Source organism: Boleophthalmus pectinirostris, unplaced genomic scaffold (genome assembly GCF_026225935.1).
Source record: "Boleophthalmus pectinirostris isolate CB_2022bp ecotype Guang Dong unplaced genomic scaffold, ASM2622593v1 HiC_scaffold_12, whole genome shotgun sequence".
Taxonomy (NCBI): Eukaryota; Metazoa; Chordata; class Actinopteri; order Gobiiformes; family Gobiidae; genus Boleophthalmus; species Boleophthalmus pectinirostris.
In genome coordinates this window covers 29102136-29246314 of record NW_026571018.1, presented here as the reverse complement: position 1 = coordinate 29246314, position 144179 = coordinate 29102136, and the positions used below count along the sequence as shown (strand labels likewise).

Genomic DNA, 144179 nt, shown 5'->3' with positions numbered 1-144179 from the left:
GTTATAATTATTTTGCTTCGGGTGTTTTGTGGAGTGGGTAAGACTGTTTTTAGTGACAGGATAACTATGGCCATTGACATGCATTAGCCTAGCACCAGCGACCTCTGCAAATACAAGGACTGGATGGAATATTTAAAAAGTGTCTCCACATGTCTGCAACACTCTGGCTCATGAGGAAATGATGTCCTATGTCCAAAATTCCAGAGTGTCAATTTAAGCCTTTCTGTCTTTCGGTCAGATCTGTGGAGAAGCAACCCCACTCACAGTCAGAATGCCTGTTTTTCTAGGTATTTTTGAGCTATAAATCCACTTGTAATTGAATAAATGTAAAGTTGAGCTGTTTAATGTCATACTGTGGAACATTCCAGGCAGAGCAATGGTATATCCATAGAAACAAGCAGGTGATGGACCCCCAAATATCAAGTTACATATTGTACCTTTAACACAAGCAGACAGTAGGAATGCATGTTAGAAAGTCTTTTTCAAGCCATAAAAGTACCTCACCAGAAGGGACTTAAGGTTGTTCTCTGTCAAATGTATTCATGTACAACTGTATTGCATGCATTATAGTTTTAATATAAGACCAAACCAGGGTCATACTCCACATCACACAAGCATTAAAGTCTGTACCCCTCCATAGTGTGCATGGGTTGTATGTAGCTGTATATAAATCCCTGCTCCTCTGTGGCAGCCATCTCTTTTTACAAGAAACTCCCCAGGAATACAAATGGTGACTTTCACGCACAACTTCCCTGACACAGCACAGCTACAGTGCTTTTTCAAAGAGGGGAAAACACGACAGCAATCTGAACTGCTGTACACACAAATACTGTTAACTATGCATCAATATAATGTCACCTTTGAACCCCGCGCTATCTGTTTGCATAGAGCAGCTACTTAAACCATTACAATGTGCTTAAGAGATTTAAGCTATGGCTGCCTTGACACGTACTGTAAGATAAAGGTCCTATATTACACAAAATGTTCTCTTGTGAGTTTTAAACCATGTTAGAATGTTGTTACCTCCTCAGAAACATGTAGTTGTAGTTTTCAAGTTAACAGCTACCCTTTACCTGTAGTTCAATAGAGAATAGCAATTCCAGAGCTGAAAACATCTAAAAAAAAAACACTTAAAAACACTGTGGAGCACTTCCTATATTTTACCACATGAGTGTTTTGTGTTTGAGAGAAGAACTCATCCTAGATATGCAGGGTTTGAGAGTTATGGTCCTGTCACACCTTGACGATTTAGCCCGCGTATGCTGACGTACCAGAATTTCCCTAAAACAGTGGCAAACGCTAAACTATCAATGTTCTTTTTTTTTTTTTTTTTTCAATTTTGGCTGTATACATAGCTTATTCGTAACAAGTTGGATGTATTTATAATGCATTAGTAACTTATATAGAATGTTTTGATAACTTATATATAACTTATACCAACTAATGTTTAGCGTGTTGCCAGAGTCCACTACTTATGCCCAACGACAGTCTAACTCATGCATAGCGCACGGCAGCTTATCGCCGACGCTCACGTGTCGTTGCCTATAAAAAGGCTGCCGCTCGAGGATTGATAACTGCACTAGACATCGCAGTAACAACATTAATCAGCATGATCTCTTCTTTTTCTGGCTCTATTGGCACACAACTGGTACAGTGACAAATGGATGAGATTTGATGCTGGAGGACAGTTAGTATGTATTCTCGTCTCAGCTTTGCCGGATCCTCCATCTCTCGGATAATATGTGGGTGGTACCAAGGGGTCTGCTCACCATCAAGTCTGGAGGAGTACTGATGGTACTGATAAGTTAAAAAGATGTTCAGTAAGTTCTGTGGTCATTGGAACTTGTCAAATACGTCTGTGTACGTCAATACGCATTGGAGGTAAGTTTGATATAAGTTACACATAGGTTCAAAGCACGTAACTCATAAGTTATGGGTACGCTAGATATTATCTCAATGTCTTTGGACTTGAGATACTTACATTTAACATGTGTGAACGTGTGTCAACGATCACACAACTTATAGCCCACGTATGCAGGACGTATAAACATACGCTGACATACGTTGAGAAATTTTCAGCATACTCAAAATTTTTCAATGACCTTGCAGTATGTCCATGTATGCCAAAGTGCTTCAGTGTGCCCATAACTTATACAAATTTTATCTATAACTTATCTGACGTACGCCAGCGCATTTACCAAATTTTTCATACATCGGCATACGCTGGCTAAATCTTCAAGACGTGACAGCCACTTACAACATGTGTGAATGAAACAAAACACAACCCCAGATATTAATGAAGAAACATTATAGCGTAGATCAGAAAATACCATAATATAGGCCCTTTAAGTGGTAGTTTTGCGGATACATCGTTGAACATAAATGTATTCATCATATTTGTTCCATCTATTTCTCAAAGGGGCTGTGCATGCATGGGCCATATTGTATAGCTGATTAGTCTTTGTCAGCACTGTAACCGCATGCACCAGGAATAAATGATAAATGATAATACATGATTGGATTTATATATAGACTAGTAGATGGAGGTTCCTGGGTTTAGTAAGTTCATAATAATCAGAAGATATCTTGGCAATTCAACAGAGGTGTGCTAATTTGTTGTTGTTGTTGTTGTTGTTTTTGACCAGTTATTTTTAGATGAGCATTTTGAGACATTATTTTGCATATCTAGAAGCAGCATTCACTAAAAAATCAGCACAATACATCTACTACATACAACTCCATTACAAAAAAAAGGAAAAAATATTATCTATCTTAATTTTCTGCCCTTTTCTGTCTTATTATTATGTTTTATTATATTATCATTATGAATTTAAATATTTTTTTCAGCTTTATAATTTACCTACCCATTATTTCATCACCCCCTTTAAACCTTGTATACACTCCCTATTTCCTCAAGGTAAAATGTATTTTACTGTTGTATTGTCTCTAATATCATAATAAATTTTCACTACAGTTATTCATTCACTCCTCACACTGCAGTTAGTAATGTGTGAAGCCACAGCTGCCCTGGGGCTGATAGAAGAAACCATAGCAACCAATCTACGCCAACAGCCTCTCTGACACCTCCAATTATTCACACACGTCACATATTCATAGGCAGGAGATTTACTGTCAACAGTTTCTCGATCTATAGGTCTTTTACGACTACATACAAATCCATAGGGAATGCTGTCTAATCTCATTACTATCTGTTTTCCCCAGACACAGAGTAAAGTTTATGACAACCATTTACCCAGAGTTTATTCTCCCCATAAACAGCTTTATTGTGATGAGGTTTTAGCTTTTAAACACTGCAGAGTTTACTATTTAAACAAGCCATTTCAGCTAGGAGACAGTAAAAGCTGGAAGGGTATTGGTTTTGTTACCCCCCCCAAAAAAAAATTGCCTTCAAGAAACGTTTACTGCCATGACTTGTTATAGTGTTAATAAAACTATGACTTAGACTAAGAACATTTTTACTTGGGTATCTTCAACCTGATAAGCAAAATGATCAATCAGTGGAATGAAGGATTTAATTCAAGCAAGATTAGATTTTGTTATTTTAAGTGCAGTGGTGTTTTTGTGTAACTTTTCTGATAGAGGGTCCGCTTGTCTCCATGGAGATGTTATAGTTATGTCTGGAATGTCCCGGTATGGCGTTAAATGTTAACCGAATTCAGACGGTTTCACTTCGTGGAAACCATTTGACCTCGCAGCATTAGAATCCGTTCACTTGACGGTAGGCGGGTACTTTTTTCATTTAACCAATCACTGCTATTTGGTCATGACGTACATAATGCGCCACTAATGAGGGTAACTGGTATATTAAGCTTTTCCCAAATCCTGTAGGAAGAAGGACAATAACGTCTTTCTCCTGGATAAAATTCACCAAACATTCTCGTTGTTTCGGCTTTAAATTCTCGATCTCGGAAATCGTTGCCAACACAGAATGTATGGTTCTTCGCTGATTGGCTGGTACCCAAACTCACATTTCCGGGGTTCTTGCAAACTGTCTAGTGTATTCCGATTCCTGACCTAGTCGCTGGAGAGAAATGAAACTGAGCGGAGGCAGTAGGTGGTGCCAGCCTGGCTAGTTAAACGTACCATTTTGCATTTACTCAATAACATGGGTTTTTATTTACCTAAAAACTTGCATACTTCCTATAAGTGGGCTCACCTGTCCTCAGATCTGACATGTAACTTAGCCTTGTGGTACCACCTGTTGTCTCGGTATACTTAAATAAGTGTAATGCCATACTGTGGAACATTCCAGACAATATTTACATAGAGAGAAGCATGTGACAGACCCCCCCACCAAAAAAGTGCACAGTGCAAGATGTATTTTCATTTTTTAAGTACAAAAAGCAGTTCTTGTTCCATTGGTAGATCATTTCATTTGTCAAGTGAAATTTACTCAAATCATGATTAAACTTTCTTAATTCAAGTCATCTTAACTGGTCTAGATTTTAGTTTTTGCAGTGAAAGTATAGACATATTAATTCTCCTCTCAGTTGGTGAAAGTAAGTTAATTCTGTAGCTACAACTAACCCTCGGGCGAACTAAGGGATTAATTGTAATTAAATCGAAATCACATTTTGAATGGTCTCAGATAGCAATCACAAAGCTAAGTACAATAATCCCCATCCAAACAACAACATTTTCTGCTTTATTGTGTTAAAAACTGCTATCCCTGTTTAGACCTCGACAAGAATGCTCATCTTTCAAGTCCTGGATTAGTTTAAAATATGCAAAGCACAGAAGTCATAAAACATTAATTTCATATATTACACTATATTACACAAAACTAACTATTTAAGACATGTTAGAATGATGTTACCTCGCCAAAAACATACCCAGAGTTGTGTTTTGTTTCATTCACACATGCTTGAGTTGATTATGTTTTATGAGTTTGTCCAAATGATTCTAGTAAAGATGTATGGATTTTAAAAACAGTGTGGTGTTTCCTGTATTACCACATGACATCACAAGGTGGAATAGAGCATTTTCAACAACAAAACACAACTCCAGGTATGATTTTGATGAGGAAACATTATGACATCAAGACAAAATAGCATAACATGGGCTCTTTAAAGTGCAAATGGCAGGTTAGAGTAGTTATTACCTAAAACATGGTTAACGTCATTATACTTAAGATTCTATTCAAATGTTTACCTAGTTTTGTCTACCTTTTTATTTTAAATTATTATTCTGGGGAAGTTTATTACTTTACTTCCTATTTGAACAGGGGAAACAAATATGACACAGAGGCAATTCCTGTTCTGCTACATAACAACCATAATGTTAACAGGGCCCAAATGTGTCTATATTACACAATAGTTATGATTAGACAAAAATTTATGACAACTTTATATTTTTTTTAATCAATGTTTAATCTGTCAGAAAACTCCCTTGCTTGTAAATTGTCCCTGCATAGATGGATAGAGTTTTTAGTTTTGATGTTATGGGTGGAGATATTTTATATTTTAGAACTCTCCACTACTTCCTGCATTTTTGTATTTTTTTTCCAAAATTTTTTTCCACAAACTGTCACTGCCATTGATGTCAAACTATGATAAATATTTACCACAGGCACTATCCCATAAAACCAAGCAATAATTAGAAAACCATGAAAACCTGTTATATGCACTTAAAAATATGCAAAGAACAGAATTAAAAGCATAAATGACGAAGATGTTTGTAAAATCCCTCAGTCGTCCATGGCAAATGAGAAATTAAATTCTGTCAACTGGACCAAAGTTTTTTGATCAAATACGTTTTGCAGTTCATCCAAGTTGCTTCTTCAGGTCTCAAAACTGTAGTATTTCAATACTCCAATCAATCAAAAAAATTCCAACTACAATTTCCCCAAATGTTTCAGCCCACATTATGATTCTAGTTGGTTGTGATAGAAAGCATGTCTCATAATGCTCTCAAAAACAAAACAAAGAAGTGACCAATTACACAAAAAGAGAGAGAGAAGAAGTCATGGCGTGCACGTGTCTAAGCTGGGCTTAAGTCCATTTGCACTCAGAGGGAGGCACACAGATCCACCCACAGTTTGGAGCGACACTTTGGCCTGTAATAATCCCCCGTGACTCATCGGCCATCAGCACGGACAGGTAATTATAGATAATGACATCGAGTTTTGCAGCGAACAGCATCGTCTTCATCAGTACGACCACAGAGAAGCAAAAGGGAAACCAGCACAAGCAAGGTTTCATTCATTTGAGGTGATGCAAAGAGTAATCCTTGTCAATCTTTAAAATCCTTTGTGATATGTGAGCTTAAAATTAGATTAAGGCGTACAAAGACAGAGCAAGAAAGAACAGAAGGATGATGGAGGGTTATACAAGGGATGAAGTGACATACAGAAAGAGTTATGTTGAACAATAGGAATCGGGGTCAAATGTTATTGTCAAAATCCGCCATCTTTGTAAGATGCAGTCCACAAAGTTATCATTAGCCAACGATAAACTCTCTATATAAATGGACAAAGATAAACCGCTTGCCCCTGTGTTTTACTTAGAATCTTTCTTATATACAATTAATAATGAGAAAAATATATAAATATATAAATAAATAACAAAATTAATCAGATGAAATAAGTCCCTCTTTAAAGGACCCATATTACATTATTTTCTGATCAATGTTATAATGTTGTTTCCTCATTAATCATAACTCCTCAACATATCTGGAGTCTGGAGTCTTTTCTTTCATCCACACATGTTTAACACACAAACCCTGCATTTAGGTTCTTCTCTCAAACAGAAAACACTCTGATCCACCTTGTGATGTCATGTCGTAATACAGGAAGTGCTCCACTGTCCTTTTGAGCATTTTGAGCTTTGGAAATGTAGACTGACTATTAAGGGTTACTCAAACATGTGTGAATGAAACAAAACACAACTCCTGGTCTGTTTTTGAGGAGGTAACAGAATTATAACGTGGCTAAAAGCTCACAAAAGCCAATTTTGTGTAAAATAGGACCATTAACCTACCGTTTTGCATCTAGTGTCACAATCTTTAAAGCTACAGCATTTTCAGCATAAGTGATCAATATCACAAGATAAAAGGTGAAGAGGGAGACAGACATTTAGTGGACATTGAAGCTAATGCAGAGTCTGGCATATGTGCTGCATCTTAGACCACTCAGCCACTTGTACTATTATGCAAACAAAATACAATATCCTTTACATCAGTGGGTCGACCAAATTCAATTAGCGATTCAGTGCAGCAGGTCCAGTGTTGACAGGTTTGACTCTGATCTCTCATCCACAGTCATTGAAATGCACAGCGAGGTTTACTCTGCGCACAGGCAAGCCAAGTCATGGGCCATATATACTAGGGGAGTGCAAAAATAACAAAATATTGATAGTAAATTTGGTTGTACAATATCATTATCATGGGCTGCTGTATCGATATATGACCATTTTTTTGTATCTTTTAGCAATTTTTTGTGACTGCACTACAATTTTTTTACTTATTTACTAGGGATGTAACAATAACCGAAATATTGTGAAATCGTATCGTCTCAAGTCTCACAATAATATCGTGGGCTGTCACAATATATCGAATTACTAGTTCCTTTGCTTAAATGCATGGTTTATAGTAGCAACAGCTTATAAACATCGGGAACTACATATCCCATGATTCATTTCAGTGCAGACAACATGAAGAAATATGTTTTTTACTTGAATTCTTGGGATTATGACAGTAATAATTCACACCAAAATCTTGACAAGGTATTATAAAAGCAAAAAAGTGTCCCATCTACAATTATATTAGTCTCTTCAAAATATCCCAATAAATATTGTACCGTGAGATGCATATCGTGACAATATCGTACCATGAGATTTGGATATCGTTACATCCCTATTTACATACTGACATACTCACTGTTTTGATGATTTTAAAATAGATGTATTTCATGTAAACTTTGCACAAGTGGTGGTTTAAAGAGCCCATATTGCGGTATTTTCTGATCTGTGTTATAATGTTGTAACCAGACTGGCGCCACCTAGTGCCTCCACTCAATTTCATTTCTCTCTAGCGACTAGGTCAGGAATCAAAATACAATAGATGGTTCGCAAAAACCCCAGAAGTGCAAGTTCAGGCACCAGCCAATCAGCGAAGAGTCATATATTCAGTGTTGTCAACGATTCCCGGGATAGAGGATTTAAAGCCGGAACAAACAGAATGTTTGGTGAATTTCATCAAGGGGAAAGATGTTATTGTCCTTCTTCCTACGGGATTTGGGAAAAGCTTAATATACCAGTTAGCCCCGTTAGCAGCACATTACATATGTCACGACCAAATAGCAGCGATTGGTTAAATTTAAAAACCCGCCTACCTTTGAGTAAACGAAGTCTAAGGCTGCGGGGTCAGACAGTTTGTACGAAGTGAAATGAAGTAAAACCGGCTGATGGATCAGGCTAATAATGTTGTTTCCTGATCACAAACATACTTAGAGTTGTGTTTTGTGTCATTCAAACATGTTTTACACATAACACACAAAAAATTTAGGCTGTTTTCCCTTGAAACAGAAAAAACTCTGTTCCACCTTAAAACAAACAAAGAAATATTGTTGCTAAAATGTAATTGTTCTTAAAAATCAGCAATATATAGATTATCATACATATCAGGCATATTGTGATAATATCGTATCGTGAGCCATGTATCGTATCGAATCATGAGGAGACCTTGTGATTCCCAGCCTTAATATATACTACCAACAAACACATCATAAACCTAGTTACAAACCAGTACTTCAGCTATACACAACCACAGATGCACAGAGGACCCTAAAATACCCACCAATCATCTCAAAAAGCAATTAACGTCTCACATTTTGGATCTATATTCAGAAAATGTGGGTACATTTTGACTGGGGCGGTGCTGAGGGTGCAGAAACACTGTATCCCAGCTGCATATTACCATAATTGAAAAAGGCTCATTCACAAGTGGCCCCTAAATAACCCATTTAAGAGTGCACTTTAAGTCTATTTTGGTTCTAATAGCTGTGAATGGACTGCGCGTTCTTTTGTAGCAGGGAAAGACTGGATCCTCAAGATGTTACCTGTTGGCGGATGTCTGTCTGCGTTCCAACTGTGCCACAAAACAAATAAATAAATAAAAAGATTTGCACTACAAAGGCGGCGTTGGGAGCAGTGTGCGTGAGCAGAGCCTTTGAAAAACGTGGAGTGGAGCTGCTTTGTGCAAAATCCTGCATCAGTCAACAATCCTGTCAGGGATGACGAAACAATTCAGAAACACCTCGGAACAGCTCTTTTGAACCAGAGCAGGCGGGAAGCAAATCAATTTATGGAGGTTATGGTTTTGGGTTTGGAAAAGTGTGTAATGATTTGGTCAATTGAGCTGTATATATTTGGTGCAGAGGTAGACGACGATATTTGCACTTTTATCGGTTATCGGGCTAAAATCTGCAGCAGAGGGCAATATTTTGTTCGGCCCAACCAACTGCCTAAATATGCATGGAAAATATATACATAAAGCTTTATTTGAACACTGCAAAAATGTGACTAAAAGTGATCTCCACACAGTTTATAATAAAACAAGGTTGTGGATAAATAATTTGTGGAAAATGACCAAAATCTGCCATTCATATCGGCTCCAAAATACCGGCAGAGGTCATCAGCAATCCTGCTCTCTTTGGATTCTGAACAATCGGTATTAGCATTGGCCATGAAAAAAAAAAAACACATTTTGGTTGATCTCTAATTTGGTGTACACATAAAATGGCCAAAGGAAAGTGAAGGAAGTGCCCCATTGCGTTTTTAAACTCCATACTCGTTCACTAGAAACATTTGGATGACGTAAAGCTCACAACAGTCAATTCTGTGTAAAATAAAGCCTTTTATTTCTATTTTTCATTTAGAGTAAAACATAGTCTGCAACAAATTCACATCCAGTCCTTACTTAACAGGCTCAAGTCACTTATTTTTCCTCTTTGATGCAATATACATTATGGGTATACATCCTTTGGCTTCCAGGAACATTCTAAGAAAAGCAATGATGTCTCCATGGAAACAAGCAAGGTGGCAAGCATTTCCTCCTAAAAGTTACATATTACACTTAATCACAAGACTACCACAACACACACAAAAAACGCTTATTTATTTGTGTAATCTGAATATTTTAAAGTTACTTTTAGAACGCAACGCAATAACTATTTCCAGCTGGGGAGTGAGCAAATGACCCAAGAAATCACAAATGAGGTAAAAATTTGAATATATTTTTAATATAAATGTGATCTGGTATAACATGCTTGTTATTTAAATGTATAGGGTAATTACAAGATCAAAATCATCCTGAGAGAGTATAGGAACGATAATAGGCGTTGGGCATGCCGTCAGTCATTTGGCCACTTAATCTGGTGTGTGAAATCCTTAAAAGTACTGGTCAAATAGGCGTGAAATTAGCTGGATATGCACGGTCCCGAAGGAGTGCACCCTCAACCTGCCCCCCTGGTGACCCCATTATCACACAATACAGAGGAGTAACCAAGCCATTCTACCAGGATTTCTATGTTAATGGTTCAAATATATAACAATTTGTCATCTTTAAGGATTAATCCGTGTGAAAATATGTAAGAGAGATGTATTTGAAGTTGTCAAAAATGCATTTTTTTTTTTTTTTTATTGATTTTGCAAGAGTTTAGTGCAAACTCAACTGAAGCAGGGGCAGCAGTTATAAAATCAGTGTTGGTCGGAGGCTGCATATTATATAACGTATAATATATGACCACCAAACTATAATGCAGCCTTACATACAACTTGAATGCAATGTGAGTCTGATACATTTTATAAGGGCTGCATGATATGAGATCAAGATATGTAATAACTGTATGTTGTATTGCGAAGTATATCATAGCAATATTTACATTCCTTGACACAATAAATTAAGTAAAACAAAGCTTCGTTGGACCTGATCTGCAAGCTGGGCCCTTGTCCAAGGGTCTCAAACTCAGCTGGAGAAGGGGCAGAAGTTATCAAATCAGTGTTGGTCGAGGGCTGCATATTATATAAGATATTATGCTCCTCTCACTCTGTGCTGCTATTTGTTTTTTCCCACTGCTGCCTCGGCACCAGGAAAGGAGCCAAACTGGCACTACAGGCAGCAATACATTATGGGAACTGTAGTTCAAATTCTTATGCATTTATTCATTTTATTGGTGGGCCACTATCAACAGAAATTGGAAATCATCTTGTGGGCCAGTAGAAACAATCCTGGGTGCCTCATTTGACCCACGGCCCACAAGTTTGAGACCCCTGGTTTAGTGTGTGTATTATGTTTTATTGTCGAAAGATACCTTGCCTTTACTCAGTTTCGATACTAAATTTTGATACTATAACTTTAAGTATCTCCCAATCCCTGATATCAGCCAATACAAGTACAGAGACTTAAACAGAATTTATTTATTTTAAAAAAACTGATCCAAATGTGTTACGTAGCTACACTATTTGGTTCTAGAAGTAAATCTCCCATTAATTTTCCCCATATATTTCCCTTATATAATAACATTAAAACTTTGAAAGCTCACTCACAGTCTAATCATTATGTGGTAATTAATGACCATAAGAGCTAAACTTTTATTTTAAATACATTGTTTATTGGTGATCATTTCATCATCACTCATCACACGCACACCAATTTTCAGTAAGAATTTAAACACTATAATAACTACTTCACATAAGGATGATGACTACATATTGAAATTATAGCATGCAGACAAGAACTGCTTAGTATGATGTAATGACACGCAAGCAGTGCAAAGAGAATTATTAATACATTTTTTCAAACTGTTTCATTCTACATGACCAGTATAGATGTATGTAGTGCAATATAAGTCCTGAAGTGTGATATACTGTTGAAGAAGCAATAGAAGAGTAATGATAATATTGTCACGATAATTACAATAACAATTAATATATATGAAAGTTGGAACAATATATTTTCAGGATCAGTATTTATCATGGGAATAATGTCTTGGTAACAGTGGGAAAAAATTTTTGTAACATAATGTGATTTGAGCTGTAGAATGTACTGGGATTCTCCTGCTTTGTTTGGCATAAAGTACTTTCAGTATTATCGTTTACAGCAATATCTTCAAAATGTATTGTTTCTTTTTTCTGTTATATTGCCATTAAATGTTAAACGCTTTTGCTGTAGTCATTTCCAGTCTTATCTCAAGCTCCGTGGGGAGTTTATGGACTTTTCCAACTGAACATTATCCCCTGAATATAAAATAATAAAGTTTGTGGTTTCACTAATTAATATTTCAAATGTGTGGATGCTTCTCTCTGGAGACCATGGCTCAGACTCAAGGACATCCTTTTCTCTCCTCCGTTTAAGAAATTGGATTTTTCACGGCAGCCATTACTATTTAGAGACTCAATATTCCTCCAGCAGTGAAGTCTGCGTTGAACTTTTACAAGATAATAACCTGATGGTGTGGTATAATTGGGGTCAAGGGGAACTCATCACTTATAGAGAAATATAGTCCCGTTTTCTTGCAGTTTCAAAACATTTTATCAATTTGGGTGGGACTGGGACAGGATTTGACCTTGCAGCTTTAGACCAGTTCATCTGTATTTAGAGAGAGAGAGAGTGAAAGAGAGATAAGAGAAAGAGATAGATAGAGAAAGAAGAGGTAGAGACAGAGAGATAGAGAGAGAAAGGGGGAAAGAGATGGACATAGAGAGGGAGATAGACGAGAGAGGAGGAAGAGAGAGAGAAAGAGAGAGACAGAGAGAGAGAAAGAGAGAGAGAGGGGAAAAGAGCTAGAGATAGAGGGGGCAGATAGAGAGAGAGAAAGACAGGGAGGGTAGAAATATAGAGAGAAAGAGAGGGGGGGTAGAGAGATAGAGATAGAGAGAAAGAGAGGGGAGAAGAGAGAAGAAAGAAAAAGAGAGAGATGGAGAGAGAGAAGAGAGAGACTGGTTTCCCCATTTATCCAAAACAAGCACAGTAGAATATACATACAGTATGACTTGCATTCAATACAATGCACATATATGTGTTGTATATATGTGCTCCAGGGAATCAAACCCTCAACCACCAATGCTAAAACAAAGCACTGCTAATTACAGTATGCCCCATGTGACCTCTAAAACTAAAACTTCATTGATATCAGTTTTCATACTAAACCTAATCTGTACTGACACTATTGACATGGTGTTCTGCAGATGACATTTGAGCCTGAGCACAGACTATCTGTACCATCTCTCATTGCTTATCTCCTTCTTGTCCTCCATTTATTTTTATTTTTTTCTGATGGCACTGATTTCCACAAGGAGCAAAAAATACTCTCAGATTTCCATGACAACATGAATAAGTGACACGGGGTTAGGCCTGCCGTCATTTCAATCGAACCCAATGACTCTGATGAATCATACAGAGAAATGGGCACAGTGCTGAATGCCAATGTGCACTACAAGATTAGGTAGAATGCAAAGGTGACCACCGAGGGATACAATTAGAAATTTTTCTGTCACGCCCGAATACGTTTCCTTTGGGTGCTCTTGTCTTCCCTATACCACTAAAAATGTTTAAAATTATATAATGTTCTTTGGAAGCCACGTGCTGCGCCTGAGAGCCGACACGTCACTGTGACTGGTCATATCCACCCATAGACTCTATAAAGAAGTGAACTAAGTTAGTCTGACATCACCCATAGCGTTCACTTCCAGTCAAATGAAGCTTGTGATGCAAGCACTTAGAGGGATGAATTTAGAGGCAAGTTCTATATTAGAATAGGAATTTATTTTTGGACAAAATGGCAAAATAAAAACAGCAGGATCATGTAGAGAGGGTTAATAAGAACATTTTAAGCCCGAAATGACGAGGTTCACTGCAGCAGTTATAGAGAGGGGGCTGTCAATTTTTCAAAGTCAACTAGAAATACAGTCGATGGAACTGGAAGAGTGCCCACTTCCTATTTGGTTAGCTAAATTCATTTATATATACAGTCTATGTTAATGCTGTGCCAAAAATCGTAAGATCTATAGATCGCGATTTCAGCTTTGGACAATCTCAATGATAAGGCAAGCGCATTTTATTTGACAGGTCAATAGCTAATCGTGTGGCAGTAAGAGCGAGTGGTGCAGCCGAGGACTTCCTCAAGATTCCTCATGTTTCACAAGTTTTGATTTAAATCTGTCTCTCTCACTCTGCCTCTGTGTGCCTCTGCTCCCCCTCCCATTCTGATCCAGCTCTCACCTTTTCTCCACTTTCTCTTCTGCTTCTGATCATTATTATCCAAGTTACGGAAAGTTGCATGTGCATGTAAATATACTTTATAAACACATTCCAAACTTTAAATGTGAATTTCTTGGGATTGTAAGTCTTATCAATGAAATAAAAACTGTGGTGATCCTGACACTCTGTTCTTTATGTCTCTGTGTGTTTTCAATAAGATGGAAAAGGATCAAATACAAAATGAAAATAGAGCAATATGGAAAAAATCAGAACATGACCAAAAGAAGGAGTGGGTGGGTGAAAATGTTTGATTTTTTAGCATACAGCTTCCACAAACCAAAAAAAAAATACTCATGTACTATATCACTGAAATTACATATTATCAGAAGGATCAGATCAGATTGCAAAAAGGGAGATGGAGTCTTCTCCAAAAATACTTTATATATTCTGAGTTATTACATTTACAAGTGACCCTATGATAGACCAAATTTTTCATTTCATGTATCCCTTCCCAAATTATAGTATTACTGGGTTTCAGATGGCATCACATATTCTATAGGCCCATAATATTTCATAGAGAAGAGTGAAGGTATCATTTCTATAGTTATGTAGAATTCGTATTTGTCTTTTGAAGGATTAGGGGCCTCTTTTTTTGTTCTTTTTTTATTTTGTTTGTCCATTTGTTTTTCCTCTGGACCACGAATCTACAATAGAAACAGGTTACTGAGGTCAACAAAGTTTTTTTTTATTTGTTATAAGAATGTAATGACATCATCAATAGGGAAAACTGTCTGCTTTTTAATCAAAGTCTGCAGTACCAGTACAGTACCTCTCAGTTCCAGTACATTTTCAGTGGCATCACATCAGACACTTCCTGACAGATTTCGGTCTCATCTCCACATCTCCCTCACCCCCCTCTCTATCCGTCTGTTATTACCTGAGTCTCCCGTCGTCTCTCACTTGTCCTGGTCCAGTTGTGTTTCTGCCCTCTGCCTCATTATAACCTCCATCATCTTCAATTCTCAGCCCCAGCTCCATCCCGCCTCTTCAAACCTCCGAGGTGGTGCTTTTGATGCCTTTTTGGTTTCCTCATCTTTGCTCTGGCAGAGGAGGAAAACTGCAATCTCAGAGTCATTCAGTTGGTACAGAAAATAATAAAATAAGGTTAGACAAAATATTGAATAAAAATCTTTTCTCTATAAGTAAGATTCTTCTCCATTTGACAGAAGTTCACTTTTTTAGAAATGCACTTTTTTAGTTAAAATGTAAAAATAAACGTAATGATTAAAATGTCTTTGTTAAACTAGTCTATTTTGACTCTATTTCACTACATTAAAGTAATGCATTTTATTTTTCATTTGTTAATTAAACTTACTGTCTAAAGCCTGTTGGAAAATCCCAATAAACCCAGATATGTTAATTCAATATTGCATGTATTGCTCATATTATCAAACCCAAAGGTTGGTAATCCAATCCCCATGACATACAGAGCATACTGTCATTGTGTCCTTGAGCAAGACATCCATGTTGTCTATCTGAATATGTTTGGGGGTGGTTGGAGGGGCAGTAACCACCTGTTTAAAAGTGAATGTACAAAACAAATGTTCAAATGAAAATAGATACATAATATTAGTATTATCTCGCATTGTAAAAAATTATCTTGCATTGTAAAAAAAAATGTTTTAAAAAATGCATAACTGGAGTTGTGTTTTGTTTCATTCACACATGTTTAAGTAATACTTTATTGTTAGTCTGTCTACATTTCCAAGGCTCAAAATGCCCTGTTCCACCTTGTGATGTCATGAAGCAGTACTTCAAGTTAACAGCTACCCTTTACCTTTTGTTCAGTAGAGATTGGCAATTCCAGGGCTGAAATTGTCTAAATGGCTCTAGTGAAGGTGAATGATTTTGAAAACACACATGACATCACAAGATGGAACAGAGTGTTTTCTGTTTGAGAGAAAAACTCAGCCTAAATATGCAGGGTTTGTGTGTTAAACATGTGTGAATGAAACAAAACACAACTCCAGGTCTGTTTTTGATGAGGAAACAACATTATAACATAGACCAGAAAATAGTGCAATAATGCGGGAAAATAATCAAATCTTGTAGAACATACAGAAAGTTATACGTGGGCACTCACTTAAAAGTGTATGTGCTAATTACATACACGCTAATTGCTGAATATTTCTGGCATACTGCATGTTATAGAACAGCTTTAGCCCAACAGTTAAACCTCTGGATGTTTACAGCGATGGGGAAAGCAGCTGAAATTAAACCATGGAGAGAAGGGAACACTTTGGTAAAAACAGAAGTAGGTCAGTTCGAATGGGGCGATGAGTTTAGCATATAAATAAATAACACAGGGACGTGCTATAAGGGCTGTGTGTAGGTGAAAAGCGTGATAAATGGACAGACACGCAGGCAGATGTTGTGTGTGACCTCAAAAGGCTTCATGTAAAGACAGTACTGTATATATATAGTACAGGGGAGCCAAGATACTTATTTACTCAAGTAGCTGAAATACAAATGACTTCTAAGTTTATCAACACACATAGAGTTTGGAAGTAAGATTAAAAATTATATTGACGAAAAGGAAAATTGTAATAGGCAATTGATTTTGTTTGCATCTTGATACTGATAATTAAAACATCCTTATCAAATGCAGCTGTTTTCTTTCTTAGTATTTTAGGATTTTTTTAACTGCCAACACATGATGTATTTAGATCATGTTTTCTTTTATTGTTTTATTCGTAAAATAAAAATATTATTAGTAACATGTATTATAAGTTTCACTTCAGTGTTTGAACCTCTGCGTCTCCCCTCTCTTTCCTCTCCATGCTAAGTCACTCCTCCTTCAGAGCACTTTCACAATACAATGTTGTGAACAGTTTGGAATCATGCTTTTGTATATCTACGGAGAATTGGCGTGTCGGAGCATGGTTAACCTGGCTTGTGGGTGGAGCGTTGGACAGAATCTTACAGCTAAACGTAAGAAGGGTTCAATAGGGCCTGGGAGCGATTAACTAAATTAGTGAAACATACATCGAATGACAGACCATTTCAGGCATGGGAACAATGCTTTAACATAGTAGAAAGTTCATAAAATAAATTTTGCACAACACCCTCTCTTTTAACGTGTAAGTTTTCTGGTAAAAACACTGTTAACATACTCGGCATACATATTTAAAGTCATCCATCGCTATACCGCAGTTTAATATTCGCGATCTTGCTGTTTCAAGGATTTTTTTTGTAAAATTTTGCATGTTTTTTTTTTTTACACAGCTTATGAACATGTATTGCATATTGTATGGCGAGTAGTAATTACACACAGGTGGATCAGGACTAAACCAGGTCTAAACCAGGACTAATCTTGGACTTAAGAGAGAGAACTCGAGCACGGTGTCCGCAAAGCGCGATTGGGCAATTGGCGTGCTTACGTCCGTGAGGTGCGGAGCTCTCCGTCGGTCCTTTCTCCTGCGGTCACCTCAGAGCCCAGTCCCGACAGTGAGTCCTGGTTCAGTTCTGATTTAGTTCTGGTTTAGTCCTGGTTTACTCCTGTTTTAGTCCTAGTTCAGTCCTAGTTTAGTCCTCTTCTTCAGTCCTTAGTCCTGGGTTAGTGGTTTAGTGGTTTAGTCTTGGTTCAGTCCATTGCTTAGGCAGCACAAATGTTTGATATAATCTCGGGTTAACAGGCGGGTGCGGTGTTGTACTGTGCGGGTGCGGTGTTGTACTGTGCGGGTGCGGTGTTGTACTGTGCGGGTGCGGTGCTGGGACTCTGTAGGGCTCTATTACAGAATAAATGAATCTTGGGTTCGTTACATAAAGGAGGAAAATAACGTAAGGACGACAGCAGCAATAGGTTTTAAGAAGGATGTAAAAAGGGTTGTACCTGTCCTGTCTGAGAAAAGTGTATAAAGTGTGTGGTGAGGGATTTTACAGACTTAAAACAGATATAATAATTGTAAAATATAAAGTTGACTACATCGTGGATTTCACCTATCACGGGTTTATTTAGAACGTAACTCCCGTGATAAACGTCACCAAGCAGAGAAACTCTGCTTGGTGACGTTATCTGCTTGTCTCCATGGAAAATTCACAGCTTGTTATTTTAACTTAACTTGAATATTATTTTCCCTTCTGTAGGGTAGCGGCCGCGGCAGCAGCAGCAGTAATTGAATTGTGACCTAAAACACATGGCGTTGTTGTGGAGATGAAGCAGTGAACGATTGGAGGTGCATTTCACAGATGGGACGTGTGAGAGGTCACATCTGTAACCAGGGCAACAGGAGGACTCATACTCAACAGTGTTTGGACATATTGGAGGATGTGTACAGTATTATGTTTATAAGGAGAACTGTAATCACTGGACTTTCATTGTTTCTCTCAAGGATGGAATAGTACTGCATGTTACCTGTGCTGACCTGAGCTTTTCAAAATCCATTATTTCACCAAGATGTTTCCCAAAATGTCTAACCTTTTCAGTGTTAGAATTTAAATTGGGTGTAATTGCTTATTTCAAGTTAGATGTTTTTGAGAAACAGACTCATTTAGTTGCTGAGAAAACAATAAATTATTAAATTATAAGTAATTGCATGTGATTTTTTGTTGTTCTAAATTTCAAGCAGTAATATTGTTAGTTAAATTATGTGGTTGGTTTCTAATATGTGATGTTGCATACTTCCTGAAGAGGGGTAAGGGTAGTAGGCCTGTCATGATACTATATCCACTTATCGTTCAATATATGACATAAGGAACGATTACTCTATAAGGAACTATATTACTCTATAACATATTAACAACTTAACTATGGCTCATTACAGATACAAACTAAGAACTAAAGTGTTTCATTCTGCTATTTATTTATTGCAGCTCATATTTTTTTTAACAAGATTGTACATTTAGAATAGTTTTTGTGGTTTAAATTTGCTCTTGGGTTATGTGTAAGTGGTGTTGTGTGTGCAAATTAGTTTCAATATTATAGTACAGTATATATACTACAGTATATTTACTTGAGCAATATATCGTACTTGAAATTTTGTAATCGTAACAACGTAAGGACCACTTTTCCCAAAGAATTATCCAAACTGAACTGTTTAACATGGTCATTTATATTAATATTAAGCCCTTCAATCCACTATATTACAGTGCCTTCTTATTTTAATGATAATATGAATGCTTATGTGGCATGACGTCATCTGAAACACAGCACTGGAGCACGTACACCTCTTTGCTTCATCACAACTCGTTTTGCGACTGCCTTTCTCCATACTTACTGTCCATCAGCAGGGGCACATTTTGACACTAAAATCAAACTCTTTTTCCACTTGCAGTAAAAGTTGAGTGCCTTTTAAGAATAAGTTCACCCTGGACTGGTCTGAGGTCTGCAGTGTGTGGTTTTAAAGAGTGTTAAGTGACTGAGACAGAGAGAGGACTCACTCACCTCACACTGCCACTGTGGAGCCGCCAGGACACCTCTGAAGAACTTCTATACCCACTGCACCCTATAGAGAAAAGTTTGATTATTGTATCTGTGCAAGGCAGAAGGACATTACCAGAGAAATTTAATGTATTTCTGACCTATAACTCTGTGTATTTTAGACTATAGAATGTAATATCATGAGTAAATATTGAAATATTGATATATCGTATCATTTTATGTGATGATACAGTATCGATATCGTGGAGCTGTTGCATCGATATATCCCCAAGAGTATTTTTTTGGTATGTTTTATTAAATTATTCTGTCACAGTGCTACAGTTTTGTTGCTTGTTTAGAGGAAAGAAACACCTTTATGCAACACATTTGACATTTTCACTGTTTTGATGATTAAAATGGGCGTTTTTCATGTGAACTTTGCACAAGAAGTGGTGTAACAAGAACTTTTAGTATCACAGCCAGGATTTATCCTTTATTTTTTATATTTTTTACGTATTGAATCATTTTGAAATATATCATATTGAATCAAACGTGCACTGTATCAAGATATATATCGTATAGTGGCCTGTGTATCGAGGTATGTATCATATTGGCAACTTCTTAATGATACCCATCTCTAATTGTACAGGTGAATTTGTATAAAACAGTATAAAAATGGTTGAGGATGGTTTAAAAATTGTATGGTATGAGTAAAAATGCTAATTACAAGAGGTTGGAGCCTCTGATACCAAGATAAGCTCCATTTAATAAGAAGCCTTCCTCACAGCGTTCACATATTTATATAACAGATGGGTACACAGATGATTTGCAGAGATAACATTTAGAGACACGAGATGTTTTAGGACAGTGGGTGGAAGCTGAAAACACGACTACGGCAACACAGTAGGGACATGTACATTCCACATGTCTATTTTTACAACATTATATCGAGTTTAGATTCATATGCACTGGTAACTGAGGTCTCTTCAGAAAACTTGACAAAACACGCTCTTGAAATCCATCTTCTATTGGCAAACTGGGCTCAGATGGGCTTCTGAGGGTCGATTTGAAAAGATCTATTTAAGTACACACTGCATTAGTCATGGCTGAATAAAAGGCGTAGCGCACAGTCAGTATTACTAATGAAGAATCTGCCGGTACAATATGGAGCGAACTGGATCAAACTCTGGGACTTTATCTTGGTGTATATCCGGGAACAACATAGTCCCATTTTGCCCCCCGCTGATATCTAGGACACTTTCGTTCTGACACATTTCCTTTGCAGCTTCTCCATTCAAACTATTTCTGTCGGCTCGATCAGGAAATAATAAACCCACCTTTTTACGTTCTCTTTGAAGGAAAAGGCCAGAGCCAGCAACACCTTTCGCAACCAGCACAGTCTTTTAGAGCTGTTAATGGGGCTTCACCTTGTCCTTAAATCAATGTTACCATGTTACCCTCGAACCAACTCAAGTCTCAGTGGGTTTAGCTGAAGTACATAGAAGAATCAGTAATAGAGCCTGTAATCTGTGGTAGGTAGGATTTTTTTTCTCCTGTTGATGACTACGGTGGTCTTGCCTGCCTTGTACTGTGCAAAGAATGCTGTGAAGTTAGTTGTTGAGTCTAAATTAAAGTTTAAAGGTCCTATATTACGCAAATTTTTTCTCTCCTGAGCTTGAGGCCATCTTGTTATCTCATCAGAAACAGAAACAACTGCATCATTATTAATCTATTACATCTCCAAAGCTCAGAATGTTCTCTTCCACCTTGTGATGTCATGAAGTCGTAGTGTTCAAGTTTACAGCTACCATTTATCTTTTGTTCCGTGTAGATTGGCAATTCCAGGGCTGACATCATCCAAATTGTAACGCCTAAATATGCAGGGTTTTTGTGTTAAACATGTGTGAATGAAACAAAACATAACTCCAGTTTTTTGTTTTGGTTTTGATGAGGAAACAGCATTATAGCATAGATTAAACAAATAGTGTAATAGGTGCCCTTAAACTTTATTGTTCCCATAGAAAATATTTCTCTTTCCATCATTCATTCACTCCACACTATTCTAAACATTTCCTTGGTGTCTTGTATCTTGTCTATAAAGGGTCATATTATTTAGGTACAATAATGTCCAAACTCTCAATTGAATGCTAAACACCTCATGGTATCTCTGGTTACCGTTGTCTTAGAAACAAATGTTAATCCTTCCTAAGGACGACAGCTAATCTCCACCTATCACCACAATCAGTTATTTCTCATTAGCCACATCTTTATGTTATGAACTGTTTCTCTTGTGAAAAGGTTAATATTATTCTGTAGTATTGTCCTTTCCTGCTAGAGCCGATTAAAATATGTTTTGAGATTAGACTAAATAATGACTGGAGACATTTCATGCCTGTGTTTTAGTGACAGAATCAGCAGGGGGCTCAGTATGGTTTTTATTTTCACCGCTAATTTCTCCCGCGAGCTAAGCATTTACCAGTTTCATGGCTCACCTTTTTCTAAATGGGACCTTGGATAATCATTGGAGAGAGGGGAATAATAGCGCTCCACAGACTGAACAGGAAATACTATGTACAAGATTGTAATGCAGTGTTTATATTGTTGGGTTTCGGATCACGTCACAACATTCTACAGGCCAACTATATTTAACACAGATGGAAGGCAGCTATCTCAATCCAGACTTTTGTTGCAATACAGTGATTTCTTGGGTCAAGTGAAAATTGAATAAAAATGATCAGGTTCAACATTTGTGCTTTAATCTTTTGGATATTTCCTTGCAAAGTACAATGTAATTAATATGGAAATCTCTGTCTGTAGCCCCCCCCATCTGGGAGTACGGCTTTCTCGCATTCTAGAATTCGGAAATTTTACATTCAAATTGTAAAAGAAATGTACATAATGAACCCACATTAGTATATGATAAAGTCGAATAGTATAATGCAAAAAAACAATATATATCAACTATTGTAATGATACACAAAACGCAAGAAATCTCAACAACCAAAATAATTACAGTTGTAGAGGATCTTATAGTTACACATTCATAGAGATTAGTGCTAAAATGTCTTGCCCGAGGACACAGCCACAGCATTTTCAGTATCAGGGCTCATCAAACCATTAACTTAGACTTAGAAATAGACAAACTTTATTGATCCACAAGGGAAACTATTTGGACACAGTAGCTCAGAGATCACAATATAATATAATAACAAAGCACAAACATCTAACTGGTAGGGGTTTAACGATATCCAAGTGTCACGATACGATATCGTCATGGTATGAACCTCATGGTTACAATATTAATTGCGATATCGTAGGAAAGCTCACGATATGTTGGGGAGGCTCACGATTAGAGGATGTAACAATATTAAAATCTCTCGGTATGATATTTTCACGATATACATCTCACAGTACAATATTTATTGCAATATTTTGTGGAGGCTAATATGCTTTTTTTCCCTCCTAAAATGCCTTGACAAGACGTAATCCAAAGAAGTAAGACTTAAAAGTGCTTTGAACTGTTATTTCTTCATGTAGGCTGCACCATAACTCTTAATTTAAGCAAAGAGACTTGCAATTTGATATATTGTGATGGCCCACGATATTATTGTGAGTACTTTGATGATACGATATCAGGATATTTCTGTTATTGTTACATCTCTACTTAATGGTTATAAGCAAAAATAGCAAAAGACTGGAGTCAAATAAGGCATAATTATTTAAATGTATATAAACAAATAAAAATAAAATATAGAAAGAATAGAAATATAATTCTGATCTACAACTGTTACTCCCATTACATTTCCACAAAAGAAACGAATCAATAATTGTTATGCTAACTCTTCAAACACAATAGATCCCATGGCTATTTATGCACATATAAATGACTTCCTTAAAATAACAGTGTTCATCTAGTTATGGCTCCCTTTGTGTAATCTGATGAAAATGTATGCATGTTATTGTCACTGCTTGATGTGTTACACCAATTATGGATGTGTTTACTGGTGTAATGTCAATCAAGCTAATAGACAAAGCACTTGCAGCCATTACAAAGATATGCCAACAGTAAATTACACAGAGGGCTTATGAAGGCACAGTTTGTGAGGGTGATGTTGATGAGTCAAAACACATACTGTATATTTATAACATGATAATATATATGCATATGCTTTGTTAAGTTAGGGTTTTATTCACAGTGGAGATCAGATAGGTCCCACTTCACCATCACAAGTTCTGACTATAGAGCGCTCCGGCTGACTGTAAACAATATGGCTAATGGCTAGAGATAGACCAATATTTGGACTTTGTAGTATGTCAGTTATCAGCCTTAAATCTCCTGCACAAGCTGATATTTTGTTTTGGTCCCTGTGCTGCCTAAAAAATACTAACATAGCTGTATTTTAACACTTTTGTGCAAAAAAATAACATGACTGCACCTCTCTCTTAAATGTTTGTGGTATAAAAGGGCTGTGGGTGAGTTCGTAGTCATTTTTTATTACAATCTGCCCAAAAATATCAACAGAGCCTATTGGCTATCAGTTTGTTCAGAAGGAGTGTGTTTTTGTAAGAAATCACTTATTCACACTATTTATTGGTGCCCTTTGTAAGCTCCCAAGATCCTCCCACAAATGTAATTCTTTCTCATTTTTAAATAAAAAGGTTTCTACAATAAAATATGAAGACATATACAACACTAAGAGGTTGATACCGCCAATACTCTGAGGTTTGGACACTGTTGACATCTCTTTTGGATATGTTAAAAAATCATATATGTATTTTGTAAGTTTGAACCAGTTCCACTATGTTCAGTCTGTTTGTTCACAGTGTTCACAGTGAGACTTACTCCTGAGTCTTTGATGGCCACGTGCCTCCTGTCTAGTTGAACCGTGTGTCTTCTCCATGTGATGTGGAAACAGTCAAGGCACAGCTGCTGTTTGTGGTCCCCTGTTGCTCCTTTGCCCCATTAGGACGACTCTGGGGCAGCTGACGGAGCCTGTACACACACGTACACAAATACTACACAAATGTATACATGCAGGTCTGAGCAGAACCAGCACCTGCTCAACTCAGGCAAAACAAACAGCAGGAAGGCTATAAGGCTACGCCAAAGGCACACTCTCCTATTCACACATTGTTATAATAGGCTCGATATGGACCACTGCTGTGTAATAGGGTATAGTAAAACTTCAAGCTGAGACCAAGACTGTAGAAAGCTACTATTACTACAACAGCTACAATCTCTGTTGGTTATATCACAATAATAATGTATTTGAAAAGCATGTTGGGCGCTTTTCGTTACCAGCCAGAGTTGCCCTGGGTGTCAATCTGCCTCCAACCATCACTCTCTCGCAAATCACATTCATACGGGGTTAAAGGGGAGAAGTTTATTGCCCAAGGGCGCAACAACAGTATGCAGCTGAGATGAGATTGAACCCCCAAGGCGAACTCTCTAACTCAGCCACTCAGCCTTAACTACTATTATTTATAATGTTATGTTAAATGAGAAAAAAAACAGCTAGGATTCATAGGATTCAGCTATTTTGTATAGGAATTATTTTGGTGATTTTTTGTGCTTAAAGCCTCTTGTGATTTAATTTACTAATTCATTGATTAATTATAAGTTGGTATGAATAACATTTAACATAATTGAGGGTATACAATAATAGTAACAGAGGTTTAAGACACTGAATACAGATTTAGAGCAATTCTTCAATCTTTAGCCTCCACTGTCAATTTGAGCAGAAATAGTTTTAACCATATACTGTACTACACAAAAATAACTCCCTCAGAAATTTTAGAGGTTAAATTATTTCAAAAAGCTGTTTATTCTGCTCCAAAGAAAATCTTGAACTGTGATTTTGAGCCCACCTTCTTGTGACTGCTTCAGCTTTGAGTACTTTGTGTCGTGAGAGGAGTTTATGGAGAGAGGAGTCACGGTGGGCAGTGAAGGCTAAAGCAAGACGAACAGAGCGAGGCGCCGGGGTCAGAGGTCATGATGCTACTGCTGTGAACAAGAGCCGCTCTGAGTCACCTATAAAGCACAGACCACAGGGATATTGATTTGAGCAGGGCTTTTTTAATAGAAAAAATGAAAAGTCAAAAGAGTGTGCAGCTTCACTAAATAACGGTGGAACGGAATATTTCATCTTTATGTGTTAAAACACATTGGTATTGTTTATTGCTTTGTTTAGAATGTTCCATGGTAGAGATTAAACCTGTGGAGACAGCTATTGGCTACATTACAGGTCAGATCTGTGGAGAAGCAACCCTATTCACAGAGAGCAATAGAAAGCTGTAATGAATAAGTACTAGATAGATGTGTTTAATGTCATACCATGGAACATTCCAGGCAAAGCAATGACATCTCCATGGAGACAAGCAAGTGGCGGACCCCCTCCAGAAAAGTTGCGCAATGGACCTTTAATTCTAATTGAAAAATCTTAACTGAGGTAAAATAAATGTGGGTGTTATAATCTATGATACTGTATTTTGTGTGTCTGCATAGTACCAGTTTCACCAAAAAGACTTCATTCAAAACAAAGGCACTTTAGGTCTTATTGTATTCTAGGAGAGAGGACTAGTCAAATTAAACTTTGAGCCAATTTAAAGTTTTAAAACATCAATAGACAAACTGTCCCTGGAGCATACACACTTCACAAAGTGACAAGAGGCAAGGTCGTCAGCTGAATATTTCAAACATGGTTTTCATGTTACATTGTCTGAGTGTGAATGACTTTTCTTTTAATTTTCAATTCCAAAGGGAAACAATCATTTTTACTCCTGCAGTTCAGTCAAGTTAATTTAGCCTCATAGACAAAGGGAGAATATCCATAAGAGAATTAGATTAGCAAATTAGATCTAACGATTTTGTAACACAAACAATTGCCTATTTAAGAGATGCATTTATCCACCTCTGCTACTTCATAATTATAATGCATAATTTCATTTATTAATTTGTTTGTTGATCTGTGTTAAAAGTGTTAATAGTAATACACATTGTACACTTGAGGTTAAGCTGATTGGGAAAAAGATTGTCAAGCATTGTAGTTTAGTTTTTTTTAAGGAAGATTCATTCTCCACCATTTAAGTAATAAATAAGTAAGTAAACTTTATTTATTTATATAGTTCTTTTCACAGATACAAATCACAAAGTGCAGAGAGCCTGTACACCAAATAAACAACAGTAAGTAAAATAGGGTCACAGAATTCAGTCAACCAAAAGCTTTTCTAAACTGAAATGTTTTCAGCTGCTTTTTATAAGAATCTACTGAGTCGACGGCAAGGAGAAAAAGGGGCAGAGCATTTACATTTGAGATAAAACTGAAATATGAATAGCTAACAGGAGAATGGATTTCTGTTCTCTAATGATTACTGTATCTGCACTAGCAGTCAAAAACTGGAACATACATCATTTATGTCTGTTGCTTATATTCACTTTATAGATTCTCACTGACAGCATCAAAACTATAAATTTGATCGCTGCTTTGAACACTTGACACCATGAAGTGAAAAACATTTATTATAAAAATCACTGAGAGAAGGTCAAGTGTTTGCAGTGCGTCAACAAAGCAAAAGAAGGCTACTTTAAGGAATTCGAATCTATAGTATAAAAAAGTACTTCGTTTTTCTTTGCTACTTGATTCCATATATCTTGCTACATATATTTGATGTCTTCAGGATGCATCTAAAATGGAGAAAGCAGTAAACATAAATAAACACAAAAGTGGATGAGAAGGTGTGTCCAAACTTTGACTTGTACATTATAGCTGCTTTTGTGCTTTCCTTTGACTCTCAATCAAACTTCCATTCATTTGCGATGTAATCTCACAGCCCTGTGTCAGACCCAATGTTCTGAACTCTTGCACTATTTTTGCTCACTTCTTCTTCTACAAAAAGAAAAAATCCCCCCATTGTTGTATTTCTTTTATTTTTCTGCTGACTCACGGGGCTGTCTCTATAGTCATGTGTTTGAATGACTATAGACAAACTAGGACAAACTGAGACCGGGGAACATGACGGAGTCGTCCAGGGACACTTGTGAACAGTGAAGGGATTGTAGAGTCTGACCCCGTGCAGCTACAAGCGCATCAGGTGACTTTGACCTTCTATGGCGTATATATGAAGCATTGTATTAGATAACTATTTAGAATTACAATGAGATAACAAAGCAGCAGAAATCCAAATCCAAACTCAAGTGCAACAAGAAAAAGACTGCATAAAAAACAGACTGGAAACACCAAAAATCCTCTTATTAATTACAATACCTGGTAGATGTAGTTTAGTTGACTCTTATTAACTTTAAAACATGTTACAATGGTATTATCTCACCTAAAAAATACCTGGAGTTGTGTTTTGTTTAATTCACAAAAGTTTGATTATTAGTCTGTCTACATCTCCAATGCTCAGAATACTCTGTTCTACCTTGTGATGTCATGAAGCTACCTTTTACCTTCTGCTCAGTAGAGATTGGCAATTCCAGGGCTGAAATCATCCAAACGATTCTAGTAAAGATGCATGGAGTTTAAAAACACAGTGGAGCATCTGTGAAGTGATGAAGAAACAACATTATAATTAACATTACAGATCAGAAAATAGCATAATATAGGCCCTTTAAATATGTAGTGAAATATATTGGATTCTTATGTTTTCTTAGGATAGATGGAGGGAAGTGCTTATTTCATAGAGTTTTGAAAAGAACTGTAAAATTGAAACAAAAATCACACATTTGGAAAACCATAATTACATTTTTTATTTTTTTTTTTACTACGTCATATCAAATTTCATAGAGCTTTCTATTCAAAATGGTTAAGCATTAAGATGATGTTTTTTATAAAAGTAAAAGGCTAGGGGGAGGGAAAATGCAGTAGGCAATTAAAAGTTTGTATGTTGTGAGACAATTATTGGCTTTATGTTATACTTTGTCAAACCATTTCATCAGTGGCCTGCCTGTAAATTGACAGTGTTCAATTAGAGTTATGGTTCATTCCAATTATGATGTGATATCACTAAATACTCCAGAGAACTTGTGTTGTTGTTTCAGTTATGCTACATACTCTATATGGAACCACATGTCCAAAATACTTACAAGCTTTTGGCTTACAACTTTCATAACAAAAAAAAAACTCTTCTTTTCTGAATATATTGCTTTAATTAAAAGTGCTCTAAGTAACTTTTCTGTTGAGGGAGCCTTGGAGTCTCCGTGGAAAAAAGTTACACAGTATAAAGTATCACTTCAGAAATACATTACTTCCATTAGTTTGAGCACACATACTAACATTTCGTAGCTTACCTTTTCAGGGTCACTGTAGTAGGTGGTTTGAATGTAGTTTTTGCAGTTATTCATATATTATAATGTAATTCTAATTGTATGCCCATACTGTCACAGTGGTATAGAAGTGCAGAGACTTTACATTAGAGAAACAGTACATGCATTTTAAAGGACTATATATATTATGCATTATTCAAGCTTTATAAACTAGTTTTGAACACTGTAGCCTTGGTCTGACATGCACACTTTAATGCCTGTGTATGGAAGAGGAAGGTTTTTTTTAACCATTTGTTCCATACCGCTTTTAAATCCTACGTGTATCACAGTTTAAAAGGGGGAAAAAAATCTCAGAACGGAGAATGTACAATGGGCATGTACTTTGAGTGGGTGAATGATTATAATTACTATACTATAATAAATGCATCTTAATCAACCACAACAAAACATGAAGAAAGACTTTATCATTTATGAAGAACAATTATCTTTCTAAAGAATAATTCAAGCACAGTAGACTTAATACCCAAACCCTAACTTCTAACCTAACACCAAAAGAGGGGGTATTTTACTTCTGTGGGGTATTAACTGCTAACACATAACATATTTAAATGACCATGTTACTTTTTATTGTTTTGAAAATGCTGTATTTGCAGAAAACAAAACAATTCACTTTCATTTTTTGACAAAGAGTCCCCCTTCCTTTTGCTCTCCACGCTAAGCCACACACCCTTTAGAGCGCTATCACAACACAATCAGCATGCCTCTCGCTAATGAAACTACTGCACGGGTTTGTTAAGTTGTTGTGTGCAGTTTCCCATCATGCTTTTGTATATTCATGGAGAATGGTCATGTGGGAGCGTGGATGATGAAGACTTGTGGGCTGAGCGTTGCACAGAATCATACAGCTAAGCGTGAGGAGGGTTCGAATAAGGCCCAAGAGAGAGATGGTTAAATTCCAGAATCATGCACGCTTTATGATGACTAATTAAGATGTTGTTATTAAAGGTTACCAGGAAAACAATTATACCATAGTGAAAAGCTCTTAAAAGTTGATTTTGCATAATATGTCTCCTTTCATTGACATTTATCTGACACAGGACCCTGTTTCCCTGTTTTCCAGTATGTTAATTCTGTCTTTATAATAGAGTGTAGAAGCGTGAGGTGGGTGTTCGATTAAAGATGACAGCAGATATTAGGGAAAGTGTCGTCTTGGTAACAAACCAAAGGACCATCTCCAAACGGGTTGTGACAAGATAATTACTCTGCCCGTGAACGAGACCGACGTCAAAATGTTTAAGCCGCACTTCCACAGGCCTGTGAAAAGAGTTATTCAATAAGTGTGAATTTGTAATTACAAATGAGGTCAAACAATGGGAGGAACTACTTAACTCGTGACAGTACAGGCTGCAGCAGTGTAAACAAAAAGATTATGATGATTACCAGCAGCACATTAGTTTCTTACAGGCATTTTGCAGAACTATAAACAGATTTAGAATATTATTTTTTAAGAGTGTGAATCTGAATGTATTTATTTGATCATGATGAATCTAAAAATGTATTAAACGTAAATAGAAAATATGCCATATGCCAGGTGTTAGCAAGAAGTATTCCTCTGTAGTTCCTAGACAAACAGGTGTTAAAATAATATAAAAGTTAAAGGGTTGCGCTATTTTCTGATCTCTGTTTAATGTTGTTTCCTCATCACAAGCATACCTGGAGTTGTGTTTTGTTTCCTTCACACATGTTTAATGCACAAACCCTGCATATTTAGCCTGACTTCTTCTCTCAAATGGAAAACACTCTAATCCACTTTGTAATGTTTTTAAACTCCATTCACCTTCACTAGCTGTTAACTTGAAAACTACTGCTTCATGACATCACATGGAGAACCAGAGCATTTTGAGCTTTGGAGATGCAGACAGACTAATCCAGAGGCGGTGCTACCATTAGGCAAAGTAGGCGACTGCTTAGGGCCCCCAAACCTGGAGGGGCCCCCAACCAGCTGCCATCAGTGCCTCTAATGGCCGAGGCTTCAGAGCAATTTGATTTTCTGTCAATATGACATTAAATGAGATTAGTTTAGCTTTAAACAATAAGCATAAGAAAAAGAGAAATTATAATAATCATATGTAATGGATGTAAACAAAAATGTAATTGTACTAGCAAAAAAATAAATCTACTTTCAGTTCTGGTTATCTAGTAGGCTACTGAACTAATAAGACAAATAAAAAGAGATGTGCATGTCTCAAGAACAATGGGGAAAAACAAACAATAAATATATTTAAAAAACAAAACAAAACAGAAAAATGGTCCTTATACTGAGGGCCCCCAAATTGCTAACTCCGCCACTGGACTAATCATAAAGGATTACTCAAACATGTGTGAAAGAAACAAAACACAACTCAGGGTATGCTTTTGATGAAGTAACAGCATTCTAACATGGCTGACTGCATAATAAATTCACAATAAAATAATCAGTCCTATATGGGTCCACCAGCTGCCCTTCCTGATGTCCATTTATCTGGACTTGGGAGAGACTCAAATGCTGGAGAAGGCAAGTCACTGTTACTTCAATTCATTACGTATCTATACAGTCAATAGGAGCTGAGTTATACTGAGTACTATAGAGAAGATCAAAATTCAAAACACGCCTGCAGAAAAATATAATGACAGCTTGGTGTCAGGAAAATCTAAATAAAATTCAACCATCAGCACTTTTCTCATATTTTCTTCCAATTTCTTCAACAAAATATCTGGACTAGAACATTGACTTTCTCAAGCTGCAAACTTGTGATGAATAATTGATACATATTTTAATTGTGTTTTTGTTACAACTCGCCCCGGGTGCTTCCAGCCACTGTGGTTTATGTTTTTGTAAATGGCCTCATACACTGGCACATAAATTTAAAACAAGCCCAAATTATTTACTGAGAAATGCCTCTAAACATAGCACATACACAAGTATTTATGTTGGTCGGTCCCACAGGGCATTGCCAAAAATATGACTCCTGTCTAAATGAAAGGGTGTGATAATGTGCAGCCATTAGCAATGCAATGGAGGAGATGTGTGGGTTTAAATTACACTGAATAAAACTAGAAATTGGTTTTGTTTTTCTCAACTCTGACCTTAAAGGCTTCCCAAATACATGAAACCATCTAAAACTACAACTAAGAGTAGAAGTAGTAGTAATAGTAGTAGCAGTACTGTGTAATACTTGTACAGTTTCTACTAGGAATTTTCATGGCGGATGCAATACTGATGGTTTAGAATCCAGAGTAAACGTTGGCCGATAACCTCTGCCTTTATTTGTGGGCCCACATTTATATATCCGTATTTAGTATACACAATTACTACAGTCACTTTTACAACAACAGCACCCACTGAACATTGTTATAGTGTATTTAAAGGTGCACTACACAGCTATTTTAGTAAGGGGTCCTCTACCTAGCCAGGTGCCTCCGCTCAATTTCATTTCTCTCCAGCGACTAGGTCAGGAATCAAAATACACTAGACGGTTCGCAAAAACCCCGGAAGTGCAAGTTTGGGCAACAGCCAATCAGCGAAGAGCCATATATTCAGTGTTGTCAACGATTCCCGAGATCGAGGATTTAAAGTCAGAATAAAGAGAAATTTTGGTGAATTTCATCAAGAGGAAAGACATTATTGCTCTACTTCCTATGAGATTTGGGAAAAGTTTAATATACCAGTTAGCCCCGTTAGCGGCGCATTACATACGTCACAACCAAATAGCAGAGATTAAATGATAAAAAGTATCCGTCTACCATCAAGCAATTGAAATCTAAGGCTGCGAGGTCAGATCGTTTGTACGAAGTGAAACGAAGTAAAACCGGCTGATGAATCAGGCTATCCTCTACCTGTGGGTCTTGGAGATTGTTTTATCGCTAATAAAATAATAACTTGAAAAACATGTATTGTCACTATGAGCAGGTTTGCCTCACCACAGATCAGACTTGTAACTTGTGGCACTGTCTTGCCTCTATGAAGATATTTGTAATGGCATACTGTGGAATATTCTGGGTAGAGCTATAACATCAAGGAGATCAGCACGTGTTGACTATTCACCACAAGGGTTACATTGAGCGACATGGATTTTTTTAGAGATAATATAGAAAAAATACTGCAGTGATGACTAAATGTACCAATTGAATCATTTAAACTTTTTCCCTCATTCTGCAAAATCTAGATTAACCACAAATAGCATACTTTGTCTTTTCATTGGTGAGGCGAGTATATTTGGAAAATTACTTTTTGCAAAATTTATAGTACACAATACACTGCTAATTGCCTTGGCTTTTGAATACGGTGCACATTGGGTGATTTTAATGAGAAATTAACAGGCAAAAGTAGGTCACATTGTTCCAACACCTGCAGAGTCCTGTTTGTTATATATTTGAAAAGAGGTTTCTATATTAGTTTGACACTGCACGAAACGCCCAAAGCTACATCATCCAACATTGACTTAATCTAGAATTACTTTGTCCCTTGCCATTACCAATAAATAACTCTAAAATATATGTCTCAGATGTTCTAAGGTCACACTCAACTTATAGCTAAGGGTCTTGTTGCAGTTTATGGAGTGTCTGCAGGGGCTCCCATTGGCTCCATTTAAATTGATTTTTGAGGTAGCGCTACTGAAATGTCTTTCAATATTTTTCTTGGGGTCTTCACACAAAATTAGAGCTCACTGAGTTTTAACTTGTGATACCAGTTATTGGCATGCCCGTTCTTGTTTATTACTTGGCTTTCGCGATTTCCAATGCTTTGAATTCATATATATTGTTACAAAAGTACACTGTGACATATTAACAGGCTTGTTAATATGTCAGCACCACTTCATAAACTCTATAGTAATAAAGCCTTTGTAAATGTATTTATGAACCTGTCTTCTGTTAGAATCAAATAAAGCATTTTTATTAAGGGTTTGTATACAACCTATGAATCACTTGTTTTGTTGATAATAGTATAATAAGTAGGGGTGCGCAATAATATTGAAATGTTGATATATCGTATTGTTTAAGTTGATGATACAGTATCGTTACCGTGGGCTGCTGTATCGCTATATCGCCAAGAGTATTTTTGGTATATTTTACTAAATTATTTTGTTGCAGCGCTACATTTTTGTTGCTTCTTCAGAGGAAGGAAACTCATTTAGGTGACACATTTGACATTTTTACTGTTTTGATGATTAAAATGGGTGTGATTCATATTCACTTTGCACAAGAAGTGGTTTAACAAAGACTTTTAGTATCACAGCCATAATTTAGCCTTTATTTTTTACTGAACCGTATCGGATTAATTTGAAATATATCGTACTGAATCGCATGAAATCAAAAGCTCACTGTATTGAGATATGTATCGTATCGTGGCCTATGTATCGAGGTATGTATCATATCGGCAACTTCTGAATGATACCCAGCCCTAATAATAAGCAGCTTATTAATGCTTACACTTGTTTTGTTGTTAATGGCAAATTAACAGTAATAATAAAAAATGCCAAGTGCTTATTAATGCCTTATAAACACCTTATTAAGAAACACTATTTTTAAAACACTGCCGAAAATATTTTTGTAAACACTCATTGTCTGTGCTGTTTTCTGAAATACCCTCTGAACTGTCACTTTCAAGTGCAACTAACACAATATTTGCAAATTAATAAAATAATAATGAATAAATAAATAAAAAGAGAGGGAGACAGAGGTTTGAAAAAGAATAAAAAGTGCAGTACTCCGCTTCACTTTTATGCATTCATCTTTCATGTCCCTATATATAATATATAGTGAAAGCTGCAGGCAGAAGTTAGTGTAGCATTAGCAATCTGACCACATGACTGCATGCATATCTGAGGGCTGTTTTGATCATGACACTGCCTTTTGCGCTGGTCCCAAGAGCTGTTTGGGCAAAACGAGAGAGAGAAACAGAGATGAGAGAGGAAGAGAAGATAGAGAGAGAGGATACAGGGAAAAGAGAGGCGAGGGAGAGAGAGGAGAGAGAGAAAGAGATAATGACCAGGGCTAATCTCAGGACCAGGGGCCGTCTCTGCTCCTCCCACTACTTTGTTTGTTCAGACACAGACGAGTTTGCAAATGGATAGTCCTCAAACAACGTCAGGGCTGCAAAAGATGTGTGTTAATCAGAGATGCGCATGTTACAAAGTCTGGAGCACCACAGAGGGTGAATAGTTGAAATGTGCAATATGTCTTTGGATAAACAGACTGCTCAGACATGAGGCCATATGTTGTTATGTTATGTCTCTAAAGAGTTGGATGGTATCGGTGTCCAAGGGCAGCTGCAACTGAATTAAGTAAGACAACAATGAAGACAAAATGTAAACTTGCACTGCAGAAATACAATAATATGGGCAATTATTTTCTTTCTTTTTTGTAGGGTGGATGTAATAGTTATTGATTGGTGTAATTTTCGCACCCTATAAATCTACTGCAATATGGCTAAATGCAGTGTTAGTACATGGTGCTGCGTGCTATTTTAACAACATGGCAGATTACAAAGAGCATGATATATTGTTTTATGTTTTGCAGTGTAGTTAAACTCGATTTGCTGAATCTGCAGACACCTGGTGGTAACTGATTTATACTATTATGTTGGGGTTTTTTTCATTCAAAAGTTAGATTTTGCACTTTGCAGAATTTGTAAACTAATGCGGTTTGTGGTTTACACATGTTGTTTTTCATAGTTTTTCTTTCTTAAAAATAGAAAATAGTAATTCCGCAAGCTTTAAGGATTAGAGCTGGGTATCATTAAACAGTTGCCGATACAATACATACCTCGATACATAGGCCACAATACGATACATATCTTGATACACTGCACTTTTGATTCGATACAATATATTTCAAAATGATCGGATACGGATCAATAAAAATAAAGATTAATCATGGTTGTGATACTAAAAGTCTTTGTTAAACCACTTCTTGTGCAAAGTGAATATGAAACACACGTTAATCATCAAAACAGTGAAAATGTCAAATGTGTCACATAAACAAGTTTCCTTCCTCTGAACATGCAACAAAACTGTAGCACTTTAACAAAATTATTTTGTAAAATATACCAAAAAATACCGTTGCCGATATATATCAATACAGCAGCCCATGATACAAATACTGTATCATCACATTAAACGATATATTGATATTTCGATATTTTGGCACACCCCTATTAAGGATATTATCAAGAGTATTTTTTCTTTAGGAAGATGGAAGATATTAGACTTAGACAAACTTTATTGATCCGCAAGGTAAATTACTTGGACACATTAGCTCACAGACCCCAGTATATTATAATAACAAAGAGTAAAACATGTAAATAGTAATAACGAATTCTAAATAAGTAGATATTATGAAGTTAACAAGTACTAATTGACATCAAGCATCACCACATAAACTCTAAAGTCTTACAGCACTACATATAAACATGAAAGGAATCATAATATAAATGCAAAGTATGCTAACTAGATATTACAAATATACAGAAGACAGAATCCCAAACTACTGTATATCTCAAGGGACAAAAGGGCGGAGGAACACACAGCGCAGGCCAGCTCAGTCCATGTGTCCCGGGCCAGAAAACCCTAATTGATTGAGACAGCGAAGTTGAGAGTAATTCAGCTGATGAGGCTTTTCCCTGTCAGGACTTGCTGGCTGGACACAAACAGGCGTGAGCGGGCGGGCCGGGCAGGGGGACAGAGGGGTGCGTAGGCAGACAGACACAGGCCCGGGCAGCCACGAGAGATAGATGGTGTTTTGTTAAGTGTGACGCCCCCGCCCCGCTCACGATCCTCCACTCCACATCTGAGAGGACAAAGCGCTGACGGGGCAGTTCTTTTTCCGAAGCCCGTGGAGCGGACACACGGTTGGATGGAGCTGTGATGGGAATGTGGCACGCGACGCACAGGCTGGGGCTACAATGGGACAGCACTGAGAAAGACAATACCTAAAATGACTTCTGACTCTACTTGACTACTCCTATTTGAGATGTCTAGGCTAGTTTGAAAGGTGAAATTGTTGCTATGAGTATGTAGATGGTAAATAGTCAAATTTTTACATAGCGTTACTCCACCTTCAAGGCACTCAAAGCGCTTTACATGAAGGAACCACTCACCCATGAATTCATACACCAGGGTCTTGCCCAAAGAGACAACAGCAGTATCTGTGGGAGCTGGAATCCCACTGCTAATTTGTAAATCAGTGGATTTGACAGCTTCCCCAATGAGAGAGAGCAGGATTCAAACCTCCAACATTTGGATCAGTAAACACCAATTGGGCTACTGTTGCCCAATCCAAACTATTTATGACTTGTCTCTCTATACTGGTATTCCCCTTACTTCAACATTATCTAGCATTTCAAATGTAAATAACCTCAGTGGCAGAAAAAAAAAAATAAAAAAAGATGAATTGTCAAGTCACATTAACTAATGTAACTAAACTAAAAACACACCAATTTAAAGTTGGTAGATAAGATCAATTTGTTGCAAAGCCGAACCTCATGCTTCTGAGCAGCTATGGGAGTCTTGCAGGGACATAACTTTATAGACACCTTCTACTAGTTACTCAAGTGTGCATGTCTCATTTTGACTAGATTAAAGAAGGTATAGATTTTGTATACAGGTTTTGTAACGATATTCAAGTCTCACAATCCAATATCGTCACGGTATGAACCTCACCGTACCGTACTTACTGCGATATCTTGGGAAAGCTCATGACATAGTGGGGAGGCTCACAATTAGGGATCTAACAATATCCAAATCTCTCGATACGGTATTTTCATGATATACATCTCACAGTACGATATATATTGAGATATTTTGTGGAGGCTAATATGCTTTTTTCCTCTTATTGGAACTGTTGTTTCTTCTTATTTCTTTTTGTAGTCCAAACTGAAATGGAGCGAAGGATCATGGTCTATGTAGTTCCCTCTGTCTTTTTTTTTTTTTTTTTTTTTTAGCTATTGCTGCACCATAACTCTTTATTTAAGCAAAGAGACTTGTAATTCAATATATTGTGATGGTCCACGATATTATTGTGAGAACTTTGACAATACGGTATCACGATATTTCAGTTATTGTTACATCCCTAGTATAGTATAGTATAGTATAGTATAGTATAGTATAGTATAGTATAGTACAGTATATAAATGAACTTAGCCAAACTGCTAGCCCTCGCATTCGAAATAGGAAGTGCATGGGTGCGCTTCTGTCTAAATAAACTCCTGCTCCAATTCAGTTTGCATTGAAAAAACTTCGCCCCTCTCTCTGTAACTGCTGAAGTGAGCCTCGTCCTTTTGGTGCTAAAATGTTGGTATTAATCCATTAATCTTCATGATCCTGGTGTTCTTATTTCACTATTTTGTCACTGCCTGTTCCTAATATGGAAGTCAGCTCCAAATTCATTCCATAACTGCTAGCCTCGGTGAGCTTCATTTGACTCAACACTATAGGTGATGCTACGCTCCCTTAGTCCACTTCTTTATACAGCCAATGTGTTGTGTGTACTGTACTTAACAAGTAACATCCACTCTCCATTTCAGCAAGAAACTGAAAAAATGTTTTTGCCAATGATGCTAAATTTTTCAACAAATAACACAAACCTAACTCCAATTCCAAGTTTCACACCCACTGCAGTTTGAAGGAAGATATTTCTCCACACATTTCACTGAAGGCTTTTCTCACCCCTCCTCCTCCTCTGCTTCTCCCTCCTCCCCTCAAGGCTTTCCCAATCTCCTCCGCATGAGAAAGTGTGCCAGAAATAGCCTCACCAGCGCGAAGACGAGAGCGGAGAGAGAGATCTACATGACCTTAAGATTACACCTGCCACGCGGCTAAAATCTGCTATACAACTCTGCCTGTTATTATTACGAGAGGAAATGGTGCTCAAGAACGCCACTGTCCTCGCATGCGTCTGAGAGGGGGACAAGATGAGATTGAAAATGCTCCATCATCTCTATCTCTCATACTGCCTTTTCTATTCAGGTTTTCCAAGCTCCCTGCAAAGATATTACACAGATATTTCATCATGGCGGCAGATTAGATTTCTGTCTTTAAATCCCTTTTCATACTCCGAGCATGAATGTCAGAAGTATTAGTTGGAAAGCAATAATCTGCAGTAGAGTGTGAAAGCTATACGGTTGAGGGGAGGAGAGGAGAGGTGGAGGGGTTAAGGGGTTATGGGAACAGGGGGTTGGGGGCGTGGGCCGCAGACAGGGCAAAGATTGGACCTTTAAATGTGATGTCACTTATAGGAAGTCATGGTGCTGATATGTGCAGTCAGCAGATTCATTGATCCTATTTGTCAGAGATAGGGTTGCATGATACGAGATGTATGAACAGTTTACTAGAGGTGTAACGATATCCAAGTCTGACGATATGATATTGTCACAGTATAAACCTCACAGTACGATATTTATTGCAATATTGTGGGAAAGCTCACGATCTGGTGATACTATACATAATAACAAAACTGACATTATAAAATGCTTAGACCAGTCATTTGGTACAACAATTATTTTCATATTCTAGGGATGTAACAATATCCAAATCTCACAGTACGATATTATTATCTCTATATACATCTCACGATACAGTATTTATTACAATATTTTGATACTTGGGATACTTTTTTTTGCTTTTAAAATACCTTGACAAGATTTTGGTGTGAATTATTACCATCCCAAGAGTTCAAGTAAAAACATATTTCTTCATGTTGTCTGCGCTGAAATGAATCATGGTCTATGTAGTTCTCTGTGTTTATAAGCTGTTACTACAATAAAACCATGAATTTAAGCAAAGAAACTTGTGAATCGATATATTGTGACAGCCCACGATATTATTTTGAGACTTTTGACAATACGATATCACGATATTTTGTTATTGTTACATCCCTAATGTTTACAGATATCTCAGGACAGGAAAGTTCAATTAGGCAAACGCAAATTACACAAAATTGACTCTTGTGAACTTCAAGAGAGCATTTGCGCATTGGAGATGTAGACAGACCACTGATAAAGGATTACTCAAACATGTGAATGAAATAAAACACAACTGCAGGTATGTTTTGATGAGGTAATAGCATAATGACATAATAACATGACTAAAAGCTCACAAAGGTCAATACTGCGTAATATAGGACCGTTAACAGCAAGTAAGGTAGAAGTCAGTGCAAAATATTAACATCTCATTCTGGATGGTATGGATGAAAATTTTAAAAACTAAATTGCTATTGTTAGTGTATTAAAGATGTTTACTGAAGCTTAGCACACACACTGGGCCCACCGCAGGTCTGCCAGCTGTCACCCACAGCAACCAACCTCTGGGATTCACAAGCATAGCCCAAAGAAAACAAAGACATTTACAGATTGGCATTCTGCTCAAACAATTACTTCAGTGTATCCCCCAAAATTAGATGTAATTTGTGTGAAACTCAGAACTCAATTACTTAACTTGACTCTCTTTTCAACAAAAAGTTATTCCCAGTGGAGTAACAACCATATGTCTTCTTCATCATTACAGAACAATAGACTTGCTCACTTCCTGTTTGTCTTTGTGATAGAGTCCTCAGAGATGTTCATATATTGACAATTGTGCAACATTTTTGATCAATAAGCTCCAGGCGTCTTGGAGCCAACCCCTTTTTTCCTTTACCCCGCATAAGGACAATGTGTGTTTTTCTGAAGAACTACTTAAGATTAAGATACATTAAGCCTAGATCAATAAACACTAACATGACTATTGTGTCTTCAACATGCAAGTCAAAAACAATGTCTCATACCAACACTCAACCATAACCAAACAAGAAAATGACTGATATGGGTTTTTTCATTACCAATGGCAATTTACCAATTATTTAGAATACAGAGCAGATGATGGTCGATAAGCTCTGCTGAACTTTTGCACCGATATGTGAGCCAAGTTTGATTATTTTCCCCAAATGATGTAGTTTAAATTTTCTACAAACTTCCCCCAAGCCCTTTTTTTTAACCACAAACCTATACGAGAGCTGTGAAGTCACATTTTGTGCAGTCACCTCTTCATATTAAACTGTTAATATAAAGCTTTGTGTTTTATTCTGACTGGAGATTTAAGGCAGTTAGCCAGTACACTAAAAAGTCCAAATATCAGCTCAATATATCTAACCAACCGATATATCAACAATTTAGTTTAACTGTACTTATTAGTTCTGATGTCATTGTCATACTGATGTATTTCTGGCTAATATAGTGATCCATCTAAAAAAAAAAAAAAATCAAAGTGGACATACATACAAAAGTGGACAAACATAGTAAAAATAGCTTGGATTTAAATGATTCATTTCCAAGTCACATTAACTAATATAACTGGAAACAGAACTGAGATAAAATTGTTGCAATGAAACTCCTCAAGTAGCTCTATGGAGATTCTGAGCAACTATGGAAGCCCTACAGGGACATTGTGTTGATCATAATTTTACCAGTAGTTAGTAGCAAGAAGTCTCATGTCTCATTCAAGTGAAATAATCTGTTCTCAAGCAACATTTGGACAGGACTGGTCACAGGACCAAAAACTTTATGTCCAGCCCAGTTCAGAATCCTTGGAATTTTTTTTCGCTAAAATATGGGAAACATAAGTCAAAGTGGACTGTAAGTTAATAATGTAAACAGGAGAAGGGGAGTCGTCCTTGGGCTAAATCTGTCACTCAGGCTCCATTGATCTGAAATAATGAAACGACAAAAGATCACCACCAGCCACTGAGTCTCTGTAATTACAATGAAGAATGGCTCTATTAGATGCACAGTGAAGGATATTTCCATTCAGAAATACAGGGGCTGGTACTGAGTAGTGAGGCCAGTTTTGCTAAGAGAGACTATGTGCCTGTTTAAGTACAAGTAGGATGATACATAAATGTTCTTGCATAATTATGTTCAAATCAAATATTTATCTTACTGACAATTAGGGCTGGGTTTCATTCAGAAGTTGCCAATACGATACACACCTTGATACGTAGGCCACAATACACACCTTGATACAGTGCACTTTCCATCCTGTGGCTGATACTAAAAGTCTTTGTTAAAACACGACCTGTGCAAAGTTAATGTGAAGCCCATTTTAATAGTGACTACAGTTAATACAGTTGATTACAGTGAAAACATGTCAAATGTGCTACATAAAACACGTTTTGTAGTGTTGTCACAAAATAAAAAATGCTCTTCAAATTAAACAATACAATATAATGATTGTCAAGATGATTATCAAATCAGAAAGCAGAATGAAATCCAGACTTTGAGTTACCAGATCCTACAACTAAAACCATTTTATAACCCCAAAGAGTTATATGACGTGCTCAGAATACAGTGGCTAATTAAGGTACTTGCTTGTTTGTGTGTTTGAGATGGAATAATGAAATTAAAATACAACATCCCCATAAATCAAAATGAGGATCCAGATGTTTTCAATTGGATTCTATCATTCTAATATAATTTGCATACAGGGATTACAGGCATCTGCTACAAAAATATTAACTGAAGCCACAAGGGGTCAGTAATGGAACAAGTTCACTTTTTGGTGTTACATCATTCAAATTTTAGCAAATCCCTCATACCTTTCAAGATTTGCATCTGAATGAATTGCAAGATAGGGCCAGTGCCTTTGTGGAGTTCTGAGATGGTCATTCTTCACATTAATGTTATTATATTTCATTTCGATCATACTTAAACACGTTATAACTATTTAATTTTTGATATAGTCTTACCAAACTCTACAGTGTAAGGGCACTGAGTTTCTTTTGCCAAGTTGAAAACCATAAAATGTCCTCAGTGCGTGGGTTAGAGCGCTAAAACTTTCTACTCCGAAGGAAAATGATCAGGCTCAGATTTATGGACCATTTCTCCATCTAGTTTAGCAGGTGGTTCTAGGTGTTGCCATGGAGACGCGGGTGAGCCTGAGGGTGAGGTGGGGTAACGCCGTGATCTGCATTCAACCAGGAGAAAGGAAAATCAGGAGAAATGTGAATTTCATTTGGAGTAAGGCCCCGTTTCTTACTATAGAGCTATATGTTGAAGCTGGTTTGTTTAGGTGGTCTATTATGCCCAAAATGGCTGTCAATCTGGCCTCATTCTGAGCTACAATAATATCCCAAATTACCACAGACAGAGAAGGGCTCTCACATCTTGCTGTCAATAGCAGATTATTTTTACTAGATTATTTTTGTTTGACCTATTTAGGAACAGGGCCGCTGGTAGTCATTTGGGTGACCTAAGCAGAAATGCCCATTGATGCCCCCATGGACCCAAAAGTGTAAAAAAAAAAGTACACAGGGCTTTGACGACTATAATACAGCCTCCCTACTGCTGAACTGTATGAATTACATTGCTGATGGTGATCTAAGGTAGCCAGGCTGGCGCCACCTAGTGCCTCCGCTCGATTTCATTTCTCTCCAACGATTAGATCAGGAATTGGAATACACCAGACGGTTTGCAAAAACCCCAGAAGTGCACGTCCGGGCACCAGCCAGTCAGTAAAGAGCCATATATTCTGTGTTGTCGACGATTCCTGAGGTTAAAGATTTAAAGCCAGAACAAAGAGAATGTTTGGTGAATTTTCTCAAGGGGGAAGATGTTATTACGCTTCTTCCTACAGGATTTGGGAAAAGCTTAATATACTAGTTAGCCCCGTTAGAGGCGCATTATATATGTCATGACCCAATGGCAGTCTACCGTCGAGAGAACGAATTCTAATGCTGCGAGGTCAGACGGTTTCCATGAAGTGAAACTGGATGATGAATCAGGCTAGGTCTAAGGGCTCTTCCTCATAAAGTTTTGAAAAAAAAAAAAAATCTTGATTCTGGTGCATTTGAGATGTAATATCTTTAGCAATCTATTACTTATTTGAATCATTTTCTTTTCAGTACAAAACCCAAACCTGATGACAGAAAAGATGAGTTTTTAAATTAGTTTAGTGGCCATTAAAACTTCATCCAGGTTTTAATTCAGATGATCTAACTAACTAAAACATCCAGTTGCCTATGACTCACTGACTTACTGCCCAGAAACAAACTGAAGAAAGACCACACATTAAAAACACACACTGGGTTCTGCATATTAACCAGTGATGTCAATAAATGCTGTTTTTATCAATCAAGGCTATTTTGATTAGCTGAAAGCATCTGGGGGAAAAACTAACATGAAGGCTCCAGTCAAATGAAGTTCACAAAGCTAGCAGTTATGGGGGGAATTTGGAAGGAATAGGAATTGATTTATGGACAAAACAGACACAAAAACACAAATTTAAGGCCAAAATGCGGATTCAATGGAGGTAGCTATTTCCATTTATATATACAGTCTATGATAGGGACTTTTGCTTCTCATAGGCTATACCATTTTGTCACACAATATGTTTGGACTGTCAATCTTCTCACATTCAGAAAAATAGCAATAAAGAAAGTCTTGTTTTAGCTCAATAGCAGATATCATTCACTCTTTACAATGCAAGATCCCATATGATACCCTACCATTGGAGAGCATAAGGTCATGAAATCATTGAGGCACAATCATAGACCAGAATAGACCATCTCCCAATACCAATCATGTGCGAAATCCAGCCTTTTTATGAGCAGTAATAACCAAATCTCCACAGCCAGGATACACACACAAACATACACCGAGGAGGAGAGTCAGGCAAACAGGAAATGCAAGACACAAACTAATATGGGACCTATTAATATGATATGAGACAGAGGAGTGGCTTGGATGTTGTAAAAGATAAAATATAGAAAAGAATATAAAGGGCAAAAACACGCAAGGAAATATAAATAAAATATACAAGAAGTTTTCCCTCAAAATCTGGGACAACTACATCTAATGAACCCCAAAGTCACTCACACAAATTGTTTTCGTTAATATTTTTTTCCAAGAGAACTTCTGTCCATTCACAAAGGTAACCAAGCCAAAGTGCATCCTGATAACTGCACAAGATAAGACAGATGATAAGATAGAGTAGGATCCATGTAGGCCTGTCACGCTAATGACTATATTGACTTATCATTCAATTTATGACAGCTAGAACAATATATTTTGGTGCTCATGTGTAAAATTTGCTTTGCACCACTGGGAAATTGTTAGTTTTTGACAGATAAGATTTGTAAAAGGTTATTTATAAAAGGTTATTTGTAAAGTGTGTTATTTGTTATCGTGACAGGCCTATATCCATGAGTTATGCCGAGTTATTCCACACTAAATATTGGTCTATTACAAGTATTACAATTTGGCAGCCATCTTATATATGCCTGCCTTTTGAACTCTATAATAAACGTATAGAGGTTTCAATCACTGATACTAATAACATCAATCTATCTTTATAATTGAAAAAATCCTGGTCACTATTTCACCTTTGACACTAAATGGACGCCAAATCAGATCTCTCCCATTGATATATCTCTCGTACAGCAATGACTTTATGAATACGTAATTTCACTGTTGCTCATTTGACAGTTTAATTTGAGCCGACTTCACTGGCGCTAATATCCATGTATAATTGAAGCACAGTTGATTCGGGATAATTACGAACGCCCGGGCTGACAGTTGGTTTTGACACACGGCACTCTGCGACGCAAATGCAATGCTCGCCACACTACAGGGCCATCCTTCACTGCTTTTGGACGCGTGCTGTAGTGACATACTAGTAGGAATAGATTTTGTGATAAGTAGGCTTCCACAGGCTGGTGACAGGACGGCAGCAGACACGTAAGTGGCCACAGCGGGAGCTTGTCAGATGCTTAGAGACAGAAGATTCGGCGACAAGCGACGCAAAGAAGCAGAAACGCAATAAGGAGTGGAGAAGATGCAACATATGGGTCTACACCAGTGAAATCATCAGTGCGGAGAGTGTTGGAGGTGATGGCTTCAATATAGATTCCACCTTGAAATGGTAAAAAGGTGTAGCTGGCTGAGACCAGTAGAGATGAGATATTGACAAAGAGTAGATACACCAATTTCAGTATCCCAGTGATTAAAAACACTAAAAACATTAACAAAAGAACATAATTTTTGACACAAAATATTTGTATCTTTAATGTTAGTATGTCATCTTATGAAAACTATTAAAGGAAAGTTTTGGTTTCTTCAAACACTTGGCCTTTGCCTTCCACACAAACCTCAATGCTGTTCTGTGATTGGTCCACCCACCCAATTAACTGTACAGAGGGTGTACTCCAAGATGGATTTTTGTGAGTTTGTGAACTCACAAATATCGCAAGAATTCATCTTGCTGTGCAAGTTTAGCTTTAAGATTCAAGAGACCTATATTTTAACAAAATTAATTTTACCTGATCCCCATTTGTTTAAAATATTATTTACTTATAAAATGATGTGACATTATCTGAAACCCAGCCATTGATACTGTATTTTCATTTAATGCATCAATTCTTGCTAAAAATCAACTGTAATATGACAAAAAATACAAATACAATAAAAATACAATAAAAATGACAAATACAATACAGCTATGCGGCGGTATATAATGTGATAATATACAACACAGTAATAATATATGAATGTGTGAACTATGAGATTTGGCTGGATCTATAGTTTTTCATATTTTGGGGTAAATCATATATCGTTAGAAGAGTGTTTTTGTCAGGTCATGTGAAATCCTAAGTGTGTGGCTTTATTATTGTTCTCTTGATGAACGAGCTTGTCCCAGTCAAACCAGGCCACAGCTCCGCTCCTGTGGGCACGCAGCACAGGCAGAGCCGGACTCATATTATGGAGGAGATTATAGTGAAGCCTCAGCCTGCAGGGATGGGCAGCAGAGCATGTACACTCTCCATGTGTGGTCTGAATGCATGGATGACCACTACAGCGCCTTTTGTCCACGCGGATACATGTGAGCGTCTAATGCATGTCTCTCTATGTCTCTGTATGTGTGTGTGTGCTCATGTCTCTCCATGTCTCTGGATGTGTGTGTGCTCATGTGTGACTGTGGTCGTGTCACTACTCTATGTTAGTGCAGGAAGGAAGTGAGCAACATTAGCTGGAGCTTGAAAAGAAGGATACTGAATGCCAAGAAGAGTATTATCTTCGAAATATGGAAGTATTGTGGAAGTTAGGCTGGGGTCCTTTTGGGATATTTTGTAGAAATAAATAATAAGCCATAAGTTTGAGTGCTGGACTACAAGTGACAGGACTGTAAACTTAAAACACAAACATGCAGTGCACATTTTACCCTTGGCTTGAAACACTGGACATTCACTCTAATTCCTTATGTTATAAATTCCTATGTTACCCTGTAGATAATGTATTTTCCACCTCTGATGAGAAGTCTCATAAAGAAAGAGAAAACAAAAGACAAATAAAAAACATCAAATAAAGCAATATCAATAAGAGTTAACCTTCAATACAAATTAAAAAACATAGAGAAAGCAATTTCAAAACAGGAGGTGAACCAGCCAGGCTGTTCAAAGGGAGCTTGTTGAGTCTAGGAGCAGTCATTGCAAAAGCCAGATCACTTCTCAGTTTTCCTTTGGTCTTAAAATTTGAATAAAAACAGTCAATCAATATTATAATTAAATGTATGTTTTGAATGTGAACAACAAGCACTGAAGAGTGCTCCTCCTGATCTCTGTAGTGCTTTTTGTCATATGTAGATACACATGTGTTCCCTGGCAAGTCCAAAATGATCTCTGTCTGTATTTTCATACAAAGGGATGGTCTGGTCATCACTCGACACATTGTGCCTTGAGCCTGAATCAAATATGACTCAGATCAATCAGATTTTAACTTTTATTTATTTTTTTTTCCAGTGATGCATCTGAAATGACGGCACTTATTGGTCGCTCATCATTTTGAATACAATTTCTCCAACTCAGATTAACAGAGTTCAGAGCTTCAGTCAATGATTTTTGCAGAAATCTGCTAAGTTTTTAAGTCATTAGTCCCCTATTTTTACATTTCTTTTTCCTTGGAAACAGCCATCTTTTTTTTAAATAAGGCTAATCCACCTGTCAAACGTGTGTGTATTCTGGATCCCAGGCAAAAGTCTTTTGTATGGTATGAGTCACCACTCCACGTTAGTGCAGAGAAGATGGGAAAGACACAGTAAGCTGAGCAAATGCCAAGGAGCACATATGTCTTTGAAATGTATTTGAGTTGTAAGACAGTGGTGTGAGTTGAAGCTACTGGGTTACACTTTCAAGGAATAAAATTGTAATGTTAAGATTTTAATGCTGATTTCATGTGATCCTCTGGAACTTGAGTAAATGAACAGTTGCACAAGTTTTGAAAAAAACATGTGTCACACACAAGATGTCAGCTGCTGTGTGGACGAGAATGATTTGTTAATTTACATTTAAGCTCTATAACTAAATGTTGCTAAATGTAGGGGTTTACTATCAGTTCTATCACTGAGCTGAAGGAGGTGGGACTGACATGGGGCGAGGCACAGCCAATAGCCCAACACAGGACTACATGGACAGCATTTTCCTGACACACTCCTATAGGAAGCATGCAGAAACCACAGACCACAGTTGGAGATCAAATTAGTTCTCCATGATGCATTTCATCTGGCACTATTTTATGGATGCAGAATTTGTACAGTTGATCAGTCAAGAGATAAAATCCTGATTAAGATTTTATATAGATGCTGGGTTCTATTCAACCAACGATCAAAAGAAAGGCGGACATTACTCCATCTAGTGGCTCAAAGTGTCAAAATAGCAACAAAATTCACAAACATATAACCTTTCTTAATCATGTATTTTGTTATATTCTCAAAACTAAAAGTACAGCTCTGGTGCTCTGAGTGCAACGAGTGCAAATTTGAGCCTGTGGCCTGAATAAATGTAACCTAAATGTTCAGCTAAATCAATAGTATAGGAGCAGGAGCAGGCCATCACAGCTGTCAATCAATACAAGGAAGTCAGACAATAGTGCTGTGTCATTGGGCTGCTGTAAATCTGATATCACTTGAGAACATGTAGCACAAATATAATCATGGTATTTTATTATATTCTGCCCCTCAAAGCCAGTCAAGATGCTAATCAAGATCAAAACTACATCCATCTACACAACACATATAAGACCATACTGTGTTACTCCAAGCTCAAGAAAGTGGATAGTCTTAACATGTATTTTAACTTTAATATCCTTCATAAATTAGTCCTTCATGTGGAGGATAATGCTGATCAGTCACACAAGGGTAGTTACATGAATAGAGCTCCTAATATTCATCTTCAGTGCTTTAAATCATTATCAGTCTGTCAAAATAACACATTTATGGGCAAAGTGCCTTGCCAAAAGACACAACATTTTGTAGGGGATTGGTGTAGGGGTCAAATCGCCAGTGTGAAGCATCTTCTTGTACTGTTATTTCACAGAATCCTCCACATGCTGTAATGGATCTGAACAACCCCACAAACTATGAAGTCAGCTGCATTTGAGTAAATTTCTCCCTTTTTTTTTAAATTTCAGTATGAAGTGTAAACTTAATGGCACATCAATTGTATTTTCTGTTCAAAAATAAAAGATAAAACTTGGTTACATCTGTTGGTGATAAAAGTGAATTTCCAGAAATTTACTGTAGATCAAAATGTCCTTTTTTATCAGAAGCTTTAGAGAATGAATGACCTTTTTACTTCCAGAAGCCAAGAAACAAATACAATCGAAATGTTTTTTAAATGCACAGTTCCAGACTATAGACCTTGATCACTTATTCATTCAGACCAGAGCAGACAGTCAGAGGATCCAGTTTCCTTGTGATTACCCTCACACACACATACACACACACACACACACACACACACAAGCTTTACCTAGAGCTCAATTCAATTACCACCACCACATACCCGTCTGCTCCCCTGCACCGCCACAGACAAACACTATGGGATCAAATGCACCCCTATCCCAGGCACAGATCTCCTCCTCTGCACACCGCCCCTCCTCTGCACACCGCCCCACCAGAGCGGGGTCCCATTATAGCCATCATTTACAGTCACTATTGATTACCCTGTGGCTGCGGCCAGCTCCTTTAGGCTCAGCTGCAAAGGAATGCTGCTAAGACTGATAGTGGTCGGGGTATGGAGGGCATGAGGGAGACTCGTACTGAATTTTCATTTTCAAAGTCAATTAAGGTTAATGGTAAAAGGATTGAAGAGAGAGGACAATGGGGGCTTATGCATTTATTTTACTAGTGTTTATAGTAAAACAAACTACAAAGATGGCAGACTGGCTAAACCACAACAGTATCAATATTTTATTAATAGAACATTAATAAACATAGAGATAGACCTATACAATATATGACAATTAAATCTAAAATGATTGCTGCAATTATCAGTCAGTTAAAGGGCCCATAGTACACTATTTTCTGATCTATGTTATAATGTTGTTTCCTTCTCTCTGGAGATTTAGACACGCTAATAATAAAAGATTATGCAAACATGTGTAAATGAAATAAAACACAACTCCAGGTATGTTTCTGATGATGTAACAGCATTCTAATATGACTTACAGTTCACAAGAGTCAGTTTTGTGTCATATAGGACGATTAATTCAGTGTCCTCTCATTGTGTATTTATAGGAATCTTGTATTAGTTTAGTCAATCTGCTCTTGAATGTTAATGCAACTGGAAAGTGTTAAAATGTGCACTATGAACTGAATCACACACAACACAAACTGCCAGTAATTTTTTTTTTTTGCGCTGTCCAAACTTCCACATGACACATTATTACATCTGATGCCCTTCCCAATACCAATTTTATCTGGGCTTGTGACTGGCACACTGACTTTCAATCAAAATCAAACCCATAACTTCCTAAGTCAATTTTGCAAACTACCCATTTCACCAAAGGGAAGTCAATATTGTTATCTTTATCGGTGTCATCAATGTATCAATATCCATCAATATCTAACAACCGAGAAACACAAACAACTGCAATGAGTCACAACCATAGACTGTATAAAAAAGTGTGACGTCACTCATAATGTTCGGTGCCACTCAAATGCTGATTATGAATAAGAGTTTGTTACCAGACAAAATAGGGAAAGAAACACCAGGATCATGTTGAGCGGGTTAATACGAACATTTTAAGATCAAAATGACAAGGCTCAGAGCAGAAGTTACAGATGTAATGTAAAATGTAATGTAAGTCAATTCGAGTCAGGGCCAGTAGGAGCAGGAAGTGCCCAAATGCGAACTTCCTATTTGGAGAGCAGCGGCTAGTGCATTAGCTATGTCCATTTATATACAGTATACAGTCTGTGGTCACAACTCCACTGTCAGGTACTTTCCTAAGAAGATAGATTTTCTTAGATAATTAACAAAGTAGTATTTATAGTTTTGTTGTATTATCAACTAAAATCTAGAACCAAAAGTGAAAACATAATAAGCTAGAAAATTGAATGTGACTTTTTCAACCTAACAGATTTTCCAAAATGGGACAGCAAAATGGGTGTTTTCAAAGTACTAGTGGAAAAGCACTTTATTGTGAGGTCAAACTCAATGTTATGGGCAAAGGTGACTGTGAAATGTCCTGTGCACTTCTTTGTTGCGGGTCGACTCAAGGACACAGAGAGAGGGCAGGCTTGGATCCTCACTTTGAAAAGCCGGAGTGGTTCTCAGATCATCTACGCGCACACACATTTGAGAAAGACGTTTAGTGAATTTAAAACGGTTTCAAACAGATTCACACAAATGAGGTGCACTATAGGCACCCACACGCTACATCTCAGTCTATTGATTTGCACTGCATCTGAGATCAAGCCTCTACATTACACCGCTCCATCTGCAACGCTTTGTTTCTCAAATCTCATGAACCAACTATTCTTGGCTCAGAGTAGCCTTGTTCAGACTGAAGGCAAATGGAAAACAACTGAACTGAAATACAGGATAAATACAGGCTGCACTGACTATACATTTTTGACTTGTTTTGATTGTAAATTAATACAGAATATAATAAAAATATAGTTGTTTCTATAAAATTGTTGAGTATGTGTTCTTCTGCTAGTTTAGATCACATTGTTTTTATACTTGTTTTAGTATTATTACTTAGTTAATCATAATAATGTGAGAAATTTTACTAACAAAATAAGTCATATTTAACCTTTTAGTGCTGGGCATAGGTCACATGAAGACTAGAGTGAACCAATGACGGTCTTATGCTTGGTATAATCGTGCTTTGGTATTAATCATTGAAAGAGCATACGTGTTGACCTGAACTGAACCTAAATTAGATATGACCTAGATTTGCTCTTGGCTCATCAACAGGAAGCACTGAAGTCACACTAAAGTCGTACATCTTCAGCCTGGAATAAATGTGTAATCAGTGCTTTGGGCAATTAGCACTATGTGTTTGTGTCTGTGTTTAGTTAGCTACATAAAACGCACAAAGAACTCTAAATACAATACAACTATGGTCACTTTCTAATATACACATTATTTGTCAAAATATTTTTTGTTGTGTAATTAATTTGAACATGTCATGGATTAATAGAATTACAAAATATAATCAATAAATTGTATTAATGAGACCACTTAATACAAAAAAGCTGTTCTGACCCACATGCTTTAACTGCACATTTAGTTAAAAAGACCTGAGCTGATCCTTGACAATATGAAACGATTGGATCTAAATTCAATTACATTTTAATTAATTGCATAGCCCTAATGGTAATGGTAAATGGTCATATTTTTATAGAGCGCTTTTCCACCTTCAAGGCACTCAAAGTACTTTACAACTATGAACCACTCATATATTCACACACACATTCATACACCAGTGTGCGCAGACACTCTGGACAAAGTAGGTTGAGTGTCTTGCCCAAGAACACAACAACAGCATTCATCTGTGGGAGCTGGAGTCAATCTGTGGGTCAGTGGATCCAATCGCTCAACCAATGATGTTTATGTCGAAAGCAGGAACTTCGGGAATCTGGAACATTCAACTCTACTTCTAACTATCATTTTCACTCGTCATACCTGGTTCCAATAAGTACAATACACACAAATGTGCATATAAACATTTATTGACTTGTATGATAATTTATGACATTTGAATTACCCTTTTGGGATAATCAAATATAATACATGATTGTTTCAACACATGATGAGAGAACTACAGACACCTGAGCCACGGGTACTGCAGCATTGATTCTGTGCATGTAAATCAACACAGCTCCATCTCATTGACCAAAAACATTAACATTCAAAGTGCAAATCCCTGGCATGCGCTTCCCTGACAATTAGTACAGTTCAGTCAGTCTTTTGTTGAACATAAAGAGCAAGATAATGAATTTTTTATATCGCGTGGCTCTCTTATCATCATGCCATATGGGTCTGTCAGTGTCCTGGTTCCTATACCTTTCCGAGTGCGTATCTCGGCTGCATCGTGAGTCCTCCTCCGAGCGAGAAACAAAGTGCTAACAGAAGAAAAGTCAAATAAGGACAGGTGATGTGGGAATCGGTATCGTGTGTGGAGGAGAGGGGAGGGGAGAGAAGGCAGCTGCAGTAGTAGTATTGTCATGATTGTGTCACATTTCCATAATTTTCGTACACAGGCTGCCAGAGATGAGAAAAGCCTGGCTACAGACCAACTGTGCCATGTAAATGACAAGCGGTGGCCTGCTTACTGTGTGAGAGAGGAGAGAGAAAAAGAGAAGGAAGGAGACAGAGAGAGAGAGGAGGGAGAGTGAGAAAAGAGAAGAGCTAGAGGAGAGACAGTGAGTTAGAGGGAAGAAAAGATTTTATGTTGATGCTATTTGCCTTGCTAATCTAGCCTTAGCATATCTAGGCTTTTAAACATTACCGACTTTCCAGTACTTTGAAAGACAGAAAGTAGGTTAAGGGGGCACATGATGATTGAGTCAATAAGGCAAGTTAGCCTGTGAAAAGAGGGCATGAGCCAGGGGCGGGCCTGGACCTGTGATTGACAGGTGTAACAAGATCTGACTGAAACCAGAGCAAGAGGAAGGCATCAAAGCTATGGTAATAAGAAGACATGCAGCCTGCAGTCCTGTGGTGTACACTGTCTGTTTTGAAATCATGAATGGAAGTAGACATTAGATAACCTTCATTGGGCTGCATTGAAAATACAAAAGCATATAGTTATTGATACATTTGCAAAGAATACAAGGTGGATAATGTTACCTTTACTATAGCTTGCTCTACAATATTGCAAAGAGTCATACATGTACTACCAACACTCACGTCAAATCTCCATGTGACGTCTGAAATCAAAAGCAGAAAAGCTTTAATGTCATTGACACTGAATACATTTCCTAAACTAGGAGGAGAAAAATTCCCAAATAGCCAAAAGAAATCACCAAACGAAATATGGTATGACATCTGGTCAAGCTCGATCTTTAGAAGACATTTTCATCAACTGGACAAAGAGCAACTTATTACAAATTACACTTGGGCTGCACTGGTCAGAATATTAGACTAACAAGGGCAGAGAAATGAGAAAAGGGACTGTTGGGTGGGAGTACAGCAGAAGGATGGGGAAAGACAGTGGGTAGCAGGAAGGAGAAGAGGTGGCTGCAGGAGGAGGTTTGGTGCTGATGTTGCTGCCATGGAAACCGGCGTCACCACGGAGAGGAACAGAACCGCTTCAGGGAACGACCCAGTGCGCGAAGAAACTCCACCATCACAGATTCATTTATCATTTATCAACACTACCACGAGCAGTACCAACGCGCAGACGCTATTTTTGGACCCCGAGCCTTTGTGGAATATGAAGGAATTCAAAAGCGGTGGTGGGTTCAGAAAGCAGTGATGCCCTTCTGGACACAATGTTTAATTGATATAGCTTATAGCGCATGTAGGCAATGTCTCAGATGCCCTATGCTAGAACATCTTGTACAAGGGCTGCACGATTTTCAAATCTAGGTATTGTAATTACGGTTACATTTGCAATTTATGTTCAAATCAGGACTCAATTCATATTTGAAACATTTTTAAGAGAAGACTGATATATTAAGAGCTAAACAAATACAAAAATGCCATATAATTCAGAACATGTTTGCTGAGGATTAGTAAATTTCTGTGTATAACAAATTATTGGATTCGATTACAAATACATTACAGGCATCTTGCATGTAGACATTAGGAAGAAATTTTCACCACAAGGGGTCAAGGTTTTATAGCATCATTTGTACAAAACATTCTTGGTCCGTATGAGCTATGAGATGGAAGAAAGAACAGCTATATCCTGTTTGCAAAGGAAATCCAATCTACATAACTGCAGCATATGCCATTTGATATTTGTAACAATTCAAAACGCAATTTCGCTTCAGTAGCTTTGAGATGTGCACCCTTAGTTCTAACCACTCCTTTTTGAAACATCTCTTACATTCAACTTGATATCTGCTTGAATGAACTTGACTTGGATGAGTGCCCTTGAAAAATCCTTATACAGTATGTCTGAGCTACTGTACGCTCAATATGGATGCATACTGGGCTACAGTGAGCGAGAGGAAGCCACCATCCCCCCACGCTATACCCACAATGCAATGCAAAACCACACCAGTGTATATGTGTGAAATTTTCCCCCTATTTCTCTAATGCTATCTCGTTCAATTCGATGAGTATAATTAGAATCAATTACAAGTGAACTTAAATCTTTTGGTGCAGTCTCTCTTTCTGCTCTTTGATCATAGAACTATTGTTTAAGACAAAACGCCAAGTTAGGGGATGAACTTCTATAGGCGATTTATATATAGTCATGGTACGCATAATGTATGGCTATATATGCATGTAAATTGTACTCAACCTCCCAAGAATAATTAATTTACCCAGGGCTGAACTTTTCAATTAGATTTGCAAATATACTTTAAATAATGGAAGGATTTTTAAATTAGTTTGAGTGGGCTAATTAACTATTGTCAAGGCACTATGTGGACCACACTAACCAATCTAGCCCAGAGGAGACATATGGACAAAGACTAATCTCGTCAGACCTCAGAAGCTAAGCAAGGTGGGCCTGGTTAGTACTTGACTGGGAATACCAGATGCCAGTGGGACGCCAGTGGCAAAAAAATGTTGCACCCTTAGGCAAGACACTTCACCGACATTGCCCAGTATGTAGGTGGTATGTGCGTGAGTGTTGGTGGTCGGAGGGGCTGATGGTCTGTCCCAGCAGCGACTTTGAGCATCTGGAAAAGCGCTGTATAAGACAAATGCATTATTATTATTATTAAGACCAAAGCTGTGAGGAGCTGTAATTTAGTTAAAGCCATGTCACACTGTGCAATTTTGGTGAAATCTTTTAAAATTATAACATGTCACGCTGCACCAGGACAACTAAAATCAAGCCTAAAAACCAGCTGCCTGATGCTTTTGTTCAGATAAAGATGTGGAATGCACTGCAGGCTTTACACTTAACTGCAGCTATCAATAGGAAGCTGGTATGGACGTGTCAAGTTCTTTGTTAAAGAGCGTATGTTTTATATAGTGTGCAAAAAGGTGGAGTGAGGAATCTTGAGCAGCACTTAATTCAGCAAATGTTTTTCATCATTACATAAATCCATTCTATTCATTCTATAGGCAGTTTACATCCATTTACAAGACATTTTCACCACATTTAACAGTTTGGCTTTCTTTCTTTTGAACAAAAACAATCTTGGTGATAATGAATTAGGTGGAAGGCAGGCCAAGAAAAAAGTTTAATATTGTACAATATTCAATATTCGAGTTTCATACTGAGATACTAATAATGGCAGTGGGTTATTTCATTATACTTCATCAGTAGAAGCATTTCCAAAATGAAGGGAAAAAAGGAAATTCATTCCTTTACTGCTCAAGCTAACCAAGGTTAAAATCTGTAAATAATGATAATAATAATGATAATAATAAATACAAAAAAGCATTGCAAAAATCTTGTTTTGTTTTATTTGTTTTTTATTTATCTATTTATCAAAACAGCATTTTCAAAACTGTAACTGTCTCACATAAGCATTATTGCATGTATATCATGTTTTTTGTGATATAGATATTGCTTCATGCCAAGTTGCCAGTATCATAAAAATGATAATTTTGGATTTGAATAAGCTATTCATTAACAGGGTAAATGTTGATATGCTAAAATACTTTAATAGAGTTTAAATTGCCATACCCAACCTAATCATACCATTTAGCTGAAACGCTTAATACAACTACATGAAATTAGACACCAGCATACTACATGATCCATCCCCAAGCCTCCATAAGCAGAGGAAGCAGAGGGGACATTCATCACTAAATTGTATATAATTTACTATGCAAATCAATGCACACTGGAGGCAACCACAGTCAACCTGGGAGAGCAAAACTTCAGGGACATGAGTACGTGAAGACATGCATTATGTAAATTCAACAGCTCTCTAATTCCTCAAACACACCAGAAAGCCTATACTTACCAGTTTACCATATTGCATTAGTTTGAGAGCCCCACTCCAACACATTCAATGTATTTTTGCTATTTATATCCTCGTATATGCCACACTGATTAGTGACAGATGCAGTGGATGCAAGGACATAGCTTGCAGAGAGATGGTGAGAGATGGAGGTGAAGGAGGTGACGGTTCGAGAACGGGAACAGCTAAGTGCCTGTGGAGACGCCTGACAAGCTGAAGCCAGGTGGGATAAACAGGCAAAGTACAATCTGCTCCCTCAAAACGCGTTGCGATCCAAAAACGTGATTCTGAGTCGTCAGCAGATCTTCAGTGTGGTATTTGCCAGATGCCAGCTTGATGCATGTTGACTTTTCCTGATCTGACTGTGAGCACTGTTAACGCGGCTTTGGAGCGGCTCTTTGCAATGATGTACTTTCCAATGTGGTGTCAAATATAAGCGGATAAAGTGAACTGCGGATGTATAAAGGGAGTTTGTTCGACGATGCTACTGCTGTCAGAAAGAATGGACCGTATGGGAATGTATAATTTAATGTACAGAATGAAGCACTGAGTACCAGATGGTAAATTGTCAAAGGAGTGAGGCAGTGAGGAGGTAACATCAGAAATCAGAGTCATTTGCGGGTAAAAAATCGCTTGCTTAAATGTGCAGTAATGGAAAAAAAACAGACAAAAATACAGTTTATCACCCTATATTACGCAAAACTGACTCTTGTGAGCCTTAAGTCATGTTATAATGTCGTCACCAAAATCAGATTTGGAGTTGTGTGGTTTCATCGACACATTTCAGTACAGCTTGGCAATTTCACGGCTTAAATCATACAAATGATTCTAGTGAAGGGGTATGAGTTTAAAAACACAGTGAAGCACTTCCTGTATTACCACCAGTGTTGGGAAGGTTACTTTTAAAATGTATTCCCCTACAGATTACAGATTACATATCCCAAAATGTAGTTTGTAACAGAATCCATTAAATTACTTAAAGTGAGTAACGTAATCTGTATACTTTGTATTACTTGAGTTGCTGTAGAGAAGCAAAGACGAGGATACTGAACCGTATTAAAAATATTATTGATAGAAGAGGAGGAGACACATCCGCACAGCATGATTTAGTCCTGTTAAATCCAGTTAAATCCTGTTTTAGTTCTGGTTTAGTCCTGGTTTAGATCTAGTTTAGATCTGGTTTAGATATAGTTTAGATCTAGTTTAGACCTGGTTTAGACCTGGTTTAGATCTAGTTTAGACCTGGTTTTAGTCCTGGTTTAGTCCTGGTTTAGACCTGGTTTAGATCTAGCTTAGACCTGGTTTTAGTTCTGGTTTAGATCTAGTTTAGACCTGGTTTTAGTCCTGGTTTAGACCTGGTTTAGATCTATCTTAGACCTGGTTTTAGTTCTGGTTTAGATCTAGTTTAGACCTGGTTTAGATCTAGCTTAGACCTGGTTTTAGTTCTGGTTTAGATCTAGTTTAGACTTGGTTTTAGTCCTGGTTTGTCCTGATTTAGATCTAGTTTAGACCTGGTTTATTTTCCAGCAATAAGTGGAATTACCGAAAATAAATAAATTAATTAATTAAAATTAAAATAATGTGAAAACAGGAAAATACTGTCGTGTAATCCATTTATTTCAACAAAGTAACTGTAATATAATTATCACTCATTGAAGCAGTAACTGTAACTGAATACAGTTACTTATAATTTGTACTCTGATTACGTAACTCCAGTACATGTAATCCATTACTCCCCAACACTGATTACAACAACATCACAAGTGTTTTCTGTTTAAGACAAGAACTCTTAATATGCAGGGTTGTACGTGTGAAAGAAACTAAACACAACTCCAGGTATGTTTGTGATAAGGAAACTGTATTATAACGTAGATCAGAAAATAGTGCAATAAGGGCCCTTTAAAACATTTGTTCAACATACAAGCACATATAGTGCATATACTGCCATCAATGAGATTGGAACCAGCAACCCTCTGGCAAAAGGGAAAATGGTTTTACTGCCACTCAAAAAGATAGTAAATGGGCATTTCTGAAGAGACAAGAGAGAAGTGATGTCATGTATGCCATGTGTGTCATAAAAGATTTCAACAATAATGTGCACAACAACATTATTCGTTTAGTTGAGTTGTGCTTATAGAAGAAATTGAAGATGATTGCTGGTTGACATGGCAACAACATCCCATTGTGGCCAGAATAGCTCTTTATTTGTCATTTCAGTGCACAGACAGATGACCAGTGCCACTCAAAGCTGTCATAACTTGCCATCAGAAAATGCTGTTTTGTCATTAACAACAGCATGGCCATGGTTTCATCATATAGATTCACTTTGGGGGCGTATACTTCATGACTTTAATGTGATTTCAGGATTCCTGGCATCGCGGCTGGTCAGTAATGTGTTGGTCCGCAGACACATCAATCATCTTAAATGTGATCAGACAGAGCAGGGCTGTTGACCATATGCTTTTGAGGGAAGTGCAGCCATCATGTGAAATCCATGAACACTACAAAACCACAGATATAAGTTGTGAGATAAAGGGGTTTCAGATCAGGGTTAAACCAGGACTACAACAGGACTAAACCAGGACAAAACCAGGACTAAATCAAGACTAAACCAGGACTAGCTCCACAACTACTACCCACTAGCCCACAAATATGCAATTAACTTTTTTTTTTTTTAATATTAGAATGGCCTAAATTTGGTGACAGAAAATAGGGAAAAATATATTTAAAATAATGCACATGCTCATGTTGGTATTAATTAATGATAAATGTTTTTCTTCAGTTTTTGTTGTCCAATATTGCAGTAAAAAATATACTATAATTCTGCCTTTAGATTTGAGTTGCCTTTGTTGACATGATCTTGAATAAATAAATAAATAAATAAATATACACACATACATACACGTGTATGCCATTTGCTGAGACTTCGCCGTGAGTTAAGTGGTGATACATACTGTACATTAGAGCAGACTGGGTGTAAAATGATACAGGGGCCGGATGTTGACTTAATGCATAGAGGAAATAGGGTCCCGGAGAAGCTACTCTTACCTTATCTCTGTCCTCTCTGGAACACATCTGTGGGGTCAGGTAACACTTAAGAAGCAAAGGTTATCTGCTGATCTTTGAATAAGATAACATGTTTGTACTGGCTTGTTATTTTTTTTAATAGTATATGAACATAAACTACTAACTCATACACAGCTGTCCAGATTATGCCTCACACTAGGATCACGCTTGGTCATTATCGGTCATCTAAAATGCTAGAGACAAAGGTGGTTAAAGATGAGAGAATGATGCTACATTTGTTTTCTCTACAGAATAAAATAGTAACTTAAAACATTCAGCTTCGACACCTGGCTGCGCACCTGGCAAATGTTTAGCCCCATATGCTTAAATGTGTTCACTCACACAAGCTATAAAAGAATAGAGCATTTCATCTTGGACCAATTTCTTGTTTTTTTTTCTCATGATGGCAGTTAATATTCTGGTAAACATCTCTTTTTTAACATAAGCTAAAGTAATGTAAGGTACACTAAAGTAAGGTAAGGTACACTCACTGCAAATGTACTTTTTTATTAGTGCAAGTTTACCATTTAAATGAAGGGCATTCAGACGCCAATGCAAAAATTTATCAGAAATTATTTTGTAAAAGTAGTGAAATAACCATCATTTTATTTTCATTGTACTTATTTTGGCTGGAAATTTTGAGGTTCTATTGCTCTCATGCTACAAAGATGATTGATGCATCAGGCTCAATATTTTATTTGAACAGTGAATGTATCATCCTCTTCCCATTGTTTCTCTGCAGTGGAGATGCTGGTTGGTTGAAATTGGGGGTATGTACATCTATGCGTATGCATGGCATGTGAAGACACAAAGCGCAGGATAGAGGGGGAGAGAGAGAGAGAAACAGAGGGTGAAGGGGAGAGGGGGAGAGAGGAAGAAAGAGGGGGGAGAGAGGAGGGGTGGTCAACAGAAGGGGAGGCATATGCTCACACCTCGAATTCTGTGCAGCTATAATCATCCCGACAAGATCTACCAGCAGAGCTAGCTTTAGAAACCGAGGCAGGAGGCAAGATTTGGGGAATACCTCACGAAAGATCATGAAAAAAAAAATCTAAACAAAGCTGACAGAGTTGACTAAGGAAAGTAGCATTGTGGGTTAATGGTACAGGATTGGGGCTCGGAGGGCATGTTAAGATTAAATATGTGATACATGGCTCAAAACGACAATATAATGGTGAAATATGATATTGTTGCTGTATATTTATTATTTCATAAAACCACTATATGGACATCCTTTGACAAAATACTATTTTTTAATCATCAACTGTATACTGTTGCCAACATGTAGGTGCAAAAATATTCAAAATGAACAAAAATCAGGACATATTTGCTAAAATGTGCCTTACACAAAAAGTAACAGATGTATAGTTGCTTTTAGTTTGGGTACATTTCTTTTTGCAGCTTTTTAGAGTTTTCTTATTACACACAGCATAATTTATATATGCTAATTCTGCATATTCAAATCATCCATGTTACTATCCTCTCTTGCAGACAATATATTCTGCAAGAGAATATCATGATACATCTAAATTCCAATATTTCATAACACCTCTATACTGAAGAGTCATAACTTGGGTAATGCTTTGCAAAAGATGTAAAAAAACAAAAACAAAACAGGACAAATCTGATTAAGTTGGGCATAAGGAGTGCAGCGGTTTGGGTTAATGGTGGTTTCTCCTTCAAGTGTCTCCTCTGCCCCAGCGTGAAGGCAGCGTGAGAATGGAAGGCTCATGTTTAAAAGATGCATGAAGCTACAGCACACAGGGGGCAGTGAGGAGAAGACAAGGGCACTGGTTTCCTCCATTTCAAACCACAGTCACACATGTATGTACCTAGAGAGAGTAAGTCAGCCACGCTCCAAAAGTGGCAATTTATACTCTTTCAATTTTCCAGACACAAGATCATTCGGAGTGTGGGGAACTATATACAGGAGCTATGAAATTGTGAAAATGCAATATAGTGCCATATAGTGTAGTCGTTGAAAAGTACACGGACAAGCTCCCATAGTAAGTGTGCACACAGAAGTATAAATCACAATAACCAATCACCAGCTTGGGCACGTTACATTCAAGACCAAAGACCTTTAAAGGGCCCATATTAAGGTATTTTCTGAGCTATGTTATATCATTTCTACCAGAGGGTCGCCACCAGCTTGTCTCTTTGTACACATTACTGCATTGCCTGGAATAGAATAGCATTAATGATATGAAGTTATAGATCTGTGGAGAGGTGACCCCGCTCACAGAAAAAACACAAGCTTTTCAACATGTTTCTGAACAATATAAATTCCAGTAATTGAATGTTTAATGCAATACTGTGGAAGTAAAGCAAAAGAGACAACCAGAACACTAGAATTATTTGGATGTAATTCTAGCTCTGGTTTAGTCCTGGTTCAGTCCTGGTTTCGTCCTAGTTTCATCCTGGTTTCGTCCTGGCTCAGTCCGGGTTCAGCTCTGGTTTAGTCCTGGTTCAGTCCATATACGGCGCAAAGGTTCAGCATTTTCGCAGTTATTTTGGTGACAGTAATTTAAATGTAATGCAATAGTAATGTAATGCCTTACATTTTAAATACATTAATATTGTAATGTAAGAAATTACTTTGAAATGACAGTAATAAGTAATAAATAACGCATTACAGTTTTAAAGTAATTTGCCCAACAGTGATAATTTCAGGAATTACCAATCTCACCTAAACAAGTGGCAAACAGACCTTTTAACTTAAAAACTACTGGTTCATGACATCACAAGGTGGAATAGAGAATTTGGAGCTTTGGAGCTGTAGACAGACTAATAATTAAAGGTTACTCAAACATGTGGTAATGAAACAAATTACAAATTAAGATATGTTTTTGATGAGGTAACAGCATTACAACATGTCTTAAAGCTCGGAAGAGTCCATTTTGCAGAATACAGGACCTTTAATTTACCATAACATATTGAAATGGAATAAGGTGACACAATATATTTAGCTTGAGCTAAGTTCAACATTTCATTTTTTTGAGTGTGTGGATAAAACGGGAAGGAAAAGAGATTATAAAAAGTGCTGCTGTGAGGCCAGACGGGGACATCTAGGATAAAAGAGAGTATTCTGGGCCTGATGCAGAGCCCATCAATAATACACAGTCTCTGGTTGAAATGTCTATATCTTCAAACAGCCATAAAAGGATGCTACAGCGCTAATGTAGCCTAGCATGTTTGCTCCTATGGTATATGTGTCAGTGATGCGCTAGTGCGGCGAGTGTAAGTGCAGTACATTACACACTACTATTTATAGGCACGCATTCTCTGTGTTGTGGTTATTATCAGCAACCACCTCCTTTTTGAGATGCTGCCCGCGCCGTAGGATGGCACCACATCAAACCGGGAATCAACGCCACCTCCCTCCTCTTCAGAGAGAGAGAGAGAAAGAGTGAGAGAGGATGGAGAGAGGGGGGGATAGAGAAAGGGTGAGAGTAAGGCAGGGGTATAACATAGAACGAACAGTGGGTGAGAGATGAAAGGGAAGATAGAGAGAAAGAGAGAGATGGGGGATGCAGAGAGACAGGACGAGAGAAACGGAGGGATAGACTGAAAAGTGGGTGGGAAATGAAAGTGGAGATAGGTATAGATAGAGAGAGAGCTAGAGAGAGAGATGGAAGGTGCAAAGAGAGTGGGGAGAAAGATAGATTGAGAGAGAGGGTTGTAGAGAGAGAGGTGAGCTGAAAACATAAGAGAGAGAGCCCGATATAGGAGAGAGTAGAAGAGACAGAGAGAAATAGAGTCCTGGTCCCTTCCCTGCTAAATCCGCTGCCCTTCCGGACATTAAAAGACCACACAGCTTTGGTCTGGACACCTGTGTGACTCATCTCCAGTACAAAGACCACAATTCATGACATATAACATATACAGTATACACCTAAGCAGTATTTTATCTGCTCTGCGTATTTATGTTTCAGAGTACAACACAGGTGTTCCACATGTAATATTGTGTTTTTCTGCGGTACTAAATCAAATGGGTTTATCCTGGGTTTATACATATCCTAATATAATTTTAATTTCAGTAGCCTGGATGAGGTTTGTATGACATTTGGAGGAAATAAGGGCAAATAACCATTTGCTCAGACACTGGGACAGGATAGTCCACTTCTTTATACAGTCTATGCCTGAAATGTGTTTTCTTATTTTAAAATTTTGTATATGCTTCATACTTATAGCATAAAGCATAAGTCTTAGTACATCTACTCACCTATACAATCTATACATCTTTACAGTATGTATAATAATCTTTCTCACCTTCATACAATTAATATGCATGTAAAGGTTAAACCTATAGCAGTATGAAATTACATCTTTTTCTCTGTGCCTTTGTTATAATTAGTAAAAACAGACATATAGTTATTCTGAACCTTACCTTAGAAAACCCAGAGCATTGAAATTATAGACAAAGGGCTAAGATCACAAAAGCGTAGTCAAAAATGAAAGAGGTCTTGATCTTTAGCCGATTACATTCTGCTGTTCTATTGTAGTACTGAAATTGGCTTTGGGTTTGAAATGATCCAAATCAGTACAACGCTATAGTCAATGCTTTAATCCAAGCCTCAAATGCAATAAATAAACGATAACAAAATCATTAGAACTTCAAATTCAAATGTCAGGAGCAGAGAAGGGGTTGGTACCACAGATTGAGAAGCACTGCTCCTGAATGGACACAGTCTACTCTACACATCTCACCGCTGCAGAAATCAAAGGCTGCTCTGTTCCTCTGCTCTGTGTCTGGGAGCTGCTGCTTAGTTTGTAGGTCATGAGCGATGGTAGCCAAAAGAGATCTCCTCCCTCTAGTGGCGAGCCTGAGGAAATGCCTGTCACATCCATTTAGGTGAAAAGACTGTATATGCCCAATTATCCTGGTTCGGGTGAGTACGGAGGCAGCAGCGACCCACATTCAAATCTGATTTTAGATTTTCAAATTTCATTTTGAGGAGTCTGTCTGATAGAGATTCATGATTTTACTCACAGCAGCTCATGTACTCGTGAAAAATGAGGTTTAGTCTCTCCTCATTTGACGTATGAACTAGGCACACACTGTTTCACCAAACTTGAGCTGCACAATAACAAGGGCTTGTATTATGTAAACTGAACTGTGATTAGGGCTGCAGTGATTAAGCAACTAATTGCGACTAGATGACATCTCTTAAATCATACAAAAATACCATTTTATAACAACGTCAGTGACATTATTGAATCAAAAATCAATAAAATGTGTAAATATTCTTAATTTAGAAGAATAGATCCACCATATTTCAGCCTTTTTATGGTTAAAAATGTATGTACAAATTTTCAATGTACAGTAGAAATAATCATTTGACTATAGCTTATCAACTAAAACAACTTGTCACCTACTAAAACAGTTGTTAGTTGCAGCCCTAATTGTAATACATTGTACTTAATTATAATATATGCTGATGTTGCTTATCATCCACAAAAATATTATGAACAATATGATTAATCAATATATCAATAGGGATTCATAGGTTAAACAACAATTGTGAGAACTCAGGTCACAATATAATGGTTAGGACTACAATTAATAAAGGTGACCTATACAGAAAGTGGTTTTAATCTGACTGTTTATGCTACATTAACTTTACTTCATAATTCATAACGTCTGATTCATAAAGGTGGCCATATATTAGCGGAATGGTCATCTATTAGATAATGTGAATGACAGTTAAGGATCACATGGCTGCTTGGTCATGGTGTGAATAATTGTAAAATGTATGTAATGTCTCTTCTCCCACTGTAACTGACGTTACCCATAGCGTTCCGTTTCAGTGAAATGAAGATCTCCAAGCTAAGGCCAGCAGTTATGGGGAGAATTTGGAGCCGAGTTCCATATTGGGAATAGGAATTGATTTAATATAAACATTTTAAAACCAAAATGAGGAACCTGACAGCAGCAGTTACTGATAAAGAGGCAACATTTTTTCAGTTGACCAGAAGCATGCCCATGCTCACTTCCTATTTGGAATGCGGCGGCTAGCAGGTGAGGTATGTCCCTTTATATATACAGTGCCTAAATGTAACATTATTATTTGGCATTGGGGCATCTCTGTTTATCAGTGACAAAATGGCTAATCAAAAGTTAGAGACACACAACTGAAAACTTAATTACCTATGCAAAGTTTTGGGTTTATGGAACAAAATGGATACTTTGCTCATGGCTTAAAGATGTATTGTTGTAACTTCTATGCAAACAAAACCTATGGACTTGAAATCAAACTTGTTCAGACTTCGGTTGACTCATCATTGATTCCTCTTGTCATCTTGGGTCTAATACAATAAAATACCAAATAATTACACAACAACACATCACAATATTGCAATCAACACTTCTGGCTTATCTTGTTGTTGTCTGTGGTTATTGGTGGTTTTCACATTTTAGGATGTGATGATGTCATACTCCCAGATGGGGGGCAAGGACAATTTTTCCCTATTGAATACATTGTAGTTTGCCTTAAAATATTTAAAAAGTAAATTCACAAATGTTGAAGCTGATAATTTGTATTAGTGACTAGGCCAAGAAGTGTTTTACAACAAAAATTGCATTTCAGTCATACTCATTTTACCCCCCCATCTGTCTTAAATATTACTGACCTATAGAATGTTGTGATGTCATCTGAGACCCACCAATAGCTAGTCAGCAACACAACTTAACTTTAAATCTTAAAAATTTAATTCCTTTAATATGAATATAACAGAAAATCAAAGACATTGACTATGATATTTTCTTAATGCACAGCTTAGCATGTGTTTTGTTTCTACACAGATCTCGCACCCTCACACAGTCGAACATATGTTAAGGAGAATTGTCATCTGCCGCCATATTTCACAGTTTTCCTTGTCCATTTTCCAAGTAAAAAAAAAGATGTGACAGTGCATTAGAAACATGCAGTCCCTGGATGCAGAAGACCTAATCAAACAGAGCCTTGAATAAGTGTGCCTGTATCCGAGCGCAGAGCATGTGGGTGTGAATGAAAACTGCGTAGGAGATGAAGAGACAGGGACGAGGAGTAAAAATAAACAACTAAAGAGAAAAGGAGCGAGGGAATAGATGTGTTTTATGTGAAGATGGCACCTAGGAGGGTTTCCAATGAGGCCTTGTGAGATCTCTGGAGATAGGGTGGTAACCACGCACAACTCAAGTGGAATTTCACAACTGAACTTCCTGTCACTAACTAAAGCTTACCTTGATGCACTGATGAGTCCAGACTTCAGTGATTGGCATGATGTATGACCTTGTTCTCTCCTTGTTCAGTTCAAATAAGCGTTAAAAGATGAAAAAGAAGACTTTAAATGTATATTTTCACTTTAAAGAAGACATACTGTTTTTTTGTTGTTGTTTTTTTTCTGGTATTAATATTGCACTATAAACATATCTAGGTTGTAGTAGGTGGTAGAGGTTGTAGTATAAACAGTACTTGCATTGCTTGTCAAAAAATAACAATTATAGTTTGTTTTTCCAACATTGTGCAGCACTTAAAAGCTTAAAAGGAGAAGTAATTGTAGTATGTTCAGGAAAAAATAATAGTGGTGCTGTCAGCCATAATAAAATTAAACACTCTACATGTAGCTTCTGCAGTACTTTGAGTTCTATTTGAAGTTCACAACTCATATAAACTCATATGACAAATTTTTAGAAAAAAAAAAAAAAAAGATGATTGATGAAGATACAGTCTGACTGAGTAATATTGTATTTCGAAATAGTGACACTGGATTCTTCTTAAACCTTTTCAAAAGCAATGCATTCACATTTACAGTCTGCATGCACTCTGCTATCACTGGGTGTCTATAGTTTTTGAGAACTCAATAAACAGAGGAAATCCATCAGTAACCTCTTGCTTATAAGCAAAAGAGGAGGATGAAGAGCTAGAGTTAGGCCTAGGATACTTAACAGAGGAAATTACACCAGAAACACAAGAATACTCTGCATACTTCTGTCACCAGAGACAGGGGTGACACTTAATGGCTTTAATTCAAGACTTATATCTGTATCTGTTGCTAGTGTTTATACATTATGTTTGCTGTATTTGTGCACAGCGCAGCACATTTAAAATTCATAGAAATCAGAGGACCCCTTGCTATCTATTTGCTTATTTACTGCAGCTATACATAAAACATGACAGAAGCCCGCCTTTCATTTCTCTAGTATCCAAAACATTCAATTTATATGCACACACTACTGAATCATCAAACCGTTGTCAGAAAAAAACATTATACACAACAGAGCTAAGCAAAACTGCAGCAACAAAAGAAAGATTGATATGTAGCAAAAAGTTGTATGCATTCAGATACTGAAAGTATTTCATAAATACAGGTTTGTGGTGTCTTCCATTAGTTATTTGAAGAAAAATATATATTGATTCTTTCTCTGAATTGTTGAATCTGGTATTGACTAAATGTGACATGCATTGTTACCACTGCATTCACAAACTTTCTTAGTAGGTAACAAAGTAGTTTAGTAATGTAGACATGCTTTGGTCTCCTAGTCCTGGTCTAGTTCTGCTTTAGTTGCAGTTGCAGTCAAGTCATAGCTTTGAGGTGGTGTGTGGGCTAGTCTATGGCAGTGTGTACCACCAGGCCTGCTGCCATTACCTGGAGGACATTACTGATAGTGGAGCAGCACAGGCATACGCTTGATCATTTGGCTTGCTCATTTCTTGCAAGTCCAAAAGTTGAGGAGTGGACGCACCTAATGTACAATCTATTCCGAATCTGAAAAAAACTGCTAAAAATATCTTACATTAATTTTGTACACAACAATATCCAAGTTAGTAACGATATGACCCTGAAATAAAAGGGAAAACTTAATGTAAAAATAAATAAATACTTAGATTTACAGGTAAAAAAAAAAATGCATGAGTGTTATCATATTTTTTGGAAAGCAGAGACCCTCTTGAGTAAAACATGTGTTTCCTAAAACAATATTCATGTCGATGTAATATTTACCTGCTACTGTTTTTGACCTCCATCTGCATCATTCCCCTCCACTCCAGACCGGATACACGTGACATCTACGATAGACTTATTTTTATTTTGATGTTTTATTCGTATTAGCCGTGTCCCAATTCAAGGGCGGCAGCTTTCGAAGGTTGTGAAGGCTGCAGCCCTCGCCGTAGCTGAAATACAGGTGTAGCCCACGGAGCCGCCCCGTCGCCTAGCAACCGAGACACGTTGCTAATGCTAATGCTAACAACACGTACCACGCAGATGACGCACAGGTAATCAAACTGTCGGAATTTCAGACCAAGTTATTCTAAAAATTCTCATCCAAATCTTATGGCTAAAAACGAAAATTTATATTTAACTTTTGCAAAACAAAACGGCTATATTTCTGTATTTAAGTGAGTTTATGAAGAAAGAAAGACATCACTCCTTTGAGAAAAGATGGTTTATTTAACAATCAAAGGAATTTCTATAAATCTTAATGTGAATAGTCAAACATTAAACCCATTGCACACACACAAACACACACTGCATTAATAGGTGAGTACAAACAGCTGTATGTCAGTGTACTCTGAAATAGTTGTTCCCATTTTGCTGCAAAATATGATCAGGTGGAATACCACTGCTTAACTGCTGTACAATAGTAAATTCTTATAGTACATGTAATTAGTAACTGTCAAAAGAGACAGCAAGTAAATGGCACATTTCATCATGAACCAAACGTCAGTACAGACTGAAAAACATTCAGAAAAACTTATTATGAGCAACTTATATGACTCTAGTTTTGTCTCATACACTTATTAAGATCATATAAGGCCACATTTATCATGGGACACTTCCTCAGTGATAAAGCTGTTTAGGTGCTCCTCAACTAAGATGAACAGAAACTACCATTTTACTGTTTCACTTCCGGAGGAATTTAGACGTTAAACCTAAACTTTATGGACACATCACTATTAGGACACATTAGAGCAGAAGACAGCATGTGCAGGAGGGAGGCCTGATGCAACCAGAGGCCCCACAGGTCTGCAGTCTGGACCTGCTCCTCCTCCTCCTCCTCCTCTGTGAGTCTGGACATGGACAATGGAGACATGACCCAGTGGACTTGGGCCACTCAGTCTGATGTATCTCTCGTCTTCTGGAGGAGGAAGAGCAGAATGGGCCTTATGTCTTACTGGTTGAAAGTTCTGTCCTGCAGAGTGAAAACCTGTAATGACACACACATTAAGAAAACTATTATATAAATCCAAACAGCTAAATCCCACACATTTGAGAAATGTGTATTTTCACAAATTAAATAATGATTTCAACATGCTTCAGCAGCTTCATTTGCAGCCCTTATTATTAGTGGAGTTTTCAATGCAACATGTCCCAGACCTAAACAGAGGCAGGAATCTGGGTCAGCACCTCCAGCTCAGTGTTGGCTTTACTTTGTCATCTGCATTTGTCCCATTTCATGAATCATGAGCGTCATCCGCCAACATTTCTGTGGCCCCAGCAGTGTGTTGTGTCCTCATACAGGAAGCTGCAGACAAGAAATGAACATGAATATCAAACAGTTTACTCACTGTTATGATATTAGATGTGACAGGCCTAACAGACACAGGTGTCTAGTATCTACACGAGTGTCTGCAAAAATCTGTTAAATGAGCCTAATGTCCACCTTATATCTGACCTGTCCAGGCAGGATTATTTACTTTTCACTTTACAAACATGCAGGAATTGTTAAAAGCAGATAATGTATTCCCAGAATGAAATGCATACATTGGAGGTTTATGTTACGTGATTTACAAGTAAATATAAGCTTTGACATGTTTAATGTTATATGCATTAAACATAAAAAAATTTGTCTTTTATGTTTAATGCATGAAATAATGCGTGTTTTTCTCTTACCGTACTTAACACTTACTTACACTGGCCAAGTGTTTACAAGTTTAACCCAGTCACTGTGCGTGAAAACGTGGCGTTTTCTCCTCGTAGTTTCATTAAATCACTCCGTGGGCTTCTTTACCCCTAAAAAACATGATTAGTGTTTAATGGAAATCTGTCCAAATAGGAAAGTTTGAGCAGACTTTTCATCACGTTAGCTGCACATTACTAATCAAACTTTTAGCTCAAATCTCCGAGGTTCACGCAGTTAAAAATAAACTTATTGGACAGTATTGTGGGAGTTATACCTGTATTTTACATTTACAGTTGTGTTAGTAATGATTTCCTAAAGTTAAAAGCGTGTTACTCACATGTTTTCTCCGTCTTCCAGATGGTCGTTTTGCTCCGTGTTTATATGTGCGAACAAATTCCATAACGTAAAAACAATCTTGTTTAATAAACATGTATTTGCGGTCAAAATAAATCGTTTCGTCGCCCCATAAGTCTACATAAAAGTAGAGATGACGTCTTCGGTGGAGGTCACGTGTTTTCGGTCTAGGTGGAGCTCCACTTTCCCCATGTGTCTGCAGCCAGACCCTCTTGACACACAGAGCACACAACAGGCGCAAAACTACGCCCTCACCCGAACAAGAGCAAGGTGAGACGAATCTACAAAGTAAATATGAAAAATATAACGCGTAATTTAGTTAATTTCAGTCTACACTGAATGATTAAATCACGCATCGCTTCTGCTTTCTTTTATGCGGCGCGTTTGCTAACTAGCTAGAAACACGTGCAAAAAAGCTAATGCTAAAACTAGCAACACCAATCTAATCTGAGGGTTATTATTAATGCAATTAGTTGGTGAATGTATCTGAAATTATCAACTTGTTTTGCAGAGTTTCAATTAAATAGTTGCACACTTGGTTTGACTTAGGGTTGCCACCCGTCCCTTGAAAAACGGAATCGTCCCGTATTTGGAAACAAAAGTACGGTCCCGTATTGATCTGAAAAGGGACGCACTTCGTCCCGTATTTCCACGGGAATCAGAAATAGTGTGTAATCAATGGAATGGAGCTTTATAAGAAAATTTACAGTAAAGGTATCCTCAGCCTCTCTTGCTCTGTGACATGTGAGCTGACAGCACACACACCCCGCTCTAGATCTCATTGGTCGAGGTTGCTTGGCTCCGAGCTCTGCTTTGGCTGCGGGCTCCGAGCCTCCGCGAGCTCCGGCCCGGCCGCGGGCTCCGAGCTTCGGTTCTCTGTCTTTCTCTTCTCCTTCTTTCAGATGTCTCCGAGGCGTCCAAATAGAGGCGTCCAGCGCATTTTTGGGGGGGGAGTCACTGATTTACCCAGATACCATTGGGGGGAAAAAATAAATAAAAATTGTGATTGGTCCATTTCCATTCCATTGTATTAACCCTTTGTTTCTCAAGAAATATCAGTCCAGCTTTACAACAATGACCTAGAAATTATTACTACTGTAGTGTTTATTATTCACAATAAAACATTTTAAAAATTATATTAGTAGTACAAAAAATTATTAAAATTTTTCTTGGGCCTTCACTGAATACCTTGAAGGCCCTGAGGGCTCTCCTCTGTAACAAAACAGTGTTTTACAGTGTTCTGTTGAAATGGGCTGTCCCGTCGAAATGAGCTACCTGCAGCCTAGCGTATGTATTCTGCCATAAATCTAAGACGCACATGCTTACATGCTTAACAAAACACAATAAATGTGACTTGTTACTCCACTTCTGCCTAGGAAGTTCAAATCAATGGCATTTACATTGGAACAGCGCTTGGGGGGGGTGTGCGCATGCTCAGTAGTGCTATGTAGCTCAAAACGACGGGCAGCTCAAATCGACAGGACACCGACCCTGCCAATGAGTTGTCCCTTATTTATTTTTCAGGGAGTTGGCAATCCTAGTTTGACTTGATGCTGCAACGTGTATTAGTAGTAGGCTGATGTTTTGTGAAGATAGGCCTAGTGGTAAAACACATGCATTAAATTTGTGTGATGTCTTTGTTTTGTATTATGATGTACTTTTTGCAGCCTACTAATTTATTAATAATAACATTGACAATACAAAAAAAATAATAATAATTTGTTGTCGTCCACGTATTGTTAGAAATAGGCCTAATGTAGATAAAAAATTATGCCACATTAGAATATACCATTGCTTTAGTATGACAAGCTTTATGAAATCATACTTTCTGAAGAAAAGGATAATAGGTGTATTATTGTTTGGTGATGTGTAAAATCATGGATTTTGATTAATCATATCAGCTCGATTCTTGTTGCACAACTGCTGAATTTTAACACTATTTTTTGGAGTAGGACTATTTGTGAAGGAGGATGTCTGCAGAAGGGCGATTCAAGCGCACCATCGGCAGAGGAGCCCCCACTTACAAATATGGGGACTTAGACTATGACCCTCACATGCCCCAAAGCAGGATCCAGATGCAGATGGACAGCGCTGGCTCCGGAGAGGCTGTGGTCCGCAGGTAAGGGTACTACAGCCAAGGATGAATTGCGCAGTTCAATACTCATTTGTTGTTAATTGACAACCTTCACACATACTTGACTGAAAGATATGCAGAGTTCTTTTCAGTGTGTTTTTAAAGTCTTTCATGAGTCAAGTAGTATAATAGTATACTAACTAATATATACTACAATATTAAATGAATTAGCTGTCTTAAATATTGTTATATTTTTTTTGTTTGTTATATAATATTATTTTTACTGTATGTGTTTTTAGGAAAGACTCGTTTGTTCAAACAGATTCCTGTGCTACTGGGACCAGTTTGAGAAAGACTTTGCCTGGTTCATCAGTGAACAGCCCTGGAGATTCTGATAGGTCTGCACTCCCAAAACACGTGGAATTTCACTCAGGAAATTATGAGGTAAGTCAGTTTTTCAACTTAATACACTTGGTCTAAATTGCTCTGCCCCTGTCACTAGACATTTCATTCTGGTCCATCTTGTCTTAAATGTTACACTTCTGAAAATACACGACATATTATCTGTGTTGAATCTTGAAATTATGATCAATAGTTGTAGAGTGGTTATCTTATTAGCAGAGGGTTGACTGTGTGATTCCAGAGCATAGTGCACACTGTTATTGCCTAAGGTCAGATCCATTGCATAAATTCAGTCATCTGCAATGATTTTTGATTATGGGTAAATCTTATGTTGTAGCTCATGACTCACAGGTCTCACAGTGAGACAGGGGCAGAGATGAACAGTCATACAGAGAGTTGCGATTGACTTTCAGTAGTTGTATAAAGATTGAGTAGTTGTTAAACCTGTTGCCTACAAAATGGAACCATGGGGGTATTCATCAAAGTGGCTTAACAAATCCAGGTTTATCCTGAAATCCTTAGCTGAATCTAGCTCGGTCTTTAGCTTAAGTCTCAAGTTGTTCCATGATGGAAATAAGCCTGAGTATAACCCAAAGCTAATTCAGGCCTGGAGTTTAAGCTGCTCTTTGTGTGTGCTTGCTGTCACTCTGACAAGGCCAAAGCAATGGAGTTACGACATCACACAAAATAGGCCAAAATTGATGTTTTTTTACTATCTGATTAAACGAGAGAGGAGCCATACTGCGCCCCCGGAGTTTGATTTGGGCCACAGAATTTGCCTGGTTAATACGCTCAGCTCAGGAATAAAGTTGCCTGACCCCTTCCCGATGCGCAGCAGTACGTGCGACGCTTAAGTTCCGCTATGCATAATAGTAAAGCTGTAACGGACCTCTTCCTAGAAGAAGAAGAAACGATAAAATCGCTGCCAAGGTCTTTGCACTTTGGCAGGGTAATCTAGGATTGGGTGCATCATATGACAAGGCGACAAAACTTTTGTCTTGCCAAAATCTGACCTTTCTGTGTTCATTAAATGATCAATCTTTCTTCAGTGAAGCAAATTTATTTTAGTATATTGAGCATAATTTGGGAGGGTTTTAGCTTTCATATGAGACATTTCTAAAACCAATCGATTAATTTAAAGTCAGGTTATAAGCTTTTGTTTCTACAAAATGGATAAGCGACAAGACTTTTGTCAGGGACTAGTAAAGAAACTACCGCTGTTAGCCTTTAGCCGTAAATACGTGCGCACCGCAGTAATTAATTATGCACAAGTATCATCATTCACACCTCTATTCACAGCTCATTTACATATCAATCCTGGTCCAGTAACATATATTCGGTCAATATAGTCACTTTACAATAGGTCAATAGAAAACAACATGTGTATGTGCGGGAGCTACAGCAGCTAATAACTAACTAATGAGAAAAAACAAAACTAGCTTCAAAGTCAACATTTTTCCAACACTTACCGCTCACACAGGCTCCTCCTCAAATCACAAGTCTGCACTAATAAATGTCCTTTTAATCCTGACTCAAACCGATTGTCCATAAAAAGAATATAATCTCAGTGTTTGGATCTATGTCTGCGGGTGTAAACAAATGCACATGAGTGACGTAACTCTGGGGATGTGTTCAGGGACAGTATGGACACACACAGACAAATGACTCCGTAGATAAATATTGATGCGGAGCCACATATGAGTATATTTATCTGACTGTAAATTGGATTAAATGAACATAATGTAGAAAGTCTAAGCTTTATAACGAGGTATAACATGCCCACGGGAAATATCGGCCCATATCAGCAAACATATCGGCCGATAGCCGATATGCCTCCAGGTGCCCATATTGGCCAATAATATCGGCCAACCGATATATCGGCCGGGCTCTACTAATGAGTACTTAGTTTCCATAGTAGTTTTAGTGTCGATTAGTACTTGATATACATTTTTTGACTGCTAATACAGCAGAGCAGTAATATGCATTATAAAAGATGAAATTAAAGATGTTTTACACAAAATTTCACTCTCATTGTTACCAGCTAAAATTAAAAACCCGTGCAGCTCAGTTTGGCATAAGAGATGCCTCTCAGACAACCCCCAATTACTTGTGAAAAAATGACAGGTGTAAACTCAGACTCTGACATTGAATCTCTGATAATTACCAGCACATTGCCTGATTGGCAACACCACAGAGCCTGGCTTCATTAATCAGTTGACTGGAGGGCTCCAAAACCATCTGTATTCACCACTGCATCACTATGCATCACTGTCTGTTCATCCCATTGATTTGCCATCAGCTAGTTAATGTTTACCATCATATCCATCATCCCCTGTCCCTTTTTGTAAACAGGGAAAAGAAGCTTTATACTTGAAGGTTGTCTCTTTGTGCATATTTACTATGTACTGTAGATGCATAAGAGTGGTTTTAGAGGAGTAGTTGGGTGGCCCAGTAGCAGTGGTTAACAAGATCCCACCACATTCCAGGTTTCCTAGGATTCACTGATTCAAACAGAGGCCTAAAACATAATGGGGTCATTCTCCTCCAGCTAGGTACTCCTGGGTAATGAGTAAGTCATTTGCAACTGATTATCATGTAATGGAAAATTATTATTATTTATTTCTCAGTCACTGACATTGGTTTTGAAAAGAGTTTAGCCTTGTCACTAAGACGCTCTCTGTTAACAGCTTATATTTGTAACTTTATGATATTTTTCAGTTTGTTTGTTTTTTTCAGGAGGAAAGCTCTGATGATGGAGATGAGATTTGGTCGCTGCCAGGTGCGTCTCCACCCAGAAGTGTGCTTGATGTTGAAAAGACAAGCCTCGACCCAAGCATGGAACTCAGAAAACCTGTGAAAAAGACTGCCAAGACCCAAGGTCATGTCCAACTGCATTTCATTGTTATTTGTATATTACAAGCAGTGGTTCTCAAACTGTAGTCTAACTTTTTCATCTGGATACTTACAGATGAGTCAAATGTAGAGACAGTTTTTATTTTTGTCCAAGATCTTATTTTGTTCTGGTTCTGGTCTGGTCCTAAATACTCTGCGAAAGTGTTCTGAATCCCTTTGTATTCTTAGGGTTGTTAGTTCTATTTATAAACTATATGTAATTAAAATGACTTGCTCTCAAACTGAAATCACATCAGAGGGGTCACAGTTAGCAAAGGTAGAAATTATTTGGTAATATAGTGCCCTTCATGAAACAAAATATCTCACTGCCATAAAACCTTGTTGAACCTTTACTGAAATTATATTGTAATTGTTTTTGTATGCTTTTAGTATTCTCTCAAATGTTGATGCTCTCAAAGCCAAGGTGCTTTCCAGCCTGAACATTGATTTATAAAATGTACTTGATTGGTCACTACTTGTTTTAGTTACACAACCACCATGGTTTGAACTTAAGATTTCCTGTGTCTTGTCCTAATGTTATACTCTGTCTAGACGCTGCCATTACTGCTATCAATTCTTTAGTTTAAAGTGGCCTTAAAGGGTGTTCATGTTCCCCTTGATTACAACAAATTGCTGGTCTTGAAGTTTACTTTTCCCCTTCTTTCTTAACAGCTTGGCAGACTGACTGGCATAAGAATCACATGGCGGCTATAAGTGGTGAGAAGTTTGACGTGCTCCTCAAGATGTGTCCTGATTTTCAAGACTGCAAAAACAACATGGCGGCTTTTGTCATGATAAAAGGTAAGAGCAAATTTAAATAACGCAGCTTTTCTGCAGTGACAATCTGCTAACCTCGACATTTCTCTCATCCTTTCTGTATGTCAGAGGCATTGGATACTGACGGTAATCCCTGTGACCATTATAAAGTCGTGGCGTTGGGGGCAGGTTCCTCCAGCTGTCAGAAGTGGCTTTGCTACAATGGAACAATGGTCCATGACTGCCACGCTGTTGTCATTGCCAGACGCTCCCTGCTCAGGTACTGGTGCATGTTGCCTACAAAGTGACAATATTTAGATGATAATATGGCAGTTCATCAGAAATGTGCCTGTAAATGTCTTGACTGAGGTGCAAGCTTCACGCAAAAATATGAACAGTAATTACCTGTGTACAGAAATATTGATTTGTATAAACCATGCCTTTTGTGCAGCCTTTTTTTTAAATAGCTTCTAGCTGTTATTATTAACCATTTAAAAAAGTGATAGTGATACATCTCTCCCACCCCGTGGCCATTAAAAGTGCATTCTTTAACTTCTAAGATGGAGGGTCCGGTACTTGCTTGTCTTTCTGTTATTCTATTATTTCTTTGTCAGAAATGTTCCACTGTAGGCCATTAAACAAATCTCCTTTGCATTTGTTCTATTACTGGCGTTATCTATTACCCACAAGTTGGGTCTCAACATATTTAAAAAGGACACAGGAGTCAAGATATGGCTCTTTAATTTCTTTTATTTGTCGTTGGTTCTTAATTGATTTACTTTTTTTTTTTTACCTTTTCAAAGAAATATAAAAACCCTCCTGTGCCCGGAAAAAAATAATGAAAAGTAATAAACAGAAAGGTGGACCTGGTGAGCCGGCCAAACAGAACAAAGGGGTGCGACACCGGGCCAACCTCGTACAGGGCCGTAGAAGCCAGTGCCAGCACTTGTAACTCAAACAAGAAAAAAACCCAAACCAACCTGAACCCAAAAGAAATGCGAAAACAAGACAGCCGGTCCCACCAGGTCAAAACAAAAGGCTAATGGCTAACACAGGCTACCTTTGAGCCCACCCACCCTGCACCTGGCTGGCAGGGGCGAGGCCACCCTCAGGGCACTCGCACGGAGACTGGAGCGTGCAAGGTGAGCGGGGCTGGGCGGAGCAAGGCGCACGGAGCGGAGGAGCAGAGAGAGAGAGAGAGCGCCACAGGCAACCAGCTGTATTTATAGGCTCCGCACAGTCAAACAAAAATAAACCATAAACAAAAAATATACCAACAAAGACTAATTACAACTTACTACAAAAGAAAACAAAAAACAACTAATAATCCGAATTAATGTGCCTGCGCGTAACGCTGGTGTTTTATAGCTCAAAAATATTTTAAAAACATAAATATTTACCATTTGCAGGCTTGCTTCTCCATAGATTTGATCATTAACCTCTCTCCATTGTGATTACCAATTTTATTTCCATACTGTAGAATAATGAAGGCAAAACAGTAACATTTCTATCGAGACAAGCAGGTGGCGGACTCTACACCAGAAAAGTTGCACAGTGTACCTTTCAAGAGAGGGACAAAAATTGCATTCTTATTGCATTGCATTAAATGCAGTTGTGTCCCTGAGCAAGACTCTTCACCCACTATTGTATTTTCCTGATTAATACAGTATCTAAAAAAAGCTAAAAACTTGCCCCTCTTTTAGGTTTCTTTACAAACAACTGCTGCTCTTCTTTGAAAACGATCCAAAGTTGAAAGAGTGCAGTATTTTTGAGGCCGGTGCAGAGAGCCACCTGCTTCAGCTCAAACCCAAAGTCACCTTCCACCTTTATTCCAACCAGCCACCAGAAGGCGCTACAAAAAACTTCTATGTTGGGTACCTTTTCAAAACATGTTAAAATTTTGTCTGTTCAATAGCTGGAATTAATATTTATTTTCATACAAACATATTTAAACTAATTTGAAGTGTTATATGCTTCACAAAAATTCAAGCATTAGTGGTAAACATTTACTATAAAAAAATGTGTATTCCTATAACGGTCCAGATCTGCCAATTGTACGTCGGTGAAGCTGCAGTACCACGCTAAAGGTATCCTGGTACCTGTGGTGTATCTAGAGCCCAGCCATTGGGCCTCCAGAGTCTGCTGCGTGTCCGCCAGTGACAAACTCTGCCGCTGGACTGTGATTGGAGTGCAGGGGGCGCTGCTGAGCCACTTCATACAGCCCATCTATATCACCAGCATGGTTCTAGGTAAAAGGGGCATGATCATCTGTCTATTTGGCATGATGTTGATCTATTTGTTAAATCTGTTAAATAATATTAATAACATGTGACAGTTCAATTTTTGAGTTTACTAACTAAATAAAAATTATTTCTTATGTCATTCCAGAAATCCTTTTTGCATTTGTCACTAATACCATGTATTACACAGTAAATCCATGTGATTTATGACTTTGAATGAGTGGGTCTACAGTGTACAGGATACTTCTGTATTCATCTTCAGAAGTGAAATATTAATTTAATATAATTTGGGAAAAGTTGCAAATAAATTATCAATCTTATCCTCCAGGTGGGGTGAAACTGTCCAACAAGGAGGTGTCTGATATCACTAACAAACGCCTGGGTGAGGGCTGGGAGGAGCTGCTGCCTCCGCCTTTCAGGAAACACGACATCCACTTTGTCTGCGGTGAACAAGTGGCTTCAGGGTCAGCCTCTGCAAACACCCAACTCAGCGTCAACTGGTGCCTTGGGGACAGAGACATCGAGGTTCTGGATAGCAGCAAAGGGCTCATCATTGAACGGTGAGACTGTGGTGACCCTAGTCTTTAGAACCAAGTCTCCGAGATTCTTCTTCGTGGCTTGCATGTTATGATAAGGAAAAGGCATGGATGAAATATGCCTAATTGTTCTTTAAAATACTGTGAAATTATGTATTCACAGAGCATTTCACTCACTGTGTCTAACAGATGTGGTGATGTTTCACCCCCCATTTCGAAAAAACGTGTTTTTCACCATTTTATACTTATGTTTGGGTCTGTAAAAAGACAGAAGCCTGCCCCAGAGCACGTGGCTACTTAATATGTGAACAGTAAGTTGGCACATTGAGCCCCGAAGTTTCTGTTTGACTCTTGAGGCTCTGTGAAGACATCGCAGAGGTAAAACGAACACTAATGTTCTCCTCAGCACTGCTGTTCTTGTCCCATCTCTGTATCTCCTCTGGTTCACCCCACTTCACCCCAGTCCTGACTGTCCCACATACAGTACAGTATCCTGAGGCTGCTGCTGCCATCAATGTGCTCATGTCCGGCACAGATGCTCCTCCTGCTGCAGGCTGTTGTGTCCTTGAGCCCAGATTACACCCAAAAATAGACCCACTTGCCTCTCTTTCTCTCTTTCCTCCCATCACCCTCTCGTCTCCTTTGACACCTTTCTGTTCCTCTCTGCCTCTTTCTCTCTCATCCTTATTTCCTCCTCTGTCCTCTTTCTTCCCCCTTTCCCATCTTCCTGGACAGTGTCCAGGAGTCAACATAACACCACATTATAAAAAGATAATTAAGTGTTGTTTATTAGGAGTCAATGGGTATTTATAGAAAACCCAAATATGTACTAATTCTATATTCTTTACATGTGTCTCCCCATTGAATAACATTGTGAGATGGTACTCTTGTTGAAGAAGCAAACCAAAATATAAACATAACCGCAAACTATTAAAATACAGATATAATATGCTTGGTATTTAATGTTGTAGTGTTATTGGTGCTGTGTTCTGTCTGTTTTTCTCCTCCCTAGCTCCCCAAATGTGAGTGGGCCTGGCTTCTCCAGTCGACTCTGTAAGAGAGCACTCTACAAATACTTCCACCAAGTCGCAAAACTCGGAGGCCATAGCTCTCTGCTGGACCTGCCCACGTACCACAGCGCCAAGGTACTTTTCAACGCACACACTCTCAAGATGACTAAAAGCATTTGAAATTAAAACAGTTCCTGCTCATTTTAAAGGTGGATGCAGGACCGTATCAAGCAGCGAAAGAACTTGTCAATCAACAGTTTTTGAACAACCACGCTGGTCTTTGGGCATCCAAAAAGCTGGTGGACTTGTTTAGTGCCTAAAGAAAGGGGGCAGATTTAAAAAGTTTGAGTTTCTCTTAAGAGTTGTTCCCTGTTGGCAGTTGCCCTCCTCTGTAATTTTTATTTAGTTTTATGCAAAATGTCAGTGTTGTTTTGGTTTGGTGTGGGAGTTTGAGAAAAATAAAAAAAGGCCCACTGTTAAGCACCGCAGTGAAGTCGTCCCTGAATGAGCAGTGGGTGGAACACATCTGCAGTCAAGGCAAATTCAGAAAAATTAACTCGTCTGTAGCTAAAAGCCCCTTTACCAAAACCACAATCCCAAAAGATCTATGTTCTGAACATGTTTTTTCAGTTGATGTAGTAGTAGTAGTACTAATTCAACTCAAAGGTATGTATTAGAAAGATACAGTAACCGTAATACTAAACCTTTTTTTACTGCTGATTACTACTAGTTACTACTACTAGTTTATATTACTACTACAAACATCTACTACGTCAGGTATTACAACTGTGGCCTCCCTCACTACCACTGTTGCCAGTAGGTCGTAGTTGCTTCTACGTAATTATTTCTACTTGATTAAAAGTGTTAAGATCTTAGCTATTATTAGTGCTTCTACTTCTACTTTTGCTCCTATTCTCACTATATCAGTTAATCAATCAATCAACCAATCAGTATCACAATTTGTCTCCAAAGGGCAATTTAAGCACATTGAGCACTAAAATATAATAGTATAATAAAAATATATATTAATAGAAAGCTCAAATTCCGTGCAGCTCAACATGTGGGGTCATCAAATCCTGTGTCAGGGCAATTTAAGAGTTAATTAAGAGTAACAACCCTCAGGACAAAAGTGTCTATATAACTGCTACTATTTTCCACTGTTACTACTGTTTTTGCTTCTGCTATATAGAAGCTCCATCTCTAGGGATTGCAATATATTCTTATCACACTATTTTTTTGCAACTCGATCAGCCCTACTACTGTAAATTTACTACTAGTACTTCTGTTAATGCACTTATACATAAAATCAACTGTACTTCTCCTACAACTACTGCTAATATACTATGGCAGTTACTCTGAAAATGTTTGTTTTTTAGCTACCTTCCTCACAAGACAAAAGCTCGATGGCAGTATTTCTTTTTGAGAGGTACCAACTAAGATGTGCAGTCTGCCCTCAGCAAATTTGACAGTATGCCTCACTTTGCTTTCTGCAGTGATGTAAATGTCAATAGCACCTGTGAAAGAATAAACACGGAGGATGTACTTTTGTTGCCATCTTGGAACAAAAGGTCTGTTTAGCCTGGAAGCGTAGATCCATAGCATAGTATTATTTTTCAATTAGTGAAATATAAGTGCTGGACATCAGGATTGCTCACCTGGCAGAGTATGTACCAGATGGCTGCAGCCTGGCTTTGTAATCAGGTGTGCTGTGTGTAATTCCCCCTCTCCCTTCTCCCTCATTTCAGCTCTAGAAATATCTTCAAGGCACAAAACTGCAGTGGAAATACAGTTTACATATTAAGAATACCACCATTTCAACACACAAATTCAAACCTTGTGCTTCCCATTCAAACAAGGTCTGTACCACTAGACCACATATCTTCATTTTTAAACTGCTTGCTACGTTTTGCAGCCTATACAAAAGGATTAACTTCATGTATAACGAAATAGACAACCATTGTTGAAATAGCAGTGTAATATGCCAGATCTAATTTATTGCAAAGTGTTTCCAAATAGGAGATAAATTTATCCTGTTTTTAAAATGGCTGTTTCATAAATTCACAAAGTAATTTCGTAGCCGCTGGTGAAATATTTATTGGGTGTAACCTGGAGTGGCTTTTTGCAGAATTGAAGGGCGAGAAGCACCAGGAGGCTTGCATCATCTTAATTTCCAAAATGTATTATTTTTTTGCACAAACTGTGCGGTGCCATGGTTCATTGTCACCATGGCTCCACTCACCAGTTGCTTGGCAACCAACTCCTCCTTGGAACTGATGCAACGACTCATGTCTTCATAATTACAGGCTCTTTGACGATATTAGGCAAAAACCACCAAATACAATTACACAAGATTACATTATATGAAGCCAAAATAAATGGTTTACTTTAGCTAATCCAAATGAAAGTTAGTTTTATTGCATTAGACCAGAGATTGTTTTTCCATGTACAGCACATTCGTCAGGATGGAGTGTGCATATTTAAGTGTTTTCTTGTGTGAGTAAGTGATTAGTCCATCCAGGCGTGGGCTTCAGGGAGCCGTGGGACCTTGGAGCTGGACTGATGCTGGTGCACTGCGCTCGAGGAATGACCAGACTGCTCACCAGCAGGCCTAAAGATAAAACCAGAGGTAATTTACTGCGACAGAAGTGATACACTGGAGGAGTTGTAAGATATATCTGCTCTAAGATGAAGACTACCCATTTATTTTGAATTGATTGTTGTCATCACAGACTTAATGTTAGCAATGACACTTGTGATATCTAGCTTGCACTTGTGATATCCAACTAAATCTAATGTCAGAAATTGTACATGAAGCCAAAGGTGGTTGCTAACTTAAACTACTAGTAGTGCTTCCATATTGGAAACCTAAAGCTGTGTTGTGAGGAAAATGGACTAAAAAACATTTAAGTCCGTCCAACTACTGGTATAATGTGTGATTTTGCTTGTTTGATAAATGTACTGTCTCTTCTAAAAATAAATGAAATTAAGCTGCGTTTTTTTTAATGTGCGTCTTTTTGTCTCACCCAGGTGTGGTCTCTTGTTGCTGCAAACAGACTCTCGTTGGCTGGAGTCTGAGGAGGCGGAGGTGCTCTCGGTGGAGCTGGACTTGATGGAACGGACTGACGGAACATGGGCTTGAGGTGCCGGGGGCTTTGGTTTGGCCATGTGACCGTAAGAGACAGAGGCACTCCACTCTAAGGAAGACGAAGGTAAGTGAAAGTGCACCAGGGATGATTTTAGGGGCTCAACTTGCATTCTCACTTTTCCATCCACTCCTACTACTGGGCAACATTTATAATGCTCGAAATGCATGACAGGTGGGTTTAACCAAACTCTTATAGAGCAAAAGTATTTAGTGACTATAAAGATACTAAGAGTATGTAAATCATGGTAAAAAATTTGAGTTGTCATCAAGGCTCAACAATTATGATTTTTTATTTTTATTTTTTTAACAAAAATCTTTGTCTTTTTGTCACGCTAACCTGCCATATTGTATAATATTCTTCTTCAGACAAAAATGACCATTGCATCTTAGCACAAAAATTCAATTAAAAAGATCATGTAGAAAGACTAGTCAGCTTAGTCTTACCAGAGTTGTCCTCCAGCCTGAAACGCCCAAAGCAAAGATGTATCCTCCACTGTTTCCTGACGTTTTCCTTCATAAGACAGTGAAAGACGAAGATAAAAAGCCCTAGAATGAAAAAATATACATTAAAAAAACACTGCATTAAGACCTTCAGTGTTACACAGAGAGACATGCAGAGGGAGAGTACACTTGCACTTGAGTGGAGGCTTTGTCTGAGGGTTATAGAAGGCCACGATTGGAGTTGCATCAGTTCAGATAAAGAAGAGCACAACAAAGAGGCGCTCAGAAAAAGGAGGTTGTGAAACAGTTTCATCAGACGGTTTGATTTGAAGTATGCTCTGTCTATACGAGGAGCAAGATGTTCAGGAAATGGTTTGGAGGAACAAGCTTTGTATAAAATATAAAGTTGAATAAATCACTGACAATCCACAATCACAACTTTTATGCAGTTATGTCAATGTTATCACAATAAGTGTCTTGTATATTGTGGTGTTAAGTAACTGCTAATTGCACAGTTAGAATAGAGGTATGTTTCTCAACCAGAGGTACAGGTACCATTGAGTATTTGGAATGATTTCAGGTTTTAAAAGGTGTTTTTGTGTTTTTGCCTTTTTGTCAGATATATTTGATATAATATTGCTTATATAAACAAAGAGTAATAGTAGTTTCAATGTCAGAGAAGCGTTTAAGGTTTTGAGGGGTTGTGTTACTGCTATTGCACATTGTTACATGGTACTTAAAGAGATAGGTGCACTTAACCTTACACAGCAAGATGCATTCACATGATATTTGTGAGTTCACAAACTCACAAGAATCCATCTTGAAGGACTCCCACTCTAAAGTTAAGTGGCCAGGCAGACCAATCACAGAGCAGCATTGAGGTTTGTATGGAAGCCAAAGGTGAAGCGCCCAAATTAACCAAAACAAACATGGCGACGCCCACAGACGTACTTCAGATTATTTTAGCATCAGCACTGACTATTTTGTGTGTGAAGGGAAGATGTCTATGACTATTTTGTTTGTGCATTTGACAGGGAAGATGTCCCTGCTTTTCTCTCAACTAGATGTAATAAAAGTTAGATTTTTCGGCTTGTTCCACTGTGGCTAATCAGATTCAAGTAGTCATCGTGATGTTCCATGTTTTCTGATCATTTTCGGTGAGAGCCATCCCAGATTCATAATGTAACTCAATTCAGAGTGGAGGCATGTTTCTTTCAGGCGCATTTGGGACCTTGCAGGGAGTTGAGTGTGGAGAACAGGAAGAGCATGGCAACTCGGGCTGGACCCCAGGTGAAGAAGCCAATGGTCCAGGTGAGTCCCAGGAGCAGAGTCAGACTGGCTACGCCCTTCAGGTCCTTCATCAGACCACTATGGATTCCAGCCGGACTGTTGTACCGCATCCTCCGGATCTGGATCAGGACCACAATGAACACCTGAAAAGAATATACAAGGAATTATTACTATTTGGCTGACTGTAAATGTATTGGATACGTATTGCATGTAGTGGCAATATGTTGGACAGCGTAGATCAAGGGGGCCCTTGTAGACTTGGACTAAAACAGGGCTAAACCAAGTCCCAATGAAGTCTTTATTTTGTCGTAGTATATGCAACTTTGAACATACCCAAAAATGCTGTGAGAAGTGGAGAACTTCAAGAGAACTTACTGCAATGTTGAAGAGGAAAACTAGTGCAGCATATCCGACCACCGACACATAAAACGTCACGTTGTCCTGAATCCAGCAACTTGTGGAAAAAGAACAGTGTCATGTAGTGTCTCTTTATGTGTGCATGCCTATAATTTTCACATACTGTAAATGCAATAAGGTCATGAAGCACCCTGAAAATGAGGTGACAAAATAAAGAGTAAAGAATCTCAAGCTATAGCCAACTAAAGGTTTGTTTCAGTAGGATTTTTATGACCATGCCTGGTTGTGTTTTCCAGTTTTAGTCATTATTTGCACTTGCCAGCCATAAAGACCATATCTACTATAAACTGAATGTTCTTCAACCTGTTATTATCTAAAATTGCGAAAACAAACCTTTTTTCAATAAATTCTTTGAGAAAACAAGAATACAGGAAATATTGTGAATCCATCTCAAACTCACAAGTTGTCACCGTTGTCCAGTGGCTGCACACTCGGGTTAGTCACTGTGTACAAGTGACTGCCATAAGCCTCTCTGTCAACGATCAGCACCACCACACAGACCACCAATGGGATCCCTGAAAAGACATTATCGTAAAAGACTGCTGTCAAATTCATGTGCAAATTGAAATACAACTTTCTAAAAATGAATACAATATAAACTATAATTTTTTAAGATCTTTTCTTATTGGCAGGAAAATAATGCTTTGGTTTAATAAGATTGTTGTTTGGGGTGTCTAAAAATAGTTTGGTTAAGTTTATAAACTAATTGTTAAAGACAATAAAGTAGGACATGCATTTACTTTGACATGTTGACATGTTTCTGCTGCTAGCTGCAAGCCATACTGTATTGTCTTTAAAAATTACCCAAGAATTTAATGTTCAAAAGAAGACAAAATGCATGGTTTTGGATTAGTTAAGTTTAGTTTTATAGGTGCTCTATTTAACTTTTTTGGTGGGACCATGGTTCTCCCATTATAGAGATGTTATTGCTTTGCCTGGAATGTTCCACAGTATCCATTATATCTGTATTCATTCAGTCACAGGAACTTTGGAAAAAGCATGCACTCTCACTCTGAGCAGGGGCCTTTCTCCACAGATATGACCTGTAACTTGGCCTTGTGGCACCCCTGCTTGTCACCATGAAGACAGATAAGTTTAATATACTGTGGAATATTCCAGACAATAAAGGCAATAAAATCTCCGTGGAGACAAACAGGGCCAAACAGTCAGGCCGTCTTGCGGAAAAGTTACATCTTGCATGTTCTACCTCAAACATCCTACACCTTTTGAATAGTTCATTTCAAAACACAGTTAACCCCAATGTGCCTCTGGTAGTCTAAATACAACTCTTGATATGCCCCCATTTAAATGAAGTGATCTTTGGCATTTGTATTATTAACTTAAGCCAAAAGGAACAGACCCAAAACTATAGTAAAGAAAAATTAAACCATCACTTACCCCACCCAAGTGCACAGAACTTGAGTATGTAGGAGGGCACATACACATTGAAAACTTTGACTAATGCAAAGTACATATTAACAGCCTCTAATCCCATCCAGGTGAAGGAGGCCAGCAGGAAGTAGTGCAGAGCAGATGCCACAAAGATGCACAGACCGTAGACACCCAATGATGAGAACCAGGTGTTGACCAGAAAGACCAGGTTCAAGCCCAGAAGAGCAAGTGAGAGGTTTATGAGGATCTGAGAGGGATAGTCCCGACGGAGCTTCCTGAAACAAGACGGAAAGATAGATAATAGTTGTAAAGTGAATTTGTACTAGTTTGAAAACAGCAATATTGACACAACTGAACCTTGGCATTTTGGAATTTAAAATGAAAATAAATTACAATTGGATTAACTGAATTGAACGGATTAGCCAAAGGACAAACTGACTCAAAGGCAGTGTAGGTGAGCACAGTGATTCCCAGAAACAGAGAGGAGACTCCACAGCCCAAATAGGAGATGATGGTCAATTTGTACTCGTCCTTTGGGTCCACAGGTTTTCGAGACACGTCCTGCACGTAGACACATGATGATAGTAGCACAACACCTTACAATTGATTCAAAATCGAAATTGAAATCAAAATTGGCCCAATTCTAAAATTATAGAGGGTGTTATTATTTTTAGTAATAGAACCACAGAATGTACCTTATACATGGAACAGTATCTACAAATGGAAATTAATGTGGTACTTTCTCCTGATTTGCAAATCTAATGGTAATTTTTTTTCCCCACAAAATCCTGCAGTCTTTAAAAAAAATAAAATACACTCAAATGTTAAAATGAAAATCATACAGTGACTGAATTCTCCTAAATCCATCAAAATCCAACCCAATCCAATGATTCTCAGACTTTCTACGTAAAGTACCACTTCATAAAATTTATCCACAATAAATCATGACTAAACTGGGTGTAGACCAGGTCTAAATGACTAACACCAACTGTAATGTAACACAGAAACTTAAAATGATGTTTGATTTCAATAAGGCTCCAGGATGATAAATGTCCTTCGTAATTTGCTGTTACATTTCATGTCTTGTGTAGGGAGCTGCTGTATGCATTGACTATTTTTGTGCTTTGATGCCCTCTAGTGGTAAATAGACTTCTGTGCAGAATAGTTCAGTTAATTCTTTATAATAAAGAATTATTGTAAAATGAACTGTTTATACCAGAAGTACTCCAAAGTGAGTGAGGTGGTCACACAGACAGGTGGTGTAGTGAGAAGAGCTTATGAATTTACGGCAGCCAGAAGGGTCCCAGCCTCCCTGTCCATCTGAGGGCAATAACACAAATCAAAAAATGTTATCCAAATGAAATGGTCAGCTGTGGGTAGAGCTTACCATTTAGGTTAAAGTTCCAGTAAACGCATTGGACATCCTTGTTATCCTATGGGGAAATATGTTTTAGTTAAGTATACAAGAAAAACAGCTGCATGCTACAGTAATTACTATATCCGACTTATCACTCACTCTAGTGCGAACATTTTTCTTCATTTTATGTAGTATTAGGTTTATATGATGAGATTTGAATTGTAGATGGTCCAATAATAAACTTGCATAACTGGAACCACATTATGTTAAAGACAGGTTTACTGTGATTATCCTTCTTTAAAGTTACTGTTAAAGTGGTATGAATTAATTTCAATATTATTGTTTATCATGATATTTTCAGAATCAATATATCACACTTCAAAATGTGTTATCGTGACAAGCCTACTATAGGTACTATATAGTAGTAGTGGTAGTGATAGTAGTAGTGGTTGCAGTAGTAGTGGTAGTGAATCATACATGGTTGGGTTTGAGATGGGACAGTGTAATTAGGACATCCTCCTGCAGGTCTGTGATCCGGGAGCTGGCGTTGGTCACACTCGCTGACACCACAAACGTGTTCAGGATCAGGTCGTTTGGAGTTTTGTTCTGGAAAGTTAAGTTAGAAAATATTCTACATAATTTTGAGGCAACCATTAACAGCAAAATCCAGTTTTATAATAAAAAATCAGTGTGTTTTGAACATTTTATGGATATTTATGCTGAGATTGCAACTGACACTTACTGACAAGTGTATATATGCAAATGGTGTTTATATTTTAAATACATCTTTTTTATAGTACTTTAATTGTCTCTAAATGTCTTTATTGATCAAGAGTTTTAATATGTTCAAATAAATCAGTACTACTGTAGCTGCTCAGACGTTGCTGTATGAGAGTTGAACATGAGTTGTACCATGAAAAGCCGCGGGACACCAAAGAATTGAAACTGAACTCTTGGTGATGTGTGATTTTCGATGCCTTGAGGGAAGCTCTGCTGCAGGATGGAGGGCAGCGAGATGAAAGCCACTGTCCCATTTTGAGGATGTCTGTTTATGAAAATCTATACAAAACAAATCAATGATCAAATAAATGTATAAAAAACATTGACAGCTTTGATTACTAATTAACCATGCATAATAAAATATGGCACAATTATGGACTTTTTATTTTGTTTTGTTTTTTATAAATATAAAAATACAATTAATGGTATATTTCCCTAAAGATTTTGGACAGTATTGTTTTCTGCATATACCCTACCAGTCAAAGATTTGCACACACCTTCTTTTAAAATGTGATGTTCTTAAAAAAATTTATACATACGGAACACATCAAACATTACGATCTAAGATATATGGAATTATGTAGAAAAGAAAAAAGTTAACTTAATTAAAACATATATTATTAAAATATATATTTTATATTCAAATTCTCAAAGTAGCCACCCTTTGCTTTGTGGACAGCTCTGCAAACCCTTGGCCTTCTCTCAGTAAGCTTCCTCTGAAATAATTTTCGCTTCAACACTTGTGCCTTGTCAGGGACAAAACATGCCAAAAGTGCAAAGCTGTGATCTACAACGCAAATCATTATGGAAATAAAGAAGAGCCATAATTGAAAAAGTGTGTCTATACTTTTGACTGATAGTGTATACTTTTATTGTTGTGACATAAATAATAATATAATTGTTCATAGACTCACTGACCTCAGGTGTTAGTCCCACTCGGCCTGATAAAACCCCAAAGCTCATAGCCTTGAAGTGATCTGGGTCCACATCCACCACAGACATGCCAACATACGGAGATGCCAAGATGGTGGAGTCATTATATCCAGTTATTTTGTCACCCAGAGACTCGGTGATGTTCAGGATACTGCAATATTAAAAATAAAGGAGAGTTCTTAATCACACTATGATTTGTCAAGTATGTAGATACAAAATTTGTTGTATACTCCATTCCACTTTGAAATTGCAGTCGATTATGATTTATTTCTGTGGATTCCAATAAAAGTAAGGAAATATGCAGGTAAAATGTTGAACAATTAAGATTAGGGATGGTCCAATATGAATTTTTTTGAGACAATATTTATCATGCAGTTGTGACCGGTATCTATACCGATATTAATATTAATACCAAGTTAGTTTGTGAATTTGACTATAACTTTTCTCTTTTTTTTTTTTTTTTTTTTTGCTTAAATTGCTCTTTTTATTCCATTTTCACTTATTTGTCTATTTAAAAAGACAACTCTGATGTACTGAAGAAAAACTGGGAATGAATGTTTGCATATATTGTGTTATATTGGTGTTGTATGTAAGGATAACTATACCTGTTGACAATTATAACCTGTAGACCACACTAATAATTAAATAAGAGAAGCCTATCTAATGAAACACTTTTAGCTGGATTTTTTTTAAATACTTCAAGGTCTAATCTGGCTCTTACGTGTTGATGAAGGGTTGTAGGTTGCTTTTACTCTCCAGCACATTAGAGATCACGTCGAGCAGAGCCTGTCCCAGAGGAGGAGTAACCACACTCACAATTATAACGTCCACCACTTTGTTCAGGATTGTGGCCAAATCGTCACAGTTCAGACTGGACTGGTTCATCAGAAAATCCTGAATCATGTCCAATACATCCGCTGCATTTTCTGAAAACAAAACAAACTAAACAAAATAAGGTTTTTTTTTAATCAACGAAAACTTGTGCTGTTAACGTGACACAAACCTGCAGTAACTATGATGTTGTCCAAATCAGGGATGCCTTCTACCACTAGAGGGCAGCTGCTTAAGTCTGCATCCAGCCAATAAGCGTGCAAACAAATCTTACTGTGGAAAATGTTCATTACTCAGTTAAAAAAAAATTAAATCATTTTAGCATAATTTATTCAAAACCACAAGTCCTCTTATATCATAATTATATTTTAGCTAAGCTCACTGAATTGCCTTTGTTTGTCATGTCCAATTTGTCATAAAATAGATCAAATAACATTATGTAGTAAAGTCAATACCAAATCCACTGAGATATTTACTTGTTTGCCCTGGGATTAGATGTGAACCAAATTAATCCTTTTACAGCCTGTCATAAAACTGTCCATCCATAATATTTTATTGTTGTGAATCGACACATTATGAGGGCCCTGAACGCATCTCACCAGCTTTGTAAATAAAACCTGGAAGAAATCAATGTCTAGACAGCCTTTGGTTTGTTGATGTGCTGAACTTTGTTGACCGAAGATACACAGGTGCAATGTTCTCTTTTCTTGAAGTTACAACAGACATAAATCTATAACCAAGATTTAAATAATATTTATTTTTTTTAATTACCAGTGGCGTGTGGCAGATTTAAGAGGGTTTTTGGGGCATGGTAGTGATTTATTCCTCCCTCCTGGAGTGTCAGGCCAATGAAACTGTCCTTCTCTGGTCTGACGAATTTCAGCATTGCACTTAAAATCAACTATGGGAGGAAAAAAAAAAAAAAGGCAATTATGAAAGCAATTGCTTTAAATTTTTTCTTTTCTCGCTATATTTTGCTATATTTGAAAACCCCATTTCTTTGTAGATGTGTATGAAGTGGGCAGTATGACCATAACCCGGACTCACAGATGCGGTAGATGATGATGCCCACTACTGCGATGGAGACTGAGTCATTGTTAAAAGGTTTTTCTAAGAGACTCTCGATCAGTTCTTCGATTTGCAAAGGCTCCAAGTCTGACATGGACACCTCCACCTGGAAAACACAGCTCTTTCTGCACACACAGACACAGTACACAGATTATTGTTATTGTACATTAATAGCCTAATGTAATACTGTCCATAGCATATTAATTATTAACAATTAAATGAACTCTACCTGAGTTCTTTTTGTCTCGCTAAGAAGTCACTGCTACTGTGCAGATCTCAAAATCTTAAGAAAATTGTATTTATATATTTATTTAAAATTGTATTTATTTTTTAATATGTAGTAGTAGTTTTTGTTTGAAATGTTAAATTGGATCCAGCAATGTAAGTCAGGTGTAGTTGTCATACCTCCAAATGCTGTCCACAAGTGCCTGTAGAAGAAAAAATATAATAGACACAAGACTAAACAAATATACAAATAAAAAGAATGTGTCAAAGATAAATTGCATGTCACTTGTGGATTTGATTATAAGAAAATTACAAAACTTTTATCACTAGCAGTTTGTAAGCAAAAGTTATTGTAGTGCAGACAACTTGTTTTAAAATATTTAGTTTAGCTGTACATATTTAGTTTTGCATATGTATTTAATAAGTGTATTAAGGAGGTTATCAGACTGGTTTTAGAAGTTACTCACTCGAACATGAAGGCTGTGGTGAATTCTGTAAAATAAATGTCAGTATACAATTTTAAAATCCATGTCCTATATTGTGGTAGATTTTAAAAGTACTGATAGTAGTATAGTAACCAATATTCATTTTTACTTTGTAGTTTTGGAGAGCAGTTGTAGGTCCAGGACTGACATTGTGTCATCTGGCAAACTGGAGTTGAGCTGTGGAATACTGGACAGTTTAAAAATGTTTGTGCTTCTATAAATCTAGAAAATAACTTTTCGTGATGCATACCCAATATGCGATGGTCAGTTCTGGGTCACTGGCTCCTGTTATGGACACGTTGACCTGGACCTCAAAATACAGCACTGTAACAAAGAATATAAAACATATTTATAAAGATGTTGGCTAAGAGGTGGAGGTGGGCAATTAATCATGTGCATTGCAAGTTTGCTTTTAAATTGTTATTTTGAAATATAAAAATACATTTTGAATTATGTATTTCTATATTTATATACACATTTACATGTTATCAAATTTTTTTTAATGGCAGCAAAACAAAACAAAAAAAAAAAAAAGATTATTTTTTTGTCAGTATTGTCCACCCCACTGCGATGTTTTTCTGATAAATCACATTTTCAGCATTTATTGCTGAGGGTAGGAGACACAAGTTGGAGCTTGTCTGTCGTCATTGTCATTGATAATAGATAATTATATGGTTGTTGAGACTCACTGGAGACACTGGGTGTTGTTGCTACGTTTGTACTTAAAGTTGATTTCACCTCTGTAGAACTGACTGCTGTTGAGAGGGCATCTATGAAGAAAGAAACTAGCTTTAGCATTGTTGCAGAATCATTATCAAATTAATAGTATTTTGATAGAAATAAGCACTTTTCAGTATTCAAAAGAAGGAATATATTGTATTGATACAGCATATTGCTGTAACCAATACAGCACATTCTGATGCCGCTTGAACTCAGCCATAGAATAAATCAGAAATTGCTGCTACATTCCTACTTTACTGATCAACTGACCTGTTGCATTTGTCAGACTTGTTGTGAGAGTCGTGATAAAAGTTGACGTCACTTCCCCAGTTGTAGTGGTACGAGTTGGGACAGATGAAGAGGCAGGTGTCGGCCCAGGTGAACTGGCAGGTGTCGGTCCAGGTGAACTGGCAGGTGTCGGTACAGGTGAACTGGCAGGTGTCGGGCCAGGTGAACTGGCAGGTGTCGGCACAGGTGAACTGGCAGGTGTCGGCCCAGGTGAACTGGCAGGTGTCGGCCCAGGTGAACTGGCAGGTGTCGGCGGGTGAACTGGCAGGTGTCGGCCCAGGTGAACTGGCAGGTGTCGGTACAGGTGAACTGGCAGGTGTCGGTACAGGTGAACTGGCAGGTGTCGGCCCAGGTGAACTGGCAGGTGTCGGCCCAGGTGAACTGGCAGGTGTCGGTACAGGTGAACTGGCAGGTGTCGGCAGGTGAACTGGCAGGTGTCGGTACAGGTGAACTGGCAGGTGTCGGCCCGGGTGAACTGGCAGGTGTCGGCCCGGTGAACTGGCAGGTGTCGGCAGGGTGACTGGCAGGTGTCGGCAAGGTGAACTGGCAGGTGTCGGCACAGGTGAACTGGCAGGTGTCGGCACAGGTGAACTGGCAGGTGTCGGTACAGGTGAACTGGCAGGTGTCGGCCCAGGTGAACTGGCAGGTGTCGGCACAGGTGAACTGGCAGGTGTCGGCGGCACAGGTGAACTGGCAGGTGTCGGCACAGGTGAACTGGCAGGTGTCGGCACAGGTGTGAACTGGCAGGTGTCGGCACAGGTGAACTGGTAGGGTAGGGACAGGTGAACTTGGCAGGTGTCGGCACAGGTGAATTGGCAGGTGGCACAGGTGAACTGGCAGGTGTCGGCACAGGTGAACTGGCAGGTGTGGCAGGTGAACTGGCAGGTGTCGGCACAGGTGAACTGGTAGGGGTAGGGACAGGTGAATTGGCAGGTGTTGCAACAGGTGAAGTTGCAGGGGTAGGAACAGGTGAACTGGAAGGTGTCTGGTCAGGTGAAGTGGCATGTGTCGGGGCAGGTGAAGTGGCAGGCGTTGCAACAGGTGCAGTTGCAGGAGTAGGGACAGATGAACTGGAAGGTATTGGGACAGGTGAACTGGCGGGTGTCGAGACAGGCAAAGTGGCAAGTGTAGGGTCAGAAGATTCAGGGGTAGAAGCGATGGAGGTGAAAGGAGTGATGGGAGAGGTTGTGGATGGACTGGTCTCTGTGGGGGTCCGAATTGTAGTGGGGTCAGAGGTAGTCGTGGTGACAGCTGTAAAGTCTGACAAACAGAAGGAAATGTTATACAGTATTATCAAAGGCAATGTATGATATCAGTATTTGAAGAGTGAAAATTTAAATGTAGAGAAGCAAGTGTAAGTCATAAAAATCAAGGCCCTGTGAAATACATATAATATAATTTTATAATTTATGTCAGTTATGACCCCAGTAAAAAAAAAAGTAGAATTGTTGGCCTTTAGTCATGTCTTTTTAGTCTATCAAAATGTGTATTAATCTACTGTTTATTTAGATTATAAGGATTTATATGGGGCAGGAATGAGTGAGTTGCTGAAGCTGAAAATCTTTAACATTTAGGTATCTATTCAATCATGAGATTAAACTCATGATTTTATATGCTTAATCTGTCCTTATTTAATACATCGTTTCCTAGTACTTTTTTCTGCATACATTGTAAAAACGTAAATTGTTCTTTTATGAACTTCTGTGCAAGTCTTATAGTCCTGAGCAATTTGGGTCAGATACATAGAGATATGATCAGGTGATACTGTATCAGTATTGTAGATTGCATGACTATATATTAAATATGTATTATATATTATACAGTATCTATATATTAACTTGGCACTGAACATCACCAAGACTGAGGAACTCATCCTGGACTTTTGGAGGAACAGGAAGACAATACACACCCTGGATTCCACCTGTTCAAACTGTTGTCTTCTGGCAGGCGCCTCAGGTCAATACTAGCTAGGACCAGTAGACTAAGGGACAGCTTCTTCCCCAAAGCTGTCACCATACTGAATGGGAACTGTTGATTTGTTTTATTTGTTAATTGTTGATTCTTGCACTTTAACGGAGCAGCTCTGAATTTCATTACACTATTGTATAATGACAATAAAGGTTTTCTATTCTATTCTATTCTATTCTATATATTTCACTACATTTGTCAGTTTTTTTTTTTTTTTTTTTGTAGCTTATTGTGGAAATACAATGTTAGAAATGTAGATTTTTACATAGTAATAGTGAAGTATTGTTACCACATGCAATCAAATATCAGCGCATCAGATTTTAAGTTATGTCTCACATTATGAATGTGTGTGCTGTGATTTCCAGCTCTGTAAAAGTCTCTCACCGATAGCAGTGACATGGATGCTGGTTTTATCTGCCAGCAGCCACAGATCACTGTCTCTGTCGCTGAACATTGGTGTGAGGAGTTTTTGCACCTCAGACTGAAACAGTCCCACGTCCAATTTAGGAACAGTGTTCAGGTGCACCAGGGAACGAAACCTGAAGGGAAACAGCTTTTGCAATATATACTAATATACTAAGCTTTATTATATTTTTGAGTCAAAATCACAACTACAGCTTCATTCAATATTTCCATATTTAGGATTACTGCTATTTGTTTTGTGTAATCCACACATATGATCCACAGCAAACAAAAATATAAATTCTGTCAACCGGATAAACACACACCGACCCATACCTGTTTTTCAATTTACACCATCCACTGTAGTACAAACTCTGAGTTATTCAAACATTATAACTCAGGCCTCAAGTGGTAGGAGCACAGTGGGAAAACTGAAAGAAGAACAAGCCTTCTCGGGTTAGCTGTGTCATTTATATATGCCAGTATAGTCATGAGTGAGTGTTATATTTGATTATATTGGAGAAACTAAACAGACACTCCATAAGAGAATGTACCAACATCTTGGCAAGAGCAGCTCAGGACCCCAATCTGCCACACATCTCCATCTCAAAGCGACTAACTACACCTTTGAAGATTGTGAGGTACTGATTATAGACGAAGAAAATAAATTGTTTGAGATTGGAGTTAAAGAGGCTATTTTTGTTAGGAAACACAATCTGTTCATTTCACACTTAGTGCAGTTCAATAGACCTTGCTAACAAACAGAAACTGTAAACAAGTATGTGTGTTAGTTTCAGTGTAGTTTCAGTGTAGTCAGCTCCTCCCTTCAGGCAGATATAAGCCAGTCTCTGAGAGCAATCTGACCAGAAATGGTCAGCAAAACATCCTCACTCTAAATGTTTTGTCCAGTTGACAGAATTTAAATTTTTGTTTGCCATTACTGCTATTTGAAATTATAATGATAAAAATATAGTTTACATATGAATATACTGATAGTGATGCTAAAATCAGTTACCTGTCTGAAGATGGAGCCCATCGATCCTGTAAGAATAAAAATTAAAACACAAAGTTGCATATTTAGTAACATTTGGAGATGCATCCATTTTATTATGCATATTTTTATGGAGCTAAAGGCTGTATTGGAATGGACAGTTGTACCGTGAAAATCAAAGGGTCGTATTCGGGTAGCAAATCTGCAATGCCTTCAGTATCAGATCTGGAAAAAAAACAAATAAAATATCTATTTATATAATGTTGTTAAAAGATTTTACATAGTTAATTATGTTAGTACCTGGATGTTGAAGTGTCCCTGAACACAGAGACTAGAGGTAAAAAGACTGATGTCGGCAGCACTTCCTCCAACTGCAATAACACACGCACATACTAAGTAGAAGAAGTGATTTTTAATTACATGGTCCAGTACTGTACAAAACAAGAAAAATGTGCATTGGAAACTCTAAATCTCAGCTGGACTGTATGTCTATACTGTAAACTGTTGGGGGGTCCACCACCCTTTTGCCTCCATGAAGATGCTTCCTGGAATGTTCTACATATAGCAATAAATGCATCCTACTGTGGCAAGCTCATCGGATAATCAGTAGAACTTGTAATTACCCAGCGGTGGGCGATCTCTCTGGCTATGTACAACTCTGTGTTGTTCTTATCATCAGAACGGAAAATTGAAAACTTCATCTTCACTTCATAACTGGACCAGTCTGTAAGAAATACATTAAACACACAAGAAAACAGTTTCAGCAAAAGTAATTGAAGTGAATGACTAAATGTATTAGTCTATTGAGCTGTTTAGCGCTCCAGTTGTCAACTTATGATCGTGAATTGCCTCCGATTCATAAGTTAATTGTTACTGAATTGTTTTTTCTGAGGTGGAAGTCAATATTGAATTTGAGATTTGGAGATATAAAGCCGGTGGAGAGAGGGCTGTAAAATGCTTCATCAGTGTTTACTGCTTTTTATAGCACTGTTCCCACGCTGTTTTCAAAACCTGTCAAACTGAAGCTGACAAACTTGTGCACCATGCGTCAGCGGTGGAGATGGACTATGAGTCTGTTCTTTACCCTTATCACTTTGATCGAGGCTTTGGTTGATGTCTTTGTTTTTTATTTGTATGTATATATATTTTAATCAGTTTATATCCCCAACCTTTTAAGTAAATCAAGCTCTAATATTGATAGGTGGAGGCTTTAAAATAATTTCATCCATGTTTTCTGTAGATAAATGAAGGGGGACTCTGTAACCTTCCTGGGGGCATGTCTCATAGCATGGTATATTTATCTTGCATCCATTCAATTACAGGCTTTTTTATTGTTAAAGAAAATACTTGGCCTGGCCTTTCCCACTTGTCTCCATGGAGATGGAAAGGTTTTATGCTATACTTATGCCAGAGATCTTGAGTCTCAGGTTTCAAATTCTTCAATACCTCCAAAACCCTTCAAATAGAATACTATTTAAATAGACAGGACACTTTAACAAGTATTAAGAACTTACGACACTCCAGGCTGGTGTCCTGTACAGCGGAGCACGTCGCAGTGTCCCATTGGCTCTCGTCCCACTTGACCACACTGCCCTCAATGCATTTTAATAATTCGTCTTTGCTGAGCTCCCTACTCCACATTCTGAACAGGGACACTTTTCCTGTCAGACGTCCCACAGGCAGAACCTGAATACTTCCTCTCACCCACATTATGAGATGCCCCAAGTGTCAGAGAGCCGTTAGGGGCCAGCTGGCAACAGGACGGGGATGATGAGCCTTGCAAGGGGTCTCCATCAGTGTCTCCTGAGAGCAAAAACACAACTTAAACTAATGGCATGATTCCAAAATAAAAGTGTAGCGTTTTTGTTTTTGTTTTGTTTTTTATTGGCAGAATGTGTGAACATGATACTGATTGCATTGGTTTACCATTTAATGGTAACACGAAACACTTGTTAAAATGATTAAAAACCTTTTGCTAATAATTATTTTTTAAATAAGTATCGTGCAGTGTAGTAAATAAATTAAACATTACACTACCAATCATATCAATCATTGCCAATGTCAATGAACCATCTGATATGATATGTCTTGACATAACTATTCTTTCTGTACATACCGGGTTTGAAATCGGTTGAGTATAGATCTTTGCCATTGAGCTCACTTGTTTCAATCTCCAGTGGTTTCCCGTCTAGGTACAGAACCAGAGCGGTCTTTTTGGACCAGGTGATGCACAGGTTGTACCACACTTCAGGTTTCACAGGGGAGCTTGTTATTGTTCTGAACTCCAATCCAAAAATCCAGATGACCAGATGTTTGCTTTTGCCCCCAAACCCCAGCTCTGCATACGGATGGACTGGGTGGCGGTACATGAAGGCTGTCCATAATGGCGAATTTGAGCTCTAAGTAGAAACATGGAAAGCAAGAAAAATAGGTAGTTATTTTTGGTTGTTTGAAAGTGTAGTAAGCGCAACCAATACTGAGTCTAAACTAAAAACACTTCAGCTATTTCTCCTACCACACCTGCAGTGGGGGAAACTGACAGAAGAGTTGCACTTAAAAACTGCCCAGATATCTTTATTTTTATTTTTTTCAGAAGAAAATATATTTTTGATGTTCGGTCCACCTTATCTTAGTTTCAGTTATATATTGTCTTTTATTTGGAAGTAGTAATACCCAAATACTGTTACATAGTTTTTTTCTATTATGATGTTTTTGTCTGTGAGATTGATGGATTTTTACTTTGAATAGAAATATTATACTAAATGACAGGTAGAATAATATATTTCGGGCCCAATATTGTAAGTATATTTTTTGCAGTATTTGGGAGATGTTTGTTATAATGCGATAATCCTGAAAAAGTAACTTCTCTAGGTAATTGCTGGTTAATTATGCTACTTATTTGTTGCAACGCAGGTCTTAATGATATATGATAATATAAGGATATTGTCTAATGAAAAATGGTTGATTGGGATTATTTTTGCTTTATTTTTATCATGTCAGTGGCATAAAGTAGTTTGAATATTAGCGTTTATCATAATATTTTTCTGTAGCAATATATTGTACTTCAAAATTCATTATTGCAACAGCCATACTCCTTACTTCTGTACAGTTTAGGCTACTTTACCTCGCTCTGTCTAAACTGATTATTGGTGTATACCCCTTGGTATTATTGGTCTGTGGTGTGTGCCCCATGTTGTGTACCCTGTGGTGTATACCTGGATCTTTAGACTGAAGCATACAGTGAACTCTTTTAGAGCAGGGACCAGCACTTGGTTCTGCAGAGTCCAGGCGGCACAGGTCTGAGTGAAGTCGGCCACTTTCCCCCAGAGACTCAGCTGAGGGCCTGGATATACAGTACACTGTCAATCATTAACCCTAAATGCATATAATACATCCTCTATACTGTGTTTATCTATACAACAGGTGGTTGTGACAAGAGAGGGGAAACTATAGAGACATCTAGATCCCTTTGATTTTATGAAAGGTTTGAAAAAAATTGTGGGAAAAAAAGTAAATGTAGTTTATACTTTATAACATAAGTAGGATTGTGCATTCAATCAAGTTTTAATTGTGATTAAAACATTACAATATGTATAGCTGAAAACACAAACATTTTACTTCTGCTATAAATTATGGTTTGTTCACCACAGAAAAAACTAGAATGGTTTTAAAACATTATTTTAAAACTGAACTCAATACCACATCTATAGGTTACTTATAACTTTTGACAGTACACAAATAATTGTTTCCAATAATCATGAAGCCTCTGTTTGACACATACCTACAGACATAACATAACAGTATTTTAACACAATACATTTCATTGCTGTTTTACACATGCAATGACATTTGTTTAGGTATGGCATTAATTTGTAAAGATCCCACAAAAATGTACTTTAGGTTTATATAATGATTCTCAACTACAGACTTTTTCAATTTACGTCATAATTACATAATTATTCAGATTCAGTTATCAAATGTAATGAAGTATCGTTTTACACTATCAGCTACAATGAACATTTTTGAACACATTTCCTACCAAAAATCTAGCCCTCTATTACATAATCTTGATAAATTTGGGGGAAAAAAACTCACCTTCTGCCCAGCTGAAGACAGTTGTGGTCAGCACACACAAAATAACCACATGATAATACATAATGACTTGATAAAATATGAAATGTACTGATTTAAGTTGTAGATTTGCAAAGTATAACTGGTGAATTTAAATATTAAGTTACCAAATATGCGCAGAATTCAAATGTCTTTGTTAAAATAATAGTAATATAATACTAAAATACAGAGTCCCTAGATCACACACGTTTCACAGTGAATGAAGAGGAACTACCCAGGTGTTTCTATATGAACTGGGAGGACCAAATCAGAAAGCAGTGCTGTGATTGGTCAAATGATTTTATATTTGGAAAATATAAGTTAATCATTTTCTAATCATTTTACTGTAACTTTAATTGAATTCCTGCATAGCATTATAGTCATTATTTTATTTTATTGATGATGACCAAATTTGGCATCAAATGTTTTACTTCTGTACTGTAGAAATATAACCAGTCATTAAAAAGAAATCCTGTCTCCAGGAAGTTGATGTAATCCTGATTATCGTGTTGTTTGTGTACACAGATATAGAAGATAAGAGGGAAAATGGATTTGTCAACATCAATATCTCATGTTGTAGAACCTGTAAAGAAAATGTGAGGCCGCACAGGGCAACATCTAATTAGGCTCAGCAAACAAACCCTGGTCCAGTCAACACACCACTATAAGCCTCCTGGAGTCCTGCATGTAAAATGTGAGACTACAGAGACTGAATTGTAATACCAGGTCGTGTAATTGTAATCATGCTTGAAATCTAATATTTGAATGAAATGAAAAATATCACCTAAAACATAGAATAACCAGGAGAAACCGATCATTGTAAAAATATATCAATAAACTGAGCATCACATTATGATTGAATTTGCCTATAGATGGCGCTATTAATTTCACAGAAAGCTGGCTCACCTTACAGATAACGTCGTAGCTTATTCAAATATATATGAATACAAAACACATTATTTTTATTAAATGTTTATTCTGTTTTAAAACAAAAGCTTGCTCTTTATATAAACTTTAAGGTACATTTAACAGCCACATGATTTGGCAAAGTGCATAAATGTTTATTTAAAAAAAACACACACAATAGAGACAAAAGCAAACAAAAGATTCAATTCTGTCAACTGAACAAGAGTTTTAGAGTGAAGATGTTTCGCCACGCATCCAAGCAGCTTCTTCAGTTCGAAGTGACTTTTTTTGTTTGCTATGGATCGTTCCTGGACAACTGCAGGATTACACAGACATAGTAGAAATAACTCCCAAATTGTTATGATCATGGCTTATTGAAATAACAAAACAAAAGTATAACATTTATGACAACAAACAATGTGCTTTGTAAAATCAAATCATTTATAATCAGATCATCTTTGACTTGTCTCATTATAGACAGGTCCAGATGTTTTATTTGTTGCCACAGTCGGTGCAGAGGATGTCTTTGCCTTCAGCCACAAAGCGTTTGTTGGACAGACTCAGGGAGCACTTCTTACAGTTGAAGCAGTACTCGTGCCAAGAGCAGCCCTCAAATGAGATCACGTTTATGCCTTTTCCAAATCCTGAAAAAGATTGACATTTGTTTTTTGTTTGGTTTAAAATAGCAGCTATGCGCCCCCTAGTGCCCATTAATATTTTACACTTTAATTGCAGCACTTAGTTTTCTTTTAAAGCTACCATCTCTAATTAGCAGCAGTGGGGGATTTGCAAGTCTTGGTATGGACTCGAGTCTTGAGTCACTATTTTGATGACTTGACTTCATAAAATGGACTAAGACTTGGGACTGGACTTGAAAGTCCATGACTCAGGACTTGACTTGGACTTAAGTCCTGTGACTTGAAAAGACTTTATGCTTCTATTAAAAAATATTTTTCTCTTTACAGTTGATACATATGATACGTTGATTTTAGAGGAACAAACTGGAACATGCGTTTCCTACTGCTCTGTTTGTTACTCTGAATGTAAAAATAACTGAAGTACTATGATACGGTATCATCAAATGCCTTACAGTAATACACAATACAGTAAAACAAAGGGAACTACATAGACCATGAGCCTTCCATTTCAGTGCAAACTACATGACAAAAATATCAAATTTCAGTTATGACCGTTATGATTTGAGGTCTTGTCAAGACATTTAAAAAAGAAAAAGTAGCATTTCTATAGCTCTTTAAGCCTCTCCAAAATATTGAATATATAAATATACCATGATTTTTTTTAAAGCAAAATTTAGTTTATAAATTGCAAAATGCTAGTTGTTTTTAGTTCTTTGGTTCAAAGACTTGAAATGACTTGAAGCTCAGAGCAGAGGACTTGGACTTGTGGGCCACTGACTTGGGACTTGTAGTGGGACTTAAGTTAGACTTGACGTCATAGACTTGAGATTTACTTGAGACTTGCAAAACAATGACTTGGGTTTTATCTATATTAACTTTTGCAGCAGTCTGGCCTATTATTTGTCATAAAATGTGTACTTCTTGCAGTGAGCTAAAAAGTTAAATTAAAAATCATACTTGTCTGTAAAGGTAATGGATCTAACTAGAAGTCAAAGACAGGAGGAAGTATAAAATGCAACACTTCAAAGTGGTTACTGAGAGACAGAAAATCTTAGTACCTAAAATGAAATAATGAATCCCTGGTCCCTTGTCTCATGAGTGTAGTGATATCTGACCTGTGATGGGGTTGTTGCAGCCAGCGCACTTCTTGGCCACGTTGTTCTTGTAGCAGTCCACGCAGAAGGGCTGGTCCTGGTGGTTTGTGAAGCTAGTCCCGGCCAAAGGTTTGGAGCAGGACACACACACGAAGCAGTGACTGTGCCACGGCTGTTCCTGGTACGTCACACCCCCAGAGGTGATGGGCTGAAGCAGAGGAGAGACAGCTTAAAGTAGGGTTGCACCATGATGGAAACAGGAGCATCATCAGTTAAGAGAATACTGAATTATGAACTCCTCAACTACAACAAGAAATAGGCCTATATGTCATCCACAACAAGTTGGTGGAGGTCTAAACTACAGAATTATAATTTTTTTCTTTAAAAAGACAGAATTATTTTCTTGTTTGCAGAAGATAGTTGATTATCTAACTGAATAACCACAGCATTGTGTTTAACTGTGCAACCCCTGTTGACAAGCAAAACAAATACTTAAGTGTTATATAAATGAATCAGTCGATTATAAATGTCATGTAAGTAAAAGACCCATTATCAAAGTATGTTTCTGAGTTTTAATACATATACCTTTTTACAGCTGAAGCACTGCTTGGCAAATTTCTTGTCATGGCAAGAGCTGCAGAAGATGTTGTCATCCTTGGAGACAAAGCTCTGAGTTCCTATTGGACGTTTACAGTTGGAGCAGGTGAAGCAGTCATCATGCCACGATTTCCCTTTGTACTCCATGCTCTCTGTGTCTTTAGAGGAAACACAAAACATAGTAAGTGATGTAAAGTTACTTGGTGTTACTTTGTCTGACCTTTGTTCAGTTTTGTCAAATCTGGTTAACACATTACAGCCATCTGCTGGTTACAACTGCTTATTGCACTCTGTCTTCTGAGTCCTTCACAGACCCCTAATATATTTTAGTAGACTTGACCAGAGTGTTAAAATCACAAGATCATGAAGAGAAAATAGATTTTATGTGACACAATTTGTCATGCTTTTGGTGTGGGGCAAACACACTATACAAGGTTCCTGAATTGCTCATCATTTCAGCGATATGATAAAAAGCTCAATTATAGCAGTTTATTTTCAAAACTTTTCTCTGTTAGTATGAAAAAATACTGTCTATCCTAAGGTACACACTTAGATACACATATTACTTCATACAATTGCATAGTTGGTCTTTACAAGTGCAATTACACTATTTTGGCAGCACATTCAAAAGTTAAAGATTTGACCATTCATTTAGTAAAATTCAGTATGTTTTTGATTGAAAAACCCTATAAAATTACCCAAACTCTAACATAAACAAAGCATATATCTATCTCTACCACATGGCTATTACCAGGCAGGATAGGTTTGTAGCAGCCATTGCAGCGTGGTGCGTCCTCTCGGGAGCAACACTTTCCACACAGGATCCTCTCGTCTTTGGTGCTGAACGGCTCTTTGGCCAAAGGCTTGTAGCATTTGGCACAGCGGAAACAGTCCTCATGCCAGTGACGGTTCTTATGGGTCAGCTCCTATTCAAAGAAGAGGCACAAAAAGTTACAAAATGTTCATATTAATACACAATAAAAATAAGTAAGTAAGTGTTTTGTGTGGATTTAGTCCTGTTTAGTTTGGTTCAGCTCTGGTCCTAGTTATGGCTTATGGTTAATGGTTAATGATTTATTAGTGGTTTGGTTCAGTTTGCTTTGGTTTGCTACATGCTTATTCTTGATAATTATGTTCTGTATTGGTTATTATTTTGCATAAACTCTAAATTCAAATAATCAAGTCATTACTCAGTACGCTGGTTGCAGAACAATGTTTGAGAATGAAAAATAGCAAAAAGAGTATGATTAATATAAAACCTACTTTGGTCTCCACAGAGATGGGCCGGCGGCACTCGTGGCACGTGTTGGCACAGAACTTGGTGTGGCAGCGAACACAAACTGGACGGCCCTCGTTTCGAACAAATCTCTTCCCCCCTAGGTCCTCTCTGCAGTAGAAACAGTGAGTGCCTCCGTCTGCCATCGTAAAGCAGTCACCTGACAACAGTAGAAACATATTTCAAGATCGACATGTAATTTTTAATGTATTCCTTTAATGGGAAACTTAACTTTAATATGATGGAAATGAAAATATAAAAACAGTAGGTAAAACGTCAAAAGAGATCATATAGGCTTAAGTACAAGAAGTACAATTACTTCCAAGTAACATGTAGTGACTTATAACAACCACATGAGGGCGCCATTGAAGCATTGAATGTGATGCGGTGAAGCGGTGACGCACACAATTCTACCATAGTTTTAAATTCTTCAATTCTTACAAAAAATGACGGTATATTAAATTTAATTTACTTTACAAAGATATGCACTTTTAAGATTCAGATGATTTAAGATTTAAGATGTCAGTTAGACATAATCTCACAGTGGACAAATTTTCTAGTTTTCTATTTTGAGGGGGCTAACCACTTTGCCATTACAAACTCAAGCAGAATAACTGTAAATTGATAACTCATCATTTTCCACATTACACAATACCAGGAAAATAAAGCTCCTTAATTACTAGACTTCATACAGACCAGTAAGGATGTTATAAACATATTTTAGTTGAATTATCTAAGATATTTCTCATACCACAAAATCTGAATTTTCCACAAATAACCATGCACACCACAAGTAGTTTCCTGCATAATCACTACGTACTTACACCATTACATTATGCAGTAATTGCAGAGTTCAAGCGGAAATAAGCAACATTTCCTGTTGTTGAAATCTTCGCTCACTCATACAAAATATCACTATGGAAATGGCAAAACAAAAAGATGGCAATATAGATTAAGAAATGTAAAACAAATAGTACCTCACTAAAATATCTTGGTGATGTACTTGTTGTGGCAACAAAGGTATTGTGCTACTTTTGTTGTGGTAGTTAGTATTGGTGATACTTTTTTCCTTGTGTGTTACTTTAATTTTACTGTTTATTGCATGGAAACGCCAAAATGCGATTGTTCTTTCAAGACTAAAATAAGACACAAAGCTTCATGAATGCCTGTTTTCCCTTTTATACTGTTACAGCAGAGGACAGCTACTATGTACTTCTACTTTAGTGACACTATTTTTGAAGTACGCTTGGATATTTTGAACTCTTTTTTATTGTAATTATTTCCTACTCTGTGTACCTTTACTACTTAGATACAGTTTGAATAAGCCCCTCCTCCTCCTCTCACACTGATGTAAGCCGCACTTGGTGAAACGTGTTGAGTCCAGACTAGAGCAGGTTCACGGTGACTGACCAGCAGGAATCTAACCCCCATGCAGAGTTAGTGTTCACGTTTAGGCCGCGGGGAACGAGGAATCCCTGGTATGACTTCTGCGGCTGCGTTTGGTCTTTTGACGACTCCATGACACAAATACACTCCGACCGCTCCCAGGAAACAGAAAAACCACAAACTATACTTCTGTTGTATAGTATGGACTACTAAAAGGGTGAGAGAGAATACAAGGGGAATGTTAGGCTGGTTAGGTTAGGCTGCTTTTAGATTATTTTCCTCATATTTTTGATGACCAGAAACAAGATTTTTACTCAGTGCCATTTAATGTGCCAGAAATATTCTATTTTGTCAGCTCCTTTACTGCCACAAGATTAAAAAACCCAAACCTATTCACTGACGATATGCAGTGACTGATCCTTAATTTGATTAAAAATTTGCACAATATGTCTGAATGCACAGTAGACACCTAAGTCTTCACTTTATGTTAGAATAACACATAAAAAATAGATCAAATACTTTCTCAAATCAAAGGGAAAACCATGAGGTAAAATAAGGCCAGATCAAACCCAAATTTGAGGCATTTGAGGTGGGAAGAATAGCCATAAATTGTACTCAAACGAAAAATGTTTTTGTGTAAATTTGCACTTATTAAAAATAAAAAAAAAAAAAAAAATGTACAGTAAATAAATTAATATGTATAATCAATTGAGCATTCCTTTGATACACACATATTTATACAGTATCTATACATATTTTGATAATGTACATATTTCCACTAGTTTGCCATTTTTCTATTTTAATTCTCAATTATTAAATCAATTGCACAACACATAAAAGAGAATGAACTTTTACAATAAACACAGGAATTGATTCATCGTTTTCTCCATCCGGGCACTTTAAAGAGGAAGTAGCCTGTTTGTCTTTGGCTTGACTCAGGTATGGGTCAGGTTAATGTTTCCAGTGCTCTACTTAAGTCAAATAATGTCTTTTGTCCTCTTCATTGATCATCCTGTAAAGTCTAAAGCACCCGTGTTTGTCAATTGGGTGAGGTTCCATGTCCATCTTTGTGTAAACTTAGAAAAATCTGCAAAAGCACTATAAAATTAGTCCAAGGTACATAGAGTAGTGTTTGTTGAAGCTGTAGACGTGGTGTAGTGCAGTTCTGCTATCAGCTCTGGAGTATAATGTTATCTGATGGGAGCGAACAATATGCAGGAAGGAGCTGGTATTCAGGACAGTAGAGGAATAAATCAAGTTTATCTGACGTCATTGGACTGAAGACTCTGCTGGAGCAAGTTTAGCCTTATTTCATAACAATAAATTCAACATTGTGGACACAGATCACTGTCTTTCAAACGTACTGCCAATAATAACGTTTTATAATCTCAGTGGAAAATGCTAAATGCCAAAAGCTGAAAGTGTTCTCAAAACTGGAGCTGCACAGTTAACCTCTTACTATTGCACCCTATTTTTCCTAAAATGTCAGACTAAAATGACTCTCAATTCAAACGGAATCTGTTTCTGAACCCTTGGGAGCACAAACAAATGGTCAGACTTTGTGAAACTATGGCTCTATAGTTTTGGCCTTTGCTGTCTACTCTAATTTTAAGTATAACTAAGATCTACACAGAGGAAAGTCAGATTTCAAATACCGCCTCAGTTTTTGGAGAAAATATTAGAATAGGTATAGATTAGATAGTAGATAGAGTATTTGTTGAGTCTTGACCATTCTCATGTCAAAGCTTTTTTTTTTTTTTTTTTTTATCAGAATGGTTGATTTAAATGAAAATAGGTGGGTTACACATCTCCATTAATGTTTTACATGACCATGAGATCAGAAGCTGGACAAGCTGAAATGATTTAAGAAAAAGCACAAGGATCCTCATCAAGGCCCTTGGAATTTTAAAACCCAGTGGTAAATCTGGCTGCATTCACCCTTGATTTGGCGCTGGGTTGATCCCAGTTTGGTCCTATTCTAGTCCTAGATTGATTGATTGATTTCTAGTCCAAGCCTACGTTAAGTCCCACTTTAGTCCCAATTCTGAGAAAGCTCTACTTTACATTTATTCAATTACAAATGGTTCTATGACTCCAAAATACCTAGAAAAACAGACCTGACTTGTTGAATTGGTCTGGTTTGGACTCCATGTAGATAGAAAGGTTTAATACCAGACTGTGAAACATTCTAGACAAAGGAATGACATGGAGAAAAGCATTTGATGGGCCCTCCACCAGAAAGGTTACACAATGTACCTTTAAAAAAAATATAGATGATAAATGATCATTGAAACTGACAAATAACCCTGAAGTAGAATTATCAAAAAAAAAAACAAAAAAAAAGATTCCAAATGTATGTCATTAAAAAAAGCAATAAATAAAAAAGAAAAAAAAAAAAGAAAAATGAAACCCTTAGTAGTAATTTTGTATCTATAATGAGTCACAGAAGTTAGTTATACAACCCTAACATTGTGTTCAGTTCAGTACATTCGCATACTTTTCTCAGTCCATTTAAGTTGAATTAACTTAAGTTTCCGGACAGACCAAATAACAAAATCGCACATTCACAACATAAAAGCATTCTTGCTCGACTATTACAGGACTTACTTCCAGCTGGGGACATGCAACTGTTTCCCATAAATGAACAATACACACCCTCTTACCCTATTTTGGGCTTCACACAATTACAAACCAAATGCACAAATAGCCCTTTATAGCAGTAGATAATCTTGTATCCTTACATCCCTGCTTCCTTCCTCAATGACGTCTTTTTATTTCTGGATTTTTCTATATAGAGCCACATTGTCGTCATTTGTTGGTTTTGTGGACTTGGGTTTGAGCCTAGATTTTGGGAAATGTTTTAATGGTTGCTATAACATTTTTTTGAAGTGGTTTGGACGAGATGCTAAAATGTGCTATTATTAACAGGAATTCAACCTCTAAGAAACACTTAAAAGCTCATGTGAATAGGAAAAACGACTTGACTATATACTGTAACTTATGACTATTCTTATTAAACAATAGCTTCTTTTGTATTCAGGACACTGTTTATAACCTGTAGCAGACACATGAGAGACAAACAACATGAGCATTAACAACAAGCTGTATTGTGCTGTATTACATTAAAAAGAGTCGTCTTAGTATTATTTTTATTACTATTTTATTACAATTACTATATATTTTTTGGTTTCTGGAAAGTTGCTAATGACTCTGTTTGATAAGTCATCCTTTCAGTGTAATGTGTTTTAAATGTGTTGTGCAAAATACAAGTTCAAATCAAATAATTCAAACTATTAGGTTGTAGAGATGCAATGATGCAGCTCTTTCAGCTCCAATACTAGGGCTGTAACAATAACTGAAATATCGTGATATCGTATCGTCAAAGTTCTCACAATAATATCGTGAACCATCAAAATATATCGAATTACAAGTCTCTTTGCTTAAATTAAGAGTTATGGTATAGCAATAGCTAAAAAAAGACAGAGGGAACTACATAGACCATGATCCTTTGCTCCATTTCATTGTAGACTACATGAGGAAATAACAGTTCTAACACTTTTAAGTCTTGTCAAGGAATTTTCAATTAGGAAAAAGTAGAATATTCACAGTTTAGTTCACCTCCACAAAATATCACAATAAATATCGTACCGTAAGATGTATATCATGAAAATATCGTACCAAGACATTTGGATACCATTACATCTCTAATCATGAGCCTCCCCACAATATTGCAATAAATATCGTACCGTGATGTTCATACTGTGACGATATCGTATCGTGAGACTTGGATATCATTACACCTCTATCCGATACTGATCCATATCCAATATTTCCTGATACCAGTGTAGGGACAGAAAATGGTACCATTTCCATAAGACACAGTTAACTTATTACACAAGAGATGCAACTGTGTCATGCAACTGTTATTTATGCTTCAACTTATGACTGATAAAAATTCTAACATTATGAGACGTTCTAGGCCGAAATCAGCCTTTAAACTGTGTTGTTACATCTAATTAAAGGCCCAAACCGGATATGTCACCTTAACAGATAACAACAAACAGAAACCAAAAGCAAAATTTTCAGTAACTGCCAGTATCAGTGTATCCCTAATTTTAAGTTGATGCTTTTTGTGAGCAGTGACTGGTGCTTGATCAGACGCCCTTCCTTTTAAAATCTTCAAATTTGAAAATCCAGCTGATCAAATCTATAAATGATGCATAATAAAAAAAATAAGATATGAGTTTATATAATTGATAACAACAAACTTTGATACCTTCACTGTTTAACGCTGTGTTGTGTTACAGTGAGCAGAAGTAACCATAGTAACAGTCATAATAATGCACGCAGTGTGTTGCTTGTTGCTCTTTCATTAAACTGTTTATGGCTGTGCGCTGTTCATTTACAGAAGGGCCAACTTTTCCCACTGTAATTTCACTAACAACCATTTACTGTCAACATTAGGGTTCAGTGTGGTGGCAAATCTGAGCTGTAAAATTAGCTCAAAGAGGTGACATCATGCAGTATGGGAATTGGTTAAATCACATGAAAAGTGAGAGGCTATAAATGCCTTATTAATCCTGACCAGAGTTAAACCAGGATTAAACAAACTCAAGTGAACCAAAACCACAACTGAACAAAAAATTATCAAATTAGGATCAACAATACCAATAATAGTCTATTGATACTTTGCATTGACATCATGCTGGGGCTGTTCTACATGTAGCTGTAATGCTGAAATGTTTAGGAGTTACCATGGTGACAAGATGCACACATTAGAAACCACTGTCAAAAAGTTTTAAGATCATCTCAAAACTAAATTGATTTAAACCAGAGCCTGTGATCAATAGGAGCGTTCATGGTCACATTTAGGGGTTTTATTTTCAACAAAACGAAAAACTGTTGGTTATTGCTAATGCTAACTAGCGTGCGACTATAATTTCACGTGTGAGAGACTTGTTTTAAAACACAAATCATTAGGGGTGTAACGATATGCAAGTCTCACGATACGATATCGTCACGGTATGAACCTCACGGTACGATATTTATTGCGATATCGTGGGAAAGCTCACGATATGATGGGGAGGCTCATGTTTAGGGTTAACAATAACAAATCTCTCTGTACAATATTTTCACAATATACATCTCACCGTACGATATTTATTGTGATATTTTGTGGAGGCTAACAAAACTGTGAATATGCTACTTTTCCTCTAAAAATGCCTTGACAAGACTTAATCCAAAGAACTAAGACTTAAAAGTGTTAGAACTGTTATTTCTTCTTGTAGTCTTCACTGAAATGGAGCAAAGGATCATGGTCTATGTAGTTCCCTCTATCTTTTTTAAGCTATTGCTACACCATAACTCTTAATTTAAACAAAGAGATTTGTAATTCGATATATTGTGATGGTCCACGATATTATTGTAAGAACTTTGAAGATACGATATCATGATATTTCGGTTATTGTTACATCCCTACAAATCATCTCAACTGTTGTAGTTCCAGCTAAATCAGCCCTTTATGGTCAGATTGTGTTAAAATAAAGCACAGATTAAGGCCTAATAAAGTCTCAGACAGAGCAGAGCCTACAGTTAGCATTACACCTTCAGGGAACGTTGATGACATCAACTGCGAAGTACCAGTACTATGGGTGTGCAGAAATATTGAAATATCGAAATATCATACCATTTAATGTGATAATACAGTATTGATATAATGGGCTGGTGTATCAACATATTGGCAAGAGTGTTTTTTGTTATATTTTACAAAATTATTTTGTTGCTGCACTACAGTTTTGTTACTTGTTTAGTGGAAGGAAACTCATTTATGCAACACATTTGACATTTTCACTGTTTTGATGATTAAAATGGATGTGTTTCATATTCATTTTGCACAAGAAGTGGTGACTTTTAGTATCACAGCCATCGTTTAGACATTATTTTTTATTGAACCATATGGAATTGATTTGAAATATATTGTATCGAATTGTATTGAATCAAAAGTGCACTGTATCGAGATATGTATCGTATCGTATCGTGGCCTATGTATCAAGGTATGTATCGTATCGGCAACTTCTTAATGATACCCAGCCCTAATTAATACAGTCTAAAGTATAATGGGAACTAGGCCAGAAACTACACTAGACATAATTTTAACTTAATTGTATAACAATATGCATTAGTTTTAGTGTATCTTTGACTGAATTTTTTTTTTTTTTACCAAGTTTATGATTCATATCTGTAATTACTATTTATGGCTTCATGAGTGCACGCAAGAATCTCCATGTTGGTAAGATTATTTCTTTACAGCAACTTCACATGAAAAGCAGTATTGTATTTGTTTAATTCAGGTTGTCACAGTTGACAGGACTTGAAGCTATAAGATTCTGAGTTTGTTTACCCACTCAATCACCATAAAAAACTGGATTTGACATATAGTAGCTTTGGAAATTGGGTATTGTGTTCTCAAATATGCGCCTCAACCCTTGGCCCCCGCCCTTCATCTGAGATCTTAACAATTTATTGAATGCAAACGCAACCTATTTCTATCTCCCATTTGTTGGCGTTTGCCCGGGCATCTGTGCTGGCATGAGCTTATCTCTGAAGAATGTGGCGGAGAAATGAGAAACAGGAAGCCTATGGGGATGACAAGGCGGGGACTGAGCTTTTAAAACATTTAAAAACCCATTTCAACATCTTAAAGGCAAAATTTATACAACACACAATTAAAACAAGCTATTTCTACCTGCTGCTTGTACTTTACACATGCAGGTGTCTGTGAAACTACTTGACCCAGCAACCAAAGAGTTTTAATTAGTGACTAGAAATTTCTCTCCACTTGGGTTTAAATCCTCAGAGTATTTTAACAATTTGGATATCTGACACAGTAACCCCAAGAACTCGCCCTTAAGTGGGATGTATGAATTTAGATCATTTATTTTGTCTAAGCTGCATTTCACATCTCACGTTTTTCTGTTTTCATCTGCTTGGACATGTTTGAAAACGTTCTTACTGTAAGCAGGGTTGCCCTTCCACAGATCAGACTTGTAACTTGGCATCACCTGCTAGTGTACACTGAGATAGATGAGCTTAATGCAATATTGTAGGATATTCCGGATAAACCAATAACATCTTTTTTGTGGAAATTCACAGCAAAAATTTTCTGAAATGTTTTATTGAAAGAAATGGAAAAAAGCCAGACAATGTCCTATATTTATATTTATTAGAGCTGTAATTTGCAATCAGCAAAGTTTTGTTGCTTCAGCCCTGGAAAATATTTTTTTACTTGAGATAAAATCTGAATGTTACGTGACTTATTCAAAACTAAGATTAACCCAAAATTAATAAAACATTCCCTATTACACATTTGCCATTTGCTTAGCCTATCCAAATATTGAGAACAACTTAGAAACCAGCACCACCCAAATCCCACTGGGAGCATCCCCGAAGAGATCTGACGCCAATAATTCAATGTCAAAATAAAGTAATTGAATCTGCTCGCACCAGGCCCAACTAAACATGTGCTGTCTGTGAAGTCCAGTAATTGTTTCATTTGGCACCAAGTAGCCGCATACCAGACAGAGAAATAAAGCAGATACACAAATCAGAGATTCAGTGTCCTAAAACCCAAATGGGAACACCAGTTGCCCCATGCCTGGTCTCTGCGTGTTTTAAGAACTGCATGTTTAGGTAGATCCTATAGGATGGAGTGAGGTGCACAGGATTTGGAGGCTGTAGTAGTCCTGGTGGTAACTGTAGTTTAAATTTTTGCTATTTGTGATTTGTTTTGTCAAGTTCACACATTTTAAGGCAACTTAAGCCAATCTCCTTTGACAACACACTGAAATATAAACTTCTGAACAAATCAAAGAATCAAACGCATTTTAGAACATGTTTGTGTGTAGAAGTAGCAGTAGTAATAGAAGTAGGTAGTAATAGTAGTATTAATAGCAGTTAATTATAATTACAAATTCACAATGATTATTTATGTCTTGATTTTTGTTTGTATTGTAATTTTAGTGCAAAGCACTTTGAATTGGTTTGTGTTGGAATTGTTCTCTGCAAATAAACTGGCCTTGCCTAAAAACAGATGTAAAACTGAAGGGCAGAAATATATGACAAAACCATTTGGATGGAAAGTAACTTAATTCTATTATGCATTCTAGTAATAGTACTAATAGCTGTATTTGCTGCAATCCTGTTGGAACACTAATAACAGTGGAGCTAGTAATAAAAGTAGCACTACCACTGTAGTGGCAGTGGTAGAAGTAGCAGTAGCTGCTTGTATGTATATGGATCTGTACTATGCACTTTCTAATGTTGAAATAATTCTGTTCCTATTTTCTGATGAAGATGTCTTTCAGAGCCAAGCAGCTGACAAATCCAGATGGAAAAGAAAGAAAGAGAAATATAAATTGTATTTCCAATGACTTTCTATGACCCAGAACCTCAATAGTCAGAGTCACTGCACATGATCAGTGGTGGAAAGTAGCGGGATACTTCACTCACATTTTCCCAAACAGAATGTTGTCAGAAAAAATCTATACAATACCCACAAGGCATTTTGTTATTTGCATTTGCCTTTTGTTTTTTGATCTGTCAGGAGAAGCACTTCCTTCTCCAACCAGAGCCAGGACCTTGAATACCTCAATCAGAAGCATTAGCCTGGTATGTAATAGGCTGTTTTACATTAGATGAATCATATAGTAGTCTTTTATAGCTCTTTTACAGACACACATTCCTTCACTCACTACTCAGTGGTGGTAAACTACTTCTTTAGCTACAGCTGCCCTGGGCTAGACAGAAGTGAGGCTGCCAATCTGCACCATCAGCCCCTCCAACCATCACACCAGTCACAGATGCACACACCATTCATACTAGGTCATGTGGGTGTAGCTGCTTACCCAAGAACAAAATGACCGCACGTGGTCCAAGTGGAAATCAAAGTACCAATCTTTGAGAAACCACTGGCTACTATTTTTCTTCCCTCTCTGCATGATGTCTCCAGTGATACAGGAACTTACAGGACTCGGAGAGCAGTCCCTGTGTACTTTTACCTCTATACTTTGGACCACAACTGTTTAGAGTCTGTAGTCCAACATGGTCCCTCTTACTGCCAATGTCACTTCAGTACTTTTTTTTCTTTTGCCTGGATCTGCCAAACACTACAAGCTCCAGTCACAACTCCTCGTCATCACCTCTGTCCAGATGTGTTTCTCTGCTCAAAAACAGATGTGTGAGATATGACCCATATTCAGAGAAGGAAATACTTCAAATCTGAACTCAGCTAAACTGGTTTTAACAGTATTTAATGTGCAGAAAATTTTGCTGCCTTTACTACCACCACAGTACCATTATAACCTTAGTACTGTTACAGTTGGTGCTTCTACTACTAGTAACTTAACTATTTATACTATTTTATATTTTTGTGACTAATGTTAGTGATACACCTGCTTCTAATAGCCTACAAGTACAATTACAAATACGTCAAGAAAAGTACTACTTTACAAAAAATACATTACAAGTATGTTTTAGGAAATATTGCCAATAAAGTGCTGATTGTTAACTTCACCTAATCAATATATAACTTTGCATAATTAAGTAAACTTGCAGTTTTATAAAATATACTTTATGAAGTCCCAAACTTTTGGAATTGAGTTTTCAGTAATGATATACTATTATTAAATTTCACTGGTATTCAAATACAGCCTCAAAGTCTTCATAAAAGTGTAGGATTACAACAACTGCAAAACTCCATCAAACTCTTCTCTTCTGGGATCCATAAAAACACAAAAAGATAACGCTACAGTTTGCATAGCGTTTACATTGTGCGCCTTTAAACTCACCACAGGCAAGAAACAACAGGGACTTTTCAGGCATGACGTATTGCCAGACAAATTGCATGAAGTTTTACTAGGCTGTGATGTATTTTATGAGAGTGAGTCATGCTAATTTCTTTAACATGTTGCCACCAGATCTGATTCAGAGCTCCCCGTGGTGCTCCTGTCTCTTTCTGAGAGAGAGAGAGAGAGAGAGAGCAGTCTGTTGGACTGAAAGGTCAAATTAAACATGTCTAGCTCACTGGAAGTACATCGCCGTACTTTGGAAGTGTAGTAAAAATATTTCCAGATGTATTCTTGAATGTAACTACATGAACAGGGCTACAACGGGGGCATGCAGTGTGGTGCAATTACGCTGAACTGTGTTTTCTTAATTGGGAAAGATAAGGTCATTAGGCTATAGGTTAAGACTGCACATAAAATATAAAGCCTATAGGAGACTCAATGCAGGGGACAATGTTGGATATGTAATACATTTGTTAAGTGTTTACCCATTCAACTTTTGGTTGCAGTAGGCTTCATGCTGGTTTGTGTCACTGGGTAAGATACTTAAATTTCACTTAAGTCATGGCTACTAGTAAAGGAAGGGCATCTGACATAAAAAAAGGAGCGGCTAAATTAAAAACAATGCTTCATCTTATTGTTACTGTATATTTAATCCAGAGTACATGTGGTGATTAATTTATTCAGGAACAACTGATGATGCAAAACATGATGATATTGCTATTTTAATAAGCCTTAGGCAGTTGGCAGTATTGTCTGTTCTGCCTCCTGTTAAGTAGGTCTATACTGCATCACTGCATGCACATTATGTCAAACTTTAGGTCTGTACGCAAAAGCTATTTACACATTTACTTGCAGTGACCCATTCCAGTTGCCTAATTTTATTATTTAAAAAAAAAAAAAAGAATTTGAATTTCTTCATGTCTCTTCCTCCCTCCTGTTTTTTTCCAGGTGGAATGATGATTATTTGTCAGGTTTCAAGTGTCAGCACTGGTTTGGCTGCACAAAAGTTCCATTTAAGATGAAAAGAATGGGAATCTCACTTTCTCAACTATAGACATTGAGTCAAAATCCCCAAATAATGTTATTCGATCATAGGTATGCCCATTGTAGTGAACACTTGTCTTGGTGATTTTATTTTATTTTATTGTCATAATAACAGTTGTCGGCCAGTGGGTAGGCTAAATAAGTATGATTGGGTTTATGGTTTGCACATCATGAGCATCAAGACTACATGTTTGTAGTGCACAATAACTCCCTACAGTGGCTTTGTTCACATGCACATCAAAATCAGATTAGTCTCTGATTTCTGGATTTTTTAGATTACTTGAAAGACATGAAAACTGCTTAATCTGATGTGAGCAAACAGATTATGATCAGGAATAAATTAGATAATTTTGCTTTTTACATGTCATTTAAATAATCTTTTAACTCAAAAAAGGGTGCATGTAACTGTAACCACAGCAAATGATGTGAAAAATATCTCATGGACTTCCAAAATGTCCATCTCAGGCATTATAAGGCCACGTTGGAAAATGTAATAGATTTTGGTAAACTAAAATTACCAAACACTCTAAACTATCTTACTTTATTGCATAGGCTACTTGATTATTTATGGATTACTGGGCAAAACTAGTAGGTTTATGTAACACGTGTTATGTTAAAAAAGTAATTCAATCACTCCCGTTGGCCATAATCTCGTAGTCTATCACAAGGGCAGTGTCAAAGTCCCTATAGGATACAGGATCCTGCCTCCAGACGCACTCCTCTCACACATGCGGCGGGACAATGAAAAATAGCTGTACAGGAATTTAAATTGACCTCTGCGAAGCATTTTCAGTCCCAGCGGTTCCATCACACACGCGGGGAAAACGGCCTCTTAACTGGAAACAGATTTAAGGAGCTGCCCACAGCTTTCTCTGCAAGTCTACCACTGTAGCGCAGATTTTTATGCAAACTTGCACATTGTAGACACGCAGTGAGTGACAGACGGATAGCCAACGCCCCACTGAACTATACGGTTTATTTCCTTCCTGCATATCAAAAGGCAGTGTTGGGGAATCGTGTATGAAAGAGGAAAAGGAGTCATGCCATGTACAGTTTAAGAACATGGTACCGAAGTTGTGCGTAAAGACGCGCACAACATCTCAAACAAAATAAACAACGCTGACAGGTGTACTATTACAAGAGGAGAAGCTAATAAAATATGCAGTTACGTTGATTGTTTGTGAACTAAATAAGATGCAGAATGCGTAAAAAGATGTATTCGGTCTATTAGTAGAGCGATGGAACCTGTTGTAGGTAGTTGCACTAAAGTTCGAAAGTCTTACCGGATTTGGAGTGATGTTGTTGGGGAAGAGAAGCAGCGGAGTCCGGGCAGTTCGGAGGTTGCAGCAGGACCCCGTGATGAAAAGTTGCACTGACGGCCACTTCATAAATACTTCCATGTGCGACAAGTTCAACACGAAAATCCAGCCCCATTCAGGAGGTTGTGTGCACGGGATTTCAAAATAAAAGATTCCAAACAAGAACGTAACACCTGATTTCAAACTAAGAGTTGGGCTAAATTCCGATCTTTTAAATAATATATCTAACTCATTTTAATCACATAACCTGCATGTTATTTCGTTTGATTTTTGTTCAGTTAAATCTATGTACAGCATTTATTTGAATATGATTTTCAAAAGAGCTCCAGAATCATGAGGGCATTAGTGCAAAATGTCTATTTGATTTGGGTTGTGGGGTTTTAAATAACATCAGGCAGCAAACTTTGGGCAAACACACAGGAGATGCCATGCCCTTTGGTACTCCATATACTGCACTCATTATAGTTCATATAAAGGGTTATTCATTTTTACTGTTTGCCAACTTGCTTATCAAACATATTTTGCTTAAGGGATGAATTATTGCAACACAAAGTCCTGTTGAGCATAGACCTGTTCTGTTATGAATGCACACACTTCACCATCTGTCAATTCCTTTCTGTGTTGTAATATTTTAGAAGCAAGCGTAAACTTGCTCAGCATTGTCCTCATCGAAAACTTAATCACAGCTGTAGTGCTTTCTTAATTGCATGCTTAAAGATGCATCTTCACTGAGATAAGCAGGTGGCAAACAAATCCCTCCTCTCAGTGCATCTTTAAGTTGTCATGTTGTTGGAGCATTATGGATTGAATGTAGCAGTGTATGGCAAGTTCAGATAAGATGTTATTACTGATAACAGTCCTACTAATGGAAAGCTTTCATTTAAGTGGGCTTGTGAGTTTAAAAATTGTAGTTTAAAAAAGTTATTTCTGTACTACTCAAGTACTCTGCATCATGAATAAACTTTGTAGGAAATAATTGTTTTGTGGCTATCTTTATGTAGATTGCATTTACAATCTCATGTTATTTACAATAACATGAGAACACAAAGGACTTACAAAAAATGTAATACAAATGTGACTTTCATTTCTTCATTTGAAAAGTTGTTTTATTTTCCAACACACTCTGGGGTCATCTGAGATGCTGTTAATACCACAAAGGGAAGACATTTGTACAATATAGTGTCATTTTCCCTCAAACAAAAGTTATTTTAAAAACATTCAGACACATCATTGCAGCAGGTGCCACAGACAGGAAACCAAACATTTGAAGATTTGTCTTGTCCATATTGTTACTACTCTGTACACTTGTCACATTTAGCTTTTGCTTTTTTGTTTATGTACATTTATAAACATAAAGGTTGAAAGTTGTACTAACCCCATGCATTTAAACTCAGTGTTCTTGTTTTGTTGAAAACGTCTATGAAAATCCAACAAATATAATAAGTAAATAGTATTTTGGCTCAAAATCTTAATTTGACCAACAATCAAACAAAATACAAGAGCGTGAGGGATTAAATTGTATAAAACTGAACAGTTTTACTGCACCAATTAAATATTTACAAATCTATAACAGGAAAATCAATTTCTGAAAATAGGCACTTCATTTAAAACAGTTCAGCCTGTCCTTCGGTCTCCAAGTCATGGCAGTTATTTTTTTAAACAGAGAATTTAAAAAATTAATAGCCCCAATCATCATGTGAAATTTGGAAAGTTCATTGTAGCCACATACACACTTTTACAATTTACAGACAAGGAAGCACTATTTTCCAAGTACAGTATATAAATTAATAAATGCTACAATATTTTAACATGCACAAAATGAAACAACAGCTTCCTGTTCTCTGTAAAAGTTAAACTGATTTAATAAAAAGTGCAAATTAAAATGAAAATACCCCAAATCCTCTGTTTCTATTATTAATGTCACACAACAACAACAATAAATAAAATAAATAAAAAGGAGGTTCATAAACAGATGAGCAATAAAAGGCAGCGTTATGACTATGGATAAGCCTAAAGTTTACAGTAGTATATTAAACATGTATTACTATCCAGTGATTCATTTACTCTTTCAACATTTTGACACAAATTGTCAGCTGAGGACATGTGACCAATGTGTTAACTACTGCCCACATTATTGTACCATTCAGTTGCTTTTTTGTAGACAGTGTCATATCCGAACCTTCAATGCAGAACTCAAAATAATGCTTAAATAAAATATAGTACATTAAAAATGTGCATTTCACCAAGTTTCACAAAGCACTAAGCACTTTGATTTAGTGTACCTTACTTATATGTTAAGAGTTGACAGAATCAGAGGTGGGTAGAGTATCCAAAAGTTGTACTCAAATAAGAGCAATGCCACCTCAAGATAATATGATTCAAGTAAAGTTGAATAAAAAGTGTTTGGAGGAAACTACTAAATGACTAAAGTAGTAAGTATTGAAACAAGAAGTCACGGGGGGGCATTAGTAGTTAGCAAGTTACTGTTACATTGTAGAATATATTACTGAAGTAGGAGTGAACGTATAGTGTCAGACGCTTTCAGAAATCTGAAATGAAGAGTACTAGCCACCTCTGGCCAGAATTGATTTGTACCGTAAGTAATAGTGCTAATAACAGGCTCAATATAGACCAAAAAAAGTATATATTATTATTTCTTTTCACAGAACACATCTTTAGCTTGAGCAAAATGTGCCCAGAAAGGACCATACTGACCTGCAAACTATGCACAACTGCACTGCAAGATGAACTATGAGGCTCATTCACATTAATAACCTTGTTGTACTGATATGTACTGATAATATGTTATACTGTAGCTAAGTACATACTTTTTTGTTTCTCCACTAGATGTCACTAAATCATTGTGTGTTTCTTAACAAAAGAATAAATGTAACATAATCTAATAATGATTGAATGATGAATAAAGTATTATTTTAATGGGAAACTTATTCTCAATATGTCTAATTACAAGACCCACTTAGTGACATTAAAGATGGGCCATGTAACTTTGCAGTTGGAAGGTCCGCTACCTCTGTCCCATGGAGATGTTATTGCTTTGACTGGAATGTTCACTACAGTCCATGGAAACAAGTGGGTGACTTCACCAGATCAAGTAGATCTGTGGATCGACAGTAGATGCACAGATCTACTGTAAGCTGCGAGCCTTTCACAGCATTAATACATGTTTTCCCAAATAAATACCTAAATCACATTCTTGCAACTGACTAAATGCAAGATTTATTTGTTTAACGCCATATTATGTAACATTCCATGGAGACAAAAAAGTGGTAGACCCTTCACCAGAAAAGTTACATAGTGTTCTTTAAACTTCATAATTAAATGAAAGTCTTGTTGGAGTGTTTGTGGGATAATATTACAGTGAACAGTAAATACATAAAGAAATGTTACATATGAGACTACTTGTGCTTACTCAACATGATTGGTTAGGGTACAGTCAGCTTTAAATGTTAGTTGTGTAGTCCTGACAATAAAACAAAATCACCTCAAGTTTATCGCTGAACTTACTGGTTACATATATTGCATGACCTAACACATGAAATAAATTAAAACTCACATTAAATTAATACACTGAAATATTAAATTAGTGACACCTTTACAGTCTGTGCCTGCGTGGGTCAGATTTGGGCGGGGAAGGCGGAGGGGGCAGCGTGACTGTTGTTGGGGCGTCCAGTGGGTCGTCCATGGGCAGGACCAGGCGCGTTCCCCTGATGGCTACCTCATTTTCGGACAGGGCCAGGTCATTATCGAGGCCATCATCAGGAAAACCCGCTCCGGTGCTGGAGCGTTTGTGGTTGATGGTTCGAGACCCGGAGGCGTCGGTGCTCACAGTCACATCCGCATACATCGAACTGACACTGGCATCATTCAAAACGAAGTCGTCATCGTCATGGAGCTGGCCCTCGTTCTGGTGAGGGAATCAAGATAAATGCAAAAGTTGAAAAAGTGCTGTTGTTCCTGTGATACTATGAAAAGTTTATAAAGATTTTGAGTGGATGAGGGTTAAAATAATCAACTGCATTTTTGTCTAGCTTTTAACAGTGTTATAATGTAGGTTGCCAATCACCCCATCCTACTGTTCACTGTTGACAATATGTCCAATATACACCTTGTCCAAGTGTTCTAGTCTAATAAGAAACAAGGAAAATATTTTTTTACAAAGCTTAAAACCGATCAATGTAAATAAATAGTATCTCTTGTCAACCATATTCTGGTAAAATAAAGTCAATAGATGACAAGATCAGAAATACTTGTTTTCTTTATATGCATTTAGTACATATAAATGCTTAAAAGTATGGTGACAGTATTGTCCCTGCACCCACCTCGTAGGCCTGTGGGCTGGTAAGACAGCGTGCGAGGGGGCCACAGCAGGAGGGCAGTGTCGCCGTGAGAGGAGGTCCACTGTGGGTCAGCAGCGGCTTCAGGTAACTTAGAGGTAACTGTCAAGGGTTTCACTGCTTTTCTTTTTTTCGCAGTTGTTTTGTCATAAGTTTAGATGAGAAAACAGTCCAAAGACTTTATGAACCTTGTCTGTATTTTTGTAATGTACAATTATATAATTATATAATGACTCAGGAAAAGCGCTGTAAACATGTCAAATAACAATACTAAACTTGTTCTTATACTCAGTAATACTACGTGAAAAATCTTTAGTGCAACACTAACAAGGGGCCTCAGAAAATAAATGGCCCAAAACCACAGCTTCCTGTCTTTGACTTTGCTCTGCTCTCTTTTCAGTAGTCAGTAGCCAATTTATTTTACTTCATTATGATGCTAGTTATTTTGAAACATGTGTGTAATTGTAGCAACTGTTTCCAAGTGGTCTTTATTTCTGTTCTATCTGATATTAATATATAATATAACCTAATGGGTATCACTTTAACACTTGAACTCTCAACCAGAGATTTTTTTCTTAATTTATTTTTCTATAAAAAAAAAAATCTGTGTTTTCTCTTACTATTCCTGCACTATAGCAGGTCGTTTCAGCTTGCACATTGTTCCCTCTTGTGGTTGAGGGAAGAAATGCTGGGCATGATTCAAAGGATACTTGTGATCAAAGTTATACCAGATCCTGAACGGCCAGGCACTTTCGTGTTTTGTGTTTCTCCTCTGGGACCCATCCAACATTGTGGCACTCTTAAACAAAAATCAGTCATTTATTAATAAAAATGGTAAAGCCTTATACTGTATGCTTTTAATTTTGTACTTAACTTATTTAAATTGAATATTTAGGCAACTTACTGTGTTTTCTTGATCTGAGTCCACACCCACCCTAATGGACAAAAAATATGTCGATAATAACGCATATCAATAGTTTGTATTTCTGTAAAAAACATTTACATTTATTTTTTAATAGTTTTTCTTTTTATAATGCGGAGAGCTGATGTAATTAATATGTAGAATAGTAAAAAAATATAAATAAATAAATAAATAGTGGTATAAATGTAAAATGCAAAACAATAAAATAAGTTGATAGACTCACGGTATACTCATGAAAGACAGCATTGGCATGGTCCCGCCCCCACAGACCCACACAGTGAAGAAGACGATGAGGAGTGTGGTTGAAAACATCATCTGACGTGCGTATGTCGCTGTGTCCCGAATGGAGAGGGCAAAGGTCATTGCCCCACGAAGACCTGCAGAGAAAGGACGCTCACATGACACTTTGTACATGTTGTTAGATAAGACCAATAGGATATTTCTAGTTAAACTGCTCAAAAGTGTCTTTTTATTGTTGAGAATAAAAAGTAATAAAAATAGAAAATGTACAGGACAGCTGTTCACACTCCTGTTCCAGAGCTTGTACGCACAGCAGTATGAGATCAGAAGTCCTGTGACAAACAGTGACTCATGACCACATGAGGGAAGATTAGATATGGCAAGAAATAGCCATGAGGGTTGTGAATATTTAGACTGTTTCATAAAGCCTTTGTACCTGACCCAAATCTAGTGGATGGCTGTGCTACCAAGTGCACCAAATTTTAAACACATTTTGAGTCCTTTTTCAGTCAGCTTGATTTTACTTGATTTTGGCTGATAAATAATTACATTTGGTAGTCAGTGATATGAGATATTTTAGTCTAAATATCACATTGTAAATGTAGAAAAGAAAAGGGTCAAGACATTGCAAGGTACAATTATGAGCAGATCTACTTTGCAGATGTCCATTATTATCTCTATTATGGTGTCAACTAATGGCAGCCTGTTTGTTGTGACCCTCTTTCTGGGAAGCACAGTTTTTGTAAAGGCTGTTCAAGTCATAGTATAAACCATTAGGAAACTACTGTTAAGCTACTGTGAACAACCATCTTTGACTTTTCATTGACAAGTGAAAATGTAGTTGACTAAGAGGTCTTTAAAAAACACAGAATTCTGAAGTATTTTGAGATTAGGACTTGCTTTACTAAAAGAATAGATTTTATCATTTTCTCTGAGATGCCATGTCAGAACTTAATCAAGATCAACTAAGTTACTTTTGTTTCCAATAGCCATATGGGTTTGTAAAAATATAATAATATAATCAGGAGCATTGAACAACATTTTGACAGGTTGAACAGCTTATCTTATAGAAAAATCATATGCATTTCAGAACATGTTTGTAGAGGTCAAAACTGCAGTGTTGAATATTACAGAATAAAGCATGTTTAGCTGTTTTCGATTATCAGATTGTTACTTAAATTACCTATATTCTTTTTTTATTTTCTGATTTATGTTATTATGCTGTTTCCTCAACAAAAATATACTCGGAGTTGTGTTTTGTTTCATTCGTACATTTAAACACATAAACCAAGCATACACAAAAATGTGCAAACAAAAAAAACACAACTCCAGGTATTTTTTCATGAGGTAACATTATAACATGGCTTAAAGCTCACAATAATCAATTTTTTGATTTGATGCAAATCTCTCTTTGTTCATAACTTTTCTTCATGACCTGCCCAAAACTATATACTGTTGTGCATGTAGCTTGTCCTTTGATTTCCAAACCTGCAAACATCATCACATGTTGGAAATTGTATCCGATTTTGTTCCTTCGTCCCAGGTTCAGCAGGAAGGACAGAGGGTAAATGTTGGCTGCTCTCCCCAAAAACACGGCCAACTGCAGCGGCTAGGGTGAAGGATTGAACACTGATTTATACAGAAGAGGACAGTACACCAATGCAAAATAAAACCTGGACTCAATGGAAATTTCATCATCTTGCTGGAATCAAATTACAGTTATTGCTTTTGTTGTGCTTGCTCTGAATTAAATGTGTGTCCAGAGCTGATTATTTTTACTTCAAGAATTAAATAAACTGGTGAATCTTGATAATAGTAAAATATAAAAACATTCAGAACTATTGATATACTACTTTCAGTATGGCTCTGTATTGTACATTGAGGGTTCTGCATTGTTCAGGATTTTGAAATTACTTTTCGACACCTTAACCTTGGTATTTCTGAGCATGCATAATATCACAGGCACCTTCTGATAAGTGAAGAAGTCTAAATGAAGCTAAAACAATAGCTGCTATAACTTCATTGAGATGCATCTTAGTGAAGGCAGTTTTTGTCTGGTGAAGGGACTTTTCCACCTAATGGGACTTTATGTCTAGCCAGCCTTAAACGGGTAAATGAAATGTTGCATTGAGACATTTGAGGTTTTTGTACGCATGTGTTCTGAAATGTACTTGATAACTGGTGTCCTTATATATTATATATAATGTATCTATAATGAATAAGCCAAATCTATGGTCTATGTTGAAGGATACAAATGCTCCTATGATGAAGAGAGGGTTGAAGACGTGGGACTGGAAGGAGAACAAGGTCAGCCCCATGTATGAGAAGATGAAGTTCTCCGCTAAGAAGTTCAGCAGCTCAAACAACTGCAGATATAAGAGAAACATAGATAAGTAAATACTGTACCGCAGACATTGTGGAATCAAGATATTTTCCTCAAGCTACATGTCATGTCTGGCTTCTGGAAGTGAAGTAACAAACAAGGTGCTGGTGAAAAATAATGAAATACTTGTTCGTGTGCTAAAGTGCTAAAACAGTTTTCTCAATTATTGAACTTAATTTAATATTGAGGTTAATTTCAATCTCTGCTATGATGGCAAATGGCACTGGCGGAAGTGCGTCAAGCAGAAATGATCTGTAGGTGATTCTATCACTGCTGTCAAATTTTCTTGATTAAATTTGCACACCATCAATAAGATTTTTTATCACTCTCATTTTCTTCGTAGAGTTTCATCAAAGAAAACATTGGGATATTAGTCATACTGGTTTCAGATTAATATTGTGGCATGCAATAATGTGACACCAAATGTACGTACATAGCAGTTTCACCTTGTTTATCAGAACAGGAAATAATTTAATGTCACTTTCCATCTTTCTCACCACAAGCTGTGAGCCCGGAACCTGTGGTTTGGTGTGAAACGTTAGGCTGGCCTGTTTAAGCTGTTTTAAACTTATTTTTCACACTTCAGATAAAAAAAAAAGCACAAACTTGTGCAACGTGTAAAACATCCAACAAAAATAAGTTCTGCACAAGTCCTATTTATCAACACCTCAACCAAAATTTGTCAAAATATGCTTTAAAAAAAAACACTTTGCAAATGGCTTAGAAAAAAAACTCTGCAATGGCTTAAAAAAAACACTTAAATTTACAATTTCTGAAAACTATTTATTGGCGTATAAGAACAGATTTTTTGGCTATATATTATACTATTTGTCCTACAAAGTGGTATCAGAGGCATAAATGCAAAGTAAAAAACTTTTGATTAAAAGGGTTTTAGTACAAAATGGAGTAAACAGTAAACAAACATTAGTTTGTAACTATGCAATTTAACTATGAGTTTTTCTGGGTCACACAAATGATAAAAGTCTACAGTACAATTTTTTACATGTTAGAAACTAGGGCGGCAAGATTAACTGAAACTGAATCAAAATTGCAATGTGAATGGTCAAAATAAACAATCAAAGAAACAAAGAAACACAATTTCCAATGCAAACAACAAATGATTTGGTCATATTATGTACTAATCCTCCCTGTATTTTTGGATTTAGTCTTGCATTTAATATTTTAGTCTCAAATGTTGATGCTCCTGGACATGTTTAAAATGTGTGCTCAGGAATCGAATCCCAATTGCAAAAACAAAATATCTCCAAAATTGTTGCCCCAGCCCCCAGTAGGTACTGAAATGGCAAACAAAACTTTTACTTACTTTTACTTACACTTTTTACTTACACTTACTTTACTTACTTTTACTTACACTTTTAATTTAAACAGAGAGAGTGTACCTGCTTGGTCCGGTCCTGAGACTCCGGGGAGAGGTTGTTGTATGTGTAGTGAGCCTGAGTGATGCCACAGAACAGCACCGCCACCACTCCTGGAAACAACAACATGAAACTGGTCATTAAAAAAATTAAAAATAAAAACAATAAAGCAGAAGCGGCAACTGAAACTGTAGATGGAAACTACATATATGGTTTTGTATTTAAAAATCTAAAACAACAGTGTCCAGTTATAGGTTTTGTGAGATGAAACATTGTGACTGATTTTGACTATTATATATTCAGTGGATTAAAAAGTCGAAAGAATTGTTCTTATGGACAAAATCTGTTATTATCAGGAAAAAAATCTACCAAAAATAGAGAATCCCTAATTCAAATAAATTCACAGTCCACTATGTGTATCTTTATCTATTATCTAATCTATACAGTGTATATATATATATATATATATATATATATATATCACACACACATACACACATACACACATACATACACACACTGCATATATATATATATATATATATATATATATATATATATATATATATATATATATATATATATATATATATATATATATATATATTTTTTTTTTATATTTATATATATTTATGTTTATATTTATATATACTAAAATCCATACCCAAAATGTTTCCTAATATAGACAGCCAAAATCCCACAGTGATATAGTTTAATCCTTTCTACTGTTTTCAACACTGTTGTACCTGTAAACCCGCAGGCCTCTGCCAGTAGGAAGGTGCTCCAGGACATGAGGAAGAAGAGGGCGGTTTCCAGTAGGGGAAAATCCCTCAGCTTTGTAAACTTAGTGACGTGAAAAACAAGGTCAAGGTGAACAACAGTCAAAACAGACACAAACAATAGATGCACTATAATTACATGTTATTCCAATAAATTCAACTGTTGTCAAATGGTGGTTCTATACAAGGGCTGAATGATAATGAAAAATTTGTAGTTACCCAAGGTTTTTCTTTAACTGTTAAGTATGATGTGACAAAGGTAGAGATAGAAGAGATATATTATAAAGTTGTTTTAAAAGTCATCAAATGATCAAAATGATTCATCATCTTTACTACGCAATTTATGTAATTAACTGGAGCAATAATTGTAATCAGTAACTGTATGTTTACTGTACACAAGCAGCTCTTCCCAACACATCCAATGTAAGTCTACTGGCATATACATGACAAGGGAATACCATTAACCTGTACTGCTGATCGAAGGATATAAATGCAGTTACAACTCCAGTGGCCACTCCAAGAGCAAAGGATCCACTGAAAACTCCCAGAAAAACTCCAAAGGACTTGAGCATGGCCATTGCCTCAAAACTGTGGCTGTTATCCCCCGCTGGCTGGTATGCAACAATAGACCTACAACCAACAATCAAAATCAGACACAAGAAAAAAGGAAATATATCCTTAAAAGACAACAGGGGTTGAATTGGTCAAAAATTAGCACATGCAAGGATTCACGACTAAAACTAACTCAGTTGAAGGATAAACGTTTCTATCAAACAGGATGATCGGCCAGAGTAAAAATAAAGAGGCTAGCAGGAAATCTTTTGCATACAAGCATGCTGCCAACATCTACAAATATATTAATTCAGAATATTATTAAATATCTGCCAATGCAAAGAGCCAGTATAACCTATAATCTACAATACAGGACAATAATCTTTTAAGAATTTCAGAGTTACACATTGTTAACAGTTATTGTTGAATTAAATAACCTTTTTCGTTTGCCTTCTATCTAATGAGGGTGCAACCTGGCCTGTGACAATAAAATAATTGATATGTGAAATATATTGTGACAAAAGTTATTGCAGATATTTTCGAACCCTTTTCTTAATAATAAATAAAACACTACCTGTAATAAATTAACTTTCTTTTTATAGTAGATGAAAGCTTTACTTGAATAGCCTTGCATAGGCTCCTCTTTTGTTTTAGATTTCTACTTCTTAATAACATAACAGCAGAATCCATTTAACTACTTTTGGAAATGGCACTAAAAACACACTGGCAGCTGGTAAATGATCAAACTCATCCAAATCATTCACTTAAAGGTGCACTATGCAACTTTTTGGTTGGGGGCTCATCACCTGCTTGTTTCTATGCATATGTTATTGCCCTGGAATATTCCATAGTTCCATTAAAACAACACTACCTTACATTCATTAAATTAAATGAAAGATTCCAAACAAAGCAATGAGATCTCCACAGATAAAACCATTTGACAGATCCTCCAGCAGAAAAGTTACACAATGCACCTTTAATAATTTTGCACTTAAAATTAAGGCAGAAATTAATGTTCATACAAGCAATGTAAGAAACTGACAAAAACATGCATTCAAGATAAAAATGCTCCAAATTTAAGTAGATCCTTTATCAAAATGCTGCCACTCAGACCACCCCACACCCACCGCGGTGTCCCAGTGAAGTTCGGCCCCATTAGCACATGCTCCTCCTGGGGCAGCACTGGGCCCCTGCTCCCTGACGCAGAGACTGAGTGTCTACTCTGCTTCTCAAAACGCAGGAGCACTCTACATACATACGTACAGGAGACGACCACACAGACAGAGGAGGCGGCAGTGGGAATGACATGGATGATGTTAGTACAATGAGGATATACAAGGACAACAACTACAGGGTTTCTGAAGGTTAAAGTAGATTCACTCCAATGTTTAACGTCAAGTGATGCTCAAATATAGAATAAACAGGGCAATATATTCTATGTGTATATGTTAAAATTCAACTTATATATACACACACACACACACACATATATACATATATAATATATATATATATATATATATACACACATATATATATACATACATACATACACACACATATATATATACATACATACATACACACACATATATATATACATACATACATACACACACACACACACACACATATATATATATATATATATTTTTTTTTTTTTTTTTTTTTAATGGTTTGTTGCACTAGAAAACCTATCAACAATGTGAAATCTAACATTGCTGCAAAGTAATTGAATGTAACTGATGTTAAATAAAACATTATACTTAAAAGCATTGATGTTAGCACAGCCATACCTGTAGTTAAAACAGATTTCAGACCTTTTCAAACATATATGACTTTGGAGGAGACAAAATAGATATCATAATGAGTGTGTGTAGATGAATACTGTGAGAATTTTGAGGGGATATGGCCTTGTAGTAATTTATGCTACATAAAATATTACAAAGCCTCCTTCTTTCACATGCATTATCAGTGGATTTAATAACCAGCAGAAACCCATGAAAATTGCACTTTTTACAACACAGATGGATGAATGTGAAATTGCTCAAAAACATTGCCTATGAGTTATTGTGATGTGTGTTTAATTCTTACGAAGATAGGACGATTGCCACTGCATCGTTGAGGACACTCTCTCCAAACAGTAGAGCGTACAGGTCCACATCCACCTTCAGCTCATTGAAAATGGCCAGAACCGTCACTGCAAACAGAATGAAATTTTTTTATTTATTTATTTTTTTTATGAATGGGAATATTAGTTTAGATTAGAGTCAGACTGGTATATCGGTTGGCCGATATTATCGGCAGATATGGGCACTTGGAAACATATCGGCGATCGGCCGATATGTTTGCTGATAAGGGCAGATATTTCACATGGGCATGTTATACCTTGTTAAAACGCTTAAGACTCGCTACATTATGTTCATTTACTCCAATTTACAGACACATAAATGTCCTAATATGTGGCTCTGCATCAGTATTTATTTGCGGAGTCATTTGTCTGTGTGTGTCCATACTGTCCCTGAACACACCCCCAGAGTCAAGTCATTCACGTGCGTTTGTTTACACCCACAGCCATAGATCTATGTGCACAAAACTGAGATTATATTATTTTTACGGACAATCGGTTTGAGTCAGGATTAAAAGGACATTTATTAGTGCAGACTTGTGATGTGAGGAGGAGCCTGTGTGAGCGGTGAGTGTTGGAAATATGTCGACTTTGAAGCTAGTTTTGGTTCTTTCTCATTGGTTAGCGATTAGCTGCTGTAGCTCCCGCACATAAACAGGCTGTTTTCTCTTCTATTGGCCTATTGTAAAGTGACTATACTGGCCGTATATATATTACTGGACCTGTATTGATATGTAAATGAGCTGTGAATAGATGACATTTATGCATATAATTAATTACCGAGGCACGCACGCATTTACGGCTACAGCAGTAGTTTCTTTACTAGTTAGTAGTGATGGGTCAGTCGCAAATGAAACAGCTCTTAGAGCCGGTGTTCCGGTTCTTCGTGGGATCATGTCAAGATGTGATTTGTTTACACTGGTGTTTACAAATTTGCGCCACCCTCTGGCCACATCAGACACATGCATGCCAAGATGTTTTATCAATTGTATCTGACGTACCGTTTCATTTGCAGATTCAACAAGAACAATGCCAACCCCCAATCAAACTTGTCTAACATGACTACGATTAATACATGGTTTTAGAATAAAGTACATGAATGGTTGCAATTGCATATATGACTATAAGTTGTTTGGTATCCTTTAATGATTATGATGGGCAGGCTATAAAAATATGAGGAAGAGGGTGCGTGGGCCTCGAACTCACGTCACTAGTGAAGAAAACAACAAGTTCTGTTTCTACACCTCTACGCTACACCAACATATCAAACAATTTCTTCAGCACCTATATCTGTCATGCGCCTTACTGTCACGCGCCTTACTGTCACATTGGAGGCATGTTAACTTGTAAAAGTCACGCTTAACATCAAACAAGTTACTGCTGTTTTAAAAAGCGCGAGCCTGTCCTTTACCATGTGCGTCGTGCACGCACTACAGCGCTGAACTAAAATCTGCTGAAGGTTGCATGATGATGTTTTAAAAGGCTACAACGCAAACTTTGCTTCCATGTCTTGATGTGACACCTGGCAGGGCGTGTTATCTTGTGACACCCACTTTGGACAGTTTACCACTGTTATTTAAAGCCCAATTGCACTCGCATGCCTGGCAAAAAATGCTAATGATCAATTAGAGCAGCTATAAAGATCTGATATCACGTATAATAATGTTAAACGAACGCAAAGTCACAAGTGTTTAAAACAAGGACATGTCGTGGTCACTAAGTGCACTGACACTCATGCTCAGACATCACTGCCATGTCATCTTGTGACATTACAATATAGTCATCTGCTCATGTGCAATTACACGGCACTCTTTCGAGCACCATAGGCAGCGTAATGTGCGCATGCATGACATCCTGGAAAGTCAACTATCAAGTGGCAATAAGTTCATATGGCAAAGTGAACATAAAAGCACTCGGCTTCTGACACTGATGTGACGAGAGTCACCCTGTGTCGCTATACTCTACCTTATCCCAAACATGGCTCAAACTCCTATTAAATTGGTGTCAACTACGGCTACTGTCAAAACCACTATTAGGAAAACTATTATATAAGGACTCAGCAGAATCAAGCTTTAACAATGGTAAATTGTCCACTGGGCGTGTCACAAGATAACACTCCCTGCCAGGTGTCACATCAACACATGGAAGCGAAGTTTGCATGCAGGGTGCACCATCGTGCACCCTTCTGCAGACTTTAGTTCAGTGCTGTAGTGTATGCACGAGGCACATGGTAAAGGACGCACTCGCGCTTTTAAAAACAGCAGTAACTTGTCCGATGTTAAGCGTGACTTTCACGAGTTAAAATGCCTCCAATGTGACTGTAATGCACATGACAGAGGTGTATAAGTGCTGAACTGATCGATATGTTAACGTAGGATAAGGGTAAAGACCCCGCATTTGTTATTTTCTTCACGGGTGATGTGAGTTCGAGGTCCACGCACTCTCTTACTTATATTTTTATAGCCTGTTTATCGTAGTCATTAAAGGACACCAAACAACTTAAAGTCATATACGCAATTGCAAGCATTGATTTATTTTATCCTGGAGCCATGCATTAATCGCAATCGGCATTGTTCTTGTCGAATCTGCAAATGAAACGGTACGTCAGATACAAATGATAAAACTTTTGGGTGTGCATGTGCCTGATGTGGCCTGAGGGTGGCGCAAATATGTAAACACCAGTGTAAACAAATCACATCTGGACATGATCCCACGAAGAACCGGAACACCGTTCACCGATATCAATATGCGTGTGCATAGGATAATAAAAATGTGCATATTTGGCTGGAGTTCAGCATAAAATAAATAAACCAGGACTAATCTTGGGCTCGAGAGAGGGAGAGAGATAGAGACCGAGTCCCGACACTCAGTCCTGGTTCAGTTCTGGTTGAGTCCTGTTTTACTCATGGTTTAGATCTGTTTTAGTCCTGGTTTAGTCCTGGTTCAGTTCTGCTTTAGACCTGGTTTAGTCTGGCTTGCATCTGAAGAGCTGCTTGGGAGCCGAAAGAGCCAGCTGCTTTTAGTGAGCCGAGTCAAAAGAGCCTGTTCTCTAAAAAGAACTGGAATACCCATCACTAGTAACTAGAATGTCATGCAAAAATACCATCAAGCCGACTTACTGTCTGTAAATATGACGCAAAGAGTCAGAAAAACAATAAATGTTTCCTAAATAAACCCAATTTAAAATCCACCAGAGCCAACCCTAAGTTTTTTAAACAATTCAAGATTTACAGTGAATTTTTACATCACTAAATATATCGGCGATTATATTGGTTATCGGGAGCTCCAACTCCCATTTTATCGGTATCACATCGGCCACAACAAAATCCATATCGGTCGGGCACTAGTTTAGATGGCATTTTCTTTACAAAAGTTAATATTTTAACATTGGATGCAGATAGATATTTGCCTGTCAAAATCCAGAATGATATCTCTTTGTATTTTTTATACAGATTGATATCAGTCTGGCCCCATACCTCCCTAGCCTGGCCATACTTGACTGTGCATCATTTAGTTTAGTGGCATATGTGAAACAAAGGAGCTCATTGGTGCCCAATGATTTACAAATAAACCTAATTTATCGCACAGCAGATTAACAGTGCTTCTCTCATTGATTCTGTAGAAATCCGCAACATTTTTTAGTCGCCTGTAATATTTCTTTCCTTTATTTTTTCCAATGTGGACAAATCATATGTGTCTCCAACTGGTTTATCCACCAGTCTATCATGTGCATTTGAAAACTGGGAGAATCACCAGTGACCACACTCACATATTTGTTGAGTATTGAAGAAATGTGTATTCTGGATCTCAGAGAAGATAGATTTGATAGATTTTAAACACTTCATCTATTTTGTGGATAACTGAGATGCAAAGGTTTTTACACAGGTTTGGATACTGAAAAAATGTGTCTCGCTTTAACCAAGAAGGCAGATGCAAGTCACAAGAAAATACCTTTATAATGAATTTGTTTTGCACATTAAGGATATGTGTATGGCATGAAGAGCCACACAAACCTGGGTCTGTTGCAGAAACGATAGCGCCAAAAAAGAGGCAGTCTGTGAAGTAGAAATCTCCTCCAAGCTGTCCCACTACTTTCATGAAGGACACAAACCCGTACATGATCAGCCTATAGGGAGCATAAAAACAGGTTATTTAGAACATACTCTCATATACACCTAAATCTGTAGCAAAGCTATGACTCTGACAAGTTTACTTACCCAATCACAAAACAGGAGACAACTGTTCCCATGAAGGCATAGGCCAAGATAGACCCAATGTTTCTGAAAAAATGTCTCTGTAAAAAATAAATAGAAAAATTAATTTATTCAGAGTAGGTGATTGATGCTTTTGTGTATACAGTTAGCATGTAATGTAAATTTAATTGATGTCTGGTGATAATATTAGCTAACTGCTATCGCTAATACCTACCCTTTTCAAGCTGTAGCCTGCATGAAAGATGATTGGTGGTAGTAAAATGTTGAAAAATACTTCAGGGTCAAATGTTACCTAGAGATGATAGAAAGTGTACATTATAATGCCATCATTTCACATTTCACTTAAAACTATTATTTTTTATTATTAGTATGTTGTTGTTTTTTTCAATCTACTGTACCAAAATATAAAAAGGCTCATTCTTCCCATCCACTGACACACACACACACAAAGTGAGTAAAAAATGAATCACAGCAACAACTCATTTGTTAAAAAATATTTCAAGCATTGATATACCTTTCGGAGCATCTCATCATCCTGAACCTGGTGACCTTTGGCGCGGCTGACCTCTCCTTTTAGAGTGTATTCGTAGAAGCGCCCGCTCACGTTGACCAGCAGAGTGGCAGGACTGGCATTTACAGCACAGCTCAACACCACATCACTCGTACTTTGTGGAACATGTACTCCAAATCTCAGAATCACACCCACCAACAAACCTGTACGATTAACAAATACAAGACACAAAATATGGGATTTTAAGCTTAATAACAAGAGAAAAAAGTTAGAAATAACTAAATTTAAAACCCAAAACTTCGTTACAGAGAAATTATATTAACTAGGCTTTTGAACAGGTTGAAACAAAAACATAAGTGTGAGTAATGGTCTGTCAAAGAGTATTCATCTGTATGTGTGATTTAGACAAGCACTACAATTTAAGCAATACAACTGCCAAAATAGGAATAGAGTATAATGTAGTAATAATATATTGAAACAATACAGTTTTAATTATAATGCCTAGGCTTTGTTGAATGACTTTTATATAACTGAGATTCCAATCTACATCCATCAGTAGCATTAAATAGTGAATGGTTAACTAGACCAAGGTCCACTCTGCCAAAGCAAGTCTAGAAATGGTTGTATCTAGAAAAACAATAAGCTTACAGGTTAAGTTTTGACGCTAACAGCTAGCACTGAGGCCAAGTTCATTGATCATAGGACGACGGTTTTGCTTTCTTACCGTAGATCATAGCGAGTCCAGTTTCGTGCAGAAACCTGAATCTTCGGTGCTTGAATAGCCATATCGTTAAAATAGTTAATGTTAGCAGCATTATAAATATAAGCAAGTTAGCACTGTCCTGTCGGTGGCTTTCTTCAGCCTGTCTCTCTGTTTCGACATTATTCATGGCATTACCCTGACTCTTCACAAGCAGAAATGTGGAGAGAAAAGGTAATAAAATAAATATTTTCGACCGTGCGACATCCAGAAAGCGCTCCATGTTGTATCCTTGTTTAATTTTCTGATGATGAGTTACATTGGTCGTCTGTTCACTGATAAACAGTCACCACTGTACAGCGAGACATGGATCGGAGCAAAATGACAGCTATTTCTGCTATCGCTACCAAAACATTGTAACTTCCGCTTTTCAAAAGAAAAGTCACAGTATTTCAAAATAATACTCACAAAACAAAAAAATACATTGAATTAAATTAGCATGATGATTAAACCGACTTTGCCGTTTCCTTGTTAGTCTTTAAATAGTAATAACATTAAGAACACATAATTAATAAATAAGAATAAAAAGGGGACCACTTAGGCTATTACATTAAAACAACCTCATCATTGCAAGGTCTAAAGAAAGAGTTATCTCACCGTATGTGTGTCACTACTTACAGTACTCGTGCTAAGCAAATAAAAAATATTGTTATGGGCAATTCTACGAAAGAGCATTGTAGTCAGTGAGTCAGGGGGGTTATTATTATTACGAAATAATGCGAAGCAGAGAGTGTGTCGCAATTAAACAAATGCTTCAGTCTTTCCTCATCAGACATAGTAAACAGACAGTAAGACACATTAGACACAACTGACAGATCAGGTCGTGATACAAGGAACAGCAAAACAGAAAATGCATTTCATTTTCAGTGCTTTTTAAGTCACACATGTGCGCATGTGCGTAGCTCCAGAGAGGGAGAGCCAAGGGCAAAGTCCCACACTACAGCTGAGCACGTACACGCATATGCACACATACACACACATAAGGTTCACAGTGACAAATATCTCAGGTCTAAAACAGTTTTTAATTAAGATATATGTTCTTAATTTCGTTTTTTTGTTTTTTTTATAAAGTTTCATTATGTTACTTTTGTTTATGCTTATCAAAATAAATGTTAAATATAGCCAAGATTGAATCATAAAATCTGCCGTCAATATCAATATGTAACAGCTGAAAATAAAACAGGTTCCGATTTACACAGTCAAAGGCTTTCTGAAAGTCAATAAAACAAATAAAAGTAGGGTTTCCCTCTTGTTTTCTAATATTATATGTGATTTATACAGGCTCGTTTCTTCCTAAAATGCGTTATGCTCCTCTGCCTATATATATATATATATATATATATATATATATATATATATATATATATATATATATATATATATATATATATATATATATATTAAAGGATTCCAGATAACTGATCAGTTTCTCATTAAAGAACATTAGAATAAAGTTATACATACAACTAGGAAGGCTGATGCCTCTGTAGTTCATGGGGACTCGAGGATCTGCAGTGAAAACTTTAGAATTGGTTTGATAATAGATTTTTGCCAGTCAGAGAAGACAAAACCTAAAACAAGTAAATAAAAAACTTTAGAGGCTTTTTTGACTTTTGATTTATCATTGGCCTTTTTTACTTTATCCTCTTTGATATTAAAATTTAAATAAAAATTAGGAAAAGCAAACTGTGTACGCATCTCTATTTGATTTCTTTGAATTTCTGTCATTTCTAAATGAGAATTATTCCAAGAGGAGACGAAACATCCTGCAAATAAGTTTCAAAAATCAGTTTCCCACTTTTTTAGATCACTTTCAATCAAAAAAACTAAGGAGCTATTATTTGAGATCACCTCTACAGGATATACATTTATGAATTGTTTAAAAACTGCTATTCCTAATAAATTGCCTATTTTTTAAATGTATTCTCAATCTGCAGATTTAGCACCAATCCTGTTCTGTGTATTCTTACTTTATACATACATTTTAGGAGTTTTCAGTTAACATGGTTCATAACAGAAGTTTATTTGACTGAATGTAGTCTCTTAATGTTTACCGCCAAAATGAATTCACATTTTTGTAGCTTCCATGGATCAAATTTAGGTTTTGTAGTGTTGAACAGAAGCGACTAATGTTCTGGTTCTGATTAGGACCCGGTCTAGTCTTGATTTGGTTCTGATTCAATGCTGGTTTACAAATTCAATCCAAATTTAAATATGGTTTACAGTTGATCTGGTCTTGGTTTAGGTCTGAGTTGGATCTGCTTTAATCCTGAATTAGTACTAGTTTAGTTCTGATTTAATCCTAGTTTATCCTTGGTTTAGCTTTGTTTTATTTCTGCTTTTCCTAGTTTAGTTTGTCCAGACCTGGACTTCACTTGCATTTTTATCTTTTTGATCTCAGTATTATTCTTATGAGCATGAATTTTCCTATGAAACCTGCTTTAATTAATTAAGGATTGCAATATGAACTGTTATTAGAAGTGAATACCAAAATTGTTAATTCTAAATAAATTATCTTCACTGGAACTGTAACAAGGCAATGCTGGCTTCTAAATTAAGATTTCAAATTTCATCTAAGTTAAATTTTCTTTTTAGAAATTGATCTGAGGACAGGAAGTGATAACATGAGAGAAGGAAACAAATCACTCTAAAATAAAAATCATTCCAGCTATTTTTTGAAAAAGAGAAAACAAACTGCAAAATGAGAATACATTTGATAGTAATTCACTCTACCAAAATAACAGACTTGATGTTTCAATACTTAGACAATATTCAATTCATGGTAAATAATATTTGAAAATGCAATTTAATGAAAGAATACTATGAGATATCACAATGTCCCAATGTATCACATTTGTCACATTAATTCAATTGATGGTTTTCTGAAAAAGCGCTTGAAGAAGAGGCTGACAAGTCTCAAACGTCAAATAAGTTCTCAGCCATCCACAAGTTCCAGAACTTTCACGTCACCAGAAAAGCAAACCCAGAAGTTGTGTGAGGACACTTCTGTGGACATTTGAACGTTAACCTGGATGAGACTCTGTTTTTCTTTATCACCAGATGCTACGAGTTCTTCAACAAAGTAGCCGACATCTTCCTGGAGTCTCTGTTTCACCTCAAGTACCTACAGAAGCTGCACTGCAGTGATGTGACTCTGGTGGTCTTTTTCATCATGTCCACTAAAACCAACGACTTCAGTGTGGAGTCACTGAAGGGTCAGTCCATCTACAAGCAGCAATGGGACACTGCTCACTCTGTAGAGGACAAGTCTGGTCAGCAGTTCTATGACTCTTTGCTCAAGGATCAGATCCCTGACATGAACTTCATCCATGTCCGAGACAGTTTCACCATCACGAGGAGAGCCATTCATGCTGCACAGAGACGTGGCCTGCCTGTGGTCACTACTTACAATATGCTGGACAAAGCTGTTAACCCCATCCTGACTAAGTGTGCTGCACTAGTCTCTGCAACAACTACCCAGAGTTCTTGTCTTTTACCAGTCTTGCTGCCCATGTACTACGACAACTTTATACAGCTGTGATCTGGAGAGTTCCTCCATCGTCATGGGACATTCCCAGTGTTACCACTCACCTGTCAAGATTTGGCTGTTTCATGGAGAGCATGTGACTGACTGCTCTGCATATGATCTATTGTGGTTTGCTGGTTCCACTCTGCAGACGACTCTGTTACCAGCTGACACAGTGCATGTTCAACTTCTGTCAACAGTCCTGCCTTAGACACATCATTCGACACAACTGCACTGAGTGCCCATCTGAGCGCCTCAACTGGAGATGCCTGTGCTGGTTCTATGTCCACGCTTGGCACCTTGGGTCGCAGTGGAGCATTCCCAGGCCAGTACAAAGTGAACTTTGTTCAAGTCTTCTCTATGGACAGTGTACTTCAACGTGCTACCATCCTACACCATGATGTCATGGGAGAAGCACCTGAGGCAGTGACTGGCATGTCAGTCATGTTCTGTTCTACTCTGGATGAAGATGGAGTAAAGTCGACAGACCAGTCCCGACATTGCTGGAACCGGAGACCCTGAGAGACAACTCTGACTACATTCCACCTCTGAGGCTTCAGAAGAGAAGGAGGAGAAGAGAGGGAGAAAACATAGAAGGAGAGTATAGGCCATATGCTTTTGAGAAATTCTTAATGTTAATTTTCAGTATTTATTTTTGATTATGCTAATTTTTGTCTGTTTTGTCTGATCCGTTATAGTTTCTATTCATAAGAAGTATTGAACTGGCCTCGGACAGCCGACAAGCAAATTGACAAGCCGTGATACAACAAACTGGCAACAAACAATATAGTAAGAGACAATGAGCACAGAAATGAACAAAAGGAAAAAAAAAAAAAAAAAAAAAAAAAGATGGTCACATTGTATTACTGTTTGTTAGAGCCATAATTTAATTTATTAAATAGTTATTTTATATTTTACCATAAATTCATATTTTATTATACCTTAAAAACAACTATTAAAATATTATTCTTAAAATTATAGAAATGTTAAAATGATTTATTTTCAGTCCCAATTTAAGTTACTTCAGTCAATTTGTCTTTTGGTTTATAGCGTAAGAGGGTGGGTCCACGTAAGAGGGTGTGTCCTAGGTAGGTAAATTAGGTCAAATAATCAGGTCAAATAGGGAGACAGGTGTTTGGGGAGAATGGCATTGTGGAGGGCGACCGACACGGTCTTTGACCGCACCGCACCGCACCGCACTGAACTGCATACGCTGAAAATCTGCAAATAAAAGAAATCAAACGAACTACGGACTACGTGAGTTTTTGTACATTTCGTGTGAGTCAAGAAGCGGACGCCCTAAGGATGGCTATTTACATGTGTTACAGCTCATGTTAAACTAGAAGCCATAACAAAGTCAAAGATGGAGTCAAGACGCTGCGACGCGGACACAAGTTTGGAATTATGAATGAATCAAAGACGCCGCGCCGCTGGATGCGTAAAGACACAAGGCTTGCGTGCCGTGAGTAAACTCAAGCGCTACCGTGCGCTCTGGAAAAGTGAACAAATACGTACGAAGTAATCAAATGTGTGGATTGTAAAGGAAATTAATTAAAACTGGAACGAATTTGTGAAAAATGGATGAAATTGTGGAACAAGGAAATGAGGAAAATGCTCAAAACGACATTGTGGAGAACAACGAAACTGAAAATGACCTCAAAAGGCTCAGCGCCAGTCGGAGAGGAAAGCTGGGTGCATGTACAAGACGAATGAATGAAATTAAAGCACTCATGTCAAATCCTCAAAATATGGACTATGTTGCAAATGTCTTTGAACAATTCAAAGTGTCATTAAATGAGTTTAAAACATGTCATGGAGCAGTGCAGAAACTTTTACGTCTAGAAATACAGGAAAATGAGACGATTGACTGGTATGAACCTAAAATGGAAATATTCAGTACATTTATGATGGATGTGGAAGCTTGGATTATGGTTCCAGACCCACAGGTCTTGGTGGAGCCAAAAGACAGTATATCAAATGTGTC

General features: G+C 37.2%; 4 protein-coding genes, 1 long non-coding RNA gene and 1 pseudogene across 7 annotated transcripts; 2 read left to right on the top strand and 4 right to left on the bottom strand.

Annotated features, from left to right (window-relative positions):
• Positions 1 to 70410: 70410 nt before the first annotated feature.
• LOC129407499 (uncharacterized) lies at positions 70411 to 71649 on the bottom strand. Its single transcript, XR_008631567.1, has 4 exons — positions 71575 to 71649; positions 71248 to 71347; positions 70712 to 70859; positions 70411 to 70541 (listed from the first exon to the last, which is right to left on the bottom strand). It is a non-coding gene; the product is annotated as an uncharacterized LOC129407499 (long non-coding RNA).
• Positions 71650 to 71761: 112 nt separating this feature from the next.
• Positions 71762 to 82118, top strand: adad2 (adenosine deaminase domain containing 2). 3 transcript variants are annotated; one of them, XM_055148732.1, is made up of 11 exons: positions 71762 to 71861; positions 73544 to 73710; positions 73965 to 74109; positions 76804 to 76945; positions 77632 to 77760; positions 77845 to 77995; positions 79419 to 79589; positions 79759 to 79964; positions 80284 to 80515; positions 81504 to 81636; positions 81711 to 82118. In XM_055148732.1, the coding sequence occupies exons 2-11, from the start codon at positions 73562 to 73564 to the stop codon at positions 81819 to 81821; spliced, it is 1569 nt and encodes a 522-aa protein (XP_055004707.1). In that variant the 5' UTR covers positions 71762 to 71861; positions 73544 to 73561; the 3' UTR covers positions 81822 to 82118. The 3 variants fall into 3 exon arrangements, with proteins under 3 accessions (XP_055004707.1, XP_055004709.1, XP_055004708.1); XM_055148733.1 differs by having other exon boundaries at positions 71818 to 71879; positions 73541 to 73710; XM_055148734.1 differs by lacking the exon at positions 79419 to 79589.
• A 1818-nt stretch (positions 82119 to 83936) lies between these two features.
• LOC129407400 (adhesion G-protein coupled receptor G6-like) lies at positions 83937 to 100475 on the bottom strand. The gene is made up of 30 exons (XM_055148264.1): positions 100351 to 100475; positions 99749 to 100037; positions 98858 to 98958; positions 98535 to 98605; positions 98402 to 98459; positions 98259 to 98284; positions 97226 to 97380; positions 94856 to 96133; positions 94555 to 94635; positions 94116 to 94189; positions 93975 to 94042; positions 93848 to 93872; positions 93561 to 93583; positions 93135 to 93280; positions 92859 to 92988; positions 92260 to 92360; positions 91978 to 92182; positions 91242 to 91407; positions 90456 to 90602; positions 90021 to 90149; positions 89574 to 89619; positions 89403 to 89506; positions 88626 to 88747; positions 88193 to 88461; positions 87195 to 87309; positions 86753 to 86831; positions 86319 to 86520; positions 85091 to 85192; positions 84525 to 84695; positions 83937 to 84109 (listed from the first exon to the last, which is right to left on the bottom strand). The coding sequence occupies exons 2-30, from the start codon at positions 99942 to 99944 to the stop codon at positions 83979 to 83981; spliced, it is 4521 nt and encodes a 1506-aa protein (XP_055004239.1). The 5' UTR covers positions 99945 to 100037; positions 100351 to 100475; the 3' UTR covers positions 83937 to 83978.
• A 2814-nt stretch (positions 100476 to 103289) lies between these two features.
• On the bottom strand, positions 103290 to 120571 carry LOC110162194 (four and a half LIM domains protein 1-like). The gene is made up of 6 exons (XM_020927057.2): positions 120414 to 120571; positions 106843 to 107015; positions 106331 to 106505; positions 105568 to 105737; positions 105004 to 105190; positions 103290 to 103894 (listed from the first exon to the last, which is right to left on the bottom strand). The coding sequence occupies exons 1-6, from the start codon at positions 120562 to 120564 to the stop codon at positions 103743 to 103745; spliced, it is 1008 nt and encodes a 335-aa protein (XP_020782716.2). The 5' UTR covers positions 120565 to 120571; the 3' UTR covers positions 103290 to 103742.
• Positions 120572 to 121845: 1274 nt separating this feature from the next.
• LOC110162193 (sodium/hydrogen exchanger 6-like) lies at positions 121846 to 139182 on the bottom strand. Its single transcript, XM_055148205.1, has 16 exons — positions 138634 to 139182; positions 137913 to 138112; positions 137613 to 137690; positions 137402 to 137478; positions 137198 to 137310; positions 133151 to 133256; positions 130993 to 131134; positions 130472 to 130577; positions 129750 to 129838; positions 128219 to 128332; positions 127455 to 127566; positions 125950 to 126103; positions 125709 to 125739; positions 125515 to 125603; positions 124790 to 124895; positions 121846 to 124374 (listed from the first exon to the last, which is right to left on the bottom strand). The coding sequence occupies exons 1-16, from the start codon at positions 138890 to 138892 to the stop codon at positions 124063 to 124065; spliced, it is 2088 nt and encodes a 695-aa protein (XP_055004180.1). The 5' UTR covers positions 138893 to 139182; the 3' UTR covers positions 121846 to 124062.
• A 2365-nt stretch (positions 139183 to 141547) lies between these two features.
• Positions 141548 to 142717, top strand: LOC110162197 (glycogen [starch] synthase, liver-like; annotated as a pseudogene).
• Positions 142718 to 144179: the final 1462 nt, after the last annotated feature.

Excerpts from the sequence above, each read along its gene's own strand:
- adad2 (XM_055148732.1), top strand. The coding sequence starts at position 73,562 with ATGTCTGCAGAAGGGCGATTCAAGCGCACCATCGGCAGAGGAGCCCCC. Across the intron at positions 74,110-76,803 it reads TTCACTCAGGAAATTATGAG|GAGGAAAGCTCTGATGATGG; the intron begins GTAAGTCAGTTT and ends TGTTTTTTTCAG. Across the intron at positions 79,590-79,758 it reads ACAAAAAACTTCTATGTTGG|ATCTGCCAATTGTACGTCGG; the intron begins GTACCTTTTCAA and ends ATAACGGTCCAG.
- LOC129407400 (XM_055148264.1), bottom strand. The coding sequence starts at position 99,944 with ATGTGGGTGAGAGGAAGTATTCAGGTTCTGCCTGTGGGACGTCTGACA. Across the intron at positions 98,606-98,857 it reads GAGAGATCGCCCACCGCTGG|TTGGAGGAAGTGCTGCCGAC; the intron begins GTAATTACAAGT and ends GTGTTATTGCAG. Across the intron at positions 85,193-86,318 it reads CACACTCAACTCCCTGCAAG|GGCTTTTTATCTTCGTCTTT; the intron begins GTCCCAAATGCG and ends TTTTCATTCTAG.
- LOC110162194 (XM_020927057.2), bottom strand. The coding sequence starts at position 120,564 with ATGGGGCTGGATTTTCGTGTTGAACTTGTCGCACATGGAAGTATTTAT. Across the intron at positions 107,016-120,413 it reads ACAACATCACTCCAAATCCG|GTGACTGCTTTACGATGGCA; the intron begins GTAAGACTTTCG and ends TACTGTTGTCAG. Across the intron at positions 105,738-106,330 it reads CTACAAACCTATCCTGCCTG|ACACAGAGAGCATGGAGTAC; the intron begins GTAATAGCCATG and ends TTTCCTCTAAAG.
- LOC110162193 (XM_055148205.1), bottom strand. The coding sequence starts at position 138,892 with ATGGAGCGCTTTCTGGATGTCGCACGGTCGAAAATATTTATTTTATTA. Across the intron at positions 138,113-138,633 it reads TGGACTCGCTATGATCTACG|GTTTGTTGGTGGGTGTGATT; the intron begins GTAAGAAAGCAA and ends TTAATCGTACAG. Across the intron at positions 133,257-137,197 it reads CGTTTCTGCAACAGACCCAG|TGACGGTTCTGGCCATTTTC; the intron begins GTTTGTGTGGCT and ends TTCTGTTTGCAG.